Genomic DNA, 121,414 nt, shown 5'->3' with positions numbered 1-121,414 from the left:
TTGCTTTAAATATCAGAGATCCATCAACAAATTAAAGAAAACTTCGACCTCTTAGGAGTTGCTTTATTTCCAACCTCTTATGTATTATATCAATCCGATATTCCTGGCACATTTATCGTCCTGCAACTGTCTCATTGAGGTTGATTTTTCCATGCTCCATTGGCCCCTAAGGATGGGCTTTCTCTCTCTCTCGCAGTCGCTATTCGTATTTCTCTAGATGATGATGATGATGATAGCGATGATGTGGCCAAAACACGTCGCCCCAAAGCTGGTCAAGTCTCTCACCACATTTCTGCTGCTCGCAGTTTCGTCTTGGATGGGTTTTAGCTTCTTTTTGCGGTTTGAAAAACAGCAAAAAAAAAACCGGGGAGAGAGAAGACAAAATTTGTAACTGGGCAAATTGAAGTCAAAACTTTGGCGCTCAGCGCAGCATGCAAGTCACATACAGCAGCAGCAGCGAGGCAGAGGGGCAGCAGCGAGGCAGCGGGACAGCTATAGGAGGCATTGGAGTCGGGTGTTGGCGGAGATGGAGACGGAGCGATGATGTCGACGCAGCAGCAGCCTCTGGCAGCCATGACTAAGCGGACTCTTCCTGTTTGTGTGTCTGTGCTTCTGTGTCGGGGCTCCTGTCCTTGCCATGGCACTGGTTCTTGTTTTGGGGCATGGTCAGGCTAACGAGGCAGCCTTCTCTGCCTCTGAGTGGGGGGAATGGGGCATCGTAATAACAGCCAACCGCAGATACAGATATACACAAACAAAATGATGCCTTTGGGGTCGTTTGACGGGGGCTTCTCTCGGCCATCATTTGGCTGCGGCGGCTTATGGACAGTGCCCATGGTGCAGGCTGCAAAATTGACGCAGTGGACAGGACAAGACACACACACACACACATACAGAACAGACAGGATAACACAAGGACACCAACACACACATACAGAGGCGAAGGGGACACACAAGCAGATACGATACAGAAGCGCATTAGGCCAAATTGAATCCAAGTCCTGGGCATTCCTTAAAGCGTAATGTGATTAATTAAACAAGTTATATAATGCATGCGACACGTTGTCTCCTCCGCTATAATCATCCCCATCATAATCATCAGAGATGACGGCAACAACAAAGCGGAAATTACGCGTACACTGGGAGAAAGTACAGAGTAAAAGGGGATCTACTGTTCGGGAAAGTTGTGACTGGAACTCTGCTTTGCTTCAACCAAATCATTTCAACTATTTCTTTGATTTCTCGCTAATCTTTGTTATTTCTCTCAGTGGTGAGCTCTTCCAATACTTGCCTTTATTATGCTCTTTGTCATTTTCATTTCCATTGCCATTGTAGTGCCTTCTTTTGGCCAGAGCTGGGCAACAACTTCATTATTGCTTTCGACACTGTACAACATCCTTGCCCCTGCACTCTCTCTCTCTCCCTATGCCCCCTCTCTACTGTCTAGTAAGACAAGCAAATTTAAATCAATTAAGTAATCTTATTGCCACTGCTGTTGCTGTTTCTGTTGTTGCTGCTGCTGCCGCCTGATGCTTTGAAGATGCTCTCTGCCTTTTTCCATTGCCTGCTTTTAGGGGCACATTCACACCCACTCACACATGCAGCCACACACAGTCTTCCACTCTTTTTTGTGCACTAGAAAAAGGGTATACTGATTGGGCTTAGAGTTTAGATGTTGCCAATGCCGAAAAGTAATGAAATACTCAAGTATTATTTACTTGAAAGCTCATAAAAGCAATGATGCTGTCCCCCCCAAAAAGGATTACTTTTTCTACAAATAAGTACGAGCATATCTGTCGGATAATAATCAAAACTATATCTTGTGCAGTGTATGTTAATCAGCGACTTGCAATCCTAGGTATTCCCTTCTTTTTGTATGTCAAGCATTATAACTCTGGCAATTCCTTCTCATATATGTTCCTGCGTGTATGTGTGTGTGTGTGTTTCTTTGCCTGTGTACGTGTGAGAGTGTTTGTTGTTGGCTGGTGAAACTTTTGCTGTGTTGCATATTTTGTGCAGATTAATTAAATTGCCGGCACGAAGCCGGTATCCAGAGGGTAAGTGGAAGTGGTGAGGGGGCGCCCTGGGAGCGGCAAAGCCGTGTTGAGCCCTTCATGGCACTGTTCGCCAAAAGTGAAGTGCATTATTAAATGTTTTTACCGAAAATTTGATGGCGAAAACAAACCAACAAAGAAATACTGGAATAAAATGAAAATAAAGTTAATTTTGTTGGCAATTAGTTGAAGAGATAGAACGAAGGAAACACAAACACTGATGGTTCAACAGTTTCATGGCAGCCAGCCTTGGGAAGACCATAGCAGACAGCTTTGCTAGTGTCATAAAAAGACAGATTTAAGGCAGCGTTTAGAGTTTTAACACAACCAGCTTAATTTGGAATTTCATTGCAGACAGGTTTGAGATTTCAATGTCAAACATAGTTGAGAGTTGTATAGCGAACAGCTTTGATATTGTCATAGCAGACAGCTTTATAATTTTCATAACAGGCATTTAACAGCTTTAACAGTTTATCAGCCTGCCTTTCATGTTATTGAACTGGCGGAGCCAACACTGAAAGCTAACAGAGATAGATAACAGCGAAATCTAACAGATATAGCTGCCATAGACAGTTTAAGAGAAGGTCTAACAGAGAAATTCCCCAGCAGATGCTAACAGAGTTGACTCCTCTGCAGCTAATAGAAGCTGTTAGCTGGCAGAAGCTCAAACCAAAGGCGAAATTCTCTTAAATGTTAAGCTCCATTGCAGGAGAGGGATTCCCTGTTAGGGAATAACATCTGCTGGCCAACAGCAGGACTAACAGTCAACAGCGAGGACCAACAGACCAATTTGAAGTTGGCAAGAAATTTATTCCTTCCTTCCTGCGACCTTTTGTGGGGGATAGTAGATAAAACTTTAACCATCGGAAAGAGCTCAAACAGATTTGTGCAAACATTTAATTTCCTAATTACAGTAGACAATTGATTGCCGTATAATTATGAGCCGCAAGGATACCCTGGACAGATTGCCATATCAAATGCTGGGGGCACCGGACCCAGTGGCGCCCTTTGGCCCTTTGGCATTTGTTAGCAATTAAATCTGTTCACTTGAGGAAGCAATTTGCCATTCACAGCAGAGCCAAAGGCAGAGCCGTTCCCGTTGCCGCCAAACAATGACTCAAGTCTTGGCCAACTTTTCAGATGGCCAACAATGAGGAGCCCCACAACTGAAGGTGCTGCACCTCTGTGTGGTTGGCAAAAGTAAACCAAATGAAAGAATAGCCTTGGGATTTGCACTCTTATTTGTATAATTATGATGCTGAGGTTTCTCTAGAATGGCCTGGGAAACCCATACAGGACACATCGATCTTGTGCTGCTTTCATTCAGATCTTCCAGATTCCCCCATCCGTCGTTTTTTTCCCTCGTCTATCCTCAAATCCCCCATCATCATCATCATCGTCATCGCCCGACATTCAGCATCGCCTTATGGTGGGTAATATTTATCTTACTTTACCCAATTCTCAATGTGTTTGTTCTCATTCGTGTTACCCAGCTTGTTTACACTCGGCTCCACCGTGCCGTCTTGGCTAACACACACACACACACACACAGCACTAGCACCTCCATTGCCTTACTTGGCATTTAAGTGCCATATAAATTCATTTTCACACACACACATACAGGAGCAGGAGTCGTCTGCTCTTCTCACCTAGTTTTTATGCAGTTTCCCTGGCATTTCCGCTGCGAATGCATTTCCATGGCCAGCCCACAGACTCGTAAGTATCCAATAATATCCCTGGACTTAGGCAGGGCAATTGTTGCTTCGCCTTCTCGCTTTCCCTGAGTTATGGCCCGGCGGCAGACGTACTCTGCGACACTCTGTAAATTATACAATACAATGGACGCTACGCTCCTTAATTGCTAGAGCCCGACCGTTTCCGATGCCGTTACTCCGATAAGGCCGGAGGCCCCAAAACGAGAGAGAAAAATGGTCTGCAAACCCCCTCCCCCCCGCTCGGATCGAAGATATTTTTATGGAGGCTTAGGTGGAGTCTGAGGCTGGGGCATGCCTCGCCTCGTTCCCTTGCCTTAACAAAAACTGCAGCTGTGTTTACCTTGAAATTTTGGTTTTCAATAATATTTGGCTTTGGGTTTCGGTGGGGGGGAGGGGGGCTGCTTGTCTACATGTCTTTTGCAAAAATAGCAAATGCATAAATGTGGTTACGCAGCGGAAAAGAGATGGCAAACAGAAAAGAGAACCCAGAAAGAGTGCAGGAGTGCAGGAGTGCAGGAGGCAGGGGTGAAAGTTCAGCGGTGTTAGCGCTATCTGTGCAGCGACAGCCATATTTACCTGCCAACTGAAAGAAAGAACAAACATACATACATATGTGTAGTATATATGTATATCCATCTGTGTGTATGTATAAGGATGATAGCTACTTGAGTTCAACGGGAAAATTTCTTGCATTTCCTTTGAGAGTGTGGGTTCAGAGCGAAAAGGTTTCTGATGGCTGGAGGAGGGATACGAATGCATGGAAACTGTGAATACTCTGCCATTTGATTTATACAGAATTTCCTTTAAATATACAACGTATCGGAAGTTCAAGAGTTCCTTTTCCTTAAACTTCAGATAGCCCTCTGGATCTTGTTGCCTTTTTCTTATCCAACATGTGCGTCTTCCCTCCCCCTCCCCCAACGAACACTGTTGACCAAATGCCACACGCATCGCAGCTCTTGCCACGGCCCCCGGGTAGGCTATGTGCAGCCGACTCGATGGTCTTCCAATTAGCGGTTTTTGGCGAAGGCTTGCAGCTGTTTTACCACACTCTCGCCCTTGTGACGCCTCTCCTGCCCCTTCGTTAGCTTCGCTTATCGCACGGCCTTGTCCATTGGCTTGTGTGTTGCCTGTTGGCTGTCCGTGCCACCTCCTGCCAAAATGCCACATTAGCCGTGCCCCAGTCCCTATCGCCTGCCAGTACACTACTGCCGCAAGTCCTCTACTCTTTATGCCACTCGCAGGCTGCCGCTTTCCGCTTTCCTCCTTCTCCTGCGCCCCATCCTCCCCCCCCAACAGGGTAACCTCTTCTCACATTTCTCCTATCTTGCCATCCCCATCTTTTACCCCTCACGCCCTTCAAATGCATTTGGAGTTTTGAGCGTGGATTCCAGCTATTTTTATACGATTTTGCTATTTTTTCCGGATTTTTGTTTGCCATTGTTGCTGGCTCCCCATCAGCCCATCTCCTGGCCCCTAGTTTCACCTTTTTTTTTTGCTCTCGAATAAAACTGACGCCAAATTTCTTTGGCGTCAACCAATGCACAGAACGCATACACACACACACACAGATAGACATCACCCCCACACACACACACACACACACACAATGGCAGAGGAAAAAATTGTTGGTTTAGTTGGTTTCCCCGACTTTTCGCGCTGTACTTTCCCCATTCGATTTTCCAGGTTCCCCGTGTGTGTGTGTGTGTGTAAAAAAATATCAAAAAATAATAAATGCGTTGCCCCCCCCCCCCCCCCCCCCCCCCCCCTTCCAGTGTGTGCCAGTTTTGCTGGTAACTTCTTTAGCTCCCCCCCTTCCACCTGCAGAGGCAACAAAAAGTTTTACGTTCATGCATATTGGTAATTTATTAGCATAAAATGCCAGCAACGCGTAAATAATGCAAAAACATTTTGTTGTTGTTTTGCCAAAAGAACATTCTGCTAACATTTTGCCAACCCTCCCCCGGGGATACTGCACACCCTCCCCTGCCCACAGCCCCCAGCACCATGCAACATTTGATTGCACCTATGAATGCGCTGCACTTGAAATCAAGGGATATACATTCTGGAAATTTGGATATTAATTGGTTGAGTCTTTCGGAATTAATCCTTAATTATTGTACATTTTAGTAACTATATTTAAAGAGAGAAGTTTCGTAACATACAGACATTGATCGCCTAGCAAAAACCCTAGAAAATTCCTCTCAGTCCCCATATTTGAAGAAAGATTGAAAATGTGGCAAGGCACTTCTTCAAAGGGAAAGCCCTTCTGGATATATGCACCTCCTTTCGGATCAGTCTAAAACATTTGTTTCTAGGGGACTCTTTAGCAATAGGTAGCCACTATTTTGGTCAGTGTATCCGTAACTATCTATGGATTTTATTGGTTTTTCTGAGCGTAAAATTCATTTCCGCCACATTTCTGCGTCGCTCGCATGTCACCGGACTAGAACTAGGAGCAGGAACAGCATCAGTAGTAGAATCAGGACTAGAAGCAGGACTAGAAATCGAAGCAGAAGGAGCACGAATAGGTCAAGGAAGGAGCTGCATCCGCCTTTCTTTCCAGAACCAGAATTTCATTACAACCCACTTTCTCGTCCCCCCCACTCTGATTTCGGAGAAATGTTAAGTTCAATATTTCCGTTAAAAGTGCGACATGCCACTCCCCCCCCCCGTCTTGGGGGCCGGTCTTGGCGTTCAGGTCGAGTGATTTCCGTTCGCCATTGACACATCTGACAGATGACAAGTTTGTTTTTCTGCTGCAACGACAATTCTTTGGGTTTGCAGTTCTTGTTTTCGCATAACGCAGGAGGGACTTTCAAGAAAACTTCGGTGTGACACAAAGGGAGATTACAAGACCTAAAGGAACACATCCCTCTAATGGATATCCATTGCCTAATGCACAGGGAAATTCCGCCATTTAGAATCTTGACGGAATCTTCCACAAATTGAGGTCACGATTCATTCATTAGACCTGGCCCAAAGATGGTGAAAACTTTGCCAAGTTTTGGTTAACACGAATATGTGGCAAGACAACGGCATGGCATGGCCAAAAGAAAATAAATTCCGACCGAATGCAGTGACCCGATTTCGTTGTTAATCAGACAAATGACTGAGGAACGGAACGACGAGACGACCTTAATTTGGTGGCTCTGGGTTGTACGTACCTTTTGGCCATAAATAATTAGCCATTTGGCTGTGGCACACTTAGCTTGGGGCAACATTTGCATGCACCGATGCAGGGGGATGGGGATGGGGATGGGGATGGGAAGGGGTGCCGCCACATAGCCTACTTAATGGCGCCAAATGTTCGTTAAATGTTCGCCGGTTTGTGTGGCACAATGCGAATTGTTTTAATTGAAATGGAAAACGCGTAAATTTAAGTGAAATGCCGTCGTGTGTCGTATTTGTTTTTCTATTTGCATTCAATTTCACTTGGCAACAAACGCAGCACACACACACACACACACACAGATAGACACACAGATACAAATTGCAATGGACACTAAAATGGACACAAAGGCACAGGGGGGGCCCCCTCTCTCTCTCTATGTTTCTCTCTGAGCAAAGTGTTTATTAACTTTGGCTGTTTGATCCACTTTGCGAATGGCAGTAGCAGGACCCCTGCTGCGGCCCTTCCTCCTCCTCCTCCTCCTCCTCCTCCTGTTGCCTCCTGTTTCAAGGATATTTGCCATGTGGTGGTAGTCACACACAAAAACAGAGGAACGGAACCAAACCAACAGAACGGAGGAAAAGAACGGGCACAAAACGAATGAATGAATGAATGCATGAGAGAGAAGGGTAGGGTTGGGTTTAGGGGTAAGGGGCAGGAGCACAGGGGTCCACACAGAGAGAGAGAGAGAGAGTGAGAGAGAGCGAATAATTCAAATGTAATTTACAAAAGCACTCGTTTGATTTGTTACTTGTGCTGTGTGCAACACCGAGAGCCAGAGAAAAACCCATCCCCAGATATCCCCCCCTACATCTCGAAGCTCCATCTGCATTCTGACTGGGTATTAAAAGAGGGGGGGGGGCAGCTAGGGGGTACAGTACAGTAAATTAGTGGGTCCTGGCTTTGGGTTAAGGGCTACGGATTGGGGGGGAGAGCGAATGCAGGAAGCGACCGGCCAACAAGCACAAAAACGCAAAAACCAATAGAAAAAATAGGGGAAAATAGATAAAAATCCTCTTTCTTTGGCAGATAAAACTTTGGATACCCTAAGGAAAAGTTGTAATAATTTAAGGCTTACGAAAAGTGGGTTCATAGGATCCGATCCTTAAGTGTGCAAGAAACCTACTAATTCATAAGTCAGGGATTTTAACATTCAGAAGCCAAAATACTCATGGATTAAGGAGACATTTCATACATTCCTCAAGTAGATTTCCATGGAGATATACCCCATGAAAACCCAATCATTTCCAGTAGTTTCTCTTAGGGCATCAGAGTCCTTCCTCACCATCTATTTATCCATTCTCCGCCGTTGCAATTGCAGAAACAAATACTTTGCCCGGGCAGAGAGTCCATCTTTGGCCTTCTGCTATTATTTGAATTTAATTATCTAACTAATTGGATCGGTTCGGGTCGGTTGGGTTTGGTTCGGGTCGGTGGAGGAGTGTATGACGATGGTGGCAGCGTCTGGCTAACACCAAAAGTCAACTAATTAGGCGCACACAAATTATAACAACATTTATGCCAGATATACGAGTATATGGTGAGATTATGAATGGCCAAGGGAAGAGTCCGAGGCAGACACGCTCCCCTTTAATTGCCGTCAGATTAAATTAATGCAAAGACAAATGTAGATAGTATATCAATCGAGGGCTTAACTAGTTTTAGTTGGGGCATTAGTATTCAAGTTTTGGCCATCAACACGTACAACAAATTAACTTAATGCCTTGAATGGGGAATGCCCAATGCCCCAAGTGGGAACAGAATTGCAGGCGAACCTAAATAGATAAGGCTCTTTAGTATCCCAAAAAACATTTAATAAGCCTCAAATAATTAAATAAAGACCAATATAACCACCGACAGGGGCCTGAATGATAAACCAGCAATACTCTGCCGAGAGGGCCAATTTTTCCCCCTTTTAAGAGGGGCTTCTTTAGGCGTGGCAAAGTATTGTTTGTACAAGGGACTGAGACAATTTTTTAGATATGATGGTTTGGTTTTGATATATGGTTTGGGTATAAAAGAGTCAACTTTGGAAAGGAGTCCTTGCCATGTACTGGGGAATTCGCCTGCTTGGGCCAGGCAACAGCACAATATCAAATGATATTGCTCCGAATAATGATCAGAAAAGAGGCGCTATATGTGGAAACCACTTCAGGAAATGACAGCCCCGTTGGTATTGAGGTCATTGCCATCATAATAATCACATCAAAAAGCGATTACACTGCGGGCAAGAAAAGATCTGAGTAATTGCAAACGAAGGTTCCTGGAAAGATGTCTCAAGTGTCTGATGATTCTCCTTCTAAGCCTTTCCAAGATAAGATGCAATAGCTTGTTGGGATCGATTGCGATTTTGGTGGGGTATAAAAAGGGCAGTCTCTGAGATTTGCCGAACAGTCAGCGCAAAATGTATCGGAAACTCACTGGAGTATTGGCCCTATTGGGCTTCCTTTCCCTATCTGGAGGATATAGAGTAATATCCAATGTTATGGACGGTAAGACTCTACATATACAGAATATAAGAACACTTTTTGTATTTAAATGAAAATTGTTCTTTTAGGAGTGCCTGAATTCGTAAACATAAATCCAGCGCCATTCGTCAAAATCGGCAATGGGTACTATTATATTGAGAATAAACTGCGAAAGAACTGGTTTGATGCCTATGAGTCGTGTAGCCGGATGGGAGCTGCATTAATCTCATTCGAGACTATCGAGGAATGGAATTTGATCAATAAGTACTTAAAGGATGAGAAAATTGACTATTTTTACTGGACCTCAGGGACTGACCTTGCGAAACAGGGCAAACATGTTTGGCTTTCAACTGGGAACCCCATAGCATTGGACATCTGGCATCCATCCCAGCCTGATAATATAGAGGGGGTTGAGCACTGCGACGAAATGGGATGGAGACTAGATAATACCACAAACATTGGTTTTAATGATGCAAAATGTACATCTCCAGAATACTATATTTGCGAGGCACCACAGCCGAAGACAGCCTCGTTTATTGTGTGGTAAAGTATTGTAGGATAGAAATTGATTGAAGAAAATCTTCAAGTACAGAAACAACTGTGTAAATATGTACAATTCATTGGAGTAGCACTCTTAAGATTTTAACAAACTTTCCTTTGTATTAATTTTCAGGAAATCAAATATATAGAATGAACTTTCTGACAAATTGCCATACTTGTAGCCCCCAAATTGAAGTCGAACCGAGGGGCGGTGGCGGTGGCGGGGAATTTATTTATTTAAATTTTGCCACAATTTGCAGGCTAATTTCATTGTCACATATTTCGTTGCCATCGATTGTTATGTCTGACAGCGACAAATGTCAGAGTGTCAGAATGTCAAATCGCAGGAAAAAAAATAAACTCTGGGCAAATAATTTTCTTTATTTGCATTTCACATTCACACAATCGACAATCCCGTTTCGGGGCCTAAAATATGCTATCAAAATGTTTGCCAATGTCTGCCTCTTGGCCAAAAAGCAAAAGTGACACACACACGCACACAGCCCTCTCCCTGCCCCCCTCGCCCACCCAACCACCTCACATATGGCAGGGCCAAAAGGGGCAATGGGGGGTTGAAAAAGTTGAAAAATATCTATTTTTTGTTGAGCCATTTTAATCCACTTTTCAAAATTTATTATGCAGAAACGTTCAAAAATTTCCCGCCAAACTTTGCGTCTAAAAAAAAAATATGGGTGTAGGTCCTTTTATGCGAGGTGCTCGAAGGGTTGTCTGTACTCGAGTAGGTGTTGGTAAGAGGTTCGAAAAAGTCTCACAAAACCGAGTGTGCCCCAGGGTATGCCACATGTCTGCACTTGTATGTCAGTCTTCTAACTGGTGTCCTTTTTTAGGGTTCTTTTGGCTAGAGACAGACTAGTGCTGTCCACATGTTTTGGGGGTCATAAATCTGCAATTACCAGTCATGCTGGCTGGTTTCGTCCTCGTCCAGCAGGGTCCTGCCTCCTGCATTGTGCGGCGCCGCCGATGCTGACAGAAATTCGCTGATGAATTGGCTTTTTGCTGTCCGAAATGATTTTCGAATTAAATCGAAGCTGCAGCTTAAATTCAGACCCAGGCCACGGCCCCAATGTGACATCTAAATTATGCTTAGACTCTGTTTGCTTGCAATTTGATTGGAGGCAGGCAGCCCCCTGCGCGCTATATCTCTCTCTCTCTCTGCCTCTCCCCCTCCCTCTGGGAAAGTTATCCAGTTAGTTTGCTGGCCCGAAAAAATAAATAAACAAAACAGTTGGAAAGAAAACTTCAAGTTGCACTCTCTCTCTGTCTCTCTCTGTCATTTGCTGGCTTTAGTCCTGTCAGTGTTTTTGCTTCGACTGGGTTTTCTTTTGGGTTTCCCCTGTTGTTACCCTGGACTTGAAGAGCAGCAGGGTATGTAGCCCTCAAGGGGATGTATGAAACAGTCTTAAGAGACCGAATACCAGACGAACGAAAGGGTTGTACAAGTGTTGGACTTTTCAGTTAAATTCTTTATATATACTCTATTTTTTCCAGGGTAACTCCTTATTGAGGCACTAACCCCCCACCCCCTTATAGGAATCGTGTCTCTCTTGTTTCATTCTTTCTTTTTCTATGAACTGGTAATTTTTGCCATTTCTTGGCCGAGAGTCCCGGGCTGCGATGCGTTCATGCTTGGCAGCCAATTCAAGTCGTGTCATTTTGTTGAGTTTGTGTTGAGAGTTCGTTGAGTTACCCCCGGCTGAGCCCCACTGCCACTACTCCCCTCTCTTCTTGTAATTCAAATGTCAGTCAGTCAGTCAGTCAGTCACTTGGATCAGTCGGCACGTCAATGTGAGGCAAAGTTCCTGCCAACCCAAGCCGAGGCTCTCTGCTCTTCCATCCACTTGAGCCTGGCCAACTCCTCCGTTCCGTTCCGCTCCAGCTTCCAGTTTCAGTTCCTCTGTGCTCTGTGCTCTGTGGCCCAGGTGTTGTCTCATTTGTATAGCCACTGTATAGATCCCGAGTATGTGTCTGGGTCTGTGCTCTTTCCGTCTATCTGTCTGCCTGTCTGTCTCTCTGTCTGTCCATCTGTGCGTGTGTGGCTTTCTGTACTAGTTTTTCCTTTAGTTTTTCCTACTGTCTATCCATTTTTGCGGTTGCCACTGCTGCTCTGCTGCTCTGCTGCCCTGCCATGCCTTTGCGTGCAGCTGAGAGAAATAAATTATTTATCGAGCTCCGGTTCGTCGGACACACACGAAAGAGTAGTCCCAAACACAATAAAAATATATGCTACATTTAGATAAATTGATTTCTGTTCAGTTCCTGGGTAATCAACTGAAATCTTTGCCAATCATCGATCAAAGTGCAATGGGCATGAATATGCCAAAAAGAAAACTCAAAACTCAAATGTTAAACATGGCAGTGAGTCCTTTAGGATCTGTACAATTGGAAGAGCAAATCTTACAGTTTTAGTTAGATGTTTAGTGATTCTTTCAAGCCCAATAAAGTCAAGTGCTCACAATCTAATCACAGCTACTTTTTCTTGAAATAATTAACATTTAAAGAGCCCTCAAATTTGATAGGTTTTTAAGCTACTTCGAGTGCCATCCACTCATTCATATTTAATGAGAGACTAGGGAACCATATACAGTCTAGTTCTTATCTTTTGTGGCTTTACTTTCTTGAAGTATCTTTCAAATGGGACTCTTTTTAATGTGACTAAACATCTTAGGGGTAGTAGACCCAAAATAGCAGTCTATTTTCGGCTTTCACGTCTGCTGCTGCTGCTGCTTCTATGAATTCATGGCGTTGCCAGCTGTTTAACGTACTCCGTCGTATGTATGGGTGCTGTGCATGGGCATGCCATTGTTCCGGAGTGACTTCTGACTCCTCTACTGAATCCTGGCTGCGTATTTGCTTGCCTGCGGCCTGAGGTTCACACTCCTGTTCGGGCCACAACTCAGAGCTTATGAATTTGTGGCCTCAGTCAAGTAGCAGAGGAGCATCAGAGCTGGAGCATCAGCAGCTTGGCGCTTATAAATTTCATAAGCTTGCCACAGCAGCAGCAGAGGAGCAGCAGGGGAGCAGGGAAGCAGGGGTCTTGGTCTCTCAGTGCCATAAAATGCTGGCTAAGTGAAGCTCAAAACGGGTTAAATTGCAATTACGTGCCGGCCACTTGCCCGAGAGCATTACTTGGGCCCGGCCCGCAACATGTTGATTGTCTGGACAAAAGGCAGAGGCAGAGGCACAAGCAAGGGCAAGGACAGGCACAGGGGCAGGGACAGGCACAGGGACAGGGCAAAGGTTGAATCGGGGTCGGCTGTAACTACGTGTGTTATATCGTACCTTGTACGTCTCTGACTGGGCATAAATTTACGCAGAAGCCGGCACCTGGAGGATCTGGGGGGGTTATCTATGACTCGTCTGCTGCTGCTGTAAAAAAGTTTTTAATTAAAAAATGCAGTCAAGACTCTCTTGGCCATATTTCTAGCTATGACAAATGCCCAGGGAAATAAATAAACGAATAAACATATCCCTTAAATCGATTCCGATTGCCAAATCAATCTGCATATTAAAAAATATTCCACAGAACAGATCTAGCCCCGGCACCGATAAATATGTACATAACTTTGGGGTCCTGGCCTGCCTGCCTCCTGGTTCTGTCGTTGGAGTCTCCCCCGTCTTTCTTTCTCTGGAAGAAACTTTTCGTTTCGGCCAGGGCCCTTGCACTTTTCCTACTTCCAAAAGAAAATTGAAAAACTAATTTTCAACAACAAAAAATCAAAGCACAACAAGAAAAAAACGAAGCAGCAGCAGCTCTGCTCTACAGAAAAATTTTGTTTGCATGAAATTTCCATAATACAATTTCGATAATTTCCACAAACTATGTCGCTGACAGAGAGCGAGGGAGAGAGCGAGGGAGAGAGGAGTGTGGTGTGGTACGTGGACCATGAAGCATGGGGCGTGCAGCATGTAGCAGCGTCTCCTTGTGCTGCAACTTGATTTGACAACTCCTGACATTTTCCCCCAGAGCGGCATGGCTCCTGGGGGTCCGTGCCCGTGAGCAACAACGTGTTAACAAGTATTTGCCTCTGGCTTGACAATTTTTTGTTGCCCCAAAAGCCCAGAGACTGAGAGTGAGAGCGACAGCGACAGCGCCTCTGAAGGCAGAGTGTCATCAATCATCATGGCTCTCCTGCTACTCGTGTGGCAAGGTGGCAGCGAGCTCTGACTCGTGACATGGAGGGTTAAGGATTCTTGCCTGATGGCTAAGATGGAAGATGCCAAAAGGAGGTTCAAGGTCATGCAGAGATTTATGGGGGAATATGTTTAAAATATAGCAACAATCTTGTATTAGAATTAAGGGCAGACTGTACTTCAGGGTTCCATCTGTCTACCTATCGTTCGCGCTTATCGATACCCCATCCAATGCCCTATCGATATCTGTAATGTCAAAAGTTTCTCTTGCCTTCTCTCTTTTTTTTCCCGCCTCATTCATAACCATTCACCTCACTGGCCTGTCACACCATATCGCATTATATCAGGGCCATATCTTGAACCTCATCCCCCCCCCCAAGTGTTGATCCAAGATGCATGCATGCCTGTGTGTTGGCAGAGGGTGACGGGGAGGGTGCTGCTCCTCTGGGGGCTGGGGGGGATCGGGATCCCAGCCACAGAGCTGACAAACTTTAGCTTATGCACAATTCAGATTGCATTGTCAGCAATTTTTCCATTTTTGACTTTTTCCACATGCCAACTTTTCCACAAGCTATTGTTTTTCCCCTATTTTTTTTGTTCGCTCCACCAGAGCCAGGACCCGAGCGCGAAGAAGACATGACAAATGATGTCAGCGCTCGTGCATAGTTTCCGGATACTACTCGTAGACGGGGATGGGGATGGGGATGGGGGGGCGGATGCGAATGCGGATGCCCTGACAGTGTTGAAAAATGTGCGCAGCAAAATCAACACAAACATTCGCAGCCGCACTCGGGCATGACATGTCGCGTTAAAAGTTTTTCCAATGCAAAGAATCCGAAACGAAACGAAACGAAAGGCAAAAGTCCAACACTCTCGAGTGCAGTGCGGGAGAAAGTTTCTCTGAATCACATGAGAGGGCATTGATTATCATAATTGAAATAAGCTGCAGCTCAAAAGTCAAACAGCAAACGGATGATGGGATCATTCAGATTCGAAATGGGTATCGTTAAGGAGTGGGAAAATATAAAACTTCTTGGCTATAAATTACGTATACGCAGTGTCCACAGATCGTAGTACTTGCCTGATGCAATTCTCTGTCTGCCTGAAGGATTAGAGTGGCAAAGGTAGAGGTCCTACCTCCCAGAGCCATGGTGCATCTCAAGCGAATCGTAGTTGCTCTTTGCTTTACGGCGACGACGCATCTTAAATGTAATTTGCAATTGAGGCAAAACGCAGCAAAGCACAGGATTACGAACTCAATGTCCAATCTGCCTTTGCCCCCCGCTCTTCTCCAGTGGCTAATTATACCAGTCTGCCCGTCTGCCTGTCTGCCTCTTTGTGTGTGCGTGTATCTGTGTGGTCTGTGGTTTGTTGCGCTTAATTTGACTTGCCACAAAATGATTTTACAGGGCGCTCAGGACGTAATTAAATTTTGAGAGGATGCTTGGCCCTGGATTTCGATTAGCATTCTCCGCAATTTAAATGAAAAATCCACAACTTTTCATGCAAGTTGTGCAACTTCTTACGCTTCGAGGCAGATATGTGTCAATAACGGCACTAGATGGCTGGCTCAAGCACTTTGCAACTTGCAACGCCAGTCCCCGTTCGAGTCATAAAGCTAAGTAACTTAAGGCACACAATGCCAGGCCGCCAGAGTGAAAGCGTTGGAAAGTTCTCTGGTGGGGGGGGCGGGGGATGCGGGCAATTGGCCAAGTTATCATAGAAATGAGTTATTTGTTGGATCCATCATCGTGAATGCATAAAGGAGAGGGCGAGTAGAGACAGAGAGAGAGAGAGAGAGAGAGTGAGGGGAACCTAAAGGAGACCCTGGAATGGAGAGGAAAACCCTGTAAAGGCACCGACGACTGACCGCGTCCACATAATCAAAAAGCAAATTGCATGGCACGAAAAAAAATAAACATAAATTTCAGCTGCAGACCGTAAAGCAGCGAAAAACGAGGAGAAACAAATAAGGCTACCCATGGCCATAGCCGCCACCCCCCACAAAACACAGAGAGCGGAAAAGGAAAGGAGCGAAATGAAAGCGTTTGGCCGGAAACCAGAAACTTGTTAACAAAATTGCTTCGAGTTCATTGACAGTTGATTGCGCGGCAGCAAGTGCATTGCGCGAGAGGGAGGGGGAAAGAGTCTCTGAAACGGGTCTGAAATACTTACCCGATCATATGGCAGGAGACCCTGACCATTCTAAAGTAGAAAAGAGACTACCCTTTTCCGATTGACTTTCTGTGGGTATTAGATGGCAGATTTATGGTATAAATGCTGACAATTCCACGTTTGAGATGATTTTCAATAGATAAGTAGATAAGGTAGATACTTTGAAGCTTATGAAATGTTCTTCCACCCGTTGCATGGTGTACCCTCGCACAGCATACTCATTCCCATTCCACGATTATAGGATACAGAAACCGTAGTCTACTTAAAAGGGCGTCCCCGACAACGAAATTCATTATCAAAGATGCCCCAAGGCAACGGATGGTCGAGAGGGTAGGGAGAGAGTAAAGGGCAGCCCAGCCTTGAAGGAATCTCTCCTTAAAGTTGGCAGCACACCACTTAATGACCGTCCCAGTGGGGGAGGGGGGCGAAGGACGAAGTGGCCACTGAAATGTCACCTGGCGCATGCCTCGTGGGCAAGTAATTATGTTTGATGGCTGGAAGAAGTTCTCTCTAGCCCTCCGTCTCTCTTACAGACAGTCTCCCGCAGATTATAATGCAAACCTTTTTTATCCTGCCTTCTATAAGTGGGGGAGGGGGGCCGCATATCTTTCTCTTTGAATTACTTAATTTGTTGTTGTATCTGTTTGAATCACAGCAAAATTAAACTGTTGTCAACTTTGATTGTTTTCAATGGAATATACTAAAGACAAAACATAACAGATTAGGCCCATGGAGGTCCTTACAAAAGTACTGCCATGGCAGGTGCTTCACAACTTCTCATACTATTCCTCTGTTAATCCTCTCAAGAAATTTTGGGCTTCAATAACGGTTTAAAACGGTTTAATGGTGATCGTGGTGTGGTGCCATCTTATGCTGAATAGCACAACTAGAACAACGAAGGCGTCACCTGTGGGAGGAGAGCGGAAGCTCTGTGCGTTAAGTGGATGGTATGTTCTGTATTTTGTCGATGTTTTAGCTCAACTCCATGTGTCCTGTGTTCTATGATGAAATACAATATTCTATTTTATGAATGGTATATGTTTCTATGACCCTCCTATAGTAAGGAACATAGACATAGACTGTGAAAAAAATAGAATATTATAGTAATAGAATAACTCTTATATAATATTTTATTTTTATGATAAAAGTATTTTGCTTCCTATGTTGGTATGTTTCTATGTTCCTTGCTATAATTTTCATCGCTCTACTTCTGGTTTTTTTTTTACTTATAATTTTCCACGATTGGTGGCGCCTCAGGTGTATACATAGGTATATTTATATACACGTGTCGTTTTAAAAAGGATATACACGTGTAGATATAAAAATGATCACACTTACTACACACGATGCACTATGGTCCGAACGACCACTTTTGTTGGCCAAAACCTAATTTTTCAAAGTCAAAACTGAAACCTGGTTTTGATCGCTCTGCATTAGAAAAAGATCGACCATTAAATCTGCGTACCAGAAATTTCCATAGATGGCGCCACATTCGCAAAATCAGCTGTGCAACCCAACTGTTTTTATAGTAAAGCACGTGAAGGGAAAAAGTGGCAAATTAATAACCACTTTAGATATCTCAAAAATTGAAAAACGCCAAGACGTGATTAAATTTTTTTGATGAATCTTAATCTGTCGGGTTCTTACTACGTGTTTTGAGTTTTTAACTGTCTCTAGTAGTTCTGATGTCTTCGTAATTGAAGGTTAAAGTGAGGCCTTCAACATGTGCCAACTTGTAATGAAAACTAATTTTTGAAAAGGTGTACAAAGTGAGTCCTACCTAGTCCCACCCTGAAACCTTTTTTGTGTCGTAGATTAATAAATTCTTTTTGAAATGTATATAGTTAGAAATGCCACTTTTTACCACAATTCTTGGAATTTGCATTAATAGAGCATAACCTCAAATTCGAAAATGCAGATTTGTTTGCCGAATGGAATTCAGAGAAGGGTAAAATTATCAATTATTTGAAAACGGATCTTAGGGCGACATATCATATGAAATTAATAAAGCTTTTGAAGATACCAGCAAGAAAATTTGTTACCGTTTGGCAACATACCGGAACAAATGCCGGTAAAATTCAAAGATGTTTGAGCGAAAATATGTGGATTGGCCACAAGCCTTTGTTATAATATCTTTATCTTTATGTCCAAATATGCTAACTAAGTTCGTAAGGCTGTACAGGACCCAGTCGGAAAGCCGGCACATAGCTCACTTAACGAGGCGTTAACCTTGCTTCTAGACAAGGATTTCGGCAATAATTTACGGAAACCTTTAAACGATTTTATTTTTATTTAAATCAAAATTTTTTTCAGTCGTGCAACGACGTTTTCTGAAATAAAATATGCTTAATACTTTTTTTCACTATAACTAAAAATTTAAATATGCATTATTAAAAAAAGGGGCGGTGCCACACCCATTTTTTTTCTTAAATCCATTTCTTATTGATTATATGTATCCAATACAAAAAACTAAATGAAAAAATCTTGTTCCGTTCGGGAGTTATTAATTTTGGCCAACAAAAGTGGTCGTTCGGACCATAGTGCGATGGGTTAGCAGGTGGAGAAGGGAAGGAAGAGACAAATGCTGACAAGTATGACATAGTATGACAAAGCTTTGTAAAAGCTTTTGTATGAAGCTCTCAGCTGCCTTGGCTTACGTGACGCCGCTCTCTCATTTTTCCGCGCGCGATTGAAGGATCAACAAGTAGCTCCGCGTTTTTTGCCGTTTCGATCCGGAAAACTGGAAAATCGTCGGAAAATATTGTCGCGCGGTGTCGCCGGTCGTGTGGTGCAGTGCCGAAAATATTAAAATAATGAAAACGTGTTCCGAAACACAGCAGAAGAAAGACGGATCGCCGTCAGTGTGTGAAATATGTGCAATGGCAGTGCAAAACGTGTATTACATATTTGATGTACTAGAAAACAGTTATTTTAATTGATTTATTACGTTTTTTCGGTCCAAAACGGCGGCCTCATCCCGCTATAAGCAAAAAAGAGCGGGGTCGGGTGTATGGAATAAGCATTGCAAAAAATAACGGTACTAGATGTTTCTAAGTGAAAAAGATGCACAGCAACATGTTGATAGAATACAGGTGAGTGAGTAAGTCGAGGGACATGAGGAAGTGCTCAGTGGCGCCATAAACGTGTATTTCCTGTACTCTCTCATAGGTGGCGCCCACTGTATCCCGCCACAGTGAAAATTCAAATAGAAAAGAAACCAATTTTATTCGTTCAATTTTTAAATTGATTTTTGTATAATTTATTTAACGCTCAAATGAATGCCAAATACTTCACAATACTCGAATATGCAATAACGATTTCATGTCCTGTATTTCAATACTCTCTTGTTCGATACAATTGTCGTACAAAACGGATAAACATAAACACAATATCTCAGATACTATGTGCCATTTGATAATAATTTTGTTTTTATTTTTTAGTTAGGTATTTTATGCGTATGTGTGCATTGTCAATTTTCACTAAACGTCAAACGAAACGATATGCATTTCCTATATACTCGTACTCGTATGAGATAATATTGTATATGTATTTATGTATTTAATATGTTTTTTTTGGGGGGTCTTTCATTGTAAAATGTTCAATTTTTATTCCACTTTGGAGCCTTCTTGATTTTTGCTTAATTTAAAGACACATTTTTGTCAATTTTTAGATAGATTTTCTTTCGATTAAAGTCTTCAAACGGTGCCCTTAAACAGTGTAAATATATATATAGAAAAATTCTGTGTCGAAATGAGGAAACAATGGAAACCATATCCAAAAGAAGCCGCGGTGACATTTTTTGCAATGCAAATGAAATGAAAATGTAAATAGTTGTTTCGATTCGCATCTTTGATTTAATACTATGTACAGATACAATAGATCTCTATCTCTATCTCCATCTCCATCTCCACTGATATATGTATATAGGAACGATACACTCCAGGGGTCGATGGATCGTTGATGATAGTGGAGCTCTTGGATTCCCTCTAAATTTGTTGTATGGATGATGAGTCTATCTAAGGCTTGAACTAGTTTTCGAGGATAGTTATATCCAACATTTAGTAACATTTTGGTGCATTTCATTCTACGATTTTAATGGAATTACTTTCGTTAATCTCATCTCATCTCAGCGTTCGAAATAAGAGTAAAATTGAAACACAAAAATCACATTTCATATGAAGCACACACGCACACAAATCGAATGTATTTTTTCGCTTTGTCTTTTACATATACATACATACATATGTATCTTCTAAAATTATTGTATATTTTTTTGTTTATATATATTTTTGCATATTTATTTATTTATCATAGTATTTTCATTAGTAGAATTTTGTTTAGCTGCTTGATTTATTTTGTATCCGTTTAAATAACTTGAAGTTTTTCTCGTTTTGTTTTTCTTGTTTACGTTTGTTCGTTAAATTATATTTATAATTTAAGTATAATACATTTTGTACAGATTTAAAAATTAGGCTAAATTATAAAAAAATGTGAAATTCCGCACACACGTGACAAATTCATTAAAATAATAATAATAAGACGAGTGTTTCCTATATAGCAGATATAGCAGTATACATATATATATATATATTATGCTTAGAGTGGGATCGATTGGAAGGGATATTACCAAAGTATAATACAGATTCTGTGGGAGAGTGTAAAAGGATTGAGTGCTGCTGCTTAGTGCTGGTCTTTATTCTTATTTTTCGTTTTGTGGGTAACTTGGTAGCTTGGTCAATTGTTGGTTGGGTTCTGGCCTAAAGAACAAGACCTAAAGTTAGTGCTAAGAGTGGGGCTTATAGATAGATCTACAGATCTCGCTCTCTCTCTCTCTCTCTCTCTTCTCTCTCTCTAACGTATCTTTTATTCTATAAGCTGTTTAAGTGGGGAATGGATTCTTGTATGCGTATCTTTCTATATTTCAACATTAGTTATGCCTGCGTTAAGTATCTGCGTATCTTCTGTGATAACCATCCATCCATCCTGCATCCTGCATCCCTTATCCCGTGTGCTTGGCCGACTGTTCTGCTCCTCCTCTACTCCCCTCTGTGTTTTTTTCAAGTGAACCACACTTTGACCCCCTCGTGATCCTGTGATCCTCTGATACCCCTCTACAGCTGCACCTGGAATGTCTGCGCCGGCGCCTTGGGCGGAGAGATGAACGGATTGGTGCTGTGCCTGGCATGCATTGGCGAGCGTGAAGTCCCACCAGCGACTGGCATATCCGGCGACAGTTTCTTGGCCGCCGCCACATTGGCCGCCCACTCAGCATCGAACGGATCCTCGGGTCCGCCTCCGCCACCGCCTCCTCCACCGGCGGAGGCACCTCCAGCGGCCAGCGTCTGAGCGCGTCCGACATTGGCCAGGTAGGTGGGCCTCTTGGGTGGTGCTGCCGGTGCCGCTGGCGATGTACTACGCACCACCTGTCCCAGCCATTGATCCGCGTTGGGCAGCTCTGCGGCAGCAGCAGCCGGGTCCGAGCTCTGCTCCGATCGCGTGGGCGACTGCGAGGAGAGCGACTGATAAGTGGGCGTGGTGCTTACCACGCGGGGCGTCACCTGCGCCGTGGGTGCGGCACTGTATGAGATTTCTCGGACCTGCTCGTGCTTCTCGGCCGCAATGATGTTCTGGTTGACGCTGCGGTTGTTGTTGAAGTTCAGGTCGTCGCCGGCCGTGGCGGCCAGCATGGCGTCCGTTTGAGTCAGCAGCGAGAGACCCTGGCTGAGCTCCTGGCACAGCTGACTCACGGAATCTCCGGCGGACTTCGCCGGCGAGACCTCGGCAATGGGGGAGACACTGCGGAGGGGCGTGTGCAACGACGGATTGCCGGCAGCGGCGGCCAGGAAGGCCTTCTGGCGATCGGCGTTGGACGGAAGATCGTTGACGCGCAGCGACATTTGGCGCTTGAACGGCGACTGGCTGCCGATGGTGCTCAAGCGGAAGGATCCCTGACGCTCCAGCATGTTGGGCGTGGCATGGGGTCGCTCGATGGCGAACGGATTGAACGGCTTGACGGTGGCTGCTGGCGGCCCCATCACCGGAGCGGACATCGGCCCGTCCACGCTCCTCTCGTTGGTCCCCACAGTGGCCATGGCCAGGCGCTCGGTCAGCGTCTGCTGCCGGAAGGAGCCAGTCCTCGTGAACGTCGAGTTCTTCGTGTCGAAGGTCATCGTCACGCCGCACTCCTTGTCCCTGCGCTGCTTCCGCTCCAGGCACACGGCAAAGGCGCAGCCCACCGCATGCGAGAGACGCTCTCCGGAGTCCTTGCACGCAAGGAACCCGTGACACATCCACCGTCGCGTGGTTCCATCACGACAGATGTAACTGAAGCCGCGCTCGTGATTGCGATCTGGGGCACAGAAGCTGACCTTCTCGATGGTCTGGTCCACAATCAGGCCCTTGGTCTCGTCATCCACCACACGCAGGCCATCGCCACTGACATGAAGGAGTCCGCGGACAGGACGACGACGAGATTGCTGCAGGGAAAAGCATAATTAGTGGGGGTTTCCAGTGGAAGAGAGGAGATGTCAACCATTTCAAAAACTTACCCTCAACACCTTTAGGGCCTCCTCGCAGACCTGCATGCCGCGCGACTCGAAGACCTCCACACAACCGAGATATTTCACCGAGAAGGAGCAGGTGGCCGATCGGACGGCCTCCTCGTCGGCCTGCCACTGATGCGGCTTCGAGGACTCGGGGACGCGATCCTTGCGCCGACGAAACGAGTCGCGAAAAGAGCGACGCAGACGATCCATTTTCTTTGGGGATTTTTTACTAAACCGAAAGGAGGCGGATTTCTATGCAGAAGAAGGGTACAGAATGGGTGAATAAATTAATACAAAATGCACAAAAGAGAGCACAAAACAGAGAGACAGAGATCGAGACAAGTGCAACCCCGAGAGGTGGGCAGAGAGAGGGGGGGAACCTACCCCATTTTTAACATCACCGAATTTTCCGCGTGTGAAGCCGCGCTCCAGTGGTTCGTGCGTGTGTGACGATGAGTTTCCCATGGCTTTTGCCTGCTGTCTCTTTCGGTCTTTCCTTTAAGCGTATATCCTTCACACTCGCACACTCACACACACCAAGGTCTCTGGTCTCCGGTCTCTGGTCTCGGGGCGTGAGTAAATTCTGTGGAATAACCGTTACGAGCTTCCGTTCGAGAGCAGAAAGCGTTGCCAGATGCCAGAGTACTTTTCGTTTGTTCTTTTTGTTGGATTCGTTTGTATTGATTGATTTATTTATTGGATCGTTTGAGTTTATTTATTTGTTCATTGAATTTGCGTTATGCTTTTTGATTAGTTCGATTATTGATTCAATTAAATTGATGGACGATCTGGAAGTAAAGTGTGTAGAAGAGTGTGTAGTTTTCTGGTCTAGGCTGGAATGACGGTGGAACTCTTTATCTGCTTTGACGTTTTCAATGACTCACATGACCCTCTGCGTACCCTAAGTATTCCCCCCTCTATCAACAATTGACACATGAAAGCACTTTGGGGCTACAGCTTATCGTAAATGGAGCATTGATTCGCAGGCAACGCCCCCCATTAGCCAGATCAGCTGTGCTCGGGCAGGGAGTATTACGAGTCCTCCAACCAACCAACCTTCACGCATTTACTGCAACTACAATTCAAAACTCAAGAGAGAACTCAGAGAGAACGACCTCCGTCTGTCGGTGGGCGGTTGGATGTCGTGTCTCACGTAATTGTTTGCCCAGAGATATAGTATATTATTCTTTTTTTTTTTATATATATATAACATATTTCACTTTTATTTGCTTTTGGGAGGGCTCTATGGGGGCTTTTGTTTTCCCAGCGATGCGGCGACAGCTTTCTGACATTTTTGTGACTTTATCACATGCCTCATATTGCGGTAAACGCGCTGCTTCACTGCCTGATAACTGTAGTATCAGTAACAGTATCGTAAGCGTCTTTCATTATCAAACAGAAATCACAACAGAATTGTGTAGATTTTCCTTTTGAATAATGCGCTTTTTGACTTGACTTTTGAGTGATTTCTACTAAAATTTTAGTTTGTATTTTTGTGTAGCAAAAACAATCAACATTCTATTCTGAACAGCAATTGTCTGTTTGTGTTTTTGTTAAATAAGTCCAAGATAAACAATGTTACTATCTAATATTTAAATGAAATAAATAAGGCTTAATCTTTCCGTTTGTTTGTCCTTCTGTCTGGAGATCTTTCTGGTGGGAGATCTGGTTGGGACCTGCTTACCCGAAGACCTGAACTTTTCATTGAGTTTCCACGGGGGTTTTCACATTAGCCAGGCCATGCTAATTGGCCAGAAACACAAACAGTGTTTCCTAATTGAGCTTATAGCTTACTATTTACGATTTACGGTTTACTGTTTACCCAACTTATCCAAGATGTTCGTGTTGTTCGAAAAGTTTCGAACGTTTTCCGAATTCCATTGCAACTTTGGGGCGACTTTCTTCTTGTGGCAGGGCCCGAAAACCAGTTCTCCCAACAATTTTATTTACTTAAAGATGGCCCGAAGTTTGGTTCTTGTCGGTTCTTTGGTGACCACAAGGGCAATCCCACAATTTGTTGGCTTTGGCTCTGGTTTTTCTCCGTTCATTAGAAGGCGTTCGACAGAAGGGCGTTGACTCTTTGGGGGGCATGGGATGCTGTTTGACTGCATTTTAACCCACAGCACAGAGATGGCTAATCTCTCGAAAGAAAAAGGCTATAAACGATTTTCAAAGTGGGTCAGAGATGCTTTAGTGGCCAAAGAGTGGGCAGACATGTTACAGGGAGAATTACATAAATTATTTAGGGTTCAATTTGGTTGAAGAACTGCAGGACCTTTTGCTAAGGATTTGTAGAAAACCCTATAAAAAAAACTCCAGAATTTCTGCTAATTTAGAAACCCATTTAAAAAATCTAATAAACCCAAGGCAATACCTCGTGTAAACATTCGAAAAGACCATAAAAAAAAACGCCACTTGAGTCGAAACTTTCAGATACTTCGATGATTCATGGCCCAAAGAGCGGGGGAGATGAAAAGCGATAGCAAAAGGCCCCCACTAAAAACCAAATCACGCACTAAAATGAGGCATGATTTCATAAATGACAACAACAATCGATCGGTGTATCAGAGGGGGGGGGCAACACCAGCAACAACCGGAAGGGTTCATTCAACCAATAAGCCAGACCGACAGAAACCGAAACAGGTTCTCTCTACAGCCATAAAAAATCTCGCTGCGGTACGTGGTGTTTGCCCAAGAATATCAGACAGCCACAGCCACAGCCCAGAGATCCCCAACTGCAGTTTATACTCTGATAAAACGAACGAAAAGAAATGTAATAATCATATGAAATATGGAAGGAAAGATATGCATGTCTACGGGTTTTTTATCAGTGTTTATATTTATTTTTCCCTGCGTGCGTGCGTGGGGGGATTAATTTCCATGATTTAAGCAGATTAAACAAATCAAATCGATTAGTGGATGGCCCATGTTTGAAGAGGGCTCTGTTTAGGGGTTCTCGATTGGGTCTTTGAACGATGATCAGTCGCTCGGCCACAAATGAAACAAGTCTGCGCCCCTCATTGACCTTTAAGAGAGTGTCTACCGCCCACTAATTAATTCATTAACTCTTTGAGTTTTATGCTCAGTGGACCACAGACACCACAGACACCACACTACACCACACCATCCATAAATCATTGTATCATCATGCCTGGTGTCCCTCTATAGGGTGTTAGAGAGAGAGAAAGACTGCTGGAAAATGTCGTGACATGTTTTTAATTTAGCATTAAACAATTAACCCTGGAAACAAGCGCAGTCAATGACACTTTTATACATCGGTACACCATGTACATATATCGATATCTATATCTATCTATCTATCTGTATATTCGAGTAATTTGTATTGCATAACCACAATCAAGCTTCAATCGTGGAGTGGGTGGCAGAGAGAACGAACGCCCATCGCCCATCGCCCCCCCAAAGTAATTAATTTTTGTTTTTTTGCCCCCAAAAGGCCAACGACACTTGTTGCACATTGCCCAGAGAGAGAGAGTGGGAGAATGTTGATTGCAGTGGGAGGCGTAAGTGGGTGGGGGCAAAATTGTCACCTAGGAAATCCCATTAGAAAAGTTTCCCCTCTCAATCCTTTATTGTGCAACATTTCTATAACAAAATGTAGGCTGTCCTGAGAGGCACAAAGATTAAATGGAAATCACGTACGAAGGGGCCGGGGCCGGGGAAGAGATGAGCCTGTGCCCTGGGATTGTAATGGGATTTTGCCAGGGCAAAAAATTGGATTTTCAAATGGCAAAATATGGAATATTGTGCAAGCTTGGAAATTGCAGACTGCAAATGTTGAAAGGGAAAGGGAAGCCCATCTTCAAAGGGGTCTACCCTTTCTCATATTGTGTTCTTTGTTCTAGAAATTCCAGGAGAACAATGGAAACGCAATTCATTTGGTTGGAAATCTGTGCTTTCCCTAGCTTTAGGTTCTGTAATCTCTTCCCTTCTCTTGGGTTACCCTACTCTAAAGATACTTGTGGTTCTTCCTTCACCTTTAACCCCCAACAAATACCCACACATGTACATGTTTCAGTGTCAAAACTTGCACTTGAAAATGCATTTTCACACGCTTCTCTTCTGTTGGTCAGAAACCGAAAGGATACACATCCTATGGCTTCCTTTTCTGTCGCTCTCTGTTTAGTTTTTTTTTTTTTTTTGCCAGTACATGATATAAAATTATAATTATTCCCGCCAAACGACGCTACTGTCTGGGGCACACAGAAGGCACAGGGGCACAAGGGTACAAGGGGCAAGGGGCAGGGGCATGGAACCACCACCGAACCCACAGCAGAGCTGCCACTCGTCCTGTGAGGGTTTCCCTCGCTCTACTGCTACGGAATTTATAATTCTTTATGCTCTTCCTCCTCCTAGCCTTCTGCTGCAGTGTCGGTGGTCGTGGGAATTTTTTATTTTTTGTAAAATTTAGTACATTTTCGAATATTATAAGCCAACGTTTTGTGTGTCTGCTGTGAGGATATTCAGTGAAGCAATTAAAAGGCTCTCTCTCTCTCTCTCTGTATGTTCATTCCATTTTTTTATGGCCAGTGGGAGAGAGAACTGTGCTCCCATGATAATGACTTCAATTAGGGGACATAATGAAGGTGCAATGAGGCATGAGACCCAAAGGATTTTCCAAGGATTTAAGAGAGGGAATTACTTGGGGAATTATGAGTGGCAGCCCCCCTTAAACATGTCTCTTCATATTCTTTACACTTCTTATCCATTCACGTAATTCTTAATTCCCCCAAAAAAATAAAATATATTAGATAACCTTTTCCGTTCAAACACTGAACTTTTGGCAAACAAATGACGAAAATTTGTCGCAAGAAATGCAATAAATTCCAAGCTTATGGGTAAATCCTTCTGCAAATAATTAATAATCCCAAGGGGGAGGAAGGTGGTTTGGAAGCCAAACATATGCACGAAAAAGTCGTAAAGAAAAGCTACGTTTCATCATAAATCAAAACAGAAGAAACCGCAAGGCAATGCTCCTCCTCCCTCTTCTGCTCCACCAATTTGTTGGCTCACTTCCTGAGGTTTTTGTTGGTTTTTGGTCGTCCCTCTCTGTATATATTTGCAAGGAAATTGCAGCTAAAGCCGAAAAAAGATTAAAGCATCGTCTCTAAAGACGCCGAAGAATGCAGGGGTTGAGGGTAACCCTCGAGAGGGGAGGGTAGACATGAGACATGCGAATTTTTTATCTGGTGACGCACTAAAAACCGTTCATTCGATAGAAAAGGGTAGGAAAATGTTTGCCAAAAAAAAAGAATAAGGAGAAGAAGAAGAAGAAGTTTCTTTCTTGAGATGAAAGGATCCTTTTGATCTTGAGAGAATCCCTCTCTCAGCCGAGAGGTTACTCATGCATGGATATGGGATTGGGATTGGGACTGGGATGGATGCTTAGATATTTCACACGCTGACCCAAAATGCACCCTTAACTAACGAGGGGAATGGAGAGTGTGAGGAGGGAGGTAGGGAATTCCTATGCACCCATGTCCTCCTATGCAGGCGGAGAGTCCCGTCCTAATTGCCATCCGAGAGGGGAGGGAATGTGCATTACTCGTACGAGTATTGTTGAAAAAGTGTGCATAATTATTAGGCTGTCAATTTGGGCGGTGATCTGACCATTATATTCATAGGAATACCTGGTGCTATACGGGAATACACAGCCAAAGGTGAGAGAGCGGGGGGTTGGGGTGGGAATAAGTGTGAGAAAAAAAGAAGAGAAGAGCGGCGGTAGGGCATGTCTAGGGGATGCTCGAGAGATGCAACTGTCTGGAAAAGATGTGGTATTCAAAATCAGTTAAGAAATGTCGAAAGGATCTCAAGATCGAACAAAGTAAAAGAAGAGATTGGAGCGTCTGTAGATGGGTCGCCGTTTTACCTACTTTCAGTTCATGGGAAAATTTATTTTGGAATTAAATAGTGCCTAAAGATGGGTGACATTTTCCCACCAAAATATAGAAAAGTTTGTGAAAAGTATAGCAAAAATGTCTCTGAAAATTGCTCCTAAGTACAGTTTAAACAAAAAACAAACCTTTCAATCCGCATTGGTCTCCGATTGGGAGCTAATAAACCAATAAATTTTGTTATAAACACATCCCAGCTCGCTCTCAGCCACATCCCTTTCCTTTCCCCCCCAAAAAAAAACAACAAGAAAACACTTGAAAGAAACCTCAAAAACGAACCGAACGGAAGTTGAAAAAGGAGTCACAAAACGCATGAAAACAAAAGAATAAACGAATGGAACGCGTGTAGAAACAAGGGAAACACACACAGACATTCTGTATATGTATTTATCCTGGATTCTAGAGGTAATCGTATAAGTGGTAGTAGAACACCATCCTGTCGTCGATACACACACGAGACATGCAAAGGGCATGGAAGGAAACTCAATTTTCAGCGGGTTTCTGGTTCTGTATATTTTTCGAAAATTGTTTGCATCTGTCGCTTCGATGGATGCCGGCTGCCAAACAACCAGCCAGCCAGCCAGCCAGCCAGCCAGCCAGCAGTTGTTGTTGTTGTTCTGCTAGCCCCTACTCCTGCCAAAGGACATATGTTCCACTGCTGCACGTGGCTAAGGAGCAGGACCAGGACTCTCTTCGACTCTGTTCGAATCGGAGTCGGCGTTGGAGGAGGCGGTCCTCGAGCCTTGTTAAGTGTGGAACCGTCTGCCGTCTCCGGCTGCCTCCATCCACAACAAAAAGTCACTTGGATTTGCCACGATTTTCAGGTAGAAAAAAAAAAAGAAGAAGGAACCTTTTTGTGGTTCGTGTCTGATCCTTTGTTTGTTTTCGAAGCAGATGCAAACCAAATTAGGTATCGATCTCAGAGGAAGTTCTCTCTTTGGCTCCTCTCTCTCTACAAATGTATTTTTCTATATTTTCTGGTATTTTTTGCGAATTATGCAAATGAATTGTTATGACTCACAGAGCTCCATGCGCTCCATGGCATACATAACGAACGAAATATTATCAAATATTTTTCACTGCCAGAAGAGTGGAAGTGGGGAACCTGTTTCTTCTTCAAAGAACAAGTTTTCTCGAGTGTTAAAGCTTTTAATTCATGCAAAATTCAATTGAAAGACAAACAAGAAGAAAATTGGAAAGGAAAAACAAGAAAAAAAACCAAAAGAAGAAGAAAATCACATAATACATTATTCATAATGGATTCATGATAAGAGTTCTGACATTCCTGGCAGTCGCGTAGCATATTCTGGGAAATGCACAAGAAAACTTACAATTTTTTTAATGTGATTTATTCGAGAAATATACACACGTACATACAAGACTAGTCCAAGAGATATTCTCGGACTTTAGTTGAGGATTGGAGCCACTTTTATCCAAGATTCTTCACGGAATCCTCATGTAACCAAAGTACACAAAATGTTAGATATATTTCCCCTTGAGACGCGGATAAACACGGCCTTAGTTGAAGGGTTCTTTGGGTTTTTTTCCTAGTATAATAGTATGATAAGAAATCAAAAGTCCAGAGAGACAGCAGATACCTTTGTTTGTCGACAAAGTTGTCTGGAAAGCTACGTGACATCAACAGAGAATGGGACTAAGTTTTTGAATGCTTACGTCTGAAGTTCAGATAGTTATCTAACCGATTTATAGCTGTAAAGGTCATCACTGGGTTCGAGTACGTGTGGTCAACGAAGCTTAACAAATTCTCTAACTAAGGTCTCTCTCTCTCTCTCTCTGTTTCTCTCTCGGCGTATAATCTCGTTCTCTGCTCTGATTGTCATAGTTAATCGTTGGGTTTTTTGATAGAAAATTGGGCGAATGTCGGGTACTCGCAAATCAATTTAATGGCCCACAAAACTGTAACAAAGTTACGTTTTCTCTTCATGACAGTTTTCCGTTGTACTGTTTATTTGACACAAATAAACATTTTCCCCACACCCCCTCCCCCCCACACATTTTCCACACATTCGATGGAACAGAACAGCTGTGAATGTTGGCCAATTGCTGTGGCAATTTCCGGGGTGCCAGCGCCCGAAAGTAGACTGCAAATACTGGCGGGGAAATAATCGATAGACAGAACTAAATATACAGCGAATATACATATTCAGGAAGCCCTTGCAGTGTATGTGGAGTAGTGTGCGGGGGGGGGGGGCACACAAGTAACAAGTTACATGGCGCAGAATGCCCCTACTTTCCTCTCAGGAGGGCTGGAGGGGGCGGGGCAAATGTGAACAGGTGTGGCAAGTGTTTGCCCAAAGAAGTGGCTCCACTCTTCTACTCGAATAGAGCCCCCAATCAGCCATGGAAACAGCTATAATGATGATGATATCAGAGCCGAATAGACAAAGCCATTAAGGGGGAATACAGACTCCGAATGGTGAAAGTTGCAAGGCATAAATGCCCTCTGGAAAGCCTTTCTTCAAAGAATATCCAAGAAAATCAATAAATAATCTTCTTATTTCATGCCTAAAACCACTGACAGAACGGAAATTGAAGTCCATCTTCGGTGCAGGTAAAATTCAGAGGAATAAAAACCTGCTTTACTACTCGTACATGCCCTTTGACATTCAGGCTGTTCTTCTGCGGCTTTTATGGCTCTGTACTCCACACTCTGTAATGGCCAACTCAAGGCCAAGTTATTACCATTTTGCCTGCGTGTTGGGCATGGAAAACTTTTTGGCATTAATATGAAATGTGCAAGAGGCACTCTAGAGGAGGGGGTCTTGGGGCCTGACCAACTATTGACAGAGAGAGGACAGCCACGAAAGGTGTCAAGAATGATGAAAAAGTTAATAGATTTTTGCCAAGTCCTTTACTTAACTCAATTGCTGTCTACAGCAGAGTTTCCAAAGGGGAGATCTCATTTCATGTCTTGATGGGGCACATCATCATTAAATGCAGGATTTTCTATGGGAAATCTGCTTACTAATCGCAGACTTAATGGCAAAACGTTTACGTCGCATAATTATCCAATTTTTGTTGCATTTGTAATTTCCTTTTTGCTGTCTTAGAAGCAGAATGAATCCAAGGAATAGATGCCTGGCCCCCCAGACGCGTTGCCAAGTTAATGGCCAAGACGTTGCAGCAGTTGCATGGGCCAACAATGACTTGGACTTGGAGCTGGTCTTGGACTTGTTCCCGAGTTCTTGACTTGAGTGGCTCTGCCTCTGCCACTGCCTCCTCCTCTCTGGTTAATCATCTGCGTGGCTGCATAAAAATAGAAAGGAAATTCCATGAAATTAAAGTTTTATGCAGCCACAGCAGCAGATCTCTCCTCTCTCTCTCTGTCTCGTATATCTCTCTGCTGTTTGTTGAACTTGTATCTGGAGGATGGGTGGAAGGATGAGATGGAGCTGGAGCTCGGGTCGGTCGGGTTTTAGCCAACAGTTTAGCGAAAGCCGCTCACTGGAGTCCGAAGCCGAGCCAGAGAGTCCGCGAGTCGCGACTCAAAGAATGCAGTCAGTCGCTTTGGCATAATCGAAAGGCATGTGAGAAAATGTTGGTGGAGTAGAGTGTGGAGTGGCAGCCAGCCCCTGAAGAACCGGTTGCCCCAACGATCTATCCTCCTCTCTCTCTCCCCTGCTGCTGCTGTTGCACCCAACCCATAAAGCATTATGTTCTTACTTTTTTGCCTCTTGTCTTGTTACCAGTTTTTCTCTCTCTCTCTCTCTCTCTCTTTTTTTGTCTCTTCTGTGGAATGTTTCTGAATCGGTTTTTTTCTGCTGTTTTGTGTGAAGTTTTTTATGAACTGAAGACGAGATTTATTTCATGTGTAATCAGGGAAAACCTTTGGATCTCTTCGGTTGTCTATCTCTGAGATCTGCAAGAACACTGGCATTTTTCCCTTTTGCGTGGGGCTTTCGCTTTGGGGCCAAAGTTTGCATTTAATTACAATGTAATTACAATTTATTTTCACCCACTCTCGCCCGACTCGAGCGTTTGTTCTCACTCTTCTTGGCCAATTCATTACTCATTTCAATGGGAAATTGTTCCACCCTGTTTTCCCCCATTTTCCCATTTGTTTTCCCTCGTAATTTATGCAGTTGACAGTCGAAACAATTTTCCACAAAGTATACATTAAAATAAATTACTGTTTTTTTATCAAAAACAAAAAAGAAAGGAGATACTAAAGAAACAAAGTTATCTCCAATGAAAGTATTTGATAGGGTATTATATTTTGCATTTGTTTATCCATTAATTTGTCAACCTCGCGGCTCTCCCTATTGTTTATTATATTGTTTATCCTATAGAAAACCTCGGTTTTAGTCATGCAAAAATTAATGATTCATCATCGCAGTCGTGAGAGAGAGAGGGAGCGAGAGAGATCAGTCAGTCGGAACTGTAGATGGATTCTCCTCCACTCATTTGATGTAGAAACAACCTGCTAATTGCATCCCCAATCCCGAATCGCCAGTTTCAAAGTGCAAATTACCCAATATTCCATTCCATATTGGAATATCATTTGCTGGCTAATTAATGGGGATCCTAATAATGATATTCCCATTAAGATATGGTAGTTTTTGTAAAGACAAAGACACACCTGTGATCATACAGTTCTAGATCTGTGTTGCGTTTAAACAGCTGCAGAAATGTGTAAATATAGTAGTTCCATAGTTTCCTGCAAGTCTTTGAAAACGTCAAAAGCCAAAACAGAAAGTTGTACAAAAATTCCAAATATTTATTTTGTGTGTTTTGCAAAATGTCAAAGCAACAACAAAATCTTTATGCAAATTTTATTTCACACAAAAAACTCGTTTTACAAGAGGTTGTTTCTGCTTTGTTGTGATTAAAAATTTACCATTTACGTATGTACGTATATATCGGTTGTGGTTGAGGTTGGATCGGAGAATGGGTTATTGTTGTATATCCAAGAGTTCTGTTGTTCAGTTTTTGTTTTGCTCACATATGCACATATATATTTATACTCGTAACACAGTCGATTCGTATAATATATGCCGCACAGTCGTATTGAATGATAAATCCGGTTTCGGCCTTATATAACTTGTATTTTTGTCGCTTTTTTGAGTGGATTTTTTTTTTGCAAACGTTTCTTAAATAAATTTCTGTGCACTCCTCCAAAAGGCGTTCGATTCCAAGAAAACACTCCACAAATACACCAATCCCCAACAACAACACACCAACTGAAACGCGGTGCGGTACGGAATGTGAGGGGAAAATCGCGCAAAAAAACGATAAATACCGATTATCGACTCCCCCAGAAGACGCTCCCTGACTGAACCTGGACCGAATCTATGGATGGATGGATGGATTGAATGGTGGAATCTCTGGTCTGAGATCTGGCCAAGCACTCGCGACTAACTAACAAATAACTGTGGTTCGCGACCCCCCCTTCACGCGCACATCGAAGCTTGAGAGACTGCGGAACGGAACGGAACGACACGTTTGTCCGGGGCAACGGTTTTTGAGAAACAGCGGCGGCTCAAATTGCTCTACTGTACAGGCGAACGAGACTCGGCGGTTAGAGCGGCCAAAGAGCGACAGAAGAGAGCCGAGCGAGCGACAGCTGTTGCAGGGGGGTTGTATCTGTGTGCGTGTTCGTGTTCGTGCCTGTCTTATTTACTACCAACAACGGTGACGGCAATGATAAAACTGCGACACGCAGGGGCGTAGATGAAGAGAGGGGCTGCACGAATCTGAGTCCAAGAAGAGCGTTAGGTATTCTCTGATAAATAGTGGTGATTAGAGGGATGGATTCCCTCTTTGTGGCGATCTTAACTACGCCCATGACCATGGCCGTGTGTGCAGCAGCGTTGGTTTTTGTTGTAGAACGAGGCAAAAGAGCGACCACTAAACGAGGGTTAGGTAGAATCACAGATGCGCTGCTTCCGAAGATCTACGGCTTGGATATGGGATAATCAGTAGGTGGGATGTGCGGTTAAGCAGTTCTGGGAAAACCTGGCATCAGGTCTGCAATTCTGCAGAAAAGACCAGCGAAATATTTAAGCTGTTTGCTTAGTAAGCCAGAGATCTAATATGATCCAGGATTACGCGTGTGTAACCCATGTACCCCATGCACGCGATTGTAGAGCACCGGAAACCAGTTGTTGGTTCCTGAGTTCTGCAGCTGCCAGTTTTTTTCTTTTTGTTGTTTTTTCATCCAAAGGGAGCGTGTGCTGTGGAAGTGATTGTGGACTCAAGAGAGTGACGCGCCGCCGCGCCAAATAGAGTTATGGCGACTCCATGTAGTGGATCGTAAGATGGTTATGAAATGTCAGAAAAACAAAGAATGTCAGAAAAAACTGTTTAACTAAACAATAATCAATGTACGGGTAATCATTGAATTGAACTTATCTATACGTATAAGTGGCCCAACCTAAATTCCGTGACAACAATGCCAATGATCGATGGTATCGGTCGACAGAGAGAAAGAGAGGGAGAGAGCGAAAGAAGCGCGAGTGAAAGAGACAAGGTCGTTATTTGCTCAAAGAGCGCGGCCTAAGAGAAACCTAGATAAAAAAAGAGAACCAACGCAGAGTTAGATACATTTCCTAAGCGTGTGTGAGAGAGAGATTAAAGAGGGAGAAGAGAATAACATTGGAACGTGCGAAAAATTGCAATGCAACGAATCTGGAGAGCCAGGTAGACCCAAGAAAGTCAGGTAAAACGCATATAAATAATGCTACCAAGAATATTTAGAGCAGAGCAGAGCAGAGGGTATAAAATGAATACATATGTATGTATATACTAGTATATAAGCATTTATGTATGTACTCAAAGTCGTATACTATTATCATTTCAAATGAAACAACAAATTTCTGCAAAGGTTGCAAAAAAAAAAGAAATAGAAAGAACTTAATACCATATCGCAGACACACCCACTCCCACTGCAGGTACTCGTAGGTACTCCCACAGCACTGCTTCCTTCAATGAACAGACAAAAGATAAAACCCAGACAAAGCCGCAAAACGGCAAACGGAAAGTGGAGATTGCAGATTGAAGAATGGGCCAACGCCAATGGAAGAGTGTGGGCGACTGGGAGTAGAAATCAATGTCAGAATGGGGCTGGGCTGGACTGGAGGTAAAGCCGCACAACCGCATGTGCAACCTAATCAAAAATTCAATCAAAATGCGGCTAAATGCAAACATCACTGAGCGGTTTACAGAACAGTCACTCATAGAGAAACATGTGTGTCGGTCGTCGCCCCGCCCCGAGGTGGGGGAGGCGGTGGAGGCGGCCTGCAGCGGCATGAGTAATCCCACCCGAATCCATCCAAACAAACTCAATCCCCGGACAGTAATTGTTATTAAGGAGGCAATGCAATTATTATTGTCGGATAAATTGTTTGGGAATCTCGAATGGGAAGACGGTTAAATTGCCAAATCAATTGTACTTTTGGTAATTGAAAAACCATTTAGATACAAATTGGTAGGAATTATTTGTCATTTTATTTGGATTTTATTCATTTTTATGTGCGTTTATAATTTTGTCCTTGATTTCCTTGTAATGGTAAAAGATTAATTGATGGTCGTTTAATTTCTTTATAATCGTTTTGTTACGATGATCCTTTAGTATTTTGAGGGAAATAATATTGATATTTCTGTTGATTCGTTGTAAATTTATTACTGATTCATTTAGGAATGATTTTCAAGAATTATTTCCTAGATTTACGGCTGTTTTATCAGGGAATTATTATTATTTTTCCTTATTCTTTATTCCTGTAAATTCTTGCACTTGTTTCGATCTCTTTGAAATAGGTAAACAAAAAATCATCTAAAGACTTACCTTAAAATTGTTCTAATTTGTATGTGCCTTGTAGTGCTGGAATAAAGAACAGAAAAATCATAAGTTAGTTAAAAATACACAATAAATAAATGCATTTTATTAAGATCTTTGCTCAAAGCCAACTCAAATGTCAGTTAAAAATTCAAACACCAGTTTTCTAAGGGCTGGCAATGCCTCCGGCCCCAGATGCTCTTAGCAAGAACTTAAGAGCTTGCTCTCTTGTGTTTACACACACACACACATAGAAAAAATAAGGGGCAATGTCAGTGACGGCGGTTACAAAAAAATTCCCACAGTCATTAGGGTCATGTCTCCTCGCGCGAATATTTTGTCTCGTGTTCGCAATTTGTTTTTTTATTGCATATTTATGTACACACATACATACGTACGAGTACGTGCATCTGTGTGTGGGATTTACGAGCTGCAAAGAAACATATGCTAGGAGGCCTCTGAGGCAGCGCTTGAGTGGGTTCTTGAGACGGACGTCTGAATGAAAAAGCTCGAGTGGTTTTTCGAGGGCTTACTTACGAGCTTTGCCAAGCAGGTGGCAGAGCTTTATCCCAAAGCCAAGCTTAAGCTGTGCTTGCGGTTGAATGAACTTTGGCTTTTGGAGAATATCGTATCGATACAGTGAGAGAAATGAGGGGTTAAATGATCAATGGAGGGAATGTTCCATTCGAACTCTATTCACAGCTTCAATTGATGTTTATTTTTCATCCTAATTACTATTTATTTTGCTTCTAAAGATTTATGTTTATCTAATCTTCCAACAAAAAATTAGTGGTGGCATCATCCTTCATTCTTTATCAATTTTGTCTCCCGCAGGAGGTACCGCCGTTTTTTTAATTTTTTTATAGGGGTTGTACGTCCTTCGACGACACATTTCACACCCAAGCAATTAGCCAAGGGTTGCGCACGCCCTTCGCCCTTCGCCTTTCCATCTTTCCATCTGCCACCCCGTTGCACGCCTCCTCCTGCCTCTTCTCATCAGGCATGAACACATTTTTAAGTGTCCCTGGGATAAGGTTGCAAATGCAATTAAAAAGCATTTATCGGATTAGAGGCAATATAAAAAAGGAGATTGCTCTAAAAAAAAATAAATACCAGCATTATCTGATACGGCAGCCAAGAGAGGGGCAGCGGCAAGGCTACGTGGCATGGAGCGTGTGAACCGACACACAATTTTATTGGAATTTAATTTGATTATGCTCCTGAAACTAGGACAAAACTGAATTACAGAGGAATGCCACTGTGTGTGCCCGTGCTTTTGCCCCCAGGAAAATGGGAATATTCCAAGGAAAAAACTTGGACTTTATTGGAAATTTCCCGGGCCCACAAGTTTTTAATTAGTTAAAGCCTTTGGGCCTCTGCTGTTAATCATTAAATTTACAACGATTTCTGTTTGAAATTTACTCACATTTTAAACCCCACTGTGAAAACTTTCGCCAATTATAGTTTTTTTTCTGCAAAAAGAGAACTTTTACGAGTAGCTTATGGATCCATCAATCCATATTGGCCATAACCATAAATATCTCAATTATGGCTCACTCTCTCTCTCTCTCCCTCTCCGTGGGCCAAGCATTTGGCATCCAATTTGTTTGCGCATCATCAGCTTTGTGGCTGCCACACTCCGCTTACCCCGCTCTACCCTCCTGCTCCTCTGTCTGTATCCCCCTCGGACACAAATGGCACCTAAAATGTGTAATGCAATTCCATTTTACAACATTTCTTCATCAGCAGCAACAGCACCACTCCTACTAGTACGCCCCCGTCCTTTTCCATTTAGTTGAATTGTGCTTCTGTTGCAGCTGCAGCATGGCCATTGGCGGAGTCATAGTCATGTGCCGGCAATTGGGAACGACTCCAGAGGATGGCCCAGAACCCCAGACCCCCATACCCCCAGACCTCAGATACAGCTACAGCTACAGCTACAGCTCTGTTTCGTTCGGAGATGCTAAAATTGCATTAATGCAATCATTTTTTTTTCTTCTTCTTTCAGTTTTCTCTTTTCTCTCACTTTTTTCACTACATTTCCCTGGATGGGGATGGGCGAAAAAAGTGCCAAGCAAATGTCAAATGGTGTGTATTTTAAGACTGGAGAACAGAATTCCAAAGAAGGCAAGAGACTTTAAATGATTTGAAAGTACTTTCTGATGAAAGAAATCTGATATAGAAACGATTTTAAAAGAACTGGAAAGATCTGAACTGTAACTTCAGGAGTTTTACAAAAAACTTGCTCATTATTTCTTCAGAAATGATACCCGATTTGATTGGTCCTATGTATATTCCCAATTTTAATGATAATTTCTCCCTAAATATATCAATTATTGAACCTCTATTGATGTCTCTTTCCTACAGAGCCTTTTGTTCATTAATTATCTCTAGAATTGCCTACAAATTCCTTGTACTTTTTTGTGGGTTTTCCCTTCATTTCCTGGAGAGAAGCGACTGCATTACAATTCATTTAATTGGTAATAAAATTAATTAGCTTATCCTTTGTTTCTGTTTACATACGCGATAAATTTACACTATAACATGGTCTGTCCATGCCTATGGGGGGTTGTGGGTTGCGGGGAGGGGCGGATAGTGTTATAGGTGGGGCTAGTGGCATGCCCCACAAGTGAATCAATAAAGAAAATAGTAACCGACTTAAGGCGCGGCACAGTGTTGATTGGTCTTCTTAGTGCGTTCCGCTGCTCTGTTCTGTCTGTCTGTCTGTCTGTTGGCGGGGCATGCCACAAGATTAATGATGGCCATAAAGGCGCCCAAAAACCACAGACAACCACCCACCCACAGCAGGCAGCAATCGTGGCAGCAATTGTTAATCTTCCTGCCAGTTAAAGCCATAAACCAAAAAAGCGTCAGACACTCAATGAGGCGGCTCTTCGTTCACTTCTAACTCTTCTTGTGTGCCCCAAGCTGTGGCATGGCTCTGGCTGAGGCTGCGACTTCCACTCTTCTCCATCTCTGGGCTTCGACCACGCCAAAAGTCATTTCCTTTGCCAACGCAAAATACTCGTATCATCATCATCCGCATCCACATCCACAGCCCCAGCCCGGAGCCACATCTACGAGTACTTTTGATTGTACTTATAGTTGTAGTTGTGTGTGTGTGTGTGTATGCTTTCTGGTTCTCGTTCTGTTTTATTGTGGTTGCACTTGAGGTGCTTCTTCTGCCTCTGACACTGCCCCACTGCCTCTGCCACACCTTGCCACCTTCTGGAAGGTGGGATAAGAATAATAATAATAAAAGTACGAATAATGAAAGCCGGATGTCCATTAAAGTTCTTCTCTCTCTCTCTCTATTTTTTGGTTGTTGTTGTTGTTGTTGTTGTGTATCTTGTAGTTTGATTGCTTTGCCATCGGATATGTAGGTAGATACACGTGGGTGTTGCACCTCTTGTCTGCAGAGAGGAGTTGAGGGGGAAACTCTTGATTGGTTTGGAAGTTGTTTGCCTCAAGGATACACAGGATACACATAAACTCGAAATTGATTGCACAGCCAAAAAGTTGCTAAAACTTGAAGCGAAAGCATGGAATCGGTTTTTGAACGGGGAAATCTTTAGGGGGCGATGGATATTACTTAAGTAAATTTGAGTTTAAAAGAGATTTCTCCTCCACCCCCAAAAAGAGGATAGGAGCTTAAAAAAACTCCAATAAACTCTCGAAACGAAGAAACTTTTTCCATCAGAAAGTATCTGCTAATCCTCCTTTCTCTTCTTAAGACACCACAACCCTATTAAAAAGAGTTGCCATGAATCACCACAGCCCTATTAAACAGGGTTGCACACACACACACAGATAGAGAAAGCCCAAACCAGGACGTATACAAATTATTTCGCACGCCCACGATACGGTTACGGCTACGGCTACGGATACGGAGATTCTTGGAAATTCCCACGGGAACTGCGGACAGAACACGCGGCGCCACGTTCCACGTCTCCTTCCGTTTTCTCTGGCGCTCTGTTTCCTTCTCGCTCTTTCTCAGGAGTGGGGGTAGAGAATGGGAAAAGCTGTTCTCAGCATTTTGCACTTGTAGCTCTCGGTTATAAAGAGCGAAGCGCCTGCCGCAGCGACGCTTAAGGATAATGTGCCACACGCTCGAGGGCGACGACGACGACGGCCAGGGAGTGTCCTTGTTCTCGTTCTCGTTCTAGTTAATCCCCCTGCCACCAAGCGATTGGGGGTGCGGCAGCGGCAGGAAATCATGCAAAAACGTGCCGCACACGAGCCCGTTCAACGTTCAAGAAAATGAAGGAAAACTTTCGTGCGCGTTCGTGCCTGATGTTGACAGTTCTCGTTCTAATTGGTTCTTGGGTTTTTGGGATTTTGGTTTTGTTCGTTTAGCAGGCAACAACCCCATCAATCTGTCTCTAAGCCGCCGACCGCTGACCGCCGACCGCCGACTGACATATTAATTGTTTCATAAAGCATAAACACCATCCCTGATGCAAATTTCCCTGGGAAACCGCTTGACCTAAGCCTCTGCCGACGACTCAAGTGTCTGCGTGGCATTATCCTGGCTCATCCTTTGCGCTTCGTTGCTTCTCCGTCGGGATGTTCTCTGCTGCTAAATTGCTCATTATCCGGCTCACGTAGTTGGGGCAAGCAGGAAGGGAACGGTGCTGCTTCCTTGGATGCAGAACGTGAGAAAAACCGAAACTGTTTTGACTTTCGAACCTAAGTTTTGACGTAGGTCGCGGTCTCCAGAGGGTGTAAAGGGGAAAACTGAGGTGTTCTAAGGGATGTTCAATACTTGCCGCACAAAACCCTTCACTCAATAAAAGTTCTCTCAAGTTTTTGACACTTGACGTAGGTCGGGAATGCAAACAAATATTGCACTTAAGAAGATAGAAAACCCTTCAATATCCTTCAATCAATTGAAGTTATTTCCTTCTCTCTGTCCCCCAAACAAAAGGCAGTTCTTAAGTTCTGGATGGCCATCATCATTAGGCCTTAATTGATAAATTTTTCAGCTGATATCACAATTTAATTATCACACTTTAATTGCTCCAGCTCCCCCCCAGCAGTCACTCTGCTCCTTCGTCCCGCCATCTCTGGGAACAGCCCAGCCTTCAATCAAATTAAAGTTAATTTTTCATGCTCTACTAAAAGTTATGCACACTTTACGTTTGTCACACAGAGAGTGCGGGTGGGGATGGGAGTGTAAAGATACATATACGTATATATATTGTGGAAACGATTACCCATCTCCATCTCCAGAACGAGAACCAGAGCCCATTGGCAGTCCCAGTTCCAGTGCTGCTGTCGTGCTGCTTGGCTGCTCATTTATGACCATAGAGCACAAGAGCAGAATGTACGAGTACGTGTAAGTACGTATCTCGTGGATACACAGCGCTGCACGCACGCACTCACAGAATGCAATTGCTGGAGGAGGCAGACCAGCCCCCAACAGACCCAAGAGCGTAGCCGTTGTCGGATGTTGTTCATTCAAGGCTCTCCTCCGTGTGGTGTGGCTGCAACTTTAAGTCACCTTCGTTGTCGTCGTCGTCGTCGTTTGATGCTTCAGTGAGCTGCAACAGCCATCGCTTCCCATTTCTTTCATTCACGTTCACGGAGAATGTACACGGGGGCTAGATTGCAGTTCATTGTGCTGTATGCAACACGGGGGCTACCTTTCGGCCACTGGACAGGGCACTGATTTCTGATATTGTTCTGATGCTTAAGGCGGGGGGCCTGCCCCGAGGGTCAGCGTACGGTCATGCTTGGAAAGAAGCTAATTAAAGTTAAGGCAAAGGTAAAGATAGAGTTTCCGCCTAAAGGAACCCAGGCAGAGGTACGACATGATTTGTGGAAGAGTTTTCATGCTAAAATTGGGTAAATATACATTTCCTGTGTGGTTTCCACCACTATAGCTTATAGCGTAATTGTAGATTGGTTTAAGACAGAATTCTACTATATAGATGCTCAGAAGCGAGCTCACCAACACTGTTATTGCAATTTTCCAAAACTAAAATTGTTCAAACCCTTTTTTCTTTGCCCAACACAAATAATTAGTGTTACATCACTAATAAAAGAGTTTACCAACACTGGCCATATCAATTTTCCAACACTATTTTTTTAAAAGGTTATTATTATTCGGATATACAATTTCAAAAGCTTTCGCTCTCTTGAACCACCAGAAATGGAAGTCGCCAATTCTCCACCACCCACTGCTATGAGACAGCCACCTCTGGTGTGGCTCCAAGGGCAACAGATGACACTACATTATCCTTTCCTGACATTTGCCATCATGCCTTCGGGCCTTCGCGACTCTGCATTTCTCGAGTGGCACTCTTCGACATTTGCCATTCGGATGGGAGTGGTGTCATGGATGGAGACGCATCTGTAATATGCACAAAATGCGCACGCATCAAATGTATCCCTGTATCTGGCAGATGCCATTAGATTTATGAGCATGCCTCATGACAATGAAGCGACGGAACCGTCGTCGAAATCTTGATAAATTCCCAGACAAACAGTCGCAGCCCCAAGCGGGGCTCTCGGGCCACCCACACACCTCGCAGACGATTTCTGTTTTAGGGTTTCAGTTTCCCTCTGCGTTCAGTGTTTTTCCTCCTGCTTTCAATGCTTTCAGGTTTATTGTTATCAAAAACATTTGATAGGTTCCATTTGGTGAGTGGGTTGTGACTTGTGCGATGATAAGAAAGCTTTTAGAGTGTGTTTTCAATATTTGAAAGCTGTTTCCGGTGGGATGTGTGGGTGGTTGCTGATGTGTTAAGGCCAAAGTACTGCCTTTTCTACACTGCCTCTATTCCCAAACGATCCCCAGCTCTGGCCAAAGTCTCAATTGAAAAGATTATGCAAACCTATAGACCGTTCCTGTACCCTACCCTACCCTACCCCAATCTTATTCCAGTTTTCCCCTCCCAAAACGACAGACGGAGAATTATTCATTGCGCGGCAGACGCCCTCGACAATTTGCCATCCTCTGAATTATATTTGACATTTAATAATAAATGTTGATTGTGCACTTCTTGCCCTCTCTGTTCCTCCACCCACATAGTTTTTGTTCTTCAATTTTATGGCGATTCTGGCTTGATTTTCGACTCTTTTTTTTTTGGCTGCCATTTGTCATTCATTATTTATTATATCGTGAAGACATTCCAGTTTTTAGCGCCTTAATTAGCAGATTTCTTTTCTTTTTGTATGGCAAAAAGTTCTAATTTACACGCTCTTTCATGGTTCAATTAACATTTTCGAGTGCAAGTCATTGGCCAGGCCATATGGTAATACATATTCATACACATGTACGGGAAGGTCATTGTATCGTGTCCATTGAAAGGCTTTGCTTTTCGAAAGTAAGCTGAATTAAACGCACATAAACCAGGTTATTGAATGACTAAGAAGCCGCTTTTCGGTGTTTTGTTACCAACCGCCGAACCACTGCCGACAGCAGAGACTAACGGGGGCTTAATATATATTATTATGATTAATCATCGGGGCCCCACAAATACTTGAAGCAACACAAAATAGATTCGCTTTGGTTTCCACGCCCTCGGGTCAAAGTCAAAGCAAAATATATGGCAATAACAAAATAAAGTAATATTTTCAGGCGCTTTTCGCTTTGATTCTTTTTTCTTCAAACCAAAAAAAAAAGCAGCTTCAAGGCAATTAATGATTGTATTTCTTTGGGTTATTCATATTCTAAGTGTGGGCATTGCCAAATATGGAAAAATTCAACTGCAAATATGAAATGGCAATGAAAACCAGAACGAATTTACGAATAAACCAAAACGAACGCGTGCCATCGGCAGCAACAACAAAGTCAACAAACGGAGTGTCAATGAGGAGATCCGATCCGATCCGAACACAATAATGCAAGAGGTCCAACGAACATAAACATCGGGCGAAAGAAAGGGAAGCAACAAAAACGAAATTGAAAGCCAGGGTCGGGAAGATCGACAATTGAATGCCCTGCTTGGAAAAAAATATGATTGGAAGAGTAGAAACCTAAGAGATGGCAATAAAATAAGCTAAGGGTGGCCCTTTTCTTAGTGGATGCCGCTCCTCCCTTGCCCAACCCCATCTAGAACAAAATATACCCTAAACTGAAGTAAGTAGGGCATCAGATCGCGACCATATGGCGCTGGGTCGTTGGCGTCGCCTTGGCAATGTGACAAAATGCAAATGCGTTGAATCGTCGTCGTCACCGTCGAAGCGACTTTGGCTTTGGCTCGGCTCAGCAACCGCTCCTCCTCCCTCCTGCCCGGCTAACGGTAAGCTGCCAGAGCTGCATAAAAACTGTTCTTTTCTTTGCTCTTGATTAAATGCACACATGAACATGCCCACATGCACACTCAAACACGCAAGCAAAAAATATACACAGGAGGAAAATTGCACGAAAAAAAGAGCGCCAGAAGAAAATCAATAATTTGATGTTTTGTTTTGTGCCACCAAAAATTATGTGCCCCACAAATTGGAGTCCGGCGGCGGTACTAAAACTGGAGCACACTGTGTGTGCATTCGGGCTGGAACAGGACTCACCTGTGATTGAATTTCGCCTCTGCTTAGGGAATATCTATTTTGTGAAGTGAAGTTTTAAAGTTGAAGTGAAGTTTTGGGGTCAGCGTTTTTTTTTGTTTTTTTGTTTGTACACACACACGACACAACACAAGCTTTAAGGCAATTTAAAAATATTTTTTATGCCGAAACGAAATACGAAAAAACTACAAGTACAAAAGGCAAATAAACTCCAACTCCGGGGCGACTCTCGGAGAGTGATTACACAACGCCAACAAAATACAAAAACTTCACGAGCCGAAGTTTTCTTTTCTTTTATTTGGGAGGGGGAAATCAACGCCACGCAAAGGCAACGGAGTGGAGGCGGCTTTAACTTTGATTTTTGGGCTGCTGCTCTCCAGGCCTGAGGCACGGCTCACATGGTTTATTTTAGTATTAATTAGAATATTTGTTGGTGTTTGCAGCCGGAGTTTTGCCAGAGATTTACAGCAAACGCAAATGGCCAACACGCACACACGCTACCACACACGCACACACACACTCACACACAGACACGTTGGTGCCGCCAAGCGATGGAGAGCGAGAGAGATCGAAGCGACGCGACGTGGAGCACAGCGCACCAGCAACTGGAGCTACGACTACAACGCCAGCCGAGACCGAATATTGGGGAACCGAGGAAACGCAGTCGACCTCGACGCCTGGCGTTCGTTTGGAGCCCGCAACAGAGAGGGAGCGATAGAGACTCAGAGTGAGACAGAGAGAGACGATACAGAGCGCTTGGGGTGCTTTTGAAATTGTAAACCTTTTTGCCCTGGAGCTTCTTCCACCACAAAACGGTACATTGACAGCGTAAAAGGGAATGGCAAAAAACGCAGCTGTTTGTTGAAAGGTGCTGCCAGTCTGCCATAAAAGGCGGCAAATTTGAATTCAAGAACTTCCGAAATTTAGTTTCGTTCTTTTATTAGTTCTGTCACTATTTTATTGTGGAATTTTTGGCCAATTATAAACAAATTTTTGTAATTAAACAAAGTTTTAGGTGAATTTGCGGATTTCCATTGAAGCGTGTGGTCCTCTCTGCTGAAAGCTCTCTTCAAAATTGCTTCTATGACGCATTTGTAATCTAAGGGACTGGAAATCTATGACTGCCACGAGATATGCTCCAGCTTACTGTCCTCCACATTGACGACATCCCCCAGGTGGACTGGACCCTTAACTTTTTGCAGAAATTGAATGCGTGGATAAGACAGTAGCTGCACGCGGACTTCAGTTTGATAACCACGAGCCCCAATGCGCCCCAAGATCTTGATAACGCGGCCTTTTGTTGGGATGGACTCCATGATAGGCGTATAAGACACCACACGGTACCGAACAAACAATACAGAGAGGAGAGGAGTTACAATGAGATTTAGAGAACGGATTTCTAGATTTAGTTTTGAACACTTTCAAACTTTCCCCTGAGGAGGACATCCCTCATTATGGTAGCAAGTTCTTCGTTCTTCTGGGCCCGCATCTCATCGATGAGGGACTCCTTGAAGCCTGGATCCTTAGCCGGATCCTGGGGCACCTGTTGCAGCTGCTTCTCCAGCTGCAGTTGGGGGACTGCCACCCCAAAGGTGGCTCCGATTCGCTCCACACTCTGTGCTCCCGTGTCGCCGATTCTCGACCAACTGTCGGTGCCAAACCAGATGGACAGCGGCTCATTGTGGTCCGTCACGTGCGACCGAAAGGGATGACTGGGAGAGCCAAAGCCCATGTGACTGATGGTGTCCCGCAGGACCTTCGAGAGCTTCGGAACCTTCTGGGAGTAGAAGAGCAGCGCCCCACCTATGTGATGGGCCATAGAGCGCAGGCATCGGCAGATGGCCTTCTTTAAAGATGGATCCAGAGCCATGAACACATCGTACTTCCCTCCCACAATCACTACGGGAAAGGGCAGGAGTTCTAGAGTTCCTAGATCCTCCTTATTCTGGTGCCCCACGCGCTCCAGTGTCCGCTGTTCCAGGGTTTCCCTCAGCTCAGGTGTCATTCGTGCCAACAGCTCCTGAGATGTGTCCCTCAGGCCCTTGTAGGCGCACTCCAGATCCGTCCAGAAGCGCTGCGGCTGCGACAGATCCACCATAATGAAGACCGCCAGCTGCTGGAGTCCGTGTGTCCGCATGGGCACCTCCAGCAGCTGATCGGCATTGTCCAGGGAGCCCAGCTCCCACACGTTCATGACCTGGGGCGACCTTCCACTGCCGATCCGACGACCAAAGCTGTATTCCAGGGCCAAAGTAGGACGCGTTGTGTGCTCTTCCCGATCGAAGAACTTGTTGATGACCGTCGATTTTCCCTAGTAAAAGAAGAAGGTATACTTTCCTTTGCCCATGAGGCGTAATCCCCTTTCCCTCACCACACATTTGCTGCCCAGCACCAGCAATGTCCTCTCTTTGGGCATTGAGGTGGCCTCCAGTTGCCGCAGTCGCTGCTGTTCCTCTGCCAATCGACCGGCAATGTCCTGAATGCTGGGCGTGGCATTATCCCCGCCTTCAGTGCTCTTCTCAAACATTCGCAGGATACGTTTGTGCCAACTGAGAAAGATTTGCGGCAAGCGCATTGCACGGGGAAAAAAGTACTAGAAGAAATGCGTTTTGTTTTGACATTTTTTAAAAAATGTTGTCCTGGCAACAAGTGCATTGATCTGGCAACGCCCGAAGGATGGTGCAGTGCCTTTGCGAATGGCAAAAGAACCGTTAAGTTTTCAAGAAGGAACTGGTAGTATTTTATGTTGAATTTAAACGGAATTATACGCCGTTTCCGTCAATTGATTATTAACTATAGTATTTCTTTAATCATTATCATTCTTTCAACTTTAATCTTAACTATTATAAAAAGTGCAAAATCCTTTCTGCGTTTTTGGGCGGAACATAAAACTAGGACTCAATATACAATTGCAAAACAAAATACATACGTGGATTAACGATAAAAGGAGGCGATAAAACAAGAATAACGTAGAAGAGGGGGATGGTATGGGATCCGATCCGATCCGATCCGACCCATGGGGATAACAAACAATGAAGATGATGCTTTGTGAAATACTTCAGTAGAGCCAGATCTCCTCGAGGATCCCATTGTCCAGCTGCGTCGCTGGCAGGGCCTTCAGCGTGCGCAATGTCTCCATGTAGAAGGTGAGCTCTGAGGTGACGACGCCGTGCTGCGGCCCCCCGTTATTGTTGACGTTAAGCTTGAGGAGCTGCTCTCTCAGGCGATCCTTGAAGTTGCGGTGCATCACGCCGTAGATCTCGTGGATCTGCGCCTCGGGCAGGACCCCCGCAATGGCCTCGTGCAGCTTCACCAGATGCCGCGAGATGTGTCGGAAGGTCTGCGAGGGAATGGGCGGACGGGCCTCCCAGGCCTCCAGCTGTGCGGCCACGCGCTCTGAAACGATGCCGTGGATCTTGCTTTCGATCTCCTTGATGTGACCCTGATAGTCGCGTTCGATGGCCTCGTAGCCACTCATCGAATGGAAGTGCTCCTTGATGCGCGGCAACAGCCACAGGACCAGCTGCAGGGCCCGCGAAACCAACGCCAGATTGGTGCTAGTGATCGTCTTTAGTCCGGCCACACGCATGGCTCCCGCTCCGATGATTAGCTGACAGCTGCGGGAGTTGAAGCAGCGCAAGAGATCCACCACGTTCCTCGAATGATAGCTGGCCAGGAACGGCAGACGATGCGCACTGCCCCCGTATTCGTACAGCATTTGGATGAGCATCAGGGAGGCACTGACCAAAGCATACGGCTGCTTGCCCTCCAGCAGCAGCACGGGATTACCTCCTCCGTTGCTGATGAGCGAACCTTCGGGCTTGGCATAGTCCCCCGAGGACATGCGCTCGATGATGCGCTGGAATTCGTGGGGGATGTCAACCTGTCGCCATCTCTCTTGGTCGAGGAGCAGCGAGAGCTTATGCTTGTGCTCGGAATGGAATCGCTGGGCGTAGCGTGAGGCCTGCACCTTTAGGGCCAGCTGCAGGGGAACGCTGGTCACGCCACAGATGCTCTTCGTGGTCTCGCTGAACTGCTCGACGATGTCCGACAGCTGGGAGAGCTCCTGCTCGCTGGCCGAACTCCGCTCGAGGCTCTGGGGCGAGACGATGTTGGCACAGCGCTCGTGACAGTAGTGGCAGACGTTCTGCAGAAGCAGCTGCAGCTGGGAGCGCAGCTGCTCGTGGTGGCTGGCGCTCAGGAAGGCCTCCGAATCGATCAGATTGACGGTGTCCTGGGCTCCGACGGCAGCATCGGCTGTCTGCTGCATTATCCCCACCACAGCCTTGATCCGCTCCAGAATGGAGGTCAAAGCCTGACTCGAACGCTGCAGCAGGGCGATCCATTCGGGAAGGGTCAGCTCCAAGGCCTGTTCTCCCGCGCCAGTAAGACTGATCTCCTTGTCGCTGTCGCTGCGCGAGAGGACTTCGATGAGCAACTGCTTGATGATGGCCCGAATGGTGGCGATGGCCTCCTGCTGGTAGGACTGTACAAACGAGAAATTCTGCTTGCGCAGCAGACCCATCACAATGGCCACCAACTTGTCCTCCTCCGCGCACACGCTTTCCGTCTCCAGCAGGCCCTCGGGGGTCAGAGGTCTGTTGAGGTCGGAGGCGGCGTACCGCTCGAATTCCGTAGTCAGCATCTTGTCGATGAGCTTCTCCATCTCGCTGAGCTGCATGGGGAGATGCTTGAAGCAGTGCACGCCCAGCAGTTCCGCGGACAGTATCTCCTGCGTCGTTCCAATCAGGTCCAGTGCGGCCACATAGTCCTGTGTCCCGAGGAGCAGCTGGAGCATCGGCTGTGTCTTGTGCACCGTGGCCATCAATCGGAGCTTGTCGAGGGTTAAATTGTAGTGCTGCCGCCGCTTCGCATAGCGTAGGACCTTAAAGCTATCCACAACGGAGCTGTTGTGCAGCTGTGCGAGGGCTGAACGGAGCTGCCGCACCTGCTCGGCCGCCTGCTCCATCTCCGCCAGGATGGCGTGCTGCGTGGTCATGGCATGAAAGAAGGCTGCGGACTTCTGGGACACCTGCTGTGCTATCTTCACCTCTACAACGTCCAGATACTGACTCAGTTGCTCCTGTAGCTGCCTTCCCGTCTGCTGGTGCGTCGAAGGACTCGACTCCGAGGATTGCATGAGGTCCGGAAAGACCTGCTTGAAGGTGGGGGCATGATGCAGTTGCAGCTGCGACTTAAGGAATATATCCGGCACGGAACTCAAATGCGTGGGACTTCCGATGGATCCTGCTGCTCCTCCTGTTCCATTCTCCAGAGGAATGTCCCGCTGCAGCTGCTGCTGGCGCCGCTCATGCCAGCGATAGCGCTTTCCAATGCTGCCCAAATACACCGCAAAGTCCGCATGGGTGATGTCCGGCAGCCTGGAGGATGCTGGGAAATGCGTGCGCTCCACAAACTGCTCGCCCCACTTTTTGGTGAACAGATTGCTCTGCTTGCCACGCGAGGGATCGTTGAGGACGGCTGGCAGGTTCTGGGCCGCCGAGTAGACGCCCCACTCGGGCGGCATCTCGCGGGTAAGCTGATTCACGTGATACTTGGCTACATGGGCATCGTAGTCGCGATCCGAGACGCCGTCCAGCGGCAATGAGGCGCACACTCCGTTGAAGCCATAGCGGCAGACGAAAGAACCGCCTTCCCTCGTGCAATGCCGATTCCGCAGGTGACTAAAATTAATTGATTACTCATCCAATGGATTGATTGTACACCTATCTGATGGATACCCACCTGACGAACTCTGGTATGTTCTTGAAATGCTCTCTTGTGCAGTAGTAGCAGCTCTGCCAGCTGGCTGCAGTTGCTCCGATGCCACCTGTGCAGCTGGCTGTGGAGAGCTTCCTACTTCCTTGCTGCCCTGGCACCGTCCCTGTTCTTGGCTCAGCATCTCCCTGGGTTCTCGTTGTGGCCATAACACATTCTTTGTGCTCCCAAATTCCCCGCCGTATGGTCTGCTGCTTCTGCCTGCTGTGGCTTCCTCCGCCACTCAATCGTTGACGTGTTATGTCAATATTTGCTTTCTGCCTGGTTCGTGCCGTCCATTAAAGCCAAATGTTGCATTTTGGGCCTTGTCCCTTGGCTCCACTCTCATTGGCTGTAAATGGGTGCTGGCTCTGGCATACTTAACGTTAATTTTCAGTAGTTTTATTGCGGCTGCAGTCCCCTTAATTGAGCAATTTGTAAATGGAACAATATTTTGATGACGTACTGCAGTGTTGGAAAGTTCATCGAGTGGCAATGACAGATACGTTAAGGCATACACGTTCAATCGTGCATGATAGTTCACGATATGTGGTTTGCGATATTTCAGTACTTTTTATTCATTATATATCGGAAATATTCAACATTTCACAGTAAATTTGATCATTAAAAAATATTACTTAATACATCTATTAAAATGAATACATTTATATTTAAAAACAATTTTCATCAGTAATAACTAAAAATTATATACCTAATATCTGGCTAAAACGAATACTATCCGAATAAGTATCGAATTTTTCTATACGAATGAGGAACTACCTTGATGACAGATCGAAGTCGGATCAAAGAAACACACTTGCGGAATTGATCGGACGAAGAAGATAAAACATAGGTGGACTTTCTGCCTCAATAATAATATATTGAACATCAAAATATGTTTATTCTGCAAGCTAAAGTCAAAGAAGAATTACACATTGTAACACTTTTAGTTAGTTTAGTTTAGTGAAATATACAGTGAAAAAAGAATGGAGGTATATTTTTGCTTTCAACATTTTGCTCTTCATGCAATACAAAAGTATTTCCGTGTCTGACGTGTGTAGTACGCCGCTTTCCGACAGAAAGACGCTTTCCAGCACTATCAGCTGTTGTGACTGAAATTGCAAAACAACCGCCGCCGTCTTCGAGTTTGCCGGCTTTTCAAATCGTAGGCAAAACAAATCACAGAAAATACATTTGCTGAAACATAGCCATGCGGTTGGCACGCCGTTGGATCATTGGGTCTACGTGCCTGATACTCGTGGGGCTGCTGCATTTTGTCTACTGGGACTTAGTCGAGGTGTTTGACATTGAACAATCGGAATCCTCAGCGCCAATTGAGCTGCTGTGGTGGACGCGGCACATGCCCTGGGTTTACGACGAAGTGCGACGATGCGGCGTCTTCGAGTGCCGCGTTACCAACAAGCGAAAGCGATTGGCCTCTGCGCGGGTTAGTCAAGGAATGGTCATAGATAGAAAATTATCGTCCATCCGGTGGCTGCTGTAAGCAGAGATTGATTATTTTTCACTTTTCAGGCTGTTCTCTTCTATGGAACGTTTCTAGAGACGGGAGACTTTCCCCTACCACGCAGCCTCCAGCACTCGTGGGCTCTGCTGCACGAGGAGTCGCCCAAGAATGTGGCCTACGCTCCTTTTGATGACTTCCTGCAGCATTTCAACTTCACCTCCACCTTTAGTCGCTACAGTGATCTCCCCCTCACGACCCAGTGGCTGCCCAGTGCCCATGACCTCATCTCGATGGACTACACAATGTCGTTCGACTTCAAGTCGTCGAATCTAAACGTGGCCTCGCCATCGGTTGTGTTCCTGAACAGCGACTGCGATACTATGTCCGGCCGCGAGCACTATATGAAGGAGCTGATGCGGCACATCAATGTGGATTCATTTGGGAGTTGCCTGCACAACAAAGATCTGCCCGCGAGGCAAGTAAATTTTAAAACATTTCGCACCGTTCCCCCCCTTTGTCTCAGTCACATATCGTGTGTCTACAAATATTTAAAGAATTTAGTTTTCTAAACAAATATGGCACAGAATTGCCGCGAACATCTGCAGCTGTAGCTTCAGCAGCCGCTGCTGCCAAGGCTCAAATTCAAACGTGGGCACGGATCCAGATTCGACAGACATTTTCTTCAAATCCAATCCGAGTTTCAAGTGTTTAGCAAAAATTAATCGCTTTGTTATTGCTTGCAGCCTGCAAAAGGATTATATGGACAATCTGTATTCGCCGAAGCTGCTGCGCTTTCTATCAAGATACAAATTCATGATTGCCATCGAGAATGCCGTGTGCGAGGACTACATCACCGAAAAGTTCTGGCGTCCCTTGGTAGTGGGCGTGATTCCCATTTACTTTGGTTCGCCCAGCATTAGAGTGAGTAGAAGGAGAGGTTCCCAAAAATCCTACACTATATATTCTAGAAAAATCTCTTCAGGACTGGCAGCCGCAAAAGAAATCTGCGATACTTGTCAAGGACTTTCCCAATGCCGCCGCCTTGGGAAGGTATCTGATGGACTTGTCCGAGAACAAAACAGAATATGACTCCTTTCGCGGTCACAAACTGAATCGCAGCCATCCGATACAAAACGAAAAGTTACTCCACAATTTGATCACATATCCGTATCACATGGGCGTCCCCACCCCTGAGGGTTCGCTCATCCAAGTGTTCGAGTGTGCCGTCTGCAAATACGCCACATATCGTGGGCCCATCAGGCGTGCCAATGCGCGCCACTACAACTGCCCTTTGGTGCCGATCTATGCGCCGCTGGAGAGCAAGAAGGAGCCGAACAGTTTGGCTCACTGGCGTTCGGCGATGAAGGTGGGACAGTGCCAGGCCCGCATCTTGAAAACCTTCTTCAGCTCAAATAAGCCCTACAGCGAGGCGCAATTTGCGGCAGAACTTAATCCCAGGATTGCCGAAGATCGATGTTAGACTCCACCAAAGTTTCATTGATTGGACATGCATTGCAGGATATGATATTTTGGCTCCTAAAATGGCACCAAACATATTATCCATCGATACGTAAGGTTTTAGTTTTAAGTTGACCGAATATGTGATAAACCTAACAATAAATGAAGCATCCAAGATGCTGAAGTACCGATAAATCTGTATACCTATTCAGATTGTAGTGTCAAGATCTTAAGCAGAAGCAGCCAGAGATTATGATTGTGCTCGTAATAGAATCGCTAGGCGTATCGTGAGGCCCTTGTAATGCTATCTTGTGCAGTAGTAGCATCTCTGCCAGCTGGTTGCAGTTGCTCCGGTTCCAGCTGTGCAGCTGCTTTCTACTTCCTTGCTGCCCTGACTCCGCCCCTGTTCCTGGCTGAGCCTCGTGCATAGCACATGCTTTGTGCTGTTGCTGTCTGCTGTGGTTTTCCCCGCCACTCTATCGTTGACGTGTTATGCCAGTTTCACGCCGTTTTGACTGAAACCAAATATTTTTACTGTCCAAATAAATACCCAATGGTTAGTTCTATCCGAATTGTTGAGCGAACTAGAACTACGTTGAACTAGCTTTGAATGGAACTATACATATATCGAAGTCGGATCAAAGAAAAACATTTGCGGAACTGATCGAACCGAGAAGACATTTAAATTTGGGAAGCACAAAGTCTAAGAATATATAAAACATACGTGGACTTTCCTCCAAAATAATTATATTGTGAACATAAAAAGATATATATTTTTCCAGCAAAAGAAAAAGTAAAAAAATCGTAAAAGAAAGCCGCCTCCGCCATCGAATTCGCCGGATTTTTAAATCGTAGGCAAAACAAATCATAGAAATTAAAGAAAATTTCTTTACCGAAGCTTAGCCATGTTGGAACGCCGTTGGATTATTGGGTTCACGTGCCTGATACTCGTGGGGCTGCTGCATTTCGTTTGCTTCGATTTAATCATGCTGTATGACGTTCAAAAATCAACTACCGCGGCGCCCATAGAGCTGCTGTGGTGGTCGCACCACTTCTCCTTTGTGTACGACGAGGTGCGTCAATGCGGCGCCTTCGAGTGTCGCGTTACAAACAAACGACAGCGATTGGCCTCTGCGCGGGTTAGTCAAAGAATGTTCATGGAGAATTATCGCCCATCCGGTGGCTGCTGTGATAAGCGAAGAGAGAATGAGTAATGAAATAATGAATTTCTAATTTTTCAGGCTGTTCTCTTCTATGGAACGGCTCTAAAGAAGGGAGACTTTCCCCTACCACGCAGCCCCCAGCACTTGTGGGCTCTGTTACACGGGGAGTCGCCCAGGATTGTGACCTACGCTCCCTCTGATGACTTCCTGCAGCATTTCAACTTCACCTCCACCTTTAGTCGCTACAGTGATCTCCCCCTCACGACCCAGTGGCTGCCCAGTGCCCATGACCTCATCTCGATGGACTACACAATGTCGTTCGACTTCAAGTCGTCGAATCTAAACGTGGCCTCGCCATCGGTTGTGTTCTTGAGCAGCGACTGCGATACCATGTCCGGCCGCGAGCACTATATGAAGGAGCTGATGCAACACATCAATGTGGATTCATTTGGGAGTTGCCTGCACAACAAAAATCTGCCCGCGAGGCAAGTACATTTTAAAACATTTCGCGCCGTTCCGCACCATCGTCTCAGTCACATATCGTGTGTCTAAAAATATTTAAAGAATTTAGTTTTCTAAACAAATATGGCACAGAATTGCCGCGAACATCTGCAGCTGTAGCTTCAGCAGCCGCTGCTGCCAAGGATCAAATTCAAACGTGGGCACGGATCCAGATTCGACAGACATTTTCTTCAAATCCAATCCGAGTTTCAAGTGTTTAGCAAAAATTAATTGCTTTGTTATTGCTTGCAGCCTGCAAAAGGATTATATGGACAATCTGTATTCGCCGAAGCTGCTGCGCTTTCTCTCAAGATACAAATTCATGATTGCCATCGAGAATGCCGTGTGCGAGGACTACATCACCGAAAAGTTCTGGCGTCCCTTGGTAGTGGGCGTGATTCCCATTTACTTTGGTTCGCCCAGCATTAAAGTGAGTAGAAGGTGAGGTTCCTAAAGATCCTACACTATATCCTCTAGAAAAACCTATCCAGGACTGGCAGCCGCAAAAGAAATCTGCGATATTTGTCAACGACTTTCCCAATGCCGCCGCCTTGGGAAAGTATCTGATGGAGTTGTCCGAAAACAAAACAGAATATGACTCCTTTCGCGGTCACAAACTGAATCGCAGCCATCCGATACAAAACGAAAAGTTACTCCACAATTTGATGACTTATCGGTATCACACGGGTGACCTCACGCTTGAGGGTTCGCTCTTCCACAGGTTCGAGTGTGCCGTCTGCAAAAACGCGACGTATCGCGGGCCCATCAGGCGTGCCAATGCGCGCCACAACAACTGCCCTTTGGTGCCGATCTATGCGCCGCTGGAGAGCAAGAAGGAGCCGCACAGTTTGGTTCGCTGGCGTTCGGCGATGAAGGTGGGACAGTGCCAGGCCCGCATCTTGAAAACCTTCTTTCGCTCGAATAAGCCCTACAACGAAGCGGACTTTGAGGCAGAACTCAATCGCAGGATGGACGACAATCGGTGTTCGACTGACCCAAAATTACATTGATCGGATGTGGCGTATAAAATGACACTAGACATGAGTGAGATATTTGCTCGAGAATTGTTTCGAACTTGTAATGTTTTGGTTAAATATAGAAAATTCTTGAAAGCCTTAGATTGAAGCATTAAAGACATACTCAAGGGGCAATCTCTATGGCAATGATGGATAATATAACACAGCCCCACAAAAAAAAGTGTCGTGCGCGGCTGACCAGAGTCAGATTGGCTCCATTACGTCAGGTTACGTAGCCTGAAAAAACCTATATTGTCGAACATCAATTTTAAAAATTGATCAGATTTGCTTGAAACTCTTCAATAATTAAGAATTTGGTATCGGAATGGAATCGCTGGTCGTATAGCTAGTGCAGTAGTAGCAGCTCTGCCAGCTGGCTGCAGTTGCTCCGATTCCATCTGTGCGGCTGGCTGTGGAGAGCTTCCTACTTCCTCGCTGACCCGGCACCGTTCCTGTTCCTGGCTCAGCGTGTTATGTCAGTATTTGCCTTCTGCCTGATTCGGGTCCATTAAATCCAAATGTTTTGGGCCGTCCCTTGGCTTCTCTATCATTGGCTGTAAATGGTGTTTAAGCTACTATGCTACCCTATAGTACCGTGGGATTATTTGGCCACCCGGCTTTGTGAACGTGGAATAGTAGATGTTGAAGGACTTGTAATAGAAAGAATTTGCAAATATCATTATACTGTCTTAGAGATGCGAAGTTGTGGCTTGTTGGGTTGTACAATGAAAAATAATATGCGAGACGCTATCGATACAATGGCTCTCAGTTTAGTTTTTTTAGGAATGGTTTTAACGAGTTTCCGGGGAAAAGCGAGCAGTTCTCTCTCCCTTTCTGCTTTTCTGTGTATTTCAGATATAGCGCCTTTAAGGTGAGCCTATGGGCTTTTTTTTTTGCTGCTGCGTCGGCTGAAGTGTTTTGAGGGACCGGATATGTAGTGTACCTCTAGCGTTCATAGATGTTGGTTTTCTTGAATCTTTTCTCTCCATCAGGAGCGCGGCACGAGGTCTAATGGCTAACTTGAAATATATTAACTTGAGTTGAACAACTATTGCTGCAGTTACCTTAATTGAGCAATTTGTAAATGGAACAATATTTTGATAAAGTACTGCAGTGTTGGAAAGATCATCGACAGCTACGTCCAGGCGTACACGTTCAATCGTGAATACTCCATCATTCACGATGTAGATGAATGGTGGGGTTAATATATTTTGGTGGCCTGCGATATTTCAGTACTTTTTAATCATTGTATATCACAAATATTGGCAATTAAGACAATTGTTTAGTAATATCTTAAAGTTCTATATACAATATTTGATTGAAATGAATAAGTATCAAATGGTTCTATTCGAATAATTCTGCGAACTAGAACTACGGTGAACTAGCTCTGAATGGAACTAGAGATCGAAGTCGGATCAAAGAAACACATTTGCGGAGTTGATCGGACCGAGAAGACATTGAAATTTGCGAAGAATAAAATCTAAGAATATATAAAACGTACGTGGACTTAAAATAGTAATATATATAGTGCAAAAATAGTTGTGGAATATATTTTCTGTTAACATTTAGCTCTTCATCAAGACAGCCACGCAATACAAAAGATTTCCGTGTGGTACGTGTGTAATACGCCGCTTTCCGACAGAAAGACGCTTTACAGCACTGTCAGCTGTTGTGGCTGAAATCGCAAACAAACCGCCGGTTTGAAAGAAGACCATAGAAATTAAAGAACATTTCTTTGCTGAAACTTGGCCATGCGGTTCGCACACCGTTGGATCATTGGGATCACGTGCCTGATACTCGTGTGGCTGCTGCATTTCGTCTGCTGGGACTTAGTCGAGCTGTTTGACGTTCAAAAATCAACTACCGCGGCGCCCATAGAGCTGCTGTGGTGGTCGCACCACTTCTCCTTTGTGTACGACGAGGTGCGTCAATGCGGCGCCTTCGAGTGTCGCGTTACAAACAAACGACAGCGATTGTCCTCAGCGCGGGTTAGTCAAAGAATGTTCATGGAGAATTATCGCCCATCCGGTGGCTGCTGTGATAAGCGAAGAGAGAATGAGTAATGAAATAATGAATTTCTAATTTTTCAGGCTGTTCTCTTCTATGGAACGGCTCTAAAGACGGGGGACTTTCCCATGCCACGCAGCCCCCAGCACTTGTGGGCTCTGTTACACGAGGAGTCGCCCAGGAATGTGATCTACGCTCCCTTTGATGACTTCCTGCAGCATTTCAATTTCACCTCCACCTTTAGTCGCTACAGTGATCAACCCATCACGACCCAGTGGCTGCCCAGTGCCCATGACCTCATATCGATGGACTACACAATGTCGTTCGATTTCAAGTCCTCGAATCTGAACGGGCCTTCGCCATCGGTGGTGTTCCTGAACAGCGACTGCGATACCATGTCCGGCCGCGAAGACTATATGAAGGAGCTGATGCGGCACATCAATGTGGATTCGTTTGGGAGTTGCCTGCGCAACAAAGATCTGCCTGCGAGGCAAGTAAATTTGAAAACAAAGGAGGCCTGTTTTTATTCGATTAATAAACATCTCACGCCATTCCCCACAACCGTCTCATACACATATCGGGTGTCTGAAATATTTAAAGAATTTATTTTTCTAAACAAATATGCCCCCTCGTAAGCGCCCCAACAAGAAGTCTCCTGCTACTGCCCCTAAGAAAAATGTCACTTCGAAGGCGGCTAAGGCGGTGGCCCAGATCTGCTGCCGTGAGTGCTTGAATGCGAAGCTCAACGAATTGCCGGGAACGTCTGCATCTGCAGCTGCAGCAAACGCTGCTACAGCTGACGCCAAGGAGCAGTCTTCGTCTACGGTTGCCATATGCCAAACGGAAAATAATGTGGATGCAGTTGAAGCTTCATCTTCGCCCTCTAGCATGCCGGTGCATCAGGAGGCAGAGTGTTTAAAAATTGTAACCACTGCCACAGTGCACTCTGAACCTGAAATCCAGACACCCATCATAGCTCGTGCGACAAACGGAATGAGCGGATGCATTGCCAAGTCGGAAACTTCAGACAAACACGAGATTCGGACAGCCACTGAATTAATCGAATCAAAAGAACTTCCGGGCACATCTGCATCTGTAGTCTCCGCTGACGCCAAGGAGCAGTCTTCGTCTTCGGTTCCCATATGCCAAACGGAAAATAATGTGGATGCACTTGAAGCTTCGCCCTCTGGCATCCAGAAACCCATGATAGTTCGTGCTATAAGCGTAATGAGCGGATGGTTTGCCAAGTCAGAAACTTCAGTCAAATCACACATACGGACATCCCCTGAATTGATGGAGTCCATGGAATCCAACATCTCGCTTGGTCTGCCTGATATGTCTGAAGATGGGCAGCGTCCGCCCAAGCGTCGTCGCGTTGAGCCAAAACACGAGTGTGATAGCAAGAATTGCATGAAATGCCTGGAAAATAAGAAAAAGAACGAACTTTTAAAGGATTGCTTTGAGCCCTCGAAGTCGGAGGGGGCCGAAGACAGCGATGTCGAATCAATTTAATGTTCATATCAAACAAACACAAAACCCATCAAACACACATTTTTTTCAAAATTAATTCGTTTTTTAAATGTTTCACCTAAAATGAATTACTTCGTTATTGTTTGCAGCCTGCAAAATGATTATTTGAACAATCTCTATTCGCCGAAGCTGCTGCGCTTTCTATCAAGATACAAATTCATGATTGCCATCGAGAATGCCGTGTGCGAGGACTACATCACCGAAAAGTTCTGGCGTCCCTTGGTAGTGGGCGTGATTCCCATTTACTTTGGTTCGCCCAGCATTAAAGTGAGTAGAAGGAGAGGTTCCCAAAAATCCTACACTATATATTCTAGAAAAATCTCTTCAGGACTGGCAGCCGCAAAAAAAATCTGCAATATTTGTCAGCGACTTTCCCAATGCCGCCGCCTTGGGCAGGTACATAATGGAATTGTCCGAGAACAAAACAGAATATGACTCCTTTCGCGGTCACAAACTGAATCGCAGCCATCCGATACAAAACGAAAAGTTACTACACCATTTGATCACTTATCCGCATCAGACGAGAGAGTATGACTTCTTCGAGACGTTCGAGTGTGCCGTCTGCAAATACGCGACGCATAGTGGGCCCATCAAGCGTGCCAATGCGCGCCACTACAACTGCCCTTTGGTGCCGATCTATGCGCCGCTGGAGAGCAAGAAGGAGCCGGAAAGAGCGACCGACTGGCGTTCGGCGATGGAGGTGGGACAGTGCCAGGCCCGCATCTTGGACACCTTCTTTCGCTCGAATAAGCCCTACAACGAGGCGGACTTTGAGGCAGAACTCAATCGCAGGATGGACGACAATCGATGTTCGATTGACCCAAAATTGCATTGATCGGATGTGGAGGACACTAAACAGGAGTGAGATATTTGCTCGATAATTGTTTCAGACTTGTAATGTTTCGGTTAAATATAGAAAGTTCTCGATAGCCTTAGATTGAAGCGTTAAAGACATGCGCAAGGTTCATTGTAGAGATGGCTACGTAAGGCTTTAGCTTTAAGATGATCCAATATGTGATAAACCTAACAATAAATGAAGCATCCAAGATGCTGATGTATCTATTTCTATCTCTACTTTGATTGTAGTGTCAAAATCGTAAACATGTGATGTTAGAATAGGTTTGTTGTTAATTCATTGGTTTCTTATTATTCCAAAGTAACGTTAATTCCTCATCGGAGGGCGTAGCAAAGACATTTGGCTCCCCTTCTTGTTGGAGGACATTCCCGGTCTGCTGGCAGACCTTTGTGGCATCTTCCTCGCTCTGCTGGCAGACCTTTGTGGCATCTTCCTCGCTCTGCTGCTCTTGATCATCCTCTGTATTGGTACTTTTATCATGCTTTTGCTGTTGAAGAGCTGCCTCCTGCTGCTGCTTCTGTTGGTGAAGAGATGCCTCTTCTGCCTCCTTTTGCTGTTGAAGAACTGGCTCCTCTTTCTCCCTCTCCTTCAACAGAAGACGACTGCACAACAAACAATAGCCGGTCTTCTGTGGTTTTGCGGTTCCTGCGTACTGGGGATTTTGTGTCCGGCCCAGACGTTGCAGCTCCCTGATGATCACCGTCTTGTACGAGGGCGGCTCAGAGCTATTGCTGTAGGAAGAGAGCACCAATTTGGAGTCCGAGAACGGACCATGTAGCTCGTACATATGTGGCTCGAAGGGAGCCTTTCCGTTCACCTTGCGCACCTTTCGGGCCTCGGTGTTACGCTTGCATGCGGGCCGTGGACGTTTGCCACACTTGCGCTTGACTTTTCTTGCTGGGGTCTTGCGGGCCTTCACGGACTTCGACTTGCTGGTCAGGGGGTCACGTCGCTTGTACGGCAAGCTAAGTTTATGCCTTCTCGCGTATTTGGGACTGGGTTTCCAGCCCATGTCTTCCACCTGCTTGAGGATGATCGCCTTGATGGGATGCGTACCATTCTCAGCTTCAGAAAGCTGAATATTCTGAACATCGCGGGACTTCTTACCGCCCGGTTGCGACTTGCCGGCTGGGCGGGGACGTTTCCTAATGGTCTTGCGGGGTCCCCGAGGTTTTGAGCTGCATTTTGGCTTACGAATTGGGCGCCGCACTGCAACGAGGTTGAGTGTGTAATACGGCCAAGTACAACGGGGAAGAAGACGTCCGCCGAGAACCTTGCATGTAACTTCCACTTCATGGCCATCAATTTGCCAAAAGTGTTCGCTTCCATCCACCCTGCTGTTCTCTAGGACCTTCTTGCCACAGGAAGTGCACTGCTGGGCTGATGCCATCGTCAAATTTTGGTAAAAGTTTTGTAATTCGTGTGTTTTTACATCGAGTAAAGCTCGACGACATATGACGAAATATTGGGAAACAGACGCTTTTAGTTAGAAATGATATGGAAATGCTTGCTTTGATTTGGAAAAGCATGAAGTTTTGAAAAGGTTTAGCTTAAATCAGGTGTTTCTTCAAAGTTTATTTTTACGCTCTCAAACACAGCTCAGCTCGTGTCCTACATCTGCCAGTGCATCGTGGGCATCACTTCCTTGAGTTGTCCCATATTGACTATCCACATGCTGCCGTTCTTCATCATCTCCATAGCCTTGATCATCTGAAGGGCCGCCTCCTCTGGCATTTGGCGCTTGGCGCTCTCGATAGCCTCCACCATCGATTCGGAGTGGTGCCAGGTGACATTATCGCGTAGATTGGCCATCATCTCGGTGTTGGTGAGACCCGGACACATGGCCATGAACATGACACCAGTCTTCTGGTAGATAATCTTGTCGCCCATCGAGCGGGTGAACCCAAGGACGCCATGCTTGGCAGCCGCGTACACGGCAAAGGTAGGGGCAGGCTCCAGTCCATAGACAGAGGAGAGATTGATCACCATGCCGCCCATGCCCATCTGGGTCTTGTCCATATACGGCATAGCCATCATGGTCATCATAATCATGCCGGTCTGCAGAAGGGAATTGAGTTTAGAGGGGGATTCATTCGAATGCACTTTCATTCCTTACCAGATTCATGCCCATTGTCGTCTCCACATCCTTGTCGAGCAACACATCCTCGCCATTGATCAGGACATCGATGTGTCCCATCATCTGGCCCATTTTCAGCATTGCCTGCTCAATGGACACCTTGTCCATGAGATTCATCTGCATGAAGACTACCTTCACGGCGGGATTCTCCGCCTGCAGCTTCTTCATCATCTCCACATTCTCCAGGCGATGCATGATGCCGATCATCTTGATCTTCTTCTGCATCAGCTGCATCACCATCTGCCACCCAATGCCCGTGAAGCTGCCAGCATAGACCACATTTTTGCCCGTCCAGTCGAACATTTTGAATTGGAATTTGGTTTTTAGAGTATTACGGAGGAGTAGAATGGGAGGATTCGGACCGAGTGTTGTGTCTGACTGGACAGCAGATCTGGTGGCACGTCTTATATACCTAATGGGCCTCCAGATGTCCAGAGTGCGTCTGTGCAGAGAGATTACATTGTTTGTTTTTCGAAATGCAATCTATCTACGGATGGCCGATGGGTGGGTCAGCGGTGTTAAAGATCCCTGCATTTATTGATACCCCAATCGGGGTGACGTCTCGTCTCCAGCTCTAAGGTCCAGCTGTTGCCAGTGGCCGCCAGATAAGATCGCTATCAGCCTTGAGGGCGTTGCCGTTGGATTACCACCTGACTGACAATGTATGCCATTCGGTGATTTTTTCCTTATTATAAATCAAATTAAATATTGCAATATTTGGGCAAAGTTTCATCATATTTTCAGGTATATTTTTTGTGTTCTATTCCACACGATCCTCTATCTGAAACATTAGGAACGCACTATGAAAGGATTTACACAGTGAAGGGGTCATGATTAAATTTTAGAAATCTTAGGAATAAATTTTGTAAACAATCCTTGAAAGCATACATCTCTAAAAATAGAGAAAATGCCTTTAAACAATAAGTATTTTCTTAGACAATCACAGATGTTTAGATGCTACAATGAGGCAACGTTACGACTATGGAAAATATTTACAAATGATCTCAAACAGATTAAGATTAATGCTGCTCCTCCGAATAAATAATCTCTGAATTTCGCTTGGCAAGTATGGGGGTTGTCCTCCGTCCCAGAACCACTGCTCAGTGCCCGAATTTCAGGAGAAGTAAACTGAAGATCAAAGCCATCATCTTAGAGTTGGCTGCCAGTCCCTTTACTCCTCCATCGGTATCCTGAGGAGCTGCTGTTGGGGGTCTGCTGGTGCCCTCAGTGGTTCCCTCCCCATCGGATCGCAAGTCCGGATTGTAGTCCCCGCAGGTGGGAAAGCGATCTGGCACGGGCACCATTTGATCATCGTCTCCCACCTTGAAGACCAGAGCCATGCCAATCTCCGCATGGAACTCGATGTGACAGTGGAAGAGCCAATAGCCAGGATTGTAGGCCTCAAAGCGGATGATGGTATAGCCTCCGTCCGGAATGGTCACCGTATCCTTGACGGGAGGATTCACAAAGTTCCGCTTCAGCAAATTGAAACGATCAAGAGATTTGATCTAACGAAAAAGAAATAGAAATTATGCTTTTTCCCAGGAAAATATTAGGGGAAATTCTCACCATTTCAATGGTGACGTTCTCGCCCAATCTCTCCAGAGCCAGGACTCGAAAGGCATTGCCATGCAGATGGAAAGGATGATTCGCATAGTACTGGAAGCCCTCATCCACGATGATCAGCTCCACGACTGCATTCAGGGGCACTTGCAACACGTGGTGGCACTTGCAGAACTCTGTCCTGCAGTCGATGCCCTGCTCCTCGAGACTCGTTTCGTTGCAGAAGTCCGAGTCGCTCAATTGCTTGCGGGAAGGCAGCAGCGCCAGCGATGGGAACTTCAGGGTAATGTGATTCAGTTGCGGCGTGTACAGGCGATTCGATTGGGTCATGTTCATGTCCATGGCATACAGATCCTTGTCGTGGAACTCCGGATTGTTCTTGGCATAGAAATCGTAGTAAACAAAGAACTTGAAGTCTGCCTCCGGTTCGAGGGTATCATGATCGATGCCTGGCACTTGATCGTAAATGGGCAGAGCTCTCATCTCGGCCACTGTCTTGGTATCGGGGTATCCCGGACCGCGGTTCATCACATTCAGTTCGATGCCCTCCGCCTTGTGGGCGTAGCTAAGCTCCGCGGTGGGCTCCTCATCGGGGGCGCCCTCGTACCGCAGGATAGCCACCTGGAAGGCGGAGGTAAAGACCTCGCTGCAGTCCATCAGCCCCTTGAGCCGCACCCAATAGTTGCCGACCTCCTGGTTGGCATTCAGCACGAAATCGAAGCGCTCTCCGGCATAGGTCACAATGGAACCCACCTCCAGGGCCTCGATATCGAAGCCATCGGAATTGATGGCTGTGAGATTGTGCTTGTCCACAGACACGACAATCGGACAATTGAGATACTCCGCATTGATGATCCTGAAGCGATACCGAAAGCCTCTCTGCACATTGTACACTTGATGGGGCACCAGTTCCAGGGGGATCTCGTTGAGGTTGCCACGCTTCTGCCGCGAGAGTTTCTCTGGATTGGGCACCGGAAAGAGTCGCGTGGTGTTGCTCTTTGCCAGACGCGCAGAACGTGGCAGTGTTTGGATTACATCCACCTCTGATTTGGGCAGCGGGTTCAGTGGTTTCGTGCTCATTTTTCCTCTGGCTAATTGGTGATCCTTCTTGGCCTCCGCCCAGATCCGATTGTAGTACCGTCCCCTGCCATTTATCAACAGATTGTGGGGCTTGTTGTCTCCCCGCGAGTGATGATGACTCGCAAAGATGCTGGCCCCCGGCTCGTGGATCCAGTCCTGGACAATCATCACATGTTCGCTAAGATCCAGGTCATACAGTCGACCATGTGGCTCGGCACTCTTGGGTTTTCTGATGATCAAAGCTCCAAAAACCCCATCGCCCCGCTGCATGCCCGTGTGCGAGTGCCAAAAATGGGTGCCCGACAGATCCGCGGGAAAACTATATCGAAATGTGGCATGTGGCGTGATGGGGCACTGCGTGATGTGCGGCACTCCGTCCATATACGGACTGTCTTTCTGGTGCAGTCCGTGCCAGTGGATGGAGGTGCTCTCGCCGAGCAGACTGTTCTTCACATCCACAACGATCTGATCGCCCTCGCAGACCTCTATCGCGGGACCGGGCATCATGCGATTCACGACGGTGATGCCCCGCTCCAGGCCATCCCCCATGACACAGTGGGGCCGCGAGCAGTCCGTCAGGTTGCGGGGACAATCGAAGCAGGCTTTCGAAAATGTCTGATACCATTCCACAACAAAAGTGTAGCGACAGGTCAGGGGCTCGGCTCCCGCGTGACAGTCGCGGCGACAGGGATGCATGCGGTACCATTCGGCTGTCCAAGTGTCATCCGTGTCATCCCCTTCGTCCAGCTGCTCCACACGAACCGACTTCAGGGGTCGACAGAAGGGGCAGCAGTTCCTGAGCTCCAGCCTGGAGGCAGGACATTCCTCCTCCAGCGGCGGACAGGTGCGCTGATAGGTGTTGACAATGATCTGGCCACTGTCCAGGCGACCGCACTCGAGCAGCGTGCAATCGGCATCGTTGTGCCAGGACTCGCCCACCGCATACAGGGTATTATTGTGCTGGCAGTGGGTGCGCACGCACTCGCCACAACAGCTGCCATCGGTTTTGCGTAGCTCCGAACCCTTAAGATACAGATACGAACACGTAAATCACATGTAGATTTGTATATATATGAAAATTCTGTAAATACGTACCACTTCGCAGTAGAACTCACTGCAATCCACTTGGGTGACCACAATATGGGCCTGCGGATCCTTAGCCACACCCGCGGCACAGGAGTACACCAGACAGGGATCCTGAGAGGCAAACCACACGGCCCCCAGCTCTCTGCGGTATGTGGTATTGTGCTCTTGGTACAAACAGAAAGTATCTCCTGAAATTCACAGAAAGTCCGCATTAAATCATAACGAAATTAAAGTACTTTCCTCACTCAAGGAAAATAGAGCTATGGTATTGTTTTGCTCTGACAAACAATTGTTTAGCACTCTAGCAAATATAATTCCATAAAGCATGGGCTATAAACAATGGTGAAAAGAACAATTAAAGACAAATGCAAACAATTTGAGAGCTGAGTCCCAAAAAACTCTCTTTTGTTGTCATATCACGCGCCAGAGATTCGTAATTTATGGGCTCATTTAATTGAAAGCTGGGAATATAATACATACAAGTATAAATCTCTGGGTTTGTGATTATTTGTACACATTATTTAGTCGTTAAAAGTTCTGTACACGTGCTGATTGCTCCAGGCTTCAGGGTTTCTTGAACTTATGAGGATTTTGTGCCTAAAAAACGTGAACTTTAGCTCCCACTGAAACCTGATTTATACTCGTATCATTTGTGATTGATATAGATATTGATATATTTCTGAAAAAAATTAAGTTGATTTCTCTTAAATTGATCTTTTACGTTTATGATAATTATAGCCGCAATTCAGAAATCACGTGCCCACGCGCCATTCCTCCTTTAGTATAGGGTATACAAGATTGGTATGCAATCACCTCTCAGCTTCCATATTCGCTAAAAATACCCTCTGAATATCTGCTACCTACATATGTCAGACAGAAATTCCCAATATGGATGTATCTTTTCCCAAGCAATCTGTGATGATGCATCAACACCTGTCATTCCCTGAACATCTGGTCCGGTTACCTGTTCCGACATTCGTATGTAGATTAAAGCACCGAACAGAACTTAAAACAGTTAAAAGGCGGCTCTGGAATGCTAATTATAATGACATCAAGACCCGGATCGCGGTTCGCGGGTCAGGTATATGTATGCCACCTGATCCGGTTGCTGTCTATAGCAATTTGCAGGCCTTAGCCGATCATTAATATACACTTTTCCATGCCCTCCTCTACCCTCCACTTTATGGAATGCGTAAGCATGAGTAGACCCTTATTGTCGGTCGATATATGGACTTATATTCCCAGCTAATCTTCACAGACCCCGCCATGGGCCCCAATAAAAGTAGGCCATAAAAATGGTTTAACTGAAAGCCAAAACAATGGGACGAACATGACCATGCTCACGTTCAAATGAAAATTATACCGTCTGATTAGTGTCGATAGGAAAATCTCAGTTAAAAATACTCTCACATTAAAAACAAATTAAATTTACGACAGCATTTGACTAGAGATTACGATGGAAGGAAAAGATAAGCCCCTTCAGATACTGCTTCTAAGAAATAAGTACCTAATGGGGTGTTAGATCTTAGATTGCAATCGGCTGTCTATTAAAGTGAAATATTGTACAATCTATGGGAACATATAATACACATAAAATGTATAAAACTTAATGAAGTAAATCCCATTCCAGTCCGATGGGTTTTTTCTATCGACTTCTCCAAACAGCATCGTTCCGGTGACTCGGACAGGATACAGGACCAGCCCCAGGGAGTGCCCAAAAAGTGTGCAACGAGCAAATCCCAAGAACGTGGGGATGCATGACCCCACACGCTGGTTTCCAGATGCCAAAATGTAGAAATTTGCAACAATCAACATCAAAATATTGCTCGAAAGATCTGCCTTTAGTCCATGATTGACTAGGCTGTTTTTCCAAAAGCATACTTTAAAAAACTTTATCTCAAAACGGGGATTATTTATGAGAAAATCAACAGTTTTTGTCTTGGCATGAAATATGGTTCTGTGTTCTCTCTCGCCTTTTAGGGCTCCATATGAGCCTCCATCCTGGTTGGGTTTTTCTTTTTATTTTATACATGTATGTTTTATTTTTTTTTGTTTATTTAAAAGAGGAAAAGAAGAGCGTGCGCTGTCAGCAGCTGTTTGGCATATAAATTATTTTTGCGAGTGCTGCACGTAGCACGCTGCTCCGTTCCTCCACTCCTCCGCTCCTCCGTTAGGCGCTGGCTCTCTGTCAGTTAACCATTAAGGCCGTATTCATTGACTGCTTTTGTGGCTGGGAGGGCGCTGGTCTGTTGGGCTCTGGGCTGCATCGTTTATTGGCTCGTTATGGCCATTATTATGATTGCCTGACTGTTTGTAGCCACATTTGTTTAAACCATCAACCATTTCGTTGATTATTTGCTGGACTTGCGCAAATTCACATGGCTCCCGGGTCTTCGCGGGTAGGCTCTGAGTATTTTTAGCATGTGAGTGGCAATCATTATTTATCACCGTACATTGTCTAAGGAAAATACTCTCGCACTTCTCCACAATCTCGTACCTAAGTATATATGTTTTTTTTTAATGCTAATGCCCGCCATAATGTTGGCCAAGGTCGAGACCAAACCTGTTAATTGCCAACTCCGGAGCTTCTTACAGGTTGATACATACATTTCTTTTTATACAGTAGGCGCTGAGGGGAAGGGTATACTGTTTATATGCAGATCGTAACGAAGATAGTGTTTTCTACACTGTAAACTATGTTTTCGGTGGGATATTCGGAGGTATTTCTTTCATAATATTTGACTTTTCTTTGAAGAATTCCTCTTAATTAATTTTCTATTCATTTTCAAGGCACAAAAACTTGCCTAAAGGGTATCTCAGTCGATATACATCATCTTTCACTCACCTGCTGAAGCATTTACAGTTTGGAAGCCTTCTGTAGTATTTACAGTTTTCAGGCCGCTGGCATTGCTAACAAACTGTAAAAGCACTGTTAAGGCATACACCAACAGCACTGTTAGCACTCTGTTAGCCGCCCGCATGCTGTAGAATCTGCTCTTTGTTGCTGTTGTTGTGGCTGCTGCTTCTGTTGCTGCTGTCGACAAACTCATTTTGTCATAATTATGGTTTACGTATATTTAATTTGCGGTTATTGTTTTTCTTTCTATTGTGGCCGTCTCTTTTCCCTCCTATTTTAGTGGAATTGTCTTTTATTGAACTTTTTTTTTCTTTTGGGCGAGGAATTATTGGAATCGTTTTGCGGAACTTGTTGTGGATTTTGACCAAACAATTTTGCCTTGATTGCCTGAAAATGCGACGAAAAATAAATGATTAATAAGTACTTATAGATACAGATTAAAGCTGAAATTACATACGATATGATTATTATATGTATTTATTCAGTTGGTTGATTTTTCGGAATTTAATATAACGAGTATTTGTCTTGTTTTGCAGATGTTCTTGCTGAATGTTGAAAGAATATCAACCCAAAACGAGTTGCTCTCACATAAAAGATGTTTACTGACATTTTTTAAGAGCCATTTCTGATGTTTATCGGGACTATGGAGAAATGGTTTGATGTATGGGTTCAAGGCCAGACTCGAAAATTCAGAGTTGGGGCTGGCACAGTGCGTTTGGAAAGCAATCGATACATGAATATTATGTGGAAAGACCACGAAAATAATTACAGGTAATCAAATGTTAGATATTTATTTTTATTCATTCTGAAATTAGTTAATTTAATTATAAATTTATGCATCTTTTTATTGATGGTGAATATTTGCTTATAATCGCTGTTATCTGTCATCGAAATCGAACGATGACTGGCATAATTCGATGAATAACCTCCCTCGTCTTTATATTCCCCCTTTCCCACCGCAATCTGTATCCCCATAATTGTTTCTTTCTAATTAACAATAACAATTACCCCTAAATGGTGCCACTCCCATTCCTTCCATGCCAAACCCCGCAATCAATCGAAATCCCCGAAACCCTAACCTAACTCCAGCATCCTTTATTGACCCACGCGCCCATGAGACGAGTCGGAAGGACACGCACATGGCCGAGAGCATGCCGAAAGGGCCGACATCTGAGCGAATATATTGTATATTGTATATTAAGTTAAGTATGATTTACGGCCTGACTGTAAATATCACTCATACGCTCTGTGTTGCTTGGCCTATTCGAAGGGAGAAAGGGAGAGAGAGCGAGAAAGTGTGTGCATTTGAGCCCTATCAGCACATGGCCAGAAAGTTGATTCGCTCAAGAAACACACACACACACAGATACAGAAATATACAACACGTACAAATTTAATTAATTAGCACGCTGTTCCTTAAACACACACACACACACACGCAGATACGGATCCTTGTAGACCCACAGATACTCATACACCCATAGGACAGGCAGGACTCACGTCCGTAAGCCAAAAGTCCAGCCAGAGTCCAGGGACACACGCAGTAGGAACAGGAAGCGGTACAGAGGGACGGGGGGCATATAAAGAAAACTGCGCATAAATTATGAAAAGAAAAACACAAAAATATACGTAGGAAAAATTGCGTGAGGCATTTTTCATACATAAAGTTTTCCTTACGCTACCATTTTCTTGTGGATGCTGCTGTCCAGGGGATGCTCTTTAGGGAAATTTTCATTGAGTTGGATTTTCTTTAAAGAATAAGAATAGTTGATCAAATACTTATACCTCTTTTATCGCTCTTAATTTTTTGGAAATGTTATTCCCTAACCTGTTATATTCCTTTCTTTAACTTGAACAAATCTTTAGAGTATTTAATCGTCTTCATATCGCAAAGCACCTTCCATAACATCCACTTGTGTTTGGCAAACACTTAAAGCATCTTAAAGATTTATGTACTACCTGGGGGCTACTGCTCTGTTGTGTGGACCCCGAAACGCACTTCCGTTAATTAGAAATTAAGTGTCCGCCTACGTGGCACTTCATAAAAGTCGTCACAAGGAAAACAAAATAAAAATAAAACCCTGAAAACCCCGAAAGCCCCGAAAACCCCGAAATTCAATGTAAATCTATTAAAAAGATGTGAGCGGATATTTAGCGGATAATTTAATTTTCAAATGCGAGACGGAACTGAAATCTTCATTGGGTTTGTTAATTAATCATTCCTGAAGGGGAATCTCGGGGAATAATCAATCAAAAGAGTAAATATTTGAGGGGGATATAAAAGTGAATGGCGCTTGATAATTAGGGCCCCTTAAATCGCATTCAGATACAATTATATATCTGATCATCTTGCAAGTATGTATCTCAAGTGGGTTTTTTGTTGCATTTGCGGACATGACTAAACGATTTCATTACGCGTTTTGTCAATTGTCTAATAGCTTTGACAACCACTTTAATTAACAGGCATCTTTGGGCTTTTGACGCGGGGAATGTCACGTGGACTCATCGCTCGACCCACGATTACTCATTGTCTATATGGTCTGAACGCTTGATTTAACCTATAATTAAAATCACCGTCCCACTAGGGTAATCCCTGAAAATTAACACCTAGAGGGATACCTCACGCAGGCTGTAATTTCTTTGCGGTGTTGGTTTTTTATTTGACTAACGTCGGGGATGGGTTTCTGTTCTGCTTCAGTGGTCTCTGAAAGTTCCCCCCACAATAGAATTTGCATAGTTTAGACCTGAGAAATTGGAACAATGAAAATCCAATCGATGGGATTCTAGGGAATTTTTTATAGATTAAACTTTGGGGTTTAGGGAATTTTTAATTTATGGATATTAGGGGAATCTTTTTTTGGGATTTTTTTACACGATGATAGAACCTATTAACCCTTAAAAACCATTCATAAATTAATGAATCAATGAACACTCAATGATAGATTTCACAAAGAAAGTAAAATTAATTTAAAAATTAAATAAAATTTCTATGACACTCTTAGGAATTCCTCATGTGTATAAAAAAGAGTATTATTTAATCGGAGTTCCTCTACACTAATCAGATTACAATTTTTATGTTGCCTCTGCCCTGCCTCTTTTTTATGGGAAATTTCTTTTGATGGACAACTAAAATTTCTCTGCCAATTAATCAGGCAATTGTTGTTATGCAAAGTTTGTTATTATTTATTTGGATTTTTATATATACGGACGAATCACACGTCCGTAAAAAGGTTGCATAACACATGGCGTAGTGCTTTCCGTTTCACGTTTTTACATATAATTATCGGGGCAAGGGCTTAAGTATTGTAATTTGATTTATTTGTGAGCGTCTTCTTCAGTGGCATGCGGCCACTTATTTTGACAACAATTAGCTGACCGCATTTTGATCTCTTTGTTGGCGTTTGGACTGTGTCCGAGCTGGCATTTTGTTGAGGTAGGCAAACAACAGACGAAAGATATGGCCAAAAGAGAAAAGGTGAGTGAGTGGAAGATTTAAAAGCCGCTTATCATACGAAACCTCCGAAGGGGGATTCCTGTTTTCTCCTCTCGGGAAATCCCTGACTTGTCGAATGCCTGGTTCTTGCCATCATGTGCTAGCCATGGCCAAGCCGGTTTGCGGAACCAGTCTTTAAGTATTTCTTATTACAAGCCACATAGAAACCAAAACAAACTCTGCTCTGGGGTCAGCTGTGAGACGCAGTTACGTGCCACAAACCACACAAATATTTACCCAATTCGTTTATGCTTATTCACATTTGTTAACCATATTTTTAGTGATTATTTTGACTCATGATTGATGAAGATTGAGGGGTTTTTCTTGTCGATAGAATCTCGGAATGAAGCAATTATTTATGGCGCTGCTTGTTTGGATTTATGTATTTTTTCAATGTCAAGGCCGTTTGTAAATGTGTTCGGATGGGGAGAAGCAGGCGTTTCTGTAGAGTGGGAATCGTCTCTGAGGTTTTCTATGGCTTTTTTTTTAGCATTGTATAAGATGGAAGTTTCTTTGTTGGTCTAGTGATTGTGTAGATACTCAAGATATTTTTGTATAATATTTTCTATGCGTTTTGAAGACTTTCAATTGTGGAATGAGTTTCAGGTTTATATTATAGCATGATGTCATATCTAAAGCCATAGATGTACCATGAAAGGTAGTTCAAAATATAGAAAAAATATAGAAAAACAAATTATGATTTTTAAAGAAATGAAAACATTAGGAAAGATCTTTGTCATCTTTATAGTCATAAATCTTTTGTCAGATATAATTTTTATCAGCTCCAATCCGAAAAGTACACCAATTCTTTAAGATATTCTCGGATATTTCACTTTTCTTCAAAGTAGATTTCACAATTATGACAGATATTCGTTTTGTATCAAAGTTTTTGTTTATAAAATCATCTTTATGGAACACAATTAGAGCATTTATGAGAGACGTATAACCAAGCAAGTTCACAATTGTTCTCTTGGTTCACGGCTCTTGGCCTTATCCCAGCGATGGATGGGGTGGGGGGGACTGGACTTATCACACGACTGGCTGGGCCTTATGATATCACTAAATACACAACACGACCAAAATTTTATAGCACTTAGATTAGGGTTTTGGGATCTCAATAGCAACGAAGCTGAGACAAATTGTTGCAGGGCAAAGTCCTTACAGGGTTTTCCACTGGCGGCTGGCAGGTGATCGTTTTTCTCGTACCGCTTGATAGATCCGCACCGTTCGCCGCTTAAACCGCAACTAACTCGCGTCTAGTGCAGCCAAGGCGCTTTTGAAGCGGCAAAAAACGCGCTAAAACTAAAGGCCCAGTTTATGGCCAAGTCTCTCGACTCGACCCTTTCTGCCGTTCGGCTGATAGCAAATACAGTTCGTGGTTGAGCATGATCGCAGACAGAGAGAGAGAGAGAGAGAGAGAGAGAGAGAGAGAATGGTGGTGAGAGCAAACGATCGAGAGAGGGCTTTGGTTTTTGCCGACTTAATTAGCCAGCACTTGCTTGTCGCTAGCCCACCGCCTGCCTGCTGGTGCTGCTGTTGACATTGTTAACAGTGTAGACACGTTAACAGAGATTTCTTCTGCTTATCTCTGCTGATTGCTCGAATGTTAAGAATGTCTCTCGCATCAGAGGCTGCCGACGGCCGACTGCCGAAGCCGACGCACTGCTGCTTCCGTGTGCTGTCTCTCCCTCTCCCCCTTCGTATCGCTCCCTCCCCAGAGAACAGATCGTTTTCCAGTTTCTTTGCGATTTCTTGCATTTATTAAAACTTGTAGTTTTCGGCCGTTGTTCTGGCAGTTGCCTGGCTGTACCAGTATTTGCATTGATATTCTAATTTAAAACAAATGTTGCGGCTGTATGTAGTCTGCAGTCTGCGAGAATTGTGTTCGAATTTGATTGGTTTTTTTGCACCTTTTTCATTTATTCTGGAAATGTAGTTGACACTGGGTGATGGCAGAAACTGGGTATTGGCTTGGGTATTTGGTTGGGTATTTGTGGGTTGTCATTTTTGTCTTTTGGGGCTTTTGGGGTAAAGGATCGCCTAAAGCTTCATTTTACGATTTGTATCCATAGATTTCTCAGATATTTGCTGTAGTTCCAAGCATTTATATAAACTGCAAACCAATCATCCGCCGTTGGAAGCATTATTTTTTATTTTTAACCCACTAAATCTTTAAATTTAAAATATTATTAGGATAAATATTGTAAAATTTTAGCTATAAAAGTCGTATTTTCAATGAAACACCCAGCCGATCAAGTGTTTCTTCCCTCAAAATCCATTTCTAACACACAAATTATTCCCAGTGTATACCAAACCCTTATTCACCACACATGCGGACACACACATACACTCCCACACAGATTCCAAAGAGAGAGAGGGAGCTTTACTCTCTCTTGCTCTCTCGGGAACTTCATCCGGCAGAAGCAGAAGCAGCAGCAGCAGCAGCATCCATCCTTCCTCCCATAACCAGCCGAAGCGATGGCTCCACGAGGACCGAGGCGATGGCCGACGACGAGAAGGAGCCCGGACAGCTGTGTGTCCCCGAGGCACGTGTATCGGCGGTGGCATGTCCTTTTGGCAGGCTGCGCGATGCGTTCAGCTTTCAGTTCGCTTGTAGACGTGCGTGCGTCAAGAACCTGCCACAACCTCGGACCTCTGTTTAGGAGAACCATCGAAGCAACGGAACCATCGGAATCTGAATGACGGACTGGCGGCAGGGAAAGTTGAGAAAGTGCTAATACGAGAAAGAGGCCCCTAGTCTACGTTTACGTCTACGTGTCCGTGTCTGTGTTCTTTACGAGTGACGAGTGGTGCGTGCGGTGTGTAAAAGTGCGAGACAGTGTCCTGCGGCGGACTAGCAGGTTGGTTGCTCCTCCTGCCAAGTGTTCAAGTGTATTGTATTTCCCTCCCCCACCCAACACAAAAAATACGATAAAGAAAGTTACAAATCTGCTGCCGCCGCTTCTGTTTTTGGCCGAAAGTTTACCGAAAGGATTAAAGCCCGCATCCCCGCCAACTATAGGACTCTGATACTCCAGCACTCCTTGTTCGGAGGTAACTTGTCTAGTTTTATTTGCTGTTTCTTCTGTTGCTGTTTTTACGGTCCGCTCCACGCCTTTATTTCCCAACTTTAATGCGGCCCAAAACTCGTGTTGGCCCTTTCGTTCGGCTTTCGGCCCTCAGGGAGCCATAAAATAAATCAGCCAAAATATAGGTACCCCTTTGTGCTGTCCCCAGATCTCCATAGAGAAGATAACATATGCACAAAAGGCAAACAGACAAGATTGGGATAGTCTAGGGCTTACTCGAAATTAGCTGCATTTGACAGATGTAATGGGGAAGATGTAGGTCTAAAATATTCTTAAGATACGAGAATATCCACATTGAATGGGAATTGAAAATTATGCCATGACTCATATATAGAAAATGCATTTAAATATAGATTTTTGCTATAGCTCTCTCTCACTCTCTCTCTGTCTGTCTTGCGTGTGGTGTCTGTTGTTTCTCTTTGTTGGAAAAGGTTTAATTTATGGTCCTTTCAGATTGGCCCTATGCCCACGGATACATTTGGCCGAAACTTTTTTGTTTCACTGTCCAGATCTGGTGGCATTTTACGAGTATACTATATGTGGACGGCACACAATAAACATCAACAAAAAGAGCTGTAAAAGAGAAATGCCAGTTAACTTTCTCCACATTTATCAAAGTTTTTTTCTTCGTTCTTTATGCGAGAGGAGAGCCATGAAAATCTTTCCGTAATTGAGTTATGAGCCACGGCCCACGGAGCAATAACCAGGACTATAACCAGGACTAATACTTAAACAGAAGGTTGCATTTATAGAGCCAGACACATCCACAGACACTTAAAAGAGCAGGAAAAGGGCGAAGAGGCGACCGTTGACAGCACAAGAAATGTAATTAAGGCTCCATCAAATGAGAAGCGAGACACCGGACAGACAAACAGAGAGGCAGTGAGTGCCATAAAACATGTACCCAAACAGAAATTAAGGCATAAACTACAATTGTTGAGATTATTGCACGTCGTCGTCGTCGGTGTCGGCACAGGGGATCCTTTTGAGTTCAGGGTATGGGCTTAATGGCTCTTTGCTTGCTTTATAATTTTGCAATTGTCATTGTCGTCACTGGCCTGGCACTGTAATTTTCCTTTATCGAATTGCTGTTTGCCATGGGTCCCCTTCCCGTCTCTGGCTTTGTTTATTTTTTTCTACTGCACCCCAGTCTTTCTCAAAGGCAAATGGGGCGTATACGCAATATAAATAATTGATGCCCAAATTGGAAAATGACCTGCAAGCAAATAAAATTCTAATTATAGCTATTGTCGTATGCAGAAAGTCTGGAGAAATGGGGTCGTTGACAGCAGGAAAATTGCGTGGAAAAATTAGAAGTTTTCTATAGCTAGTCCCACGACTTCAGACTATCCTTTATGTCCCACCATTTTCCTTCTTTTTCATACACTTTTCATGCGAAATCCCACACGAAATTATTAAAAGATTGCCGTCTGACATTTGGCTTTAATGATTATTGACAAATTCCATTAAGATTTTTGTCCGCAACGCACCACTCGCTCTGAATGTCACTTAATTTTTCCATTAACATTAACTTTTTCCCGAGTTCCAATTACGGTTATTACATAATTTTTTTTAATGGCAAAATTGTCCAAATGATATTGGGAAATAAAGGAAAACCCATTGGAAAATGCTCGAATTAGTGGGGAAATTAAGTTTATAGTTTCCCAACGAATTCTTAAACTTTTTTAGCTTTGATTCAAGTTTTTCTTTGAAACTTTCTAATAATTATTTTCAAATTAGTTGCTCCCTTAATTTCCATAGAGAAAATCTCTTTCAGGAGCGGCCCCAAGCCTATAAGCTCCTTCTCATTAATTTTCCGCTTGTCGCCAGCGAAAGCCGCTGAAAAGTTTCAAGCTTTTTCTTATTGATAAAAATGGGCTACGGAAAAGTTGCATCCACCAGGGGAATGATGACAGGTAGGGTCCTGGTGTCCTGGTGTCCAGGTGCCCTCGGGTCGTCATCTTCCATGCCAACAGGTTATGGAAAATGCCAAGGAAAATGGTTAACGAAATGAGCCCAAAACCATTCGAGTTCGCAATGAAATTCCAAGAAAAATGCCAGGGAATAGAAAAATGTGTCGTTTGAATGCCTGTTGGGGGTGGGGTGGTGGGGCTATGGGGTTGCCATGTCATTGACGACAGCTGCTTTCATGTCCTGTGACCTACTGACTCGCATAGCCTACTTTCCGGGCGCCTACCGAGGAGGAGTACGGATACGGCACTCCAGTACTCCTGGCGGAAGCTGCGCTTAATGGCAGAAATGTCCTTGCCGGCTGCATTTTCCCCGCTGACACAATTAAGTGCATGAAAAATACTTTGAAAATTTAATTAAGGTTCCCCCTCATTGACGTCACCGCATAACCAAGTGAATTTTCTGAAAAGGAGTGCACATTCTTAGATGTAAGTAGTTCGTTTTCGCTTTGTGGCTCCCATGATCTCATCGATGCCTTTGTCGCTTGATTGCCATTCCCCACATGAGCTGGTGATGGGGGGGGGCCTTGATAAGAATTTATGATGATGTCGGTTTCGGATAGACAGTGAGAAACTTCACAGATGCATAGTAGTAGGAAATGCGATATGAATTGATAGCACACGACAAGCGGCAATCAAGGCAGAGATAGTTTCGCAGAGGAATGTGTGAAATATGGGGGTTTTGTTGCCTCTGGCGTTTGCTTTAGAAATTCAATATTCTCCATGCAAGGTCTTCTTTAATTGCAAATTATTTCCCAATAAAATATCCTATATTTATGGGAGCATTAGTTACGCTCAGATAAAATGTATAATTTTGTTTGATTTAATTGCACTTTTACAGGTGCTTAAAAAATGAAATTTCAAGCAAAAAGTTCTCTGCTCAAACATTGATTCTGGGGAGGCTACAAACTTGCTTTATTCAAGATTTGTTTGGATAACCCATAAAATGAGTTTTGCATAAAAATTCGAATTAAAAACGAAACGAAAGGTACCGAATGCAGGCATACACTGGGAAAAAGATACGTATATAAAAAGCAGAATTTACGCCAAAAGAAAAACACCGAAAGCAGAGGGGAAATATATGGAATTGTATTTAGAAATGCCTTTTATTTTTGGGGGCTTTCTTCTTGGTTTTCTCTCAGTGTATGCAAACAGTTTAACATAATCAAATACGGGAGCTTCGACAGCAAAACAATCTGATTTAACCACCAAAAATCCTACCACCTAAAGCAAACACACGTGGATCCGATCCAGAACAGGTTTTCCGGGCTTAGATTCTGCCCCTCCGAAAAATGTAATTTAAGTTTGTAAAACATTTACTTTATGGCAAATAAAATGGCGGTGGTACGAGTATGTGTGTGCCTTAACTTTGGGGCCAAACATGTTTGCTTTTAATTAAAGGCCTTGGGCAACAGAGGGGCGGACAGACAGGCGGACGGGCGGATGGACGGGCGGATGGACTAAGCAAGCTTTTTGACTGCCGAAGCCGCAATTGCGATTTCCGAAGCAGAAATGCAACAAAATGAAATATTTTTGCCATATTTCTGTGTAAAACAACAGAAACAAATACGGCTATATATTTTGCATATTAAAATCTCATGATATTTATGTGTAATCCCGTGATCCATTATGAATCGAAAAAATGAAAAGAAAATAGTTTTACCAGACTGGCAGAGCCAATGCCAATGCCAAATTGTGCCCTCCCTCTGACGCCCCTCACCCTCCCTGCATAGTTCAAATATTTGTTCATGTCAAATATGAAACATGGTCTTCGAATCGAAGCGGTTGATACCCTTTGGTGGTAGATTGCTACTATGGGAGACTTTTGATTTGTATATCAACCTACAGGCTCTTCTGTTTAGCTTTACTAGCTTATCAGAAACATATAGCGGGACAAATATAATTTATAGTCCCTTTGGTTTGCAAGCAGAATCTTAAAACCATCTGAAAGAGCATTCAAAAAGAGAAACTATCTGAAATGCGTGCAAAAAGTTTTGCTCCGACAAAAGTAAGCACTAAAACAAGTTATAAACACACACTCAAACATTTAAACATTCATAAAAGACGTAGTATATAAAGTAGGTATATGTGTATGTTTCTATAGAGAGTCTGCAGTTGGCTGCTGGTTTCAGGGCCATCCTGTTAATGTACTCTTTTTCCTTTGCCCCCCTCTCAAAAAAAGTTACATGAAAACACATCTCGGAAAAAAGGAACATGAGATATTTTTCCGAATGAAAGTTGAGTGATGCGATGATGAAAAATATATGTTAAGAAAAAGCAAAGTACGAGTACGAGTACGAGTAGGAGTACTTTTCTGAGTGAGAAATCAAAAGGGAAATATAAATCCCATGCCGTGCCGACAGCTGCTGGCGGATATTGATAATAAATCTTATGTCAGGAATTTCACTTTCCTTCACTTTTAGTGGTTGTTCTTTCGTTCTGTAAAGTGTTTATTGATGAGCGGTTCGGGTGCATTTTTATTGGGAAATGTTCCCGGGAAAAGCATGGCTCTCCCTGTCTCTGTTTCAGCAATTGAAATATTTTGGGGAAATGGATTTTTGATTTATGTTTGAAGAGGGAGAGGATGTTTTCCTCAAGGGATATTTAAGTAATTGTACTTTTCATTTATTTCAGGATATGTTTTGCTATGATTTTTGGTGTGCTTTAAAGGAAATATGTTTTTCCTACCTAAAATTTAACTGCTATTTTATTGGGAAATACTCGCGGAAAATACCATGGCTCTCTTTCTCTCTCTATTTTGGGAAAATGGAGGTAGAGATATCTTGTGATATCTTAAGGGGTATTATTCATTTATTCCAGGATATGTTTTGCTATGATTTTTGGTATTCTTTGGGTTAAAATTTTGCTCCAAAAACACTTCCTCTTTTTATCTCATCCTCTAAATGAATTCAAATTTCTTTGCATAATCACTTGCATAATATACTTTTTCTGCGGAGAGTATCCTTCCCGTTCCGTTGCCTAATTATTTATGCATCTATCAAGCATATTTCATTGTCGGCGAAATAATAAATGGCATAAATTACAATTCAATTTCTTATGGTCTATTATTTAATGCCCTGATATGGGAGGGAGGTACCGCCACGCCCCCACACACAGGATATATGGTGGAAGCCATAAAGCTGAAGCTGCTGCCAAATAGTAATCATATTTTTTGGTAGGAGCAACGGACGCCCGCCCGCTCTGGATAATCCCATTCGGTACAGGCCAATGGTTTCTTATAGCGAACCCCCACCCCCCTCCCCCCTCGGAGCACAGTCTTTTGCTGTGTCCTTGTCTTGGCGTATTCATAATTCGATTTCTCATGCTTTTGCCTGGCTTTGCCTTCGGTTTTCCCTCTACTTAGAGTCGCCCCATTTGCTGAGTCTCGCCTTTTGCCTTGGCCAATGTTTTTGCGATTATTCTGTGTGTGTGTGTGTGTGTGCTGGGGAGGTGGGGACCCCAAAGGATACAGTGGAGTTGGTCAGACAAACGAATTATGGATTTCTTGCTATTATCATGGCCCAATGCTCTTTTTCTCTGCTCCTCGGCTCGGCTCGGCTCGGCCCCTCCCCTTCACGCCTCATCCTGGATTATTGAGGCTTTATTTTATTGCCATGAACAGGGCGGAGAAAAGGGACCTGTGCTGTGGTCCTGTGTTGGTTGGTTTTCTGATGCATTCGACGTGTTCTGGTTAACAGATTCACTGGGATAGGTTCCTGGTAGGGGTTGTATTTATGGTTCCCATCGGAGTTGCTCTGGAATTAAGATCCTTAAAGGAATGTTACTTCATATTACATATTTCTAAGATATATTTTTGTATGCTTCTTTATCAAGGATATCATCCCTTGGCATCCCATCGAATCGGACTCTCTTTCGGAAAGGTTTTGCCAGAAGAACTTATTTTTTGTTCGCCACTGATAAATAATGTATTTTTAGAGAAAACAGACACTGGCATAGAGATGGAATCTCTCTGTGTTGCTTGCAACATTGTTTGTCATTTGGCCTCCTGCATTTTGCCTGAAAGCAAACAAAAGTCAGAAATAGTTGCCTGGCTCATTTACAATATCAGCCACCAGCCATCAGCCATCAGCCAGCCTTGGCTTGCAATCAGTTTTGATATTTTTTACTGTAGTTTTTCCTGTCTTTGTGCTCTGTCTGTTTCCGCTTTGGACAGTGGACACTGGACACTGGACAATGGACTGTGGAGTGACCTTGTCTCTGGAGAACCCGACTCTCTCCGGAGGAGGAATCCAGTGCGCCCATTGATTTTTGTGAGGGGGTCCCTCCCCTTTTGCTCCTCTAACTCGACTCGATTTATAGCTGCAGCAGCAGCAGCAAAAGGGAAACCCCTTTGGTTTGACCCCAAAAGTTTTCTCCTATTTGGTTTTCCTATAGTTTTGTTTGTTTTTGCTGCTCAAAAGTTTTCCCTTCCCTTCCTGCATTTTCTGTTTCGGACACAAACAATACACAGCCAGCATTCAGCATCAGATACCGATTCAGATGGGATTCAGCGCTATCTTTTGTGGGTTTAATCAGTGGATTTAATGTGGCATAGGAGTGACGGACGTGACATTATGTTAATGCAATTAAAATGCCAAAAACCTGGGCATTTTTCTGGGCCATTTGTGCCATTTCTGTGCCTGAAACAGACAGATAACATTTCAAAAGGAAAACTTTGTGCCTGCTGTTAGTTTAACCTTCAGTTGAACCTTCGAAAACAACGAAAAATATCCCTCTGTTCTCTGTGCATTTTCCTGCAGGCGGAATACAAAATTGGGGGAAAATAGTATTATTATTCAGATTTCACAAATTTGCACATGCGACTGGCACTGGAATCAGCGTCAAGGAGGAGCAGCATCCTTGTTGTACAACTGATTGATTTGAGGGGAGTCATCGAGTCGATTTGGGTCCTCCAGGCCATGTGGCAGGATTGGAAGCAGACACCAGAAGGGGCCAGCCACCAGCAGGCAGTGAGGCAATGAGGCATTGGTGCTGCAGCAGTTCGAGTGGAGGTGAAGTGGAGGCCAACAAAGCCCCAAAGACAAAGCGCGAACCGAAAGCACTCAACGATGGAGGAGGAGGAGGAGAAGATGGTCCGGGGTAGCACTCGGCTTCTGCCAATCCGAATGGTGGAGGAGCCAGGCAGGCATCAGAGGCGGCAGCCACTTAATGAATGGGAAACGAAAGTCTTTCTAAACGCCGCAGAGATTGATGACGCACTTGATGCTGCCTCAGCTGGTTGACTCCTGCCACTGTGCCACGGTGCCTCTTTCACTGACTCTGATGCTCACTCCGAGTCCCGTGGAGACGCCGTTTTGCGCTGTCCTCGCTTCCGTGTCGAGTGTCCTTTTTATATAGTCAGTCACTTGGTTGATCAGTGGAGTGGTCTTGTCGCTGTCTCTCTGCCCCTCTCTGCGTCTCTCTGACTTTTCTGCACTTAACCAACATTTTGTCATTTTGACATGGAACACATGGCCCTACCCTACCCTGCCCTGCCCTGCCCTGGCTGCCGTCCACACGGACTTCTGCCTTCTGCCGCCCGCCACCTTCGCTTAAGTGCGGCCAAGTAAAAAATTTGCATACCCAGCAGAACAGCAGCAAAACTGAATGTAACACACAGAAAACAAAAAAAAAAAAACGAGAGAACGAGGGACCGAGGGACTGCGCTGCAAGTATCTTTTGGCCCAAAAATTGTTACCATAAAATTGCCGCAATGATGAGACACCAAAATTTCCCTTGGTTTTTCTTAGGGGCTTAACTTTTACTTTTCACTTTTTTCTTTTTCTTTTCCCCATTTTCTCTTGCCCGTTCATTCTTTTCGTATTGTATTTGTATTTTCTCGAAATTCATTGCCTGCTGGCGGGGCTGGGCTTATGTGGCGTATGCGTAATTTCTGTCAGGATTTCACTCAGCTTTCAGGATACACTCTGCTGTGGCTCCGGCCCACATTCTGATTTGTAACAAAGCGAAACGATGAGTCGCGCTTTGCATTTCCCGCGTCCCATCAGAGAGTTTTCCTTTGGGGTTTTTGTCATTAAATTTAAGGATCCAAGGGCTCCTTTTAAATGATAAATTTAGCTAATAAATTGTGTCGCAATGGGAGAGGAATACAGGAGATACATTTAATGGGCATTTCAAAGCATTTAAGATGGAGTTTTACTTTCCACATTTCTGGCGAAATTCCCTCCAATTAGACTCCTTCAATTTCGACTTTCACTTAGGTCAATGACAGCTGTCAATCGTATCAGCATGCTGGAACACAATTTGTCACGAGAAATGGTATTTCTGGCTACAAACCGACCTCATAGGCGGTATAGAGGTGTAAGGGACCTCCAGGGGCTGGAAGGTGTGTGCACACTTTGATTGAATTTGATTGTTGAAGACCTCAAACTGTTGCTGACAGCTTCATAGAGGTGGGAAATTGTGTGACAGATGAGAACCACGAGGATATATGTCCCTTAAAGTGAGGCCAGATTCTGCTTTAGAATTTGCACAAATTCCGAAGAAATTTCCCCACAGCTCCACTGTTGAATTTTCGTCCTGGCTCTTCAGGAATTCCTTTCTGAACATACACACAAAAAAATATCTAATTAAATTTGCGTTTGTCAAAGGAAAATAGTTTTCCAGCAGCGAGCGAGTCCTGTGTGCACTTTTGGGGCATCCTGGGGATTATGGCTCCCTCCTCCAAGTATTTGCATGAATAATGTGTTTCGTAGCCGTGTATCTCTGGTAGGATATTCTTGGATATTAACCGAATTTCTGCCTGATGCTAAAGTCCTTGGAAACCATTTTTGTTCCCTCTCTATTTGCAGCAGTGAAAGGCCAAAGGTGGCGCTCAGGGCCGTACGAGGACGAAGGACTAGGCAAAGCTAAAACCAAAACCCAAAAGCCGCCAAACTGCAACTGAAGAAGGAACTTGCCACCGACTGAAGGAACACAGCAACGGAGCCACGAAGGAAGGGGAAGTGGCAGTGGAAGTGCCAGTGGCAGTGTGGCAGAGAGGCTGCAACCTGTTCCCGAAGTCTAATTAAAAAGCACTGCACGGGAGGCTGCCTGCCGCAGATTGCTCATACGCCCCGTGGAACGCGAGTGTTTCTTGCTGTCTTTTTGTGTGTGTTTGTGTGTGTGCGAGCGTGTGTATGCTGTGTGTGTGTCTGTGAGAGTGCATATAATTTTTCGGTAAAAATTAAAGCAAGGCCTCAAAGAATTACTTTGGGCATGCGGCTGCTGCAGCCACAACTGTTGCATGCAACATGGATGGCGAAAATCGGATTATACTCAATGTGGGCGGCATAAGGTAAGTGTTTCAATTCGAATATTATAGAAAATTTCAACAAATTGTGGCAGATTAATAGAAAGATAGAAAAACTTCCCAATTAAATGGATTTTTTTCGTATTTGGAAATTTATGATATCTTTTCCATTGATTTTTAATTGAACCAAAAAAGAATACAAATTCCATAGAAACAAACATGGAAAATTGTATCTCAAATAGATTATTTTATTAAAAAGAAAGAAATACAATTTATTTAATAAATAACTTCAAATGGAAGCCAACCAAATATTCAATTAGCAAAATGGCCACAAAAATGCACAAAAAATTATTTTTCAGAGGCCAAAAAATCAAAACTATACACTCATAATAAATGAGCAAAAAGTTCTTCAATTAGAAAAGTGGCAACAAAATTCTAATTGCAACCAAATTTAATTGAAATATGAAAAAAGTGTACTTTAAATATTTATGATAAAAAATGTACTTAAAATTCGATGCCAACGGCTTTAATTAATGAAATTGCAACAAAAATTGATTATTTTCCACGAATATTCAAACAGAAAATATCAATATTTTATCACAAAAAGAATATTAAAATCTCGGAAAATACAAGTTTTTCTTTTCTAATACATTGTACATTTGTGTGTGCGATTATTTTCCCGAAATCTTTTTGCTTTGCCATGAATTTCCCTTTGAAACTTAAAGGATATTCAAAGAACTTTTCCACTGGGAAAATGCAGAAGGAAAACTATTTTCCTTGTTTCTATTTACACTCCGGACGTGGCCAAATCACGTCGCACATTTTGTTGATTTAATATATTCACAATAACAATATTTGCTTAGCCATGGACACGCCTCATGCCACACCTCTACACAGGCACCTACACATGGCTCCCATTTGGGCCATGAATAGTGTTTTCCTTTCTGGACAGGATATTGGCTGTCCGAAGGATAGTTCGAATGTGTTTCCGTCATTATTTGGGCAGAAACAATGGATACACAATACAGAGGGCCTGTTATCTCTGTGCCTGAAAAAAAAAAACAAAACAAAAATCCACACACAAAAATAGCAACAGGAAATGTTGACTCTTGTTTGTGCCCCATACTGGAATTTCAGTATGTAATTTCATGTAAATAACTTTTCTTCTTCTGGCTTTCATTTGTAAGCCCCATCGTAATCGTCATCATCATCATGTGAGGGACTTGGAGTCCTTGTCTGCTGCTTGAACGCACTTTTCTGGCTGAGAGCATTTATCCAGCTGCAGCTTTTTCCTTGTTTTTCCGTGTCTAGTTAATAATTTATGATTCCGTTAATGGGCGGAGAAGGGCGGGAATGTGAGAGATACGATTAAGAGTAAATCCTCTCTGTTTTTTCCTTCAGTTTTCGGGGTACAGAAGGTACGGATTTCCACGAAATAAATGCCTGTTTTTCGAATTTACATTTTCAATTAAACAAACATAAATTTCAAGTGCTTTTCTTTCTTTTTGTTTTTGTTTTTTGTTGCGAAACGAACCACTCTGACCGACACAAAGCGGGTTAATTTTATTGCTGCCAACATATTTTGGGCTCTCGGTTAACCGCACTTTTCGAAAATTAACAATGCAATTGCTATACAGACAGAAAAAAAAGATGCATCTCTCAAACGGAACCGCAACACTGACCACACAAACAGAACACAAATAAAAAACGAGGCGGAAACCCTATAAAAATGTGTAGAAAAATGCATTTTGTGGCCCCCCCTAAAACGCAAGGCCATTAAATTGACACATTTCTGTGGGGAAAAATAAAATATTATACCATACAAAGGATCACTTGAAAGCGAAGGGTTCGACGGGGGGATACGTATATGTATTAGCGGTAGTCTACCGGCACTACCGACTAAGGGAATACCTATTACTTGGGGACTAGAAAAAAAATTGGAAAATGATTACCAATAAAAGGGCTTGCATTTGTGGTGGACTTTCTTCTTTCTTTCCTGTAATAAGCATTCGATTTATAGATAGTATCGATACATACCTATTTATATTTCTACTAAAGTAGAGCTTGATATCTTTCAAGTGATAGATGCTACAGCTTATGCCAGATCTTAGCCAATCTAGAATGCCTTGCCTGTGGCATACAAACCTTCCGCATGAATACACCCGCCACTTGTACAGGGCGGGGTATCAAAATGCCTTTAGTTGTACACAAAATACATTCTCGTACATTTAGTGCAAAGCCGACATTTGCCGTCTAAATGGATGAAAGCTTCGCTTCGGTTTCAGTTTCGTTTACAGTTTTGTGGACTGCAAAACTGGTGGACTGGTGGGGGGTTGGTGGCTGAGGGGAGCGGTGCGGTGCGGTGCGGTACGTCTGTGGAAGTGAGTGTTGTAATATGTCACACTACTCGAATGCTTGTTTAAGCCCTCTGCAATGGCGGTGTGTATGTGTGCGTCTGCTTCTAGGACGGCCCCGGACTAGCATACACTTTTCCATAGCATACTTATGCGGGCTCCCCGACTTCCTTTCTCCTCCTTGTGCTGCCGCTGCTGCCTGACTGGCAGCCTGCTGTCTGCTTGCCGACGTTTTTAGCACACACACACACACACACACTTGCATTGTTTGCCAGAGAACTGCATGTGTGTGTGTAAATAGAATACATTCTCATTCCATTGTAAGTATATTCCTCTGTAAGTTGTTTGCTATTTTTCTCCTTAAAAAACCTCGTGTCGCCTTTAACAGGAGAGAACACTGTGGCAGAGCTGTGTTTAAAATACTTGTGGCTCTAGAAGGAAGAATCGTGGCGGGTGGGGGTGGGAGCATTTGTTCCTGGAATCAGTCTCTTAAGGAAAACAATTGAAATGCGAATCTGTTGGATCTGTTTCCCAGAGAACTTGACTTGAGTTGAGTTTTCGGCATACCTTTGATGTTTTTCTTGTGGTTTAAACAAAGCTTTAGATTTATTTTTGGGGTTAAATGAGGAGTTAATTGATAGTTTGAGGATACTCCAGGATGTATTTGTTCTTGGAAGGCGGAGAGTGGTTTCCATTGGCTAATTGATTTCCATTTCTGCCTGTCTTGATTACCAATTTGATTGCCTCATTTGCAATAGAGAAGGATAATTGTAGCTGAATTATTGGTTGACAATATAGCAACATATGTGGAGAATATAATGAGGTTTGCTTTGCCTTAATTGAAGCCTGGTTAATATCAATCGAATCAGCATAATCAGATGGGAGTTAAACCATGAAGGAAACCTAAAAGGATTTCTGTGAAAGACTTCCTCCAAAGATGCCTAAAAGGTTGCCCTCTTCGTGTAGTCATGCCCTGAAATTTGTAAAAAATTACCAATCATCAGCTGCCTTTTCATGTTGCTTCAATCATAATGGAAATAATAAATATATATTCCAAAGACACAGACCATCTTTGAGGGGGGAAAGATCTCTCCGTCGATGCGATGCTTATCATTTCTGATTACGCGGCATTTTTTGTCATAAAAGATCTCTCGTTTCTTTTCAGAAATGAATTTTGGGTATTTGGTGGGGCTGGGGGGGGTGCAGCTCATCAACGCAGACAATTGCGCGCTGATTGTATCTTTGAGATACACACACACGCACACAGCAAAGGCAATAAAGTTCCCACTTCGGCACACACAGATACATTATCCTTAGTGCCTGCCGCTGGTTGTTTGCTTGCGTTTGTGTGTTTGTGTTGGCTGTCGAGGTTGATGTTGCGTATTTCCCCTGGCATCCACACTCTTTTGTTGCAGGCACCCTTCAATCTGGTGGCATTGTGTGTGCGAGGGAATTAAACGAAATGGCTAATGAAAAGTTTAACAGTTAATAAATAAAACCAGCATCAACCATTAGAGAAAGGGATGACATGGATGCTGCGGCCTTCCGCTCAATTTCATCTTCGAGATGATGGCACTAAACTAATATTTGTGGGACCTTTTGTTCTGATTTAATCCCTGTTTTCTGTCTAATGTTAACTACAATTTAATTTGGGTTTAATTTCCTTCCACTGCCCCTTAAACCCGGAGAATGACTATAGCCTGACAAGCATTCTGCGCCAAAAATGAAAGTAAAAGTGAAACCACAAGCAAAATGAAAATGTAGGTGCCAGTTGCACGGCCTCAAGCAGGCCGCTTAGAAGCAAGTGCCCAGGACAATGCCTCAAAGGAGGACCACACAAAAATACAACCAACAGACACAAAGCAGGAGGACCCACCGGGAGGGGCAGAGTGTGGCAAAGAACCTGACAAAACCACAGGCAACAACAAGTACAATATACAACAATTTAAAATCAACAGCTGCGCGCGTGTCCTGGCATCCAGGCGATGAAAGCTTGAAGTAGCAACTCGAATTTTTCCTTTTTTCTCTGCGGCTAAGAAGAAAAACAATGAAAATGGAGACTCTATAGAGGACAGAGAGAAGGGAGAGCTGGCCGGTCGGAAATAGCAAAGTAATAAATAAATTTCCTGCTCTTTTGCTGTTTTATGTTTATTGTGGCTTCTGTGCCCCATGCCATGCCATGCCATGCCGTGCCACATGCCCCTCCGCCTAACGCTTCATTAACTTTTTGGCTTTTAATATACTCGGAGGCTGGACCCGAAATTTCCCGCTGCCTATTTACCCCCCCGCATTTCCGACCAATCATCTGTGGCCCCGCCATCCATCGTGCCCCATCCGTTGTTGTCACTCAGTCAGGCGTTCATCCTCCAAAGGGTGGGCAGGGCGGATGGATGCGTCTGTGGTCTGTGCCCCGAAATTGGAAAACATTTTCTGGTTCTTCTTTTGGACTGGCGCTCTCATTTTTTTTTAGCCAACTTCAGCAGAAAAAGGGCCATAAAATAAATAAACAGTGAAAATGAAACGAGATCTGGGGAACAGCCCACAAAAAATTGGGCCACTTTTTAACCCTTTTGGGTGTCGAGGTGTGAGATTCGGGTGACACTTTCTCTTGTCTCACCCGCGACAAAAGGTTAGGAAGATCTAATGTTTCGATACGGAGAGAGATAATGAGGATGACGATCAAACATTTCGCTTTTTTGTGGAAATTTTCTATTTAATTTATGTAAATAGAAAATTAACAACTTTTGATGGGGATTCTTTGAAGGATTTTGATAGATAAAAGAGATGCCACAAAACAATCCACGACTATTCACGACTATAACTAAAAAGAATAGTCCCAACATTCAATTTCTTCCACGAGCTTCCTTTTTAATAAACCCACAAATGAGAAATAAGCCACACAAATACTTGATTCTCCATTTTTTTCCTCTGCGTGAAGACAAACTTAACCTCTTAATTGAAACACAAATATACTTTTAACTTTTAACTATCCGAAAAAGTTCTGCACAAGCAGTGTATGAATTTCTGTTGAGTAAACTCTTCAAACTGCCAGCAGAACAGCACCTAAACTCCACAGAGGCCGAGACCGAAAAACTCTTCTGGAACTCTGCCCGCCCATTCCCATTCTAGGGTTAAATTAACCTTCTCTCCGCACACTTTTTTCGCAGGCACAGGTCCTGTATGTGCGTGTTGGTGCACGTTGAATGCGTGGCGCATATAGGAACAGAGAGCAAGGTACAGAAACAGGCCCAGGCCCACGAAAAAAATGAACAGAACCACAAAATCATATTGTAAAGCCATGTCAGGCTGCCACACAAACATACACTGAGAAAAAAACGGTGCTTAAGCAATCTTCTCCCTCCCTGAGTCTATTTTGTAGTATTTTTTGTGTTGTTGGTATATTTTTCAGTATTTTTATAGCCCCTTTCTGTGCGCTTCCCACAAGTACCAGCTAAGCAGGCGGGTTCTTTTCCAGTGTGGATGTATGAACATATCTCTAGCTATTTCTAGGCGTCCTTGTGCAAGGGTTTCCCTTTCACCTCCCATCACACTCCACTGCCTCGGCTTGAGCTGCTCTTGTCTCCTCTCCATTCGTTGAACATTCGTTGCGTGTGTTATTTTAACAGCAATTTTAATGAAGCGCGAAACCGTTGAAATACAATTTGTAAAGCTGAAGGGAGAAGGCGAATAAACAACAAACTCATGGATGTCTGACGCTGGAAGATGCCAGTGGGTTAAAGCCAGAACAAATGTATAACGGGGTAGACAGGATATCTGGACAGGAAAGGGCCACGCCAAGCTTTTCTTTTTGCCGGCTCGTTCCCCTCAAAGCCTGTTTTCTGTTGTTGCTTTGGGACTCGCGAACGCGTTTTGTTCGCGCGTTTGTGCGAGTTAATTAAAAAGGGTTCTTACATCTTGCCCCACAAAGGACTCCCACGGGGAGGGACTCCTCCCCTGGCAGACCTGTAGACCAAAGTCCTCAGCTATATTTCCATGTTGTTTCATCCTAGGCCCTTTTCCGGGAATCAGGAGTTATGGCTCAATTTGTTTCGGCTGAAAAAGACTGCTTTGAAGGTGGCTTTTATGGGGTCTCGTTTGACTTTTGGGAGAGTAAAGAGTTAGGGGGCCTTATTAGACGACTGGAAATGGAGTGTATCAACGGGATTCGAGGGCAAGAAATTTAAGTTTAAAGAATGATCTATTTATGCTTCGAAAACCAGAAAATGCCTGATTCCAGGATGAACATTTTTATTTTTTTAACAAGTTTAAAGAACAAGAAACAAGCATTTATCAAACCCATCGAACCACTGAGAAACCTCAGCAAATAAGAGCTCCTTTTCTTGCCATGTAATGCAATGTCAAATACTCGTAGATCCCTGGGCTCTGAATGATTGGATGACTTTGGCTTTAATGTTTCACTCCCGAGGCCCAAACCTTTTTAGCCATTCGCTTTTTATGGGATGCAACGACAAGGACTGCTGTTGCTTTTAAGCAGCTATACTTGTACATGTTTCTAGCATCCTGCCAGCCAAAGGACGACATCTTTCGCCGCTCTATGCTCCATGCTATCGCTCATTTTGGCCTCTTTTTTTTTGTGTGTCGGGCTCCGTGTTCTGACTGTTTGCTTTGTGTTGGCTTTGTTTGCTGTTTTTAGCGTCTAGTGCAGCAGCAGCAGCAGCAGCAGCAGCAGCAGCGCGGCTGCCTAAGCAAATATTTGAGCAAGTTAATAGCCAAGAGCCACGACTATGGCGATGTTGATGGGCGATGATGCAGTGCCTGCTCGTAGTCTGCGTTCGGTTTTTGTGGCGCCTCCGGCAATGCCCGCCAGCAGCAGCAGCGGGGGAGGGGGAGGGGAAGGGGCACCCATCAATGGCTTTTCTCACGCCAATGCGCAATACACTTCCACTTTATGCACATTTCCGGACTCTCGCGCGGCACACAAAAACGCGGGGGGCACAACACACACACAGGGAACGGGCTGCTGCCCCACTGCCTGCCTGCCTCTTGCATTTTGCGACATGTGTAACCGGAGGCAGAGGCCGTGGGGCAGGAGGGGCACGGCAAAGCTAGAAATGCCATACAACAAAAGGCAGACGACGACGACGACGAGCCTGAAACTGAATGTGAGCCGCCGCCTGAGGATGATGCCTCCTCGCAACGTTTCCATTTGAAGTGGCATCAAAAGCCGTCATCGTTATCCCTGTTGCTGCTATTGCGCCATTGCCGCTGCCATTGTTGTTGCATGTTGCTGCATGCTTCTGCGGCACTGCCACATTTTTCTACCTCACGACTGGAACAGCAGTTTGCCGCATTTTCATGCGATTAGTGTGGATGTGGTGTGAAAATCGATAGCATCTGATGCGGTGGAGGAAAACCGCAGGATGTATGTGCTTAAAAATTGAAGAAATTCTGAGTATGTTCCGGAAGAGAAGACATCCCCCATTTCGCTCAGAAATTAAGACATAAAATTGAATGCAATTTTCCATAAATCGATGAAAATTACCTTTTTATCGATAATTATCGAAGGAACTATCGAGCTGTTCCCCCTACTTCGAGCCATAATGTTCTTTGCTCTAGTCTTGTAATATTTTCCGCTTTTTCTTCATAAATTTTCATCCCATTTTGTAGATCTTCCATTCCACTGTGCCTAAATCGCATTACAGCCATAAAATGGCAATGTGTCTGTAAAAGCATTTAGCCTGCTTAGCTTAGGTAATAGGGAAAGCGGAAAAGCGAAAGGCGAGTGCGCTCTGGCAGTCGGTGGAATGAAGGGGGAGACGAGGCGGCTGTAAGGGCAGGGGATTCCTCGCTTAGTGCTGACACATCCAACAGCCGCCTTTTATAGGCAGTTTATTGGGTTAAGTGCAGTGCAATTGTGTGCATCTGTATGTGTGTAGCTGTGTGTGCGTTTATCTGAATTCAATTTTTCACTTTAGGATACTTAGCGGTTTAGGTGCGTTTTTCATACAGTTTGGCGCGTTTTTAAACGCACGAACTTGAAAAGTTTAAATTTTGTGTTGCCTACTTTTGGGGATTGTAGGTTTTGGGGTGGCATTTAAGCTGCTTTTACTTTTCCTAGGGGATGACTAGGAAAATGTCTTGATCTGCCTTTACACTGCTAATCCCTGACAGGCCTGTCCCCTTATCCTTTATTTTCCTTTACCCTCCTCTCTCTGCCCCATAAGCCTTTTGTTTACACTCCTCCTCCTCCCTTGGTCCTTTTTTCCATGCGCTTTTTCCTTTTGAGATTTTTAGTGGTTTCTTTTTTCTAATATTTTGTGCTCTCTCGTTGCTTTTTTACAGATTTTTTTTATATTTTCACTGGTCTTTTTTCTTTATTTGTCCTTTTGGCTTATCTGCGCCGTGTCCATGGCCATTTTCCGGCTAATGATCAAAGTGTTGGCATGGGACACCCGCCGTTCTTGCTGATGGGTTGGTCCTTGCCCGTCTCCCAATGGGTTTCGTTTCGTTACTTTTCTAGCCATTTGGCACTGCCTCTTCAGGCCTCTTCAGGCATCACCATCTCCACTCCTTGCCATTCCATTCTGCCTCTCATAACAATGTAATCGAGTGTGCACACTGCGATAAAGTCGAATTGCCGGGCACTTGGTCTGCCGTGCCCGAGCCCAAGCGCCGTGTGGTGGGGGTAAGGAGAATGTTGTGGCAAATTGGGACGGACGCCTTTTGGCTGCTGCCTTTTCAAATGAAGTGCAAATTCTGAATTATAGTTTTTTTGCGGTCCTCGGCGTTAGGATAATTAAACCAAAGGATGGCAGAATCGCTCTCTCTCTTTCTGTCGCTCTGGGAAATGATTTTCAATTATGGCCCGCACTCGAGCCTGAACTAAAAACTACAACGCTCGAGCGCACCTGTGCACGCGCTTCAATGCGCACGGCTGCGCTTTTTGGCAATCATCATTCCCATTCCCTATCCCTTATCCACTCCTACTCCTGTCCTGGCCTGTCCTGTTACTGTTCATCCCTTAACCCACTTCCACACACACACACACACACACACACACTTCTTGGCCACCTGCCATTTTCGGGGGTATTAAAATTGCCCCATGGATCATTTGCAATTTTAACAGTTTTTCTCTTCGTTTCACTCTCTGGCATTTTCCCCAGTTTTTTTGTGTGCTTTTTGCTTTGCTAGTTTTTCCATATTTGAATATGTATGAAATGCTGGCTGGATACCAAGCGAAAATCAATTTAAAATAACTTTATACCAGCTCCCGAAAAAAAAAGAAGAAAAGAGAATTCAGAAGTTGGAATACAATAATTGCGTATACGCCGTGTGGAGCTTATAGAAATTTTTCCACTTCGTTTCGCGTGGAGAGCACGGCAGCAAAAATCGAATTAAGTGTGAAATATATTCAAATGGCATAAAAAATGAGTGTGTCCGTGGAAACCGTTTAAAAAGAATTACCAAGAATTTTGGATGGGAAAAATTGTTCAAAAAATTCATGAATGCATTCATAAATCATACACAATTAATTAAGAGTGGGCGAGTGTTTCCTCTCTTATATAAAGAGAGCCATACACCGGTTGTCACTTAAATATGCAAACTTTTGCAGGACTTCTCCCCTAACCCATAAATAAATCAAGCCACCGACTCTCTCTGCACTCTCTGGCCCCTGCGTTTCGTAATGCATTTCCTGATGGCTCGGAGTTAGGGTCGGTGTGGGGTGGGGGGTGTAAAAGCAATTTGCTGGCATTGTAAAAATTGAAATACAAATTTTAAATAAATTGCATACAAATGCGCTTATTCAATTTCGGAAAACAAAGTGGAAAATAAGAGGAAAACTTTTACCCAGCAGCCAAAAGCAAAGCAAAAGCAACCGCAAAGCACTTGACACGCTCAGCTGCTGTCCAATCTAATGGACACAACGCCATATCTATCTCTCTCTCTCTCTGTAGGATCAGGCCCAGGATGTCCCTGGTGCTGCTGTGTCCTAGAAAATCCCCCAAACACCCATACATATACACATACACGTATGACTAAAACAAAACGGAGGAAAATGCCAATAAATGCAAATAAATTTAAGCTTATTTCTCTGCTAGTTTTTCTCTGCTTTTCCTTCCCTATCCTGTCTGTTGCGCTCACTTGTTCGCAAGAGTATTTCTGTATGCAAAAGCAATCAATATTTCTCTCAGTGTGGCTTTTGTTTGCACTTCCTGGCTGTTGTTTGGTGGATAAGCAAAATAATGACATTCGGTTCAAAGTGTGCCATAAACCATGCCAAGAAGCTATCCGAATACATCCTCGTACATGGGATCACACATAAAAACCCACTAGATTACAGAGAATGTGAACATGGAAATTATGGGGCAAGAATATGGATGGAAAAAGAAGCGTAGGTGGATAGACTTTAATATCTAATGTGCTTTCTGAAACGATAAGCAGTTTTCTTACAGAATCTTTAAGATTTTCTTCAAAAATATTGTATTTCAAAAGAGATTTACACTTAAACAGAAATTAACCGAATGGAAAAAACACAGAAACTGGCCAAAGATTACGAATCAATCTATATAGACATTCAGATCGAGTAAATGTGAGCTTAAGGCTAACCATAGAGGTTGACATCGGCATTTAGAGCACCTAAACGGAATAAACCCCTATCCAGGACAGTCCCTTCTTAGGAGTTCTTCTGTGGAACCTTCACAATGACGCTCTTGACCTCCGTGTAGTTGGAGAGCGCATACTCGCCGTTCTCACGGCCATGGCCGGACATCTTATATCCTCCGAAGGGAGCCTGGGCGGCCAGGGCATTGTAGGTGTTCACCCAGACAGTGCCGGCACGCAGTCCACCGACAATGTAGTTGGCCTTGTCCAGATCCTTGGTGAAGACAGCGGCGGCCAGGCCGTACTCCGAGTTGTTGGCACGCTCGATGACCTCGTCGAGCTTCTTGAAGCGAATCAGCTGCTGGACGGGCCCGAAGATCTCCTCGCGGGCAATGGTCATGTTGTCCTGGACATCGGCGAACACCGTTGGCTGGACAAAGTAGCCGGGAAGGCCATCGGGACGGCTACCGCCGGCCACCAGCTTGGCGCCCTGCTGCTTGCCCTGCTGGATCATGCCAAGGATCTTATCCATCTGCTCCTCGTTGACCTGGGGACCCTGCTCGGTTTTCAGATCGAAGGGATTGCCCACGGTCCTCTTCTTGGCGCGCTCTGCACTGCGCTCCACGAACTCGTCGTAGATCTTATCCTCCACAAAGGTGCGAGAGCCGGCACAGCAGCACTGACCCATGTTGAAGAAGAGGCCGAAATGGGCCGTCTCCACGGCGTAGTCCAGGTCCGTGTCAGAGAGGATAATGTTGGGCGACTTGCCGCCCAACTCCAGGGTCACGCGCTTAAGGTTCGTGTTGCCGGATGCCAGTTGGATGAGCTTTCCCACATCCGTGGATCCGGTGAAGGCCACCTTGTCGACATCTGCGTGATTGGCCAGGGCAGCGCCGGCTCCACCGAAACCAGGCACCACATTGACCACTCCCTCCGGGAAGCCGGCCTCCTTCACCAGCTGCGCAATGTACAGTGCCGTCAGGCTGGTCTGCTCGGCCGGCTTCAGGACGATGGTGTTGCCGGTAGCCAGTGCGGGTCCCAGTTTCCAGGCCATCATCAAAATGGGGAAGTTCCAGGGAATGATCTGACCGCAAACGCCCACGGGCTCGTGGCGGGTGTACGCGAAGAAATCACCATCCATGGGGAGGGTCTTGCCATGGTTCTTGTCGGCCCAGCCGGCAAAGTAGCGCAGATTCTTGATGGCCGTTGGGAGATCTACATTGTAGGACATGCTGTAGGGTTTGCCATTGTCCAGGGTCTCCAAGCTCTGGCAAAAGAGAAGACTCGATTACTATTGAACATTGAACTGTGATTGCTTTAATCTAAGAACTCACAGCCAAGTAGACTTGATCCCTCTCCATTAAATCCGCCAAGCGGTAGAGCAGACGACCGCGTTCCGAAGCATCCATACGGCGCCATGGTGAACCCAGCCTGCGATGTACCAGAAATATTCATAAATTACAAATTATTCATTCGATGTACCACCACTCCGATACTCACTTGAATGCCGAGCGGGCAGCCTTCACGGCAATATCGATATCCTCCTTATCGCCACCCTGGATTTCAGCGATGGTCTGCTCTGTGGTCGGATTAATGGTCTTAAATGTTTTGCCCGATTTGCTCTTGTGCCACTCATTGTTGATGAACAGCTGCAAAGGAGATAGTGGTTAGAACACAGAAGTACTCGTACATTTATTTATGGCCATATCATGTTCATATTCTGGCATACTATTGCATTTCAGTTCATATAACAACGTTTCAATGAATGCCGCACCTCAATTTGATAAGCCCCCGCACTGCTGGGTAGCAGAATTGAATAATCATCTGATCGTTCAGTTAGCATGTGGACTACCTACAGAGATAATGCCCCTCCATCCACTATTGTTGTAATCAGAAACGTTTACCGGCTAACTGATTAGAATTGAAATGAAATGAGGCCCCACATAGCACGCCATCTCTCTAAGATGTAGTACCTTTTATTATTATTTTTACAATGGAATCTATCTGTAGCCTCACGCGTTCGAATATATAAAACTTTCCGTCAGGCCACAAAAGTAGAGACTGCTTGGTAAAACATACACGTGTAAATCTAAGCATGTCTGCGAATAGTCTAGACGATCGAACTGGTTTGGTGGGTTGCCGCCCCTTTTTTTAAATTTAAAATAATGTTATCTGCTAAGCATAGACTTTTCATAGCAAGCTGGGGGCATGGCCGTCTTAAGAGACTTGTTTTTGGTGATAAGGCATGGAATATGCCATAAACCAAGTGTGAATCAACCGATAAGAAAGTATTATGTGGGTTGAGGCATCGGGTAGACTGTTGATGGCAAACATACTAAAATTTTAGGATATCTCGCATTGAATCGAAATTTCGTTCTACAAAATGTTTACTTTGCATATTTCTAAAGATCTATTAATAATTGCGGACATTTTGTATGAAAGCAAATAAAAATGTATATTTTTATTGCTAATAAAATGATCATAAATCTACGAAGGCAAATTTTAATTCAGTTAAATATTTTATTCTTAATATTTAACGAATATAATAATTTTCCAATCAATATTCAGAAAGATTGTCGTTCCCTCTCCTCTTATGGCGCTTGCACTCCCATATGTTGGCGTTATTTCAAATACCCTACCATGTCTGTATGGGAATACTCATTGGTTTGGTTCAGAACGAGCCCACAAACCAAACCACCCTTTCCCCCCTCACCGATTCCAATTAAATCTAACGAACGCTGGGCTCTAATTGCCGCGACAGGCACAAAAAACATGAGCAAACTTGTAAAATCGTACAATTTATGCAAATTTCCATCGCGTCATGAGCATACAAACAATAAATGCGGAAAGAAACCGCAAAACATAGAGCGCTACTGAGAGAAAGAGGAGGAGAGCGATATTGAGAGAACATTTGGCAAGAATTTGGCGACGCTGTGACATAACTAAGAAAGGGAAAATAACGCAACAGCAAGAATCACATATGAAGGGGAGAGAGAGAACACCAGCAGGGCGGCAGCATGCGTCGCAGCTTTTATACCCTAGAAAATCAGTCGCAGATGTATGATGAGGTCATCAGATTCTGGTTTCAGAATACTACAGCTTGTTGAATTTTGTTGGATTATCCACAGCAAGAAAAAAAGTATGCTCTCAAAGGTTTAATTGTTCTTCTTACTTTTTTTTCAACATGTACATACTATATCCCCTGAATACCCTAAACTTTGCGGCGTGCACAACAAGAACAAAAGCAAAAGCAGCATAGGCAGCAGCTGTAGCTAGTCCCAACAACAACTACAGCCGGCGACTGTTTTTGCTTTTCGATTCTCCTTTGTCTATTTTTTGCCGGTCCAACGTTTCGCTTGGGCTCGCCAGCCTGTCGTAATCCCCTACAGCTGGGACTTTTAAGCAGATTTTACGCCACTGATAAGCATTATACATGGTGTGTACGTGAGCTGAATGTTTTTGCGGGTCGAAGCCAGCCGCTGTTTATTTGCCCAAAAAGGGAAGGAAAACAACACTTGAAAACTTTAAAACCTGATTTTGCGTTAATAGGGCATTAGAAATGAGAAGGAAACTAACTCAGAGAGTGAGAGAGCGACATGCAGAGCGATATCAGCTGCAGTCGGCTCTTGCTCAAGGTCAAGTCAAAAACATGCTGGCACGCTCTTTGCAGTCTTTTTCTCCTCTTATTTGTGATAAGCGCGTTTTCACTTTTCGTATTATTATTCATTTGCGCACTTACCCCGGTGTAGAGCACCTCCGGGGTGGTCTGGGGCTGAGGCAGGGCGGAGTAGTGGGCCACAGCTGCGGCAAAGTTCTTGTTCTGCGAACGCAACAGTGCGCCGCCGGTCTTCAAAACGCGCTGCATGTTGTTTTTACTTTTCACGGGAACAGAAGCGGAGCAAGAGCGAAACTATTGTTGAAGGCACGGCCGTCCACGGGCAACTGTAAAGCTTCCTCAACGCTGCTTCTCGCGAAAGCTATCTGAAAATATTTCAAGAGTCTCCGTAGAGGTGTGTGCGTGACACGTAGCAGCCTCGCAGGTACAAAACTTGTGTTCTTCAACAAAATACTACAGGTGCTACAGAAAATATACCATGGGAGTTGGTAAGTTCTCACGAGTTTTTATAACTGTTCGTTTCGTGCCTTAAAACCCCCATCTCTAGGACCTACTGATAATGACGAATGGTGGTGAGAATAAAATGGCTATGTATATACGGAAAGATAGTGGGATAGACGAGAGCAGCGTCAGTATTTCTAGAGTGGATTAGAATGAAAATCATTCTCAAGTGCAGACCCTAGAATGGGAATACAACAGAAAACAACAATAACAAAAATTAAAAATAAAAGTATGAAAAAAAATACATTAAACAAATTACATTTGCATGTGGGAGTGAAATTTCTATGGAAATGAGGGAATACAGTGAAAGATCTCTCAGAGGACAGCAATAACAGAACAAGTGGGTGTCCACTCCGGACAGTTTTCCCTGTACTTGTTATAATATTGTTTACGAAATGATAGATTATCTCTGCCAAGCTAAAAAGGAATAAATTATAGACATCTATACATTTTTGTTTTTCATATTTCTAACATGATTTGCGAGTTTTTACAGATAAGAGAGCAGATCTAAAGTATTTCGTAATTTCAGGAAATTTCAAACTCAAACTTTGGCAAATCAAATATAGTCTAAACAACCTTATCAGCCTTTATTTGTATCAATCAATCATTATTCTTGGCAATCTTTGAAAAGTTCTCGATGTAAATTTCTATCACTAAATATTCCACTCAATACTCGGATCTTTTTCCACTCAAAATACGAATTGCCCTTTGCCTACTTTTTGGCTTTCCCGGAAAATTCAAACAAACCTCGAAATTGAAGGACCCCAAATGGATTTCGCCTGTCCATAATTAATTAAAAAGTTCTCTTGGAGGTGGTACTACCAATACCCATACACATAAATTTATGACTAAAAAAAGGTCAATAAATGCAATTAAATTTAAAAGCAGGGGTAGATGGATAGACTTGAAAATTTATTCTTAAAAATGAATAAAGATTTAAGATTTTACTTTAAAAATTTTGTAACCCCTGTCCAGGACACTTCATTCTTAGGAATTCTTCTGTGGCACCTTCACAATGACGCTCTTGACCTCCGTGTAGTTGGAGAGCGCATACTCCCCGTTCTCACGGCCCAGGCCGGACATCTTGTACCCTCCGAAGGGAGCCTGGGTGGGCAGGATATTGTAGGTGTTCACCCAGACAGTGCCGGCTCGCAGGCCACCGACCACGTAGTTGGCCTTGTCCAGATCCTTGGTGAAGACAGCGGCTGCCAGGCCGTACTGCGAGTTGTTGGCCCGCTCGATGACCTCGTCGAGCTTCTTGAAGCGAATCAACTGCTGGACCGGCCCGAAGATCTCCTCTCGAGCAATGGTCATGTCGTCCTGAACATCGGCGAATACCGTGGGCTCGACAAAGTATCCGTCACCCTTGGGACGGCTACCGCCGACCACCAGCTTGGCGCCCTCCTCCTTGCCCTGCTTGATCATGCAGAGGATCTTCTCCATCTGCACCTTCGAGATTTGGGGACCCTGCTCGTTTTTCAGATCAAAGGGGTTGCCCACGGTCCTCTTCTTGGCGCGCGCTGCACTGCGCTCCACGAACTCGTCGTAGATCGAATCCTCCACAAAGGTGCGAGAGCCGGCACAGCAGCACTGGCCCATGTTGAAGAAGAGAGCGAAGTGGGCCGTCTCCACGGCGTAGTCCAGGTCCGCGTCGCAGAGGATAATGTTAGGGGACTTGCCGCCCAACTCCAGGGTCACGCGCTTCAGATTCGTATTGCCGGATGCCTGTTGGATGATATTTCCCACTTCCGTGGAGCCGGTGAAGGCCACCTTGTCGACTTTCATGTGATTGGCCAGCACAGCGCCGGCTTTTCCGAAACCAGGCACCACATTGACCACACCAGGCGGAAAGCCGGCCTCCTTCACCAGCTGGGCAATGTACAGGGCCGTCAGAGGGGTCTGCTCGGCCGGCTTTAGGATGATGGTGTTGCCGGTAGCCAGTGCGGGTCCCAGTTTCCAGGCCATCATCAGAATGGGGAAGTTCCAGGGAATGATCTGACCGCAAACGCCCACGGGTTCGTGGCGGGTGTACGTGAAGAAATCCCCGTCTATGGGGATGGTCTTGCCATGGTTCTTGTCGGCCCAGCCGGCAAAGTAGCGCAGACACTTGATGGACATTGGGAGATCCACATTGTAGGACATGAAGTAGGGTTTGCCATTGTCCAGGGTCTCCAAACTCTGCAAAAGAAGATAGTTGATTCCTACCATTGAACTATCATTGAATCTAAGAACTTACAGCCAAGTAGACGTGATCCCTCTCTATTAAATCCGCCAAGCGGTACATCAGACGACCGCGATCTGAAGCATCCATACGACGCCATGGCGCACCCAGCCTGCGATGCACCAGAAATACTCATAAATAACAATCCATCCATTCGATGTACCACCACTCCGATACTCACTTGAATGCAGAGCGGGCAGCCTTCACGGCCATTTCGATATCCTCCTTATCACCTTCCTGGACTTCAGCGATGGTCTCCTCTGTGGTCGGATTAATGGTTTTAAATGTTTTGCCCGATTTGCTCTTGTGCCACTCATTGTTGATGAATATCTGTAAAGGAGTTATTGGTTAGAATCCTACATACAATTGCAGTTCTTTCCATATAACAAAGCCCCCGGACTGCTGTTACCCCCAATTGAATAATCATCTGATCGTTCAGTTAGCATGTGGACTACCACAGAGATAATGTCTCCTTATTCATTTGCACACTTACTTCGGAGAAGCACACCTTCGGGCTGGTGTCGGGCTTGGGCATATCGGCGTAATGGGCCACAGCTGCGGCAAAGTTTTTGTTTTGCGAACGCAACAGGGTGCCGCCGGTCTTCAAAACGCGCCGCATTTTTGTTTTTTTTTGTTTTCAAGAGAATAGAAGCGGAACAGGGGCGAAACTATAAACTGAAGTTGAAGGCTTGGCCGTCTACGGGCTACTATAAAGTGGAGATGGAGAAACGTCGATGTTATGATGTGTTTTCAAATGCTAGATTGTGTTAGCGCCCATTAAATAAAATAAATGATTTAAGAGTTTGTCCACATAAGAGTGGATATCTGAAGAATTTCTTAATTTCAGAATATTCAATTCAAAAATAGTATAAGAAAACTTATCAGCATTTATTTGTGTCAATGAATCAATTTTCTAAACAATCTTTGAGGTTTTCTCAATGTACATTTCTCTCAGTCAATATTCTACTTAGTATTCGGATCTTTTTCCACTGCCAGTTCAGCATACTTCAGCTATTTAGCTACATCTGGCACTATTCAAAGAATAGCTTATATAATATGGAAATAGGTTATCCAAGGTATTTGTTATATTTCGATAATAAATTCAGTAAAAAATAATAAATGATATGGTCGAAAATTTTAAATATATTTTTTTTTAAATCAACGGTCTTAGCCTTACTTATTTCCGGTTTTAGCCACTTTTGGCATATTTTTTCGTATCTATGTACATATGTATCTTAAATTGTCTCTGAAACCCTGGCAGCACTGCTCAAAATATATATTGCCCTTTGCGTGCTTTTCGGCTGTCAGCGAAAATACAAACCACTCTCAAAATTGATGGCCCCCAAATGGATTTTGTTTGTCCATAATTCATTAAAAGCGATTTAGGACAATTTGTCAAATGCTTGGTGGTGCTCCACTCGTAAATTGAAAGCTCAGCGCAGCTGTCTAATGAATCCCGCATACGCCTCGTTGGCCGGAATCAAAGTCAGGAGCAGAACAAAACACAGAGAAAATCCAATCACTAACAGGAAAAACTAATTCGATGCACGAAAATGCTATGCAATTCAGAATCCGAGAAGAGTAAACATTGCGTATGGGTTTGCGTTCGAGTCGGGCCCAATTACCATCGTCAAACAGCCGAAATAAACTTTAATGGCCATTGTTATGCGTCGGTCTCTGTTATTGATGACTCTGCCGTGGATGTGGATGGGAATGGGGATGGGGATGTGGGTGCTGCCGTTGCTGTTGTCCACAGCGGCATGAAATATTTAATAACCGACGAGAGAGAACAAACAGTTTGGCATAAAAATCACATTACATATGGACAACCCAGCAGCGGCAGCAGGACTCTCGGCACGGCTCTGGTCTCTGCAGGACACGCACTTAAATGTCAGTGATTGCAGGACCCTCCCTCCCCCATCTCCGTCCCCGAATGTGTGGGTTGTGGGTTATAGATGTGCAGAATGAAATTTACAACAAATTGTTGGAAATGACTTTCAATTGAATTTAATTACGCCTGGTGGGAGTCGTTGTCGGTGTCGTTGTTGTCCTTCCTTCCACATGCGGGTGCGAGGCGAGAGCGACTGCGAGTGCGAGTACTCGTATAATTTTATGGATGATTACGTAAATTAAGTTTGGTTTTCATGCGGTTGGATGATATGTGTGTGTTTGTTGCAGGTGTGTAATCGAGGTGGAAATATGATTAACACCGATACTTCTTCCAATTCGGCTTAATGCTATTCCATGGATGCTCTCAAAGCGCCAGAATAATTTGAAATAATTTACAAATATTACCCTCATTGGACTGGATGCCTTCGCTGGCCTCAAAGGAATGTTAATGATGATGGAACTTTGCTGGAAAATAGCTAAAATTATTTCAAATGCATTTCCAACAAACATTCCTTTGATTTATATCTTTTGATTTTAATTGAAATATTTAACAAATATTTATTTGTTATTCCACTTTCGCTTTAATTGTAGTCTGCCTGCCATTATGAAAATGCCAATCACATGTTCGTTCCCACACGGAATTATTACCATATTTCAGGCCATTAACAAGCGCCAACCAAACCCTGCCTGGAGGCAGAATTTTTAGATTGACTTTCGTTTGCTTAGGCGCAAGATCAACAAATGCCAGAAAGGATAAATCGGAAATCCATCAATTTTGTGCGGTAATCATCTGCCTGTCAAAGGTTACTTCAAACAGAAGAAACTCTAGACCCACTTTGGAGCAGGCCAAACAAAAAAAAAAAACGAACGAAAAGACCAAAAAAAACCTTTCAGGAAGGAAAAAAAAGGCCAAGCCATCCAGGAGATGGGCAAAAACTGAAGTGAAATGTATGCAAATGGCTTATGGCTTGGGGTTTTTGCTTACACTTGCTTGACCCTTTGCCGGGCTCTCTGCCAGTCCCCCGACCCTGTTTTTATGGCTCACTCTTTTAGAGTCAGAGCCCAACAGAATCGGGAAGCAGAGGGTCAAGAGCTATGACTTAAGTAATTTGTTAAGTTATTAGGTGGCCCACATGGCGTATGCGCATTGCGTATTAGTAATCCCCATGCAAATGCCCTGCCATGCTGCCACAATTTATGTGCTTTTTCTGTTTTATCTTTGCAGATATGAAACCTACAAGGCAACGCTCAAGAAAATCCCCGCAACACGCCTCTCCCGACTGACCGAGGCGCTGGCCAACTACGATCCGGTACTCAATGAATATTTCTTCGATCGCCATCCCGGTGTATTCACCCAAATCCTCAACTATTACAGGTGAGTTCTTGCTCCTTGGTCCTTGGTCGTTGGTGGGTGAGAATGAGAATCCTAATTAAGTTGCTGCTGCCGAAAGGTGCTTTTGAACGTGCAACGACTCTGAAATGGGGGAATGGACTTCGTCCTCTGAATGGTAATTACAGCATTTAAGCGAAGGATGTTTGGCATTTCCATTTCTGTTGCCTTTGCCTGCAATGATTATCCTGCTGATAAATGGCACTCAGCAAACATATCATTGGAGCTCATTGGTGCTGCGGGGGGGGCCCTTTGATGAATAAACAAACTAATATTTTAATTGGTGCAAAAACATACCCCGTTCTACCGAAGGACGAAACATTAATCTCAACTTTTTGGAGCGGCAAAAGTTGATACAACATTTTTCCTTGGGGGTCATTAGCGGGCTCATTTATCTTCGGTTGGGCGCTTCGCTTCCGCGATGACTTAAGTTGTTTAAAATTAATGAAACTTTGTTTTGGCCATCTCCACCACCGCCCGCCTCACACCTGCTGTTTGTTGCAGCTGCAAATGAAGATACAACGCTGTCAGCAGCATCCCATGGCTACGTCTTCATTGATTGGACACCCATCCCCCATCCTCCATCCCCACCCGTTCCATCCATAGCTCTCGGGGCTTTGGCCAAACAGTTTTCCAACTCAATTAACCAGGCACCCCCACAAATCCCTCGCACCCCACGGAAAATGGTGTCAAGCGAGGGCAAGCAGGAGAGAGAAAAAACGGTGCCATATCCAGGGTTGATTGGATATGAAACTGAGTCCTCGAGGGGCAAGGATCTCCTCCATTATGCAGTGTCCTCGGGTGGGGTTGTATAATCAAATTATGCACGCACCAAAAGCTTCAGACAATTTCTGGATGTGTGAGAGGATTTCCCATTCATATTGATAAGAGCTGAGTGGAATTGACGGTGCAGCTTAAATTAGAAATTAGATGGCATAAACGTGCGATAAAATACGTTTATCGATTACTTATCGATTGGATGATTACAGTCAAGGTGGATTTATAGTAAAGTAGGCATATTTTCAGGCGATATTGACCAAAGGGTAGGTCAAGATGGGTTTTTTATACCAATTTTTTAGGAATTCGATGTTTTTGTAGAGCAAACGATAAAGGAAAGACATAAAAAACTGATTTATTCTTTGAGTTCCACTTTAAGTCCATTAAAAGTTGCTCCTTCTTGTTGTAAACTCCATAATCAACTCGATTTACACTACAAATAATGATTTTCACAGCTTGGAACCGCACCACAGACCTTCCGGAGTTCCCTTGGGAACCATTGTCCTTTGTTTTTCCACTTTTCGTGCACAAAATTAAAGTAAAAGTCGCGTGGACCCATTATTGGGTCATTATTTATGCACAGTTAAGCGCAGAGTCTCCTTATATGCGGCTGATCAGCGGCTGGTGGTGCGGCAAGTGCTGCATGGGGCATGTGGGGCCCTCGGAAGGTCAGCTATAAATATTGATTGTATTGGTTGCATCGCTTGCAGCCGTTGCGTATGCGTTATATTTTGTATGGACACTTGATGAAAGGATAAAAGGCAGCGAAAACCTGACCAAAATGTAGTTTTGGGGACAGGGAAAATATTGTAACGGTGTGGGAGTTTTTGGGGCGGGAATTGTTGAGTGGTTTTTATGGTGGAAACCAATTACCGATCCGCGCGAACAGAATTATGGCGAAAAGCCCTGAAAATGACTGCAACGCACTTCGAGAGATTAAAAAGTACAGGATGCTGTAAGATAAAGGTATTTAAAAGGTTCAACTAAGGGATACCCTGTACGGTATAGGGCCATGGATGGATGATAAGAGTTATGAAGCTTAAAAGGATTCTTTCCTTCCAGCTAACTTTTCTACCCCTTTTCGTTAGTTCCAGCTCACCTTTTACAGGGTATTGGGACCTCAAAAAATGTACATATTCCATCCATTAAAATGACCGTGCAAATTTCCCGGCGGTCATGTCAAAATGTCAAAGTCGCTGCGCATTTTGTAGAGGAGTCGCGGGCAATTGTAGGGGCACCACCTCGAACAGGAGGATCAGGTTCAGGTCCCATCATGAAATCCGCATTTTGCAAGTCCGCAGGCAATCGCCTGGAGGGGGAGTTAGTGCGGGAGTTTTCCTTCGCTTTTTATAACAATTTTTTTCCAAGGCATTCCGTGTAACGAAATGATTTTTAACAAGCACAAAAGCGCTGCCAACCAACACGAAAGCGAAAAAGTTGCACAAAAACCGAAAAAAAGGGACATTCAGGATATGCACACGTGGTGCATGGTACACACACACATGTGGAGAGGGAAGGGGGTAAAGATATCATCCAAAAATAAAACCAGGCAAGGACCGGCCCCACTCTACCTTTTTTCATCCCGCTCTCATGGCTGTCCAGCAGCTGATATGGCATTACAAGTTGGCCAACAACTGCAGACAAGGACGAGGTCCATCCGCCCTGCCACTCTCTATCCCTTCTGCGGGAGTTCCCCTTGCAGCCATTTACTGTAATTTGCACACAGAAACCAGAAGAAAGGCAGGGTCACCGAAGCGGTAGATGCCCTTTGTTTCCCTGAAAGGTATGCGATGTAGTCGAGCAGATTGTACCCTTGTGAAAGGGTACACAAATTGTTGCACATGTAGGGTGGGGACCCGGGGACGAGGGCCACGAGCTGTGCCACATGATGGCCACACGAATGGAACAATGGCCAAGGCAGCAGCATTATGAATATGCCACTGGCTGCAGGGTGAGAGGATGTCCGTGCCTCTCCCACAACCTCTGGCAGCTGAATGTCGAGTATCCTCACCCATTTACCTGCCATGCATATGCCATGGATGCGAATGCCCCTACACTTCACCAGAATCTCCGCAATTTGCAGCCACAATGTCAGGACGTGCCATTTTGGCCATAATAATACGAGTGTATTCTAAGGACTGATGTGGCTTAAACGGAATGCCAGCGGCAAAGTCCATGAATTTGTTTACAGACAAGAAGCTGAAAGGGGAGTAGGAGGTGCTTTAATTGCTTTGACCTACTGAGATACTCGTACAAACAGGAGACCAATCTGCCTGCCAATTAGCCAATTTGAGGCCAAAAAATGGTACAAGATTTCATCAGACAAAATCTATACTTAATTAAGGTTTATATATTTCCCATTCTCTCTCTATCTATCCCTGCAAAAACAGAACTGGAAAACTGCACTATCCAACCGATGTGTGTGGCCCTTTATTCGAGGAGGAGCTGGAGTTCTGGGGCCTCGACTCGAATCAGGTAGAGCCCTGCTGTTGGTCAACCTATAGCATACATCGCGATACGCAAGTGAGTACAGATACACATCATACAGATACTTAAGAATATCCTATCCTAAATGTTGTATTATCCCATAGAACACCTTAGCCATATTAGATAAGCTAGATATTGAAAATGAGAAGCCCACGGAGGAGCAGATAGCCCGACTATTTGGCTTTGAGGAGGCATTGAGCAACGGCGAGCTTAACTGCTGGCAACGGCTGAAACCCAAGATCTGGGCCATGTTCGATGAGCCCTCAAGTTCCACAGGGGCGAAGGTAGGATCCATTCCCATATCCTTTGCAAAAATACTAATCCTTGCGCCTCCTTAGATCGTTGCTGGCATGTCGGTTTTCTTTATATTTGTTTCTGTGATATCATTCTGCCTGAAGACCCATCCCGGCTTTCGTGTGGATCTCCCCGTCACCCACAATGGATACGGAGGACACAGTGGTCCTGGGAGCTCCCATCCGCACGGACATGACCCCCTGGGAGAACCCCCGCCACAGACAACGCATCAGTATCACCAGCATAGCATCACGCCGCCCAGCGGCAGCATCGGGCCCACCTTTCGTGTCACGAACTACACGAGCTACAGCAGCGGCAACTTCACAGCCGCCCAGGCCACGCCCATAGCCAGCATAAAGGGCAACCAGCGGCAGCGCCTGAAACGAGACCTCAATGGGAGTGCCATAAATGAATTTATCGGGGATCAGCTCCTGGGAAACAATGGTCGACGGCAGCATGGATGGGTCGAGACCTACGGCCAGCCCCACGAGGCGTTCTTCTATGTGGAACTGGTGTGCAATGTGTGGTTCTTCATTGAAGTTATCATTCGATTGATTGTGAGTGTTTCAAGGGAGGAAAACTACTCAGTATTCACACCCCACCTCCTTCTTACCTCTCCTTAGGTGTCTCCCAATCTGTGGCAGTTCATCAAATCCCCAGTGAACATCATTGACTTTACGGCCACATTGAGCTTCTACACCGATGTGATGCAGCGCATGGGCGAGTACACGGGTCTCCTGGAGGCCTTCTCCATCGTGCGGATAATGCGATTGTTCAAACTGACGCGCCATTCGCCCGGACTGCGCATCCTCATCCACACGTTCAAGGCCTCGGCCAAGGAGCTCACACTGCTCGTCTTCTTCCTCGTCCTGGGCATCGTGTTCTTTGCGAGTCTCGCCTATTATGCCGAGAAGCTGCAGGTGAGTGCAAGTGACAGGTTTCCTTTGAGTGTAGTCGTATCTGATGATGGTTACTCCTCTCGACAGGACAACCCGGACAACCAGTTCAAGAGCATCCCATTGGGCCTGTGGTGGGCGATTGTGACCATGACCACCGTTGGCTATGGCGATGTGGCGCCCAAAACCTATCCGGGAATGTTTGTGGGTGCCCTATGCGCCCTCGCTGGTGTCCTGACCATCGCCCTACCCGTACCTGTTATCGTTAGCAACTTCTCCATGTTCTATTCACACACACAGGTGAGTGCAGCACTCTAGGATCTCCCTTTGAATTCCTGTTTACTCTCTCCCTCTCTGTTTGTCCGCAGGCCCGCTCAAAGCTGCCCAAAAAGCGGCGTCGTGTCCTGCCCGTGGAGCAGCCGCGTCGCAAACGGGAACCAACGGCCCCGCACCGAGGACGGACGAACGCCATTAAACAAACGGCGCCCACTGTGCCAGGAATGGTGGGTAGTCCGGCTGGTGGAGGAGGCGGTGGCCATGCTGTGGGCCACCCGGCAGCAGCAGCGCCCATGTTCAAAGATGCATTCGGTGGTGCTAAAATTGGTGAGTACTCACGGAATTACACCCTTTACTGGAGGGAAAGCTATAGGGAGTACTATATCTGTCCGACAGAACTTTTATCTGATTTTATACCATGTTCAAAATTCGATGGCATCCGCAATTCTACCTAAAATTCCAGTGTCATTTGGATTTTATACTATAAACTCCCCAAAAAATATATAAGTAATGGATACGTCATAGTCGAAAGACGCGACTATACATATATTCTGTATACTCTTTTATCTTCCTATCCTTCTCTTTGGTAGTTTTATAATTTGCTGTCCTGTGTTTTTCCTTTGCTTTTTGGCCTGCAGATGTTTAGAGGCAGCCTCAGCTACAACGCACACAGATACACACGCACACAGGCATACACACCCGCTGAAAACATTTAACACACACAAACACAGATACATGCTGCAGTCCCCTTTGCCCTCACCCCACCCACTGCTGCTCTCTCGTGCTCCTGGGGGCCAAACTAATTTCATTCAATTTCTTGTTTAATTATTTTATTATTTATGCACCCTTCAGTGAGCGAGGAGTCAGCTGTTATTTAGCATTTACTACCGCCACCTCCCCCCCTCCCTCTGGAGAGACTTGCCTGTGACGCCCCCTGGGGTCCTTTACCATGTGGTAAATTTCCATTTTACTGATTATTCAAAGGCATTCCGGTCAGGGGGCCCAGAATCAGAAGCAGAACCACGTCCAAGACCAGAGTGAGGGCCAGGTTCAGGGGACACGGACAGAGGCAGCCAGGCAGGCAGCACATGTGATGCGGTGGCGCCTCCGGGCAGCACTACTTTAGTTGATATATCATGCGCTCATCCAAGACCCAAGATTTCCCCTCCCGCATCCTGCACCGTGCATCTCCCTGCAGTTGCAGTTGCAGTGGACATTTTGTTCTCAAGAAATTGCTAAATTTACTGAAAGGTTATAAATCTGATGTCCTGCTAGGATTTATAATCTCTTTGCGTTTGTTTAATGCTCTCATGTTGGCAGAGAAATCTCCGCTCAAGCGGAGCTTGATGCTGAGTCCATTAATGATGGGGGATTTGTGACACAAGATCTAGTGTCGGTTATTTATGGTGTTTATTCAAGAGACGAAATGTCTATTACTATTTGACGAGGAAAGTATATGCTTCAGACATCGAATAAGATTTAAGATGACCAAAAATGCACCTTAGGGAAGTGATGGAAAGAGGAAATTTATGAGAATAAAGTGTAAATTAGTGAAGTAGCTAGAAAAGTAAAGATTACCTTGAGAAATCTAATTACTCCATTAATATCATTCTAAAAGTCTTAGGCACGCACTAAAACATTTTTATTTCCTTTTTGAATTATGTATCCCCACTTTTAATTTAGGGGCTCTAATAATTTTACAAAAACTATCATCTTGAATAAATGTTCAGCAGTTCTGGGACATAAGAGAGATCTCCCCACTTAATTTTCAATTACTTTTGAATCACGCTTTTCTCAATACCATTTGTTCATTTAGAAAATAATTTGATTTAACGAAAAAGTAATCCTTTCTTTGTGTTCTTTGGGCCTTTTTGTACTGTTGGTATCTTTGGGGCATAATCTAATTTGAAAATTGAAAACCCATACCCTTCTTTGATAAGTACTCTCACATTAACGAATTAATTTTGATGTGGCTGCCTTTTGCTGTTTTAAGTCCTTGATTTGTTCTTTGATGTTGGATTATTATTCGCGTGATATCTTATTATATTATATATATCAATATATATATTTAATTGTGTGTGTATGTGTGTTCGTACTCGTATATATGTATGTCTATGTATATGTATATGTATATCTATGTCCTTTGTGCGTGCTGACCCACCCACCACCACCACCACCTGGCAGGCCCTGTGAATGTGAATGGCGTCAATGTCATTGGCCTGCAACATCCGCATACGCATCCGCATTCGCATCCACATCCGCATAGGCAAACGTTGCCGCCACCGCCGCAGCCAGCGACGACGACGACGGCGACTATGACGGCAGCGACGACAGCGATGACAACGACCTATCAAGTGCCTCTGCCTCTGCCACAGCAGCAACCCCACAACGCCCACAGCCATGCCCATGCCCATGCCCATGGTCATGCCCATGCCGCTGGCTCTGGCTATGCATCGACGATGACGTCACCTACCGCCGCCTCGGCAGCAGCAGTGGCCACAGTCGCCGCCGCCACTGCTGCAGCCTCTGCGGGTTCCTCGTTCATCAGTTGTAAGTGTAGTCCTGTCTCTTTCTCCCCAGTATCTAACCATCTCCCCCTCCCCCTATATCCCTCTCTCTCTCTCTGTCTATGTCTTACTCTTCCTCCGTATCTGTATCTGTATCTGCTTTTGTCTCTGTCTCTCTCTGTCTGTCGCATGCCGCACGTGTAGAATTGTAGGCGAAAAATAAGAAAATATCCTTTTAATGCCTGCATAAGAACTTTTTATGGGGTTGCAACAATTAGTCGGGGGCATGCCACCCTTCTGGCTTGTTAAAATTTATCGCATGCTATAAATTCTACCCGAGTGCCATAACTTTGTCACTCCACTCCGGCTTTCAGTCAATAAACGAACAGGAGGAACAAAAATGAGGGAAAACTTTTTACGTTTATTTGCATATTAAAAGCTTTTCGGTGGAAAACGCAACTCCTTTTTATTTTCGGGCATTTAAATTTAATTGCAATTTTATTATGCTCTCCCGAAAATCCTTTTTATGTCATATTTCAAAATGGACACACCCAAAAGTAGTCGCTCACACACATGGAAATAAAGTTCCATTTATCGTCAAAACAAATTGAAAAAGTTTTTCCATTTGCTGGACCCGTACCCGTCCACTGGAAAAGCACTGGAAAATCATCTAACCCCAGTGGGGAAAAAACCTGTCGAAACCTGAAGAAAAAAAACGACGACGAGTACCTACGTACTAAATACCTCGTACTATATACATACTCGTATAATGTGGAAACCTGGCTGTGTGGAAATTGTTTTGCGGCATGAAGTGCATTTTAATTAAAGAGCCACAAAAGGCTCAAGGGTGCAAGTCCATGCCCGGACTCGTTTCTTTCAGGAAAACTTCAGGAGAGGACTGGGAGGGGGACATGGCCAAGCGGAAGGCAGTTTTGCGGCTCTGAAGGCGATTAATTTCTTGAGCCACTTTCCAGCTTATAAAAAATGCAGAAAAAAAAGAAAGAAAATCCTGTCGAAAAGTTGAAAGTTCCTTAGCTGAAAATGTTTAAGTGTTTGACATGGCTTGGGGGTAAGGAAAATGTAATGAGGAATTACGTATAAGAGTAGAGGGACTTATCAGAACACCAATAGAGCCATGGCGATATTTTATTCAAAGATTGTAGGTACATAGCTCTCGTATAATTAACCCGATTCTATTCAAAATTTCATGCCACTTAAAAGCATAGTTTTGTGCCATTTGAAAGTTGTCCCTGCTCTATTTTAGCGCAAAAAAATGCCAAAGAAAAATTCCTGACAAATTTCTAGAAAAATGTAATTATAAAGTGTTTTCTTTGTTGCACGCCTTTCCGTTCCGCTGCTGCGTCGAAAATGCAGTGTGGAGAGGAAACTTTTATAAGCCGCTTAAAAGACACAACTTGCCCCATTTCCGGTGTGCACTTTGGCACGTTTCGTGGCTACACGCTGACGGGTGGTGGGGGCGGTGTGCGAGGGGCAAGATGACATTTCGTTGTTAGCCGGAAGTGCAGGTGCCGCTGACATTTGGCGGAGAGCTTCGGTTGCCCCCACCTTCTTTGAGTCAAAGTCTGAGCTGCTTTGCATTATGCGAAGGTGTTTGGGCCGCGGGCTCTTCCCACTCTGGCATGCAAATGACGGCGGGCACAAAAGTAGCAACTAAATCATTAGCAGGCAGCCGACACAGCAGCCCTGCTGCTACAGTGTTACTTTCAGGGGCTTCTAGTGGTCATTAAGCACACACACAATCAGGCAGGACGCACAAGGCAGGAGGCGTGAACACAAATTTATGGCCACAGTGAGGCAAAAGTGCACACACCCGTGCCGGAGGCAGCAACAGTCAGGAATTTCAATTAAAGCTGGCAGTGGGTGGTGCAGAAAACTGTTAAGAATCCGCAAGCCAAACCCCAACCCCAACCCTCACCCTCCCCCATTCCTCCCTTGAGCTTTGCTTTCCGCCATTACTATTTATTTTTGTACGCCACCCACCGCTACACCCTACAGTTCTCTCGCTGGAATACTCCTGGTAGCAGGACTCTCTCCTTGCAGGAGTTCGCGCAAATTAATTTTAATATTTAAAATTATTGCACTCGCTCAAACATCAACTGCAAAAGTAAATCGTTTCCCAGCCATCGTCATCGTTGGTCGGGCGATGCAAATGGAGACCACTTCAAAGACTGACAAATGTCAAGCAAACTACTCGTGTAGTCAGAAGTTCCTCTCCCATCCCTGGGAAAATATGATGGAGTGTTGCTTGACTTGCGAAAATATATACTCATGTAAACTAAGCTCTTCAATAAATTAAATACTAAATTCTGCAGAGCAGAACTCTCATAACTTTAAGAAAGTTTTTAATTATAGATACTCAAACTTTTTCTAGTATGCATTTTTAAAACAAATTGCGATTTGTAGGTTCTTTATTGCTTAAAATCTCAGTGTAACATATTTATAGGAGTGTGTTGAAGAATATTCCATGATTTTTCTGGATTCCAAGTGTCTAACATATGCATTTATTTCCATTTGTGACTGATTTTCTTTTTTATACCTTCAAAGGGTTTCTTTTAATTTTCCTACAAAAATATTGATTGACGTCTTTAAAAATAGATTCTTCTGCCTCCTTTCCCCTTCAATTATCTCAAATAGTAACTTTTCTCCTGGACTTTTGATGGAAATGATAAAATATATGTATATTTATATATCTAAAAATATTAAAAATGATTTCGCAACTTTTCACTTCTTCACTTTTTTGTGTTTTTTTTGTGTCCTGCCACCAACTTTTTAACAAAATACTGTAAAAAAAAAAAAATAAACCAGAGGAAGAAAAAATCTTAGCTGCGTGCCTTTTTAAAGTTTTTTAGACTCCGCATTTCCCTCACTTGGGGTTTTTCTCCTTACCGCCCTGATCCATTTTTTCTTTTCCTTCTTTGGTGTCTTTTCTTTTCGTTGTTGGGGGAAAACTTTTGCCTTGACTTGGGCCGGGGCTACATTGTTTTCGCCGGCACTAACGCATTTCCTTGGCCGGACTTTTCCCTTTCCCCTCTTGCAGCGGACTATCTGAGCGTTCCGGCGGTGCAGAGCCTGCAGCCCAGGGCGGCGACGACTGGCCACGACTTTATGCTGCCGCTCCAGCCGAAACTTCTGGGGCCCCTCGGTGAGTTGTAGATGCTGATGCCGCAGACGCCCCTCGCTCTTTCCGATCTCAGTCCCCTTTTTGGTTGAAAGTTTTGTGGACAGATAGGTCCAGGGGCTACGACAAGTGGCAAGTGTAAAAGGTGAAGCCCACGAAGTTGAACCCACTTGAAACCACACACATAGTTTGAGAGCCATTGTGTAAAGAGGCAGCCACAATGGGGCAGGTCGAGTGTGGTGGTGCTGATCACTGATAGGAGGATGGAAGTTATAGGCCTTTGGAATCGAAGAGCGGAATACCTTAAAAAATGTAAATATTTTCGTTGTCCGAGAGCTGCCAGGCTGCGAAACTCGCTGCTTAGACTTATCATACCCCCTTACAGGGTATCCCTGAATGAAACCCCTTTCCAACGTTAGTCCCTTGGGGCAGCAGGAGGCAGGAGAGTCAAAGTGGAGCGTCGTTGCAACCACTTAAGGCCTTCACAGATGCCTGCACATTCTGTGAGAGTGCGAGGGGCGTGATAAACCAATCGCTGACATGTCCTCGAATGCACTTCCGTTTCCGTGTCCGTATCCGCGTCGGTCCGTGCATCCTTGAAGTGTTTTTTATTGAAAGCAACTGACACAGAAATTTCTCCTCTCCCGCTACAGAGCGCAAGGATCAGCATCCTCTACAGCTCACTGCCCACAATCTGGTCTCGGACACCCACCAGCTGATGTACACCGGCCACGCCCATCAGCATGCCCAGAAGACGGGCGCCACCGTGCTGAATGTCCCACCCACGCTGAGCATGACCCACAGCCAGATGCCGCCCGGAATGGCGAGCATGGGCCAGCGCACACCGAACCTCAGTTATCGGGCCTCCCATGCGTCGCAAGGACCCTCCCAGTCGACGACGATCCAACAGCCGATTCCACATCCCCACCAGCCACTGCCGATGTCCGCCTGCCACGCCTCGACCAACTGCAACATCAAGATCTCGGTGGCCACGGAACCGGGAGGCTGTCTGGAGGATCTGCGAGCCCCCAAGGTCACGCTACTGGACGATCTCAGCGATGACGTGAACTCCTCCACAGACGACTGCGGCGACTGTTGTCTGGTCGAAGACAGCGACACGTACGAGGCGGCGGCCAATAATGGTCTCTGCGGCAAGCGGAACGGCGATTCGGTGGCGATCGATGGCCTGGAGGATGACGGGGAGGGCAGCGGCGTGGGTGGTGACAGCGGCGATAGCATGGGAGGGATCTACATGGGTCCCACGCATTGATGGCCAGCGATTCAATGGGATTTCCCCCATTAAAACTATGCTCAAAGCTGCTCAATCTATGCTCAACAAGCTGCTGAAAAGAATAGTGAGTGTTGTAACATTTAAGAAAATAAGTATGTGTAATGCCAGTAATGCCAAACGATGGCTCAAACTGTTCTGTAACTGAAGAATACCTTAAGCTTCTGTGGCCCACAAACTTTAGCTAAATATTGTGGAATTTTGTTGGCTTATCAGTTACCGTTCAACTGTAAAAAGTCTGGTTAGTGACTCGCAAAATGTAATTCCACTCAGAACTGACAGATTTCAGTGGAACAGTGCTGTAAAAGGTTTACAGATGTTGGCCGAATGAAGGTTCAACTGTACCAGAGCAGAAGTAAGAGAAGTAGTTTACTTTTAATTCCAAGAAAACACTGCCTCCCCTCCCTTTCATCTTTCAAAACATTTCAAAATGTCATCTTAAGAGAACTGCTGTAGTACACCCGTCTCATTTATCAAGAATTTTAATCAATCTTTGCTTTTAGAACTCCAGGGATCCCTGGACTTCGTCCAACACAAACATCCGTTACATTTGTATCAGTGTCCTTATAACTGTCATGTTGACAACTGTCATTGACAGGGATAAACATGCATGTTCAGACCTACATATAGATAGATGTGTGTGCTGTGCTGTGCTGCAGCAGAGCACGTCCGAGCAGGGTCGTACGGGTCTGGGTCCGTGGTCCGGCCATTTTGCGATGCCAAGGCAAACAGACGAGCAAAGAGACGATGGGCATCATCATCCCGCATACAAAGCAAACATATCGTCCATATAAATGTGACCGCTTGTGTGCAGCCAAGCGGGAATAGTGTTACCATTCTCCCTCCTATTCGCCCACTTCTAAAGCCACACCGAGGAGTGTTCCTCTGTCCATCTGTGGCTGACACATCAAGGTGTTTATTGGGTAAATCTTTTGGATGAAACTATAAATTCCCACACTTGACTCTCACGCTCCATTTCTTGGATGCTCTCTCCCACTATCAGAGAGCACAGAACAGAGACACAGCACAAAAGTGTCTCTGGGAATGTTTATCTGACACATTGACTGCCATCGTTTCAATGAACCCGCTCCACTGCGCATCGCACCGCACACACAAGTTAAGTAAAAACTATGTCGACAGACACACAAAAGGCCACGACAGCCCAAAAACTAAAATGGCGACGACATGAATGTCCTTGCCACACCGCCCAAAACCACACCACAGCACCACACTCCACACCAAACCCCCTTCAAACGACTTGGTGGATTGTGTGGTTGACCTTGTAAATAGTATTTTGTGGTCGCTGATATCCAGCGCATAGTATGCTAAGTTTTCCTTCTTCGACCCATAAATGTTAATTGATTTATTCATGGAAGCTCCAACCGAGAAGAACAGAGAGAACAGGGAGAACACCCTACTGTAAATATTTGACAGTTAAGGACTAACAAGAAGGATAAGCGATAGTAGCGGATGTAGAACACATATTTGACTTTTAATAAGGTTCAATGGTAATTTTTGGTCCAATATTTATAGTTTTTTCCATGTGCTTCTAGAAGAAAAAACCAATGAAGATTCAAGCACAAGAACTTTTGATCCGAATTCTGATGTAAATGAATGTTGAATAAGTTGCCAGAAAAAATGAAAACTAAAAGTATTGAATATAAGTGAATGTGAAATTAAAATATCTAAGAATTTAGTTTAAAAATAGATATCATAATCTAACAAAGAAGAAGCTAAAGAAAGAGATTCCATTGTGTCCATGTCCGTTTCTATTTATGGTCTAGATTTCATCCTGTTTGAAGAGTCAAGAGTGAGTTTTTATTTTCGTTACCTTTTCCATAGTTATATCTAGATATCATATCCTCAGATCCAAAGGCTGTCTCTCCTCAGTTCTTGCCTGAATTTATATTACAAAATGTTGGTTAAATATGCTTTAGGTATTCAAAAGATTTTACTGTTCAAGTTTAAATGAATCTCTAATGATTTCCTAAAAGAATGAAAACCAAAATCTAGCAAATATCTAAGAAAAAACACACATACAACAAATTATAGTTAAAAAGAAAACTTAAATTTAGAAAATATTGAACAGAACAATGATTTATAAACATAAATGAAAAAAAAAATAAGAAAACGGATCTGAACGAGGAACTGCTGCTAAAAGAAACTGCAGCAAATGTTCACAAAGTAAATATTGTTTCAATAGGATTAATGTTAGTTTAAACAACACCAGTGTGACACTAAACTAATTATATTGAAATTTAATTTGCTTAGCAAATAACTAAGTTTAGTTCAGGAATGATCCATCAAAAACAGAATCCGGAAAAGCGAAAATAATTCAACAACCTTTGAGAGAAATCACCCACCACGGGCAGGCAACAGGAACCCCCAAAGAATACAAAAAAAAACATCATATGAAAAAAAGAAAACTATTTCCAAACCAAATAAATACAAAACTGTGTGTACATAGATACAAATTTAATTAAACTCAAACACAATTTAATTAACTAAAAAATGTTGAGTGCAGTGGCAACACAGAACATTTCTAGAACATTTATATAAGTAATCTATGTGGAAAACGGGAGGAAAACAAAAATTGTTTACAAACCAAGCGAATTTTTAAATGTTGAAAATACGAAAAATAAAATATGAAAAATGAAACCAAATTGAGATTCCCTAATGAACAATGTGGTGTGTGAAAAAATTTCCAATTTTAATGAAAATAAAAATATAAATTCTTTGAAAAAGCACTCAATGCCGACTCGACATTATTACGGGAGGACACGCCTCATTATCATCATCATCACCTATGTATTCTCTGATATCTGAGGGAATTTTCCATTCAAACCACGACACGTACCACATTTTATGCTAATCAAGTAGGTACAAGAAGGAAATTCAATTTCAGGCCCCCACACAGACACGCCACACACTTTCCGGAACCATGGACAGGATTTTAATTTTAAAGGCAAACGGGTCACGCCCACTTACCACTTACCACTTCCCACACTCATACACGCACTTTTCATTTGGCCAGGCCATAAACAGAGGATCATCTCGAAGGCCCGCCACCGCCGCCGCCCTCATAAGGCCATTTAGAGGAGAATTTATGGCTCCCAAAAAATGGAGAACTAGGGGGAAATGGGAAACTGCAAGCGATGGCTTCTAATATAGACACTTAACCACTTACAACCAGGCTAACACACACCCGTACACCGTACCCGTACCCGTACCCGTATGGATATGTGCTACTATTGGGATTGCGATCCACGTATTCACAGTTGGCACATCAAAGCGCAAATCCATTAGGCATTAAGATACGGGAGTCAGGTGCGGAAATACTACGCGGCCAACGGTGAAAGCATGGGATGCTCTCTCCTCTTGGGCGACATTTGTACACCCTTTCAGGAATGGAGAGCATACATAGGTACTCTGGGGATTCCCAATCATAGTTTTATATCACTTAATAATCAGAAAATATTTGAATTAGTTTATTTTTATATATTTGGATTATATTTATTTCTTTCATTTGTTTTAATTATTATCTAATTTTGATTAAATTTTTTATTTTATAGATTTATTTACCATTCAAAAATAACTTCAAATTAATTTTCTAAGCGGGTAAGTAAACTAAAGAATTTATAATATTATTAAGAAAAACGAACTATGAATATTCAATACTAAAACCATGCTATGATATTCCCTATAATATTAGCTATAAATTGTATTATAATCAGTCATGAGCCTATCAAGAGCCAAAGGGTGTGTTTAGTAAAGATGAGGCATACCCAGAATTTACATTCCCAACATTGCATGCATGCCAGAGTGGCCTTACCGCATGCAAACATACCTTGATTTACACCTTAAGTCTCTCTCTTGCTCTCTCTGCAAAATCGA

At 44.2% G+C, this 121,414-nt stretch overlaps 14 protein-coding genes and 1 long non-coding RNA gene across 19 annotated transcripts; 7 read left to right on the top strand and 8 right to left on the bottom strand.

Annotated features, from left to right (window-relative positions):
* Positions 1-9,321: 9,321 nt before the first annotated feature.
* LOC26533356 (C-type lectin 37Da-like) lies at positions 9,322-9,839 on the top strand (the record flags this gene model as incomplete). The annotated part of the gene is made up of 2 exons (XM_015179745.2): positions 9,322-9,433; positions 9,499-9,839. Coding segments are annotated over exons 1-2 (429 nt in total), but the record flags the coding sequence as incomplete, so codon positions are not given.
* Positions 9,840-20,598: 10,759 nt separating this feature from the next.
* On the bottom strand, positions 20,599-45,154 carry numb (NUMB endocytic adaptor protein). Of its 2 annotated transcripts, none has more exons than XM_001357209.4 (4): positions 33,592-34,271; positions 23,206-23,609; positions 22,825-23,073; positions 20,599-22,752 (listed from the first exon to the last, which is right to left on the bottom strand). In XM_001357209.4, exons 2-4 carry the CDS (start codon positions 23,284-23,286, stop codon positions 21,388-21,390), a joined length of 1,695 nt encoding a protein of 564 aa, XP_001357245.4. In that variant the 5' UTR covers positions 23,287-23,609; positions 33,592-34,271; the 3' UTR covers positions 20,599-21,387. The 2 variants fall into 2 exon arrangements, with proteins under 2 accessions (XP_001357245.4, XP_015035305.2); XM_015179819.2 differs by lacking the exons at positions 23,206-23,609; positions 33,592-34,271 and adding exons at positions 36,538-36,573; positions 45,046-45,154 and having other exon boundaries at positions 20,608-22,752.
* On the bottom strand, positions 36,273-47,740 carry LOC4817923 (cytoplasmic dynein 2 light intermediate chain 1). Its single transcript, XM_001357210.4, has 4 exons — positions 47,414-47,740; positions 45,046-47,353; positions 36,538-36,573; positions 36,273-36,470 (listed from the first exon to the last, which is right to left on the bottom strand). The coding sequence occupies exons 1-2, from the start codon at positions 47,615-47,617 to the stop codon at positions 46,448-46,450; spliced, it is 1,110 nt and encodes a 369-aa protein (XP_001357246.3). The 5' UTR covers positions 47,618-47,740; the 3' UTR covers positions 36,273-36,470; positions 36,538-36,573; positions 45,046-46,447.
* RpS28-like (Ribosomal protein S28-like) lies at positions 45,965-46,385 on the bottom strand. Its single transcript, XM_002132209.3, has one exon. The coding sequence runs from the start codon at positions 46,356-46,358 to the stop codon at positions 46,158-46,160; it is 201 nt and encodes a 66-aa protein (XP_002132245.1). The 5' UTR covers positions 46,359-46,385; the 3' UTR covers positions 45,965-46,157.
* An 88-nt stretch (positions 47,741-47,828) lies between the features above and the next one.
* scat (VPS54 subunit of GARP complex scat) lies at positions 47,829-51,314 on the bottom strand. The gene is made up of 2 exons (XM_001357211.4): positions 50,788-51,314; positions 47,829-50,726 (listed from the first exon to the last, which is right to left on the bottom strand). The coding sequence occupies exons 1-2, from the start codon at positions 50,967-50,969 to the stop codon at positions 48,101-48,103; spliced, it is 2,808 nt and encodes a 935-aa protein (XP_001357247.2). The 5' UTR covers positions 50,970-51,314; the 3' UTR covers positions 47,829-48,100.
* A 510-nt stretch (positions 51,315-51,824) lies between these two features.
* LOC26533099 (alpha-(1,3)-fucosyltransferase B) lies at positions 51,825-53,917 on the top strand. Its single transcript, XM_015179820.2, has 4 exons — positions 51,825-52,246; positions 52,333-52,739; positions 53,008-53,185; positions 53,247-53,917. Exons 1-4 carry the CDS (start codon positions 52,010-52,012, stop codon positions 53,742-53,744), a joined length of 1,320 nt encoding a protein of 439 aa, XP_015035306.2. The 5' UTR covers positions 51,825-52,009; the 3' UTR covers positions 53,745-53,917.
* Positions 53,918-54,193: 276 nt separating this feature from the next.
* LOC117183169 (alpha-(1,3)-fucosyltransferase B) lies at positions 54,194-56,506 on the top strand. Its single transcript, XM_015179823.2, has 4 exons — positions 54,194-54,861; positions 54,964-55,370; positions 55,639-55,816; positions 55,878-56,506. Exons 1-4 carry the CDS (start codon positions 54,628-54,630, stop codon positions 56,394-56,396), a joined length of 1,338 nt encoding a protein of 445 aa, XP_015035309.2. The 5' UTR covers positions 54,194-54,627; the 3' UTR covers positions 56,397-56,506.
* Positions 56,507-58,006: 1,500 nt separating this feature from the next.
* On the top strand, positions 58,007-60,874 carry LOC6903365 (alpha-(1,3)-fucosyltransferase B). The gene is made up of 4 exons (XM_002132211.3): positions 58,007-58,390; positions 58,493-58,899; positions 60,029-60,206; positions 60,268-60,874. The coding sequence occupies exons 1-4, from the start codon at positions 58,154-58,156 to the stop codon at positions 60,772-60,774; spliced, it is 1,329 nt and encodes a 442-aa protein (XP_002132247.3). The 5' UTR covers positions 58,007-58,153; the 3' UTR covers positions 60,775-60,874.
* Positions 58,934-59,976, top strand: LOC117184159 (uncharacterized). Its single transcript, XM_033380600.1, has 2 exons — positions 58,934-59,283; positions 59,587-59,976. The coding sequence occupies exons 1-2, from the start codon at positions 59,031-59,033 to the stop codon at positions 59,919-59,921; spliced, it is 588 nt and encodes a 195-aa protein (XP_033236491.1). The 5' UTR covers positions 58,934-59,030; the 3' UTR covers positions 59,922-59,976.
* A 1,465-nt stretch (positions 60,875-62,339) lies between the features above and the next one.
* Positions 62,340-63,321, bottom strand: Fbp2 (Fat body protein 2). The gene is made up of 2 exons (XM_001357212.4): positions 62,912-63,321; positions 62,340-62,853 (listed from the first exon to the last, which is right to left on the bottom strand). The coding sequence occupies exons 1-2, from the start codon at positions 63,233-63,235 to the stop codon at positions 62,407-62,409; spliced, it is 771 nt and encodes a 256-aa protein (XP_001357248.2). The 5' UTR covers positions 63,236-63,321; the 3' UTR covers positions 62,340-62,406.
* Positions 63,322-63,646: 325 nt separating this feature from the next.
* On the bottom strand, positions 63,647-74,303 carry Mco1 (Multicopper oxidase 1). Its single transcript, XM_001357213.4, has 5 exons — positions 74,174-74,303; positions 69,507-69,905; positions 66,671-66,849; positions 64,502-66,598; positions 63,647-64,440 (listed from the first exon to the last, which is right to left on the bottom strand). The coding sequence occupies exons 2-5, from the start codon at positions 69,709-69,711 to the stop codon at positions 64,033-64,035; spliced, it is 2,889 nt and encodes a 962-aa protein (XP_001357249.3). The 5' UTR covers positions 69,712-69,905; positions 74,174-74,303; the 3' UTR covers positions 63,647-64,032.
* Positions 74,304-75,492: 1,189 nt separating this feature from the next.
* On the top strand, positions 75,493-121,120 carry Shawl (Shaw-like). Of its 4 annotated transcripts, XR_004469108.1 has the most exons (13): positions 75,493-76,065; positions 84,883-85,367; positions 105,692-105,841; positions 109,024-109,156; positions 109,225-109,404; positions 109,459-109,971; positions 110,038-110,334; positions 110,401-110,610; positions 110,679-110,913; positions 112,771-113,136; positions 116,152-116,256; positions 116,886-117,587; positions 121,093-121,120. XR_004469108.1 is itself a non-coding variant. In XM_033379727.1 (12 exons), the coding sequence occupies exons 2-12, from the start codon at positions 85,324-85,326 to the stop codon at positions 117,500-117,502; spliced, it is 2,850 nt and encodes a 949-aa protein (XP_033235618.1). In that variant the 5' UTR covers positions 75,493-76,065; positions 84,883-85,323; the 3' UTR covers positions 117,503-120,267. The 4 variants fall into 4 exon arrangements, 3 of the variants coding, with proteins under 3 accessions (XP_033235618.1, XP_015035311.2, XP_015035312.2); XM_033379727.1 differs by lacking the exon at positions 121,093-121,120 and having other exon boundaries at positions 116,886-120,267; XM_015179825.2 differs by lacking the exons at positions 112,771-113,136; positions 121,093-121,120 and having other exon boundaries at positions 75,495-76,065; positions 116,886-120,267.
* On the bottom strand, positions 96,095-100,195 carry LOC4818031 (aldehyde dehydrogenase, mitochondrial-like). Its single transcript, XM_001357214.4, has 4 exons — positions 99,978-100,195; positions 97,739-97,887; positions 97,573-97,669; positions 96,095-97,505 (listed from the first exon to the last, which is right to left on the bottom strand). Exons 1-4 carry the CDS (start codon positions 100,101-100,103, stop codon positions 96,312-96,314), a joined length of 1,566 nt encoding a protein of 521 aa, XP_001357250.1. The 5' UTR covers positions 100,104-100,195; the 3' UTR covers positions 96,095-96,311.
* LOC117183973 (uncharacterized) lies at positions 100,218-100,591 on the top strand. The gene is made up of 2 exons (XR_004469109.1): positions 100,218-100,342; positions 100,402-100,591. It is a non-coding gene; the product is annotated as an uncharacterized lncRNA (long non-coding RNA).
* LOC6903367 (aldehyde dehydrogenase, mitochondrial-like) lies at positions 101,298-103,284 on the bottom strand. The gene is made up of 4 exons (XM_002132213.3): positions 103,070-103,284; positions 102,758-102,906; positions 102,592-102,688; positions 101,298-102,533 (listed from the first exon to the last, which is right to left on the bottom strand). Exons 1-4 carry the CDS (start codon positions 103,193-103,195, stop codon positions 101,343-101,345), a joined length of 1,563 nt encoding a protein of 520 aa, XP_002132249.3. The 5' UTR covers positions 103,196-103,284; the 3' UTR covers positions 101,298-101,342.
* Positions 121,121-121,414: the final 294 nt, after the last annotated feature.

Source organism: Drosophila pseudoobscura, chromosome 4, assembly GCF_009870125.1.
Source record: "Drosophila pseudoobscura strain MV-25-SWS-2005 chromosome 4, UCI_Dpse_MV25, whole genome shotgun sequence".
Lineage (NCBI taxonomy): Eukaryota > Metazoa > Arthropoda > Insecta > Diptera > Drosophilidae > Drosophila > Drosophila pseudoobscura.
The sequence above is the reverse complement of the archived record's forward strand: the minus strand, read 5'-3'. Positions and strand labels throughout refer to the sequence as shown.

Bases quoted from the DNA above. Each gene is read 5' to 3' on its own strand.
- numb (XM_001357209.4), bottom strand. From the start codon at position 23,286: ATGGGAAACTCATCGTCACACACGCACGAACCACTGGAGCGCGGCTTC. The intron at 23,074-23,205 runs GTAGGTTCCCCC...TCTTCTGCATAG, and splicing joins TCGGTGATGTTAAAAATGGG to AAATCCGCCTCCTTTCGGTT. The intron at 22,753-22,824 runs GTAAGTTTTTGA...TTTTCCCTGCAG, and splicing joins AGGCCCTAAAGGTGTTGAGG to CAATCTCGTCGTCGTCCTGT.
- RpS28-like (XM_002132209.3), bottom strand. From the start codon at position 46,358: ATGGAGTCCATCCCAACAAAAGGCCGCGTTATCAAGATCTTGGGGCGC.
- LOC4817923 (XM_001357210.4), bottom strand. From the start codon at position 47,617: ATGCGCTTGCCGCAAATCTTTCTCAGTTGGCACAAACGTATCCTGCGA. The intron at 47,354-47,413 runs GTGAGGGAAAGG...TTCTTTTACTAG, and splicing joins TGCTGGGCAGCAAATGTGTG to GGAAAATCGACGGTCATCAA.
- scat (XM_001357211.4), bottom strand. From the start codon at position 50,969: ATGGCCACAACGAGAACCCAGGGAGATGCTGAGCCAAGAACAGGGACG. The intron at 50,727-50,787 runs GTGGGTATCCAT...AATTAATTTTAG, and splicing joins AACATACCAGAGTTCGTCAG to TCACCTGCGGAATCGGCATT.
- LOC26533099 (XM_015179820.2), top strand. From the start codon at position 52,010: ATGCGGTTGGCACGCCGTTGGATCATTGGGTCTACGTGCCTGATACTC. The intron at 52,740-53,007 runs GCAAGTAAATTT...TATTGCTTGCAG, and splicing joins AACAAAGATCTGCCCGCGAG to CCTGCAAAAGGATTATATGG. The intron at 53,186-53,246 runs GTGAGTAGAAGG...AAATCTCTTCAG, and splicing joins TTGGTTCGCCCAGCATTAGA to GACTGGCAGCCGCAAAAGAA.
- LOC117183169 (XM_015179823.2), top strand. From the start codon at position 54,628: ATGTTGGAACGCCGTTGGATTATTGGGTTCACGTGCCTGATACTCGTG. The intron at 55,371-55,638 runs GCAAGTACATTT...TATTGCTTGCAG, and splicing joins AACAAAAATCTGCCCGCGAG to CCTGCAAAAGGATTATATGG. The intron at 55,817-55,877 runs GTGAGTAGAAGG...AAACCTATCCAG, and splicing joins TTGGTTCGCCCAGCATTAAA to GACTGGCAGCCGCAAAAGAA.
- LOC6903365 (XM_002132211.3), top strand. From the start codon at position 58,154: ATGCGGTTCGCACACCGTTGGATCATTGGGATCACGTGCCTGATACTC. The intron at 58,391-58,492 runs GTTAGTCAAAGA...CTAATTTTTCAG, and splicing joins AGCGATTGTCCTCAGCGCGG to GCTGTTCTCTTCTATGGAAC. The intron at 58,900-60,028 runs GCAAGTAAATTT...TATTGTTTGCAG, and splicing joins AACAAAGATCTGCCTGCGAG to CCTGCAAAATGATTATTTGA.
- LOC117184159 (XM_033380600.1), top strand. From the start codon at position 59,031: ATGCCCCCTCGTAAGCGCCCCAACAAGAAGTCTCCTGCTACTGCCCCT. The intron at 59,284-59,586 runs CTTCGCCCTCTA...ATGCACTTGAAG, and splicing joins GGATGCAGTTGAAGCTTCAT to CTTCGCCCTCTGGCATCCAG.
- Fbp2 (XM_001357212.4), bottom strand. From the start codon at position 63,235: ATGTTCGACTGGACGGGCAAAAATGTGGTCTATGCTGGCAGCTTCACG. The intron at 62,854-62,911 runs GTAAGGAATGAA...TCCCTTCTGCAG, and splicing joins CGACAATGGGCATGAATCTG to ACCGGCATGATTATGATGAC.
- Mco1 (XM_001357213.4), bottom strand. From the start codon at position 69,711: ATGAGTTTGTCGACAGCAGCAACAGAAGCAGCAGCCACAACAACAGCA. The intron at 66,850-69,506 runs GTGAGTGAAAGA...TGTGAATTTCAG, and splicing joins AACTGTAAATGCTTCAGCAG to GAGATACTTTCTGTTTGTAC. The intron at 64,441-64,501 runs GTGAGAATTTCC...CTTTTTCGTTAG, and splicing joins AGAACGTCACCATTGAAATG to ATCAAATCTCTTGATCGTTT.
- Shawl (XM_033379727.1), top strand. From the start codon at position 85,324: ATGGATGGCGAAAATCGGATTATACTCAATGTGGGCGGCATAAG. The intron at 105,842-109,023 runs GTGAGTTCTTGC...CTGCAAAAACAG, and splicing joins CAAATCCTCAACTATTACAG to AACTGGAAAACTGCACTATC. The intron at 110,335-110,400 runs GTGAGTGCAAGT...TCCTCTCGACAG, and splicing joins ATTATGCCGAGAAGCTGCAG to GACAACCCGGACAACCAGTT.
- LOC4818031 (XM_001357214.4), bottom strand. From the start codon at position 100,103: ATGCAGCGCGTTTTGAAGACCGGCGGCGCACTGTTGCGTTCGCAGAAC. The intron at 97,888-99,977 runs GTAAGTGCGCAA...TCTCCTTTGCAG, and splicing joins CGGAGGTGCTCTACACCGGG to CTGTTCATCAACAATGAGTG. The intron at 97,506-97,572 runs GTGAGTTCTTAG...CTCTTTTGCCAG, and splicing joins GGGATCAAGTCTACTTGGCT to AGCTTGGAGACCCTGGACAA.
- LOC6903367 (XM_002132213.3), bottom strand. From the start codon at position 103,195: ATGCGGCGCGTTTTGAAGACCGGCGGCACCCTGTTGCGTTCGCAAAAC. The intron at 102,907-103,069 runs GTAAGTGTGCAA...ACTCCTTTACAG, and splicing joins CGAAGGTGTGCTTCTCCGAA to ATATTCATCAACAATGAGTG. The intron at 102,689-102,757 runs GTGAGTATCGGA...GGTGCATCGCAG, and splicing joins GCTGCCCGCTCTGCATTCAA to GCTGGGTGCGCCATGGCGTC.